Raw genomic sequence first — 133,129 nt, 5'->3', positions numbered from 1 at the left:
CAGCAGCTGAGTTGACACATGTCACTGCTAAAAATAAAGGCCAGCTCCAGGTCTGAGTGAGGCGACTGGCCGCTCCGAGGCCCACAGCCAAATGAGCTGGCAGGCGGGAGAGATTTGGGGAATTCTATATGGGGGCAAGATGAGGGAGGGGGACATCGTCCCCCACCTGCCACCCCAAGTCCACCCTCCTTGCAACTCACACACGCTCTTCGTCTGCACCGACCTGCCCGTGTGCACGCACAGCTGAACATAACCAGATATTTGGGGATGGAAGAAGGTCTGATGCAAAGGGAAGAAAGTTTCCATCAGTGGTTTAAGAATGTTCTTTGGTGAAACACATCCCAACGGGAAAAGTCCCGGCAGAGAGCTCAGCAGGCGGGAGCCACTCCAGCCATCCACACCCAGGCCGCACGTCCGGCTGCTGGCACTTGGCAGGTGCTGCCTGCCGGCCCAGCAGCCGGGAGGCCTTGGCACCACCCCTGCCCTGGCTCAGAAGGCGTCAGAGCAGCCCTATTGCTAATGAGACACAGCAGAAGAACTGTCGTGGCAGCTGGTTCCCGCACCTTGTTGGTGATTCATCACGGCACTGCCATGCAGCACAGAGCCCAGATAATGCCAAGATCCCAAGGGCATCAGAAGCGGCCTTTCCAGCTAGTGCTTTCCTTATCTGCTCCACAGCCCAAGATACTCCCTGTCTGGCTGCAACTCCCTTGGCTCCCAGGGGCACATAGCAGCATTGCAGGCCCTTCGCTCTGCACCCAGCTCCTGCCAAATGGCCCTGCCAACCTCGCTCTAGCTGCTGGAGGGATTTCACTGAAATACACCGTGGGAATGGCTCGAAGCGTGTTTCTTCTCCTCTGCCCGGCAGGGAGCTGTACAATTCTGCCCAGAGCCTGCTGGCTTCAGAAGCACTCCAGCCACCCCAGCCAGAGCCCCAAGGAGGAGGTACAGCTGTTAAAGCCACTCAGGCAGCCAGAGCCTCTCACACCACCACTGGGCTCATGCACAGTCTCTGCAAAGGCAGCAGCCGGCTAAATGCAGGACGGCTTTGTGCTGACAGAACCTGGGTCTGAATGAGATGGGTGTTGGTCCACCTCTGCTGCCAGGCAAAACCTGTCTACCAGCATACCACTTCTACTAAAGATTCTCCCTCCAAGAAAACTGCCTTCATTCCATGAGAGTGCCACCCTTTTAATCCGATACCTCTGTCTGAGGGTAGCAAGAGTAATTAGCCACTGGAGCAATTTATCCAGGGACATGGGGGGCTCACCATCACTGGAAATTTTTTAAATCAAGATTGGATGTTGTCCTGCAGCAGGTGTGCGCGGACCCCTTTGGAAATCATAGACATAGTCTACAAAACCCCCAGGGTTCCACGGACGACAGGCTGAAAACCACTCTCTAAAAAATCTGCTCTAATTCAAACAGCAATTATTTTGGGGGAAGTCAAATGGTCTGTGTTACAACGGGGGTCGGACGAGACAATCACAGTTGCCCTTGCTGAATGCAGATCTATCAGTAATCATTGTTTACTTTCAGGCTAAGGCAGAAAATCGATTAAGAGCAGAAGGCCACAGTAAGAAGGAAAGACAATTCAAACTAGGTTGGTAATTGAAGGTGTATTTTACCAGTATGAAATAGGGCACACAACATGGGGCTACGACTTGCATGTGCTGGTGAAACACCACCCAGACTGGAACTGATGGAATGGGGGGTGGGGGGGAGATAGGCCAAGCCCCTGAAAATAAAATAAAATGAAATGAAAACCAGAAAGCAATGCAGGGGAAAGCGCTCACTGACAGAGTATCTGTTGGATCTGAAATTATCTATCTAGATTAGATGATCAATCACAAATGCACACAAATCACATAACCAGCCTCAGAAATGCAGCCAGCTCAGGGGTGGGATTCAGAAGTTGTTTAACAGCACGGAGCAACAGTGCTCAAAACTAGGAAATGAAGAACACTACTCCGCTGAGACTGTGGGGGGCATTCAGATTCATAATATAAATTACTTTAATTATAGTACAAACAAAACCGAAGTGTACATCTCACCCCTTGTAAAAGAGTGCCTGGACCAGGATAACGGATGATTGCATGTGGCCAGGAGGACCTTAGTTCCAGCTCATTCAAAAGGCACCTCTAATGCCAAAGGGCTCCCCAACCTGAGGCTGAGGGATGGTTCCAAACGGAGTCTGTACTTAATCACCACCACTGCTTCCTGCAGCTCCTTCGGTTTCCCTTCCATACAAGTAGCACTGATCATGCCTGACCATGCTTAGTGCGTGAGATCTGATGAGATCACCGTCTCAGACGGGCAGCTGACCTGTGTGCAACACTTAAAATAGCACAGGTCCAGCTCTCCACAATGGAAAAAAAATCGTGTCAACTGTTGTGCCAAAATATCCAGCAAGCTTGATATAGCCAAAAATTTGGCCCTACTGATTGTAGGACAGAGTAAAAATACTCTCCCTTATACCTGCGCTGTGGAATACAGCAGCCGGGGTCCTCTGCCGATGGCAGCTTCCCACTGGAGTTTCTCTAACATGGCCTAATTCTGAAGTGAATTAAAAGAAATTGAATTAGTGCCACAATTCTGCGGAACAGCGTCCACACGGGGAATTAATTCAGGTTAACTAATTATTTCAAATTCAGACTTTAAATTAACTTGGATTCACTTTCCTGGGTGCCTCTGTGTTGGGTTTGAGGAGTGTGATGTGCTAGGCTCAGGAAGCCTCTTACTGAGTATAACAAACAACTTTATGTGCCACCTACCGTCAGATGTTGCTTTTACGTCGAACTCTCACCCCAACGAGAGGGAACTGAACACCAGACGCTGCTATTTTTAAAGCACACCAGTCTAAGCCTTTAATCAACTGGGATCTCAGAACCTGGACAGAGGAGTGCCAGATTTTTTTTCTTTTTTTTTCTTTTTAAGGGAAGGCATTATTGTGTGGGAGAACACCCAGCGGGGCTGGGATTTTTGGCTTCTGGACTCAGAGACCTGCTATTAAACTTGTGCAGCAAGAGGTATCCAACTATCCGCCTTTTCCACCTTCTCTCACACAGTACCCAGCCCCTCGCTTTCTCCTGCTTCCCAAGGGATCAGTGATGGTTACGTTTCCAGGTGCCAGAGGTTTCAAGAGATGTTAGTGAGAAGGGAAAACAGGAATATCAGACTTCAGTTCCCTCATGCAAGGTTGACAGTTATACAAAGTGTCTCACAAACACTTGTTAAAAATACCTCCCAGTCCCACTTGAAGTGAATAGTTCAAAGGCATGCGATTTCAGAGGTCTGGATTAGGCTCTTCATGCCACTCTGAGGTACTTCAGCAGGATAGGAACAGTGGGAATTCAGATTCATCATAGGCATTCCTGCACCGTGGTTTGTGCTGGGTAATGGCCTGAGTGAATGAGTTCTCGATTTAGCATTGTGGGCATGCATCCTGTGTGATTTGGGATGTGTTTGTCACGTAGAAAATGTTTATAACCATTGCCAAGGGAGAGCCAGGGGCCGGGCAGTCTGTGAGACGCCGGGGAAAGGTGGGAAACATAAGCTTAGGTTGGTGAATGAGCCAAAGCAGAATTTAAAAGCTGCTCGGCAGCACTCAAGAGGACAGCCCAGCCTGGACGTCTCTGCTGAGCGAGTGCAGCTTGTTAGCCAGATGGGGGAATATGGCTCTCAGGAGCAAAGAATGGGCCACAAGGCTGCAGTTGAGTGCCCTAAACCGTCGCCTTGCCAGTGAATCCCAGGGCACCAGCCTCAACAACAGCTGTTGATGACGTATCTGTCTAGGCATCTGTGGCAGAGTGATCCAGCAGCAGGCTGCAGTGTGACAGGTGTGCCTGCCTCCGTTTCCCCTTCTGCTTGCCCATGAAAGGAACAGGCTGCCAGGGTCCAACACAAAGCCCCACCTCTGGGCACAATTTCTGCCTGCACACCAGTGCAGTAGTTCCCTCCCAAGCCTCACAGTAAAACCATTCTTGACAAACCCACTGTAAACATACAAAGATAGAACAGCTTCCGCCTTCCCCACTTCATGGGCAACTCTCCCAGGTCACCCACCCGACAGTCAGAAGCAGCACTGTGTTGCCACTTCCTTCTGCCCCGACCAAAGGCCTCAGTCTCCAGGCCTCCCTGCAGCTCTTCACTAAGGTCTTCGCCCAGAGGGCTCCCCACGGGTTCTGCTCCCCAGACCTCCATGCCTGCAAGCCCTGCCCCTCCTCAGGGGATAGACCCTCCTGCAACAAACCTCTGGCTTCCGGGCTCAGCTTCCTCTGACCACGCTGGATCTGCCCTTTTCCCAATGGCTCCTGCCTAGGGAGTCCCCAGCTTTGGTCAGTTCTCACCAACACTCCTGGGACAGCGCCCATCCAACTTCAGCTCCCTCACCTGGGACTCCCAAGCAGCTGCTGCCAGCTCTTCCTTATTGCTCCCTGTGTCTTAGCCTAACTTCCTGTCTGACTCCTCTACGAGTCTCCAGGTCTCCTTTCTTCTAGGGCCTAGGTGGCCTCTCCTAAGCCTAACGGGGGGCAGGGGGAAGGGGGATCAACGGAGCAGTCCCAGGTGCACTGGCCTCTTCCCTCTGAATGGGCCAGTGTCACCTTCTGACGTCATCTCTCTCACCCTGATCCTGGAAAAGTACTAAAAAGAACAAAACACCCTTAGCACAGAAAACAATGAGTCTGGTTTTCTATTGCTCTGCACTCGGGCCAGCCCTTTCACCAGCGAATCAATGCGTTCCGATCTGTTGGAAGAGACACCTCTTGCCCAAAGACAAGACAGACCAAGAGTGGAACGAGAGGCACAGCCAGATCCTGTGAGTCACCAAGCACGTTGGGGTGGAGGCGGGAACAGAACGCAGCTCTCCCGAGTCCAAATCTCCAATCACTAGGCCACACGGCTTTGTTTATCACTTGCGTAGCCATTCTGACTGATTCAAGCTGTGTTACCAACTCACATGTGGGGTAGACATGTATCTAGGATATTTTTGGGCTTACAAGCATAACAAAAAGCTCTAATGCGCAAGCGTCACTAGGATTGAGCTCAGTCATTGCATCTTGTTCATTGTGGGGAAGGAGATGTATCGAAGTAACAGGTGTCAGTAAAACTCTTTCCCACCAGATGACTCTAGGTGTTGCTTTCTTGGTTGACAGATAAAAAGCCTCAGCAACTTTAGCCTAAAATACGATGAAACGGCATTAAATTGTAACGCCGGACAGTAAATGGAAATATTACAGGAGCACTATTAGCAGTAAAAACCAGCAGCACTGAAGAGAGATTGAGGGAGGTGCCATTTATAGCCCCGGTTTGGATCGTTGGATGAGTACGTCTGCCTCCTACGATCACCAAGGTTTCTGTAGACGCAATTTCATGATGGAAATCGATGTATAAAAAGGGACATTATCAGATTGAAATCCAGTGAACTTCAAAACATGATTTAAGAGCATTTTAAGTTGCTATTCCTGCAACAGCCTCATGCTGCCAAATTTTGTGGGTTTATAATCATATTTTCCTATTCACTAACATGTTTCTGTGTGCCCTATATAAGGGCCACAGATGAGAACAGGGGAAACTAGCTGGTTGACAGCACAGAGGGAACAGTGAAACTGACATAAAATACACAAAGACATAGAATTGTTTGAAAAATCCCATTTGATTTCAAAGAAAATTTCAAATGCAACAGGTTTTTTTTGGAAGTTTCAGTATTTCCAGTAGATTTCAAACTAAACCCGTTTTCCCATCTTGTTTCATTTCAAATCACCATTTTTATTCTGTTTTTTTCTGAGAACCAAAACAAAAATTTCAACTCAAAATTAAGATATTTTCATTTTGATTTTTCCCCTTCCAAAAATTTCTCTGAAATCAAAGTGTTTTCAAGAAACATAACTGCTTTTTATCACCAAAAATGCCCCTGCAGTTAAAAAAATTTCATCCAGCTGTAGAAAACCCACTGCCAAAGCGAGAAACAGTTTCCTATCACTTTCAGCGTTCACAGCCAATGCTAGAATCTTCCCTGGAGACTTGTAAAGCACTATAGACATTTACAGATCTCACAGGCATGACTAGCCAATGTTGGGCCGGAAGCACACACAGAATGGGACCCACTGTGTCGTTTGCAGCTTTCCTTCTAACTTTTGTGGGAAGTGTGCCTACAGTCTTTGACTAGCTACAAGGAACGAACGAATACATAAAATAACCCGTTAGCTGCAGGGATAGCAGCGCATCACTAAAACCTACACTGGGCCCTTACAGTGTCGACGAATTGTTTGCAAAAATCAGAACTGTACCTTGCCCAGGTAGCAGCATGGTGCACTGTGGAGTAACAGCCCCTTGCTACAAAATCCCTGGTGGCCCAGTGGTGACGGAGCTCCCTCAGAAACAATGGCCCTAGTTAAACCACCCTCTCAGATGCATAGCATAGGCTCCTGTGCTCTCCTAAATCTCCCTTGCTTTGCTCCCCACTCCCCACAACAGGCAGATAATGCACGACAACGGCTTCGCCCAAGAAAGCAGCTGCTGGCAGGGCTGTCTCTCGCTGCATTTTGACAGATGGCGTCCACGGGAAAGAACTCCTGGCTCTTGGGGTGCAGGCAATCAGAGCCAGGAGAGAGCACTTGTCAATTAGCGACAGAAGGAGATTTTTCTTACCTTTGGAAGGAGTGGGATAAGCTGCATGAGACTTGCCGGATGCCCTTGTCTTATGGAGGAGGAGGGACCCCACATCAACACTGAAAGGAGTCCCCAGAACATAAACACAAAGTGCTCCCTCCCTTTCTGGGGTAGACCGGCCCTCCTTTATAAGGTACAAGCCCCACAACTGCGGCCCCCCCTCCGGCTGGATCTGGGCTTCCCCCAAGCCTTTTCTTCTTTTTTTATGCATCTCAGCGGGGGCCTGTCATTTAAAAAGCCCCCATTGCCCCTGCCCCAGCTCTGCTTCCGATCTGATTACCTTCCTCTGCACACCGGCCTGGGAAAGTGGGCGAAGAGCTGCGTCCATACCTAACTCCTCATAGCTTCCTGCTCCAAAACCACAGCCTCGCCCCGCTGTTCTCACTTATCTTAAGCAGTTCCTTGGGAGTGCAGGATGTTGACGGGGGCAGTGCCTGATGCAATGCTCAGGCATTTGCCTCGTCTCTCTGCATTCGCTTTTGGGGTTCCACTTGGTCAGATTGTCCCGAGTCTCGCTCAGCTTAGCGTGAGTTAGGGTTCTCGTTCCAGGGCAGTGACAGGAGGAAGTTGTTCTGTAGGAACCAGGCTCTCGAAGATCATCGGCATTTCCCCCCATTTTGTTACTCAGTAGCCTTTCACAGTGATATTTTGGGGCAAGGGATTTTCAGAGGCAAAGCTCTGTCTGTACTGCAGCCTCTTGGATGGCAGAATGCGTCTCTGGCAGCTCTAGGTATCTCTGGCTAAGCTATCTGGAGGCCTCCAGGGACCTGAACAGATAGGAGAAACATAATCAACTTTGCCCATTACATTTCTGTAAATCTGCTGATTTTACCACGTGGTGTATGAACCAAAACTGAAGACTTGATATTGGTGAAATCCTTTGTGCATGTGCGTTATCTTTGTTTAGTGAGCCAGGCACTGCCCAACCCAACACATCTCAAATAAAGGTGGAGCAGAGGCGATAGAACCCTGACATGAGCCTAAGGCATGGGAATAAACTCAGCCATGATGACGCAGGAGTGATGCATCTTGGGCTGCTGTCTAAAAGAGTGCAAAAACGAGAGTAATCCTCACGTTCCTGGAGAATGGAAGCAATTTAGGGCATTCACAACATGTTTGTGCAGCTCCTAGCACAATGGAACCTTGACTTGGTTAGCCTCTAGGCCCTACTGCCATGTAGATGTCAGATAATACCAACTAGATAGGCCTTAGGGCTGCTTTATGTCCCTGGAGTCTTAGCGTAGGAGGGAACCAGGGAGAGGAATGCAGAGAGGAGGACAGGTCTGTAATAAAAGCAGTGTGGAGAACATCCGGAGGGTCACAAAACCCTCCTGAGGGAAACCTCCACCTTCCCATCGATACTATCCAGTCAGTCACTCTCCTGTGCAGGGAAGGCCACACTGCTGTGCAAAGGGGCCTTCCATATCCACTGCAGATGCTGACAGACATCCTGCGAGTTATGCATTTCCCTGCAAGGAAACCAGGCTGCATTAGAGCTGTGGAAGGAGCGTGCTCCTCCTGATGAGCCAGAAAGCAGGTGCCAGGAGAATGAAGGAAGCGCTGCTCTAAAATGATGGAGGGAGCAGAGAAGTTGTCCGGACAGGGGCACGCTGTGTCTTGTGGTGGGTGGCAGCTCTCTGAGCTTCTTAGTGGTGGGGAAGGGAAACTGGAACCCCCCATGTCACCTCAGGAAATCCTGAGGAGAATTATCCCAAGAAAAAAAGCATGCAGGCTCTTCAGGGCCTGCACTCCGTGCCTGGAGAAGAGCAGCGTGCTGAATTCCAGGGTTCCGCAGGGCGAGGGAGACAGAAATCTGAGCACAGCGCTCCCGTCCCAAGGAGATGGCCCTGGCTCACACTGCTGGCCCTGTGAAGCATCAGCATCAGCTGCTTTAACTCTGCTCCACAGAACAACAGCCTGTTGGGATCAACCTGCGGACTGGAAGGACTCAGGGTGGCCAGCAGGAGGGGAGACGAGTAGCTAAAGAAAAGTCACCATCCCCCTATGCACCGGTAACCTGAAGTCTCAGTGATGGGCCCATAACCAATCATTCTCTCTGCCATTCCTTTAAGGGCCTTCTTTTTCCTCGAGATTTTACTTCTTTCCTCCAAGACAAGCTGAGATGAAAGCAGTAGAAGACTAAACAAAGACTCCATGCTTCCAGGAGAGGGTGCAAAGCAGAGTGAGGGAAAGCGGTCGGGAAACTGCCTTTATATACCACATGTAACTGGCAATCATCTAGACTCCGGCTGTCTGGTAGGGGTGGAGTTGATATGCTCTCTGTATGAAGCATAGTTTTATGGGAGAGTAGAAAAAGGGATGAACTGCTTCCCACCTTGCCAAGGCAAATACCATTCACAGAGAATAAGGCGTCGGTTAGCCCTGGCAAGCGCAGCAGAGGGATCATGACCTCACTTTCTAAACAGTCTCACTGCACAGGTGCAAGCATGTCATGCTTCTGTAACCTTCTCCTCCTCTTCCCTCCCAAAATATTTCTTTAGGAGGGTCTTAAAATCTGCGTCACCTTGAGTCACAGTGCCCGTATGCCCAACAGGCCAGTGTACCCTTACCTAGAAAAGCTCACGCAGCCTTGTCCTTTTTTTTAAAAGAATGAAACACAATCGCATGGAAAGAATGAAACACAATAGCATGGAAAGAATGAAACACAATAGCATGCTCACATGGGGTTTTTATTGGAGTTCTCTTTGCATGAGAGCAGTCGACCAACACTCAGAAGCAGCTTAGCTGTTCAAAATAATTCTTAAAAAAACAATAATGGTAGAAGTAACTAAGTATGGCACAGCACAGAAACTGCCGAGGACTGGAACCTGGGGACACAGAGTCTCTGTGGAAGATCCGGCTTCGAACGCGCACCAGTGGTGTATTGATGAGGTATAAAACCTCCTCTGCGCAATAAATATGAAAAGAACAAAACACAGAAAACAAATGTTCCTCAGATACAATATCTAAAGTGATTTACAGATCCTGGCTTTTCTTACCATTAAATCACACACTGAAAACAGGCTCGCTTTCAATTTTTTTAATCACTCATTGCTATTAATATAAATCTGCTCCTCTACTGCTGCTTCTGAATTAAGTCACAAAAATGAAGTGAGTAAGAAAATGCCTCTCTCAGGAAGTTCTAACTTTATTCTGTTTTTCAGTCTGCTTTGATTTGCACTAGTTCACCTCACCTGCTCAGTCACCGCTCTCTCTTAAGAAAGAAACAAGTACATATTTCAATAGGGAAAACTTTATCCTTCCACGGTACTCAGCTACAGCCTCATACCGAAATCCCTTTATGCCTCTCTCCATTCCGCTCTCTAATAAGCTAGAATGGAAACAACAAGCACGTCAGGAAAATCCTGATGCCAAGGTACAATCTACCCTCTAATACAGGACTTCAAACTCAAACCTCTCGATATTATAAAGAACCGTTCTGCTCTGCAAAAAGAAAAGGAGGACTTGTGGCACCTTAGAGACTAACCAATTTATTTGAGCATAAGCTTTCGTGAGCTACAGCTCACTGCATCGGATGCAAGCTTATGCTCAAATAAATTGGTTAGTCTCTAAGGTGCCACAAGTCCTCCTGTTCTTTTTGCGGATACAGACTAACACGGCTGCTCCTCTGAAACCTGTTCTGCTCTGGTATGTTTGGGTTTAACTGATTTGGAATCAGTTCTATCAACCTCATAGTGCATTTAAGAGAGGGCTTCAGAGAGAAGCTTTATGCTGGCAGCACTGCCTACTTCACTGTGGCCTAATCTCTCTCTGTGGATGCTCATGAGGCAGGACTGCTCAAAATTCTGGTTTGCTTGATAGCAATAGCAATTAAATGTGGTCAAACAATTTAAGACTGGGAAAATGGAAAACAAAACAAAAACAATCAAACCAAAGAAAAGTAGTCAGCCTTACACAGTGCTGTCTCCAGCTCTGAATAAAGCATTTGTGCTAGTTTGTTAAGCAGGTTTCAGAGGAGCAGCCGTGTTAGTCTGTATTCGCAAAAAGAACAGGAGGACTTGTGGCACCTTAGAGACTAACAAAGCTTATGCTCAAATAAATTGGTTAGTCTCTAAGGTGCCACAAGTCCTCCTTTTCTTTTTTGTTAAGAAGAGGAGGCTTAATTCTGATGGTGGGTAAAAGGAACACTTGATGGTGAGCTCTCCATAAGCACGATGTTATTTAATGAAATACTAAAGAGTACTTGAAGTTTCCCAATACGTGGAGATTAAAAACGTATTCTTTTATGCTGCAATGTATTCCTCAAAGCGTAGATGGCATGCTTAGAGATGGGTGAGTTTTAGCAAATGAGTTATTTAATAAATTTAGCCCTATTGTCTGTTAGTAAATTATCCACCACTAGATCATAATTTTACAGAATTGTCCAATAGTCACAATAGTTTGTGAAGACAGAAGTCAAGTCAGCCAATAGTTTAGTTGCAAACTTCTCCCTATAGGTGAAATGCATTCCCATGTGCCGGAGACCCATGTGCTACTTAAATACAATTGAAATGCCATTTTGAAGGTTTCAGTGGGAGTTAAGCAATATAATTTCAATTTAGGAGTATTTGCTAGCCACGCAGTGTGACTGGTCACCTATGTTCCATGACACTATTTCTGTTTCCTGATTGGATGATGTAAGCTTTATGAACAGGGGAAGTCCCTTTTTCTGTTCACAAAAAAAACTGTGAGCACTGGTAACTCTTCATATGTTTTCCATGACTAGTAATGAGCTTTCTAAAATGGCTGAGACAGCACTGCCACTGTAAAAATCCTTTTGTGATTATTTGCACGAGCATTTGTAACAGTTTGCTTTCCATGACCATTCTTGAGAATAAAACCTCGCTCACTGGAATGTTCAGGAATAAAAGCTGTGAATACCAGCAAACTGAGCTGATGGGTTTTATTTGCAAGGATGTTTATATGATGCTTCATTCACTCAGCCATTGCACTAAAAAGATGATCTAGGTAACTGCAAAAAAGGGTGTGTTTTTATTTTTACAATAAAATGGTAAACTGGATTGTTACTGAAATTAATTTGACTTTATTTATGAAAAAAACAGAATAAAGCTGTTTACTTCTATCTGAAAGGAACTGCCATCTCGTTAAATAACAAGCTATACAGATAAGGAGCAGGAATTTTCTGGAATGTCACAAGTTGAAGAAATATATGGATTCAATAAATAATATAAAATGTTTTTTTGTTAAAATAGAATTCTTGGTTTTATACCTACACAGAGTAGCAACCTTTACATTAACAAAATAAAGCTGGGTCTGTGATGATTAGTTTAAAATAAAATAAAATTACAATTTAACAACAGTATTAAAACAGCCAATATGCAATAAATGACAATCCACATAATATGTACATCATGGAATATAAATCAACAGGAAACACAAAATTAAATCATTTGCAATTTGTGCAGACATTTGTATATATATTTTCTCTATATATTTTAGATATTTTCCATTTTGTACAATATTACAAATTAAGAAATACTATAATTTTTTATAACAATATTTTCAGGGTTTTTTAACTTGCAGAATTATTGACTCATTTCTTAAAATAACACAACTAGAATTCTTTACTCTCTGCAGCACAGTTCAAAATAACCTGTCCCCATAAGTATTTAGAATGGGAATATTTCAGAATTAAGGTAACTGCATCACCAATATTTGCCAAGTGGGAAAAGTAAAGAAAGTGATTTGTGCACATCTATACCGTGTAAAAATAAATGATACTAAATAGGAATGTAGCTGTCTGTACAACAGCCAAAGAAAATCACAACAAACACAGAGCTCCAGGTATTTCATCTTTCATGAACAGTTTACTAATATTTAAGGCCTCAATACTAAAAAAGTAAGTATACGAGTAACTTTTTGCACATAGGGCTTCATCCTATGTTCCTTTAAGTCAATGGCAAAACTCCCATTGACCTTAATGGTGCTGCTGAATCAAGTCCAATTAACTTCAGTAGCAGTGTTTATGTGCTTAAAAGTTTGTAGGATCAGGGCCTGAACTGATTTCTTGAACTGATTTCTTTGTTTTTAGCCCCAAATGCACGGTATGTCCTGTAATCTATGTAAAAGACTGTGAATACATGTATATTGATAAGAACAGTGGCAATATTACTGCCATATTATTTTATTTTTTCTTCAGGGAAAGTGGAGTGCGGGGGAGGGAGCTCTGTCACATCTCTGAGGGAGTCACTGAAATTACAGGAAGCTTGAATGTAACTGAGCTCAGTAACGCTCCACATGCCGAATTGCGGACGCTGGGCCGACATACAGGAACAGTATGGTCCAGGCATGTGCTAAACTCACCCAGCATCTCAGTGCCTTTGCTTTTAAACCCTAACGTAAGAACGGCCATCCTGGGTCAGACCAAAGGTCCATCTAGCCCAGTATCCTGTCTACTGACAGTGTCCAGTGCCAGGTGCCCTGGAGGGAATGAACAGAACAGATAATCGAGTGATTCATCCCCTCTCGCCCATTCCCAGCTTCTGGCAAACAGAGGCTAGGGACACCATCCCTGCCCACCCTGGCTAATAGCCATTGATGGACCTATCCTCCATGAACTTATCTAATTCTTTTTTTAATCCTGTTATAGTTTTGGCTTTCACAACATCCTCTGGCAAGGAGTTCCACAGGTTGACTGTGCGTTGTGTGAAGAAATACTTCCTTTTGTTTGTTTTAAACCTGCTACCTATTAATTTCATATGGTGACCCCTAGTTCTTGTGTTATGAGAAACAGTAACTAACACTTCCTTATCTACTTTCTCCACACCAGTCATGATTTTATAGACCTCAATCATGTCCCTTCTTAGTCGTCTCTTCTCCAAGCTGAAAAATCCCAGTCTTATTAATCTCTCCACATATGGAAGCTGCTCCATACCCTTAATCATTTTTGTTTGCCTTTTCTATACCTTTTCCAATTCCAATATAACTTTTTTGAGATGGGGCGACCAGATCTGCACACAGTATTCAAGATGTGGGCATAACATTGATTTATCTAGAGGCAATATGATATTTTCTGTCGTGTTATCTATCCCTTTCCTAACGATTCCCAACATTCTGTTTGCTTTTTTGACTGCCGCTGCACATTGAGTGGATCTTTTCAGAGAATTATTGACAATGACTCCAAGATCTCTTTCTTGTTCGGTAACAACTAATTTAGACCCCACCATTTTATATATATAGTTGGGATTATGTTTTCCAATGTGCATTGCTTTGCATTTAATCAATATTGAATTTCATCTGCCATTTTGTTGCCCAGTCACCCACTTTTGTGAGACCCCTTGGTAACTTTTTACAGTCTGTTTTTGACTTAACTATCTGGAGTAATTTTTTATTGTATGCAAATTTTGCCATCTGATGCTTTACCCTCTCTCTCAGATCATTTAGGAATATGTTGAACAGCACTGGTCCCAGTACAGACTCTTGGGGGACACCACTATTTACCTCTCTCCATTCTGAGAACTGACACTTAGATCTAATGCCCACTGACTTCAATAGGTGTTGGAGTAAGCCCCAAATGAACACTCAGTACACTCATGTATTTATGATGATAAATGAGCTCATCTCTGCAAAGTATTATTAAAAATATTAGATTTTAGCCTTAAATCTAGCTGGACTAGCATGATAATGAAATGAAGCTAAAGCATAACTTTTCTGATGAAGCATTTAAACAATGATATTTAAACTACAAGGATGACCTATACCTGGGTAAAGAAATTAACAGCATTATAAATGTTCCTCTACAGTTTTGCAAGCTCGTACTCAAGCACTTAATAGATTTGAACAATTGCCCCTAATTTTTAGCTTAAACACCATGAGGCCTTGGGCCATTTTACAGGGTGTTCACTGAAATGCCGCACAGCACGTCCCAACTAATGGAAAATACCCATTTCTGAAGAGTTCCACAGTTATACTTCTGTTTTTCAGTATAAATGAATGATGTTTTGCTTCTCCCAGACTTAGGTGCTGATTCAGGAAAGCATCCCAATTTGGGAGAGTGGTTAAAGCACAAACGTCAATGTGACTTACACACCTGCTAAAGCGCTGTCCCAAATTGGGGCCCTAATTCACAACAGTAAATCGGAAGGCCTAACTTATTCCTTGCACACTCAAACTGCCATGGTCTTTCTTCACCCGGAGAACTGTAGGGTGAGCCCCATGTCTTTCAAGGACAATTCTGAAGCCTGTTAGGCCCCAAGCCTTTAAAAGCTTAAACACATGCTTAACTTTACTCATATGCACAGTCTCAATCACACTACTCAGGGGTTTGATTACATTGATGCACATAAACAAGTCTCTGTAGGATTAGGGATTTCAGAGATTCATCAGCTCATATGTCAGAAGAACTAATATACAGAATTATTGAGAAATATCCCCAGCAACACCCAAGCTGTATGAGGGTGAATCTGACGTTGTCTGGAATATATTTTCAGTGCTCTAAAATGAAAAGGAAAAGGTTACCTACAAATACATAAAATAAAAGCCGGCACTAGAGCTGAATAAACATTTACAGCCTTGCAGATAGCAATATATTGAAAAGCTGCATTTAATGTTGAATTTAGCTTTGTTGAGGCAACCAGCTATTTTTAAAAATTTTTAGTTCCCTGAACATTTTATAAGCACACTGAGTGTACAAAGGGGGTTCAGCTGTCTAAAAGACAATACCAAGTCTGATCTCACATTTTCAATTTTTAACAAGTTTTACAACATATTAATATTCTTTAAAGATCCTCATGAAAAAACAATTGTGTTTCTCCCATAAAGACATAGAATTTGATATCTAAAACAGCAACAATTGGTTAAGACGACAACAAATCTCTGGCTTCAGAATTCTTAAATTTTAAATCTCTCTCTACAGTATAAAATCTGACTCTTAAGTTTTCCAAGCGAAACCTTCATTTATTAGTGATAAAATACTTTACCATGAATACAAGTGTGGGGGTTTTGTTAAGATAACCGTTCTTTCAGAAATGTGAAATTACTGACTAAGACAGTGGAATGGTGCAAAACACTAAACTTCTACAAAGCTTCAACAATTCATTTTAATATTCTGGGCAAAAATAAAACTGAAGGAAAATAAATAACGATATATTTATATTAATATTTGATTCCTATAAGCAATTATCAAAGGGAATGCAGTGAATATTAAATGACAGATGATTTTACTGCCATTTTAAAAATCAAAATCCAGATAATTTCAAATAGCTTACAAAAATGAGGTGATAATGTTCAAAGCTACAGTATATTCAAGTGTCAAACCAACTCTATTTTGTAATTTAATTTTTAAAATAAACGTATGTTCCACAAGTTATTACACAGCTTTGATTCAAAGAAATGAATGTTTAGGGGCACAAATTTTTAACTGCAGCTATATCTTCCTTTTATCTACAGAAAACAGCATTTTAGAATTTAATATTATGAAAATATCAGAATCATAACCATAGAGCCACAAATGTTCCCAAAGGATATTATGACAGAAAATTTCAGCTACGGGAAATAATTGAAAGAGAACAAATGGAACTGATCAAATTGACCTTGAACTCATAAAACATGAATGGAGGAAGAGATGATATGAGGTTATTTTTAGAGTGCAGGAAGTGAAACCAGATATTATAGGTATAACAGAGACCTGGTGGAATAGTAGTCATGACTGGGCTACAGGTATTGAAGGGTATGTGCTGTTTAGGAAAGACCGAAATAAAGGTAAAGGTGGTGGAGTAGCACTGTATATCAATGATGAGATAGAATGTAAAGAAATAAGAAGCGATGAAATGGATATGATTGAGTCTGTTTGGGTAACAATGAAATTGGGGAAGAAAACTATTAGAGCCTCCCCTGGGATAGTGCTTGGGGTGTGCTATAGACCGCCGGGATCTAATTTGGATATGGATAGAGCCCTTTTTAATGTTTTTAATAAAGTAAATACTAATGGAAACTGTGTGATCATGGGAGACTTTAACTTCCCAGATATAGACTGGAGGACGAGTGCTAGTAATAATAATAAGGCTCAGATTTTCCTAGATGCGATAGCTGATGGATTCCTTCAGCAAGTAGTTGCTGAACCGACTAGAGGGGATGCCATTTTAGATTTGGTCTTGGTGAGTAATGAGGACCTCACAGAGGAAATGGTTGTAGGGCATAATCTTGGCTCAAGTGATCATGAGCTAATTCAGTTCAAACTGAATGGAAGGATTAACAAAAATAAATCTGCAACTAGGGTTTTTGATTTCAAAAGGGCTGACTTTCAAAAATTAAGGAAATTAGTTAGGGAAGTGGATTGGACTGAAGAATTTATGGGTTTAAAGGTAGAGGAGGCCTGGGATTATTTTAAATTAAAGCTGCAGAAGCTATCGGAAGCCTGCATCCCAAGAAAGGGGAAAAAATTCATAGGCAGGAGTTGTAGACCAAGCTGGATGAGCAAGCATCTTAGAGAGGTAATTAAGAAAAAGCAGAAAGCATATAGGGAGTGGAAGAAGGGAGGGATCAGTAAGGAAAGCTACCTTATTGAGGTCAGAATATGTAGGGATAAAGTGAGACAGGCTAAAAGTCAAGTAGAGTTGGACCTTGCAAAGGGAATTAAAACCAATAGTAAAAGGTTCTATAGTCATATAAATAGGAAGAAAACAAAGAAAGAAGAAGTGGGACCGCTAAAAACTGAGGATGGAGTGGAGGTCAAGGATAATCTAGGCATGGCCCAATATCTAAACAAATACTTTGCCTCAGTCTTTAATAAGACTAAAGAGGATCTTAGGGATAATGGTAGCATGATAAATGGGAATGAGGATATGGAGGTAGACATCACCATATCTGAGGTAGAAGCGAAACTCAAACAGCTTAATGGGACTAAATCGGGGGGCCCAGATAATCTTCATCCAAGAATATTAAAAGAATTGGCACAAGAAATTGCAAGCCCATTAGCAAGAATTTTTAATGAATCTGTAAACTCAGGGGTTGTACCGTATGATTGGAGAATTGCTAACATAGTTCCTATTTTTAAGAAAGGGAAAAAAAGTGATCCAAGTAATTATAGGCCTGTTAGTTTGACATCTGTAGTATGCAAGGTCTTGGAAAAAATTTTGAAGGAGAAGGTAGTTAAGGACATTGAAGTCAATGGTAAATGGGACAAAATACAACATGGTTTTACAAAAGGTAGATCGTGCCAAACCAACCTGATCTCCTTCTTTGAGAGAGTAACAGATTTTTTAGATAAAGGAAACGCAGTGGATCTAATTTACTTAGATTTTAGTAAGGCGTTTGATACTGTGCCACATGGGGAATTATTAGTTAAATTGGATAAGATGGGCATCAATAGGAAAATTGAAAGGTGGATAGGGAATTGGTTAAAGGGGAGACTACAACGGGTCCTACTGAAAGGTGAACTGTCAAGTTGGAGGGAGGTTACCAGTGGAGTTCCTCAAGGATCAGTTTTGGGACCAATCTTATTTAATCTTTTTATTACTGACCTGGGCACAAAAAGTGGGAGTGTGCTAATAAAGTTTGCAGATGATACAAAGCTGGGAGGTATTGCTAATTTAGAGAAGGACAGGGATACCCTACAGGAGGATCTGGATGACCTTGTAAACTGGAGTAATAGGAATAGGATGAAATTTAATAGTGAGAAGTGTAAGGTCATGCATTTAGGGATTAATAACAAGAATTTTAGTTATAAGCTAGGGACACATCAACTAGAAGTAACGGAGGAGGAAAAGGACCTTGGAGTATTGGTTGATCATAGGATGACTATGAGCTGCCAATGTGATATGGCTGTGAAAAAAGCTAATGTCGTCTTGGGATGCATCAGGAGAGGTATTTCCAGTAGGGATAAGGAGGTTTTAGTACCGTTATATAAGGCACTGGTGAGACCTCACCTGGAATACTGTGTGCAGTTCTGGTCTCCCATGTTTAAGAAGGATGAATTCAAACTGGAACAGGTACAGAGAAGGGCTACTAGGATGATCCGAGGAATGGAAAACTTGTCTTATGAAAGGAGACTTAGGGAGCTTGGCTTGTTTAGCCTAACTAAAAGAAGGTTGAGGGGAGATATGATTGCTCTCTATAAATATATCAGAGGGATAAATACCAGAGAGGGAGAGGAATTATTTAAACTCAGTACCAATGTGGACACAAGAACAAATGGATATAAACTGGCCACTAGGAAATTTAGATTAGAAATTAGACGAAGGTTTCTAACCATCAGAGGAGTGAAGTTTTGGAATAGCCTTCCGAGGGAAGTAGTGGGGGCAAAAGATCTATCTTGCTTTAAGATTAAACTCGATAAGTTTATGGAGGAGATGGTATGATGGGATAACATGGTTTTGGTAATTAAATATTCATGGTAAATAGGCCCAATGGCCTGTGATGGGTTTTTAGATGGGGTAAGATCCAAGTTACCCGGGAAAGAATTTTCTGTAGTATCTGGCTGATGAATCTTGCCCATATGCTCAGGGTTTAGCTGATCGCCATATTTGGGGTCGGGAAGGAATTTTCCTCCAGGGCAGATTGGAAGGCCCTGGAGGTTTTTCGCCTTCCTCTGTAGCATGGGGCACGGGTCACTTGCTGGAGGATTCTCTGCTCCTTGAGGTCTTCAAACTACAATTTGAGGACTTCAATAGCACAGATATAGGTGTGAGGTCTTTTTTAGGAGTGGTGGGTGAAATTCTGTGGCCTGCATTGTGCAGGAGGTCAGACTAGATGATCATAATGGTCCCTTCTGGCCTAAATATCTATGAATCTATGAATCTATGAGTGAGCTTTCTTTTTATTCAAAACACAAATCAGAATAGGGGTGTGTGTGTGTGTGGTATTCTCGGAAAACAATTCAAAAATATCCAATGTACAGTAGATTACACTAAAAATCTGCCACTCCATAGTGGCATGAGTTTAGGGAAATACCACAGTTACTGCTTATAGAAATATACCTGGACTTCTAACATCACTTTTCAGTAGATGAAAATGGAACTCCATGCTCATTTTAAAAAGTAATCCAAGAAAACAAATGTGTAAATATCCTTTTAAAATTACCACTTGCCAAGCATAAAATATTTTTTAAAATTCAATTTCTTCTTCACACTATATCAAAGTATAAGAAAAATGGTTGGCATTGCTGTCAGATTTATTAAGCCACCCCCAGGTTTAGTAGCTCACACATCCAATTTCACAAGAATGTGGAGGATAAATAGAGGATTTTTGAAAAAAAATAATTTTTGAGGTTTTTTGGCACTTTATACTTTGCTGTCGATGAAACAGTTCTGAAGCTCTGCGGTTGACTGTTAGCCAGACAAGCTATGACAAGAAATGAACTGGTCAGAAGAGATGGGCAAAACAGATTGCTGGTGCAAATTCTGCTCCCATTTACACAGGTGCAAGTCCCATTGACTTTGCTTCTATGAGAGTTGTACCCATGTAACTCAGCAGAACGTGATCCGCAATAAACAATGTAATACAGAATTAGATGAAGGCTCAAATTCTCCTCTGACTTGCACCTCTTCAAAACCCATTATATTCAATGAGACTCTCAGTATGTATAACAGGATAGAAATTGTCCCGGAATGTTCAAAGTTGTCCAAAGATTATGTACAATATTTTTACTCCTCTGAAGTATCACCTTACATCTGACAAACGAATGATGACATAAGGAGAATTTACATAAATTTGGCATATAATCATCTTATTTTGTCATTTTCATCCTCAATATTCTCAGACTGTTTTCAGTGTGAATGTTTGAATTCTCTATAAAAGGAAATTCAGACTTCTTTTTGAAAGTCATGCCATCTGACGTGCATGTGAATATTAAGTGCTTGGCTAAGATGAAGGTCTGGGAGAACTATGCTGTGAGAACACATTACTTTAAAAGAGAGCGAGAGAAGAGTCTATGAGTCCAACAATTTAAGAGCAATCCAGAAGAATACATACCAAGTTATCCATACATTTTAATCCAGTATGTGCATTAGTATGCACTGGATTTACAGAATTTTTTAATTTTTAAAAAGTGCAGTTGAGCTGACATGGAAAAGAACTGTCTTTGTATTCACTGTAAACTTGAATCTGCTGTTTAAAAACTGTGCTCAAATAGTCAATTTATACAACAGACCACTAGATGAAGCTACCATATATTCCTCTTCACCAATTATTACTCTATTGTGTCAGTTATAGTTTTGTATATAGCAGAAGAAGCATAACGGTGGTAGCTACTATTAGTGAGTACAACAAACCAAGGGAATAATCTGAGTTCAATGTTTCCATGAAGTATCAACAACATTCAAACCACAGGACAGTTAGAAATCAGTACTTTGAAGTGCATAAGAGTCACATTGTTGATCACCAGCAGTATGGAGCAAGGATATATTAAAGTCAATAGTGATGGCTGGAAAGAACAAGGCAACACATAAGATTACCTGTTATCCCACATGACAAACTTGCAGTTCCTGCCGAAGTCTGGGATATGTCAATAACAGACATCAACATATAAATGATAAAGAGTAGTAACCATTTCAGTTTCCAGGTTTGGTACATACCAAAACAAGGGTATTGCAAAGAAAAGATTATCTTCCTTCCTTCAGTAGTTCTAGGATAACAGACCATTCGAACACCACCAGGGTGTGACGATGCTTGGGAACAATGGGCAGCCTCTACATTTGGCAACTTTCACTACTGCTATTAGTGAGAATTCACCTGGCCATTGCTTTAGTCTTCACAATCTCCAGATGTAGAGTCCTGTCATCATCCCATGCTGTAAACATCCAAGGTTTCTTCTTCTAAGTAATTCCTGGTTCAGGGATTGTACAAGTAACTAATGATGCTGTGGCCCTCATACATGGTGACGGAGTAGCTTTCCCCTTCATTCTCTCATCTCTTCTACAGCCCATTGCTATTCCTGTGGCTGAGTGGTGGCTTTGAAAGCTCTACAACTGTTGAGCGAGATTTATTGAGAAACTTGGGGGCGCGACGCAGCAGCCTCTGTGCCTCAGTAAAGGTTTCTGTCAGCTCTTTTTTCCACTGAACAAACTCTGGGTCACTCTGAAAGGGATACAGAAGTTGTTAGGCACTTCATAATCGAGTGCACATACTGGGGAATACCACTTTCCCTATGAGCATTTTTAAACAATGTACTTTATTTTCCATTGGAAAATGAATGGCTCAGGGTATTGGTAACACTCAACCTTTCATCTTTAAGCACTAAGTCAAACCCAGGCAACATGGTAGCAACCAAAGCTGTTAGTTCTCTTGAAAAAGAGTGTGTGTGCGCGCACCCCATCCTTTACAAATGTGCTAACTCCTTGAGCTGCTGGGAAATTAGTTTGCTTGTATGCACAGACTAGGCTACTTACGCTCCTAAATTAGTCAGTCAGTTTTGACATTTTTATCCATTATTATTAAACTGAATTCACTCTGACAAGTTCCATTGAAATCCAGGTTTTCAGATGTGATGCATAAACCTAGTACAGCCATATCCCTCCCAGCTCACATGTAAAGCATGGCAAATACTTCATGAGTTTAGTTCAGACTTGAAAAATATTTTATGTTACCATTGGGTTTTATCATTGTATACAAAACATCTGCTTCAGTGATCACTGAAAACTTACAGTTGCCTCACCTCACACTGCAGGACAAATTGTTTGCCTCCTTTAATTCTCAGCAAGATGCATTTCTTATCTTTAATCTGAGTTTCTTCCACTGAGACTATCTGTTCCATTGTCAGTAGATTTTGCTACCACACATTGCAAAAAGAAAGCTGAATTACAATTTGAAGCTGTTACCCAACAGACCTAAAGCTGAACCCTAATCCACTGGGAATATACATGTGAATAAAGTTACTCCCAGGAGCAAATGTTAGCATGACCTGACCCTTAGCTTTCAGTAATACACTAACTAAAAATAGTTCATAAAGTAAGAGAAAGTATTCAAAGAAATTTACCAAAGGATTTAGTCACCAAAAATTACCAAAAGATCAACTCAGAACAGCACAAAACAAGGCACTGCAAAAAAGGGATGTCATTATGAACTAAATGAGTGTTTTCCCCAGTAATAGTTGCATTTTACTTTATTTTCTTTCAAACAGTAACACTGTGAAACACTTTAATCAATAGTTAGACAATTTTACTGTCTATGTCAAAGAGCTGCGAAGGATTATTGAAGCACTACAAATGTACAGATGGAAAAACATGCAAGCAGTTTTGCATAAAAGTTTTCAGGAAATACTGCAATGGAAGAACTATATTTTCAAAATCTCTTACAGTTGTGTAGCTAAATACATAGATGACATCCCTAAAACACGATCACCATTGGACTGAACTATAAACACTATAGCACTATCTTTGAGGTCAATGCTATAGTGTTTCTATTGCCTTACCATTTTATGTTTTTTTGTATAAATACTCCAGGGGTCCTAAATGAAAAAACAATACATTGATAAACTCCCAATTCTTAAAAAAAAAAAACCCACAAGTCTGTAAAGTCTATTTTAGGTTGCTTGACATCAATGTGCCTACTCACAAAGTAAAGTACTACTCCACATGAACAGAGCTTTAAGAATCTGACCCACTATAGTTACTCCAGAAAAACTCAAACTTCAGTGGGAGTTTTCCTGAGTATGGACTTCAAGATTTGGCAAAAATGCCTATCTACATTTCGTACCTTTACAAAAACTGTGTTTGTTATACTAATTTCAGACTCACCCGTGATTCTCCTTCTCCTCGCCATTCAAGTCGGTTTGGAAAGAGGTAAAAGTAACGACGTTGCCACTGAGTCAAAAATGGGTTCCCCAATTTCAACATGTACCCATGCATAATGCAGTCCTTCCCTAGTGCATAATCTGTGAATATAACAAGTTCATTTTACACAATCAGCTACAACCCAGTGTTCAGGAAATGTGCTCTGTTCAGAAAAGGTTTACTAGTGTTTTCACAGCCTGTTAAATTTCAGCAGAAGATTCAGTACACATAATATTCTCTATAATGTGTTATCTTTTGCCTTCTAATTATTATATACACACACATGTACACACTGAGTGAGATTCTGCACCCCATTACAGCTGAGGGCAATGAAATTGCACTGAAGTAACCAAGAATAGAATTTGGCCCTATTAAAGAAGGCACCTGATTTACTGTTGAAAGAATTAACACTGAATATCCTGCGGAACAGCATATCGGTCTTTACAAGAGGAATGTTCTGTTCAACTGCTCAAACATACAGAGAGAGCCCCATCAGTTCAATTTTACTTTTCCCCCCAATTCACGAAATTGAGAATTTATGAAAATATGCCAAAAATAATAATGCAGAAAGAAGGCAACAGTTAAGACACTACAGAGAAGGGGAGCTGCTCTGCTTTAAGAACATAAACATGATCATGCTGGGTCAGACCAATGTTCCATCTAGGCCAGTGTCTTCCGACAGTAGCAAGTACCAGATGCTTCGGAGGGAATGAACAGAACAGGGCAATTACTTAGCGATCCATCCCCTGTCGATCACTCCCAGGTTCTGGCAGTCAGAGGCTTAGGGTGGGGTTGTGTCCCAGACCATCCTGGCTAATAGCCATTGATGGACCTTTCCTCCATGAACTTATCCACGTCTTGGTCTGCATTTTGAAATGTGCCCATGTTTCAATGCCATCATTTATAAATTGTTTTAAAATACTATATGAAAACAAAAGACCAAAACAAAAGAGAGAGAGAGAGAGAGAGAGAGAGAGAGAGAGAGAGGGAATTTGTGAAGAAATATGGGCTCACTTCAAACTACCACAACAGAACACTGTATTAAGGGGTAGGGACAGGTGAAGGAGCTCATTCTGCATTGACAAACTCATGGAGCCTCTCTGAAGTCAGTGGAGTTCTACAAGAGGTAGGTCCATGCAAACATGTCCTAAGGTGATGAACACACTAGAGGATTACCCCATACCAAAGAAGAGAGGGTCCCAACACTGTCACCGATCTCAAGTACATAATTCAATACCTTATTCAAAGGAATTACATTGGATACAATGGGTCTCGTTTTTTTCATTCAGATGCTATCCTCACCATAAAATCAAATCCCAGATACACATTACTGAAAATACCTCAAACTTATGGATAACCAAAAGCACCATACAGTAATCCCTCTTGACTTTAAAAGATTCATTCATAACTTTTCTAAAAAGTCAAATTACATCATAAAACATCTCAAAGTATTTTAAGAAATACAAACTGAATTAAATGAAACTTAGAAGAATCATTAAAGCATGAACTCTCTGAATTACAGGTAATTAACAACGTAAAATAAAAGGTTACCTGTTGGAACATATTTAATAACCGTATCTAGCATTAAAGAATGAAAAGATGTGCACTGGAAACATTACCTTCCTCATGGCCAAGTTGCTTATTTTTAGTCCTCTTCCTGGCCTCAATTTTATCCGTGTCTGCATTTACTGCATCATAAACAGTTTCTGCTACTTCTTGCTGCCAACGCTCTGATATTACCAGAGGGAAGTTCTTATACAATTCTTGGTCACTATCAACCAACTAGGAGGGAAAAATATCAGAAAATGCAGGATTTTAATAAGTTCTATTACCATTACCAACATAATAATAATACAATAACAAATATAATTTAAAAAAAGATTAGAATGACACTGTGAAGTAGACTAAGATTCCCAATTCTGCATGTAGTACAAACTCGAGAAAGCAAAGCCATACAGTGCACTGTACACAGTTTTCTAGTTCTGGTGTATTTAAAACGATAGTTTCTTAACTTACAGTACGGAAATCTTATCTCAGATCATAAATATACAGACACTGGATTTTTTGTTATTCTTTTTAGACATTACTCAAAAACTCTTACACCACCAATACGACTTAAGTTATACAAGTGACACATTGGCTGAAAAAGGATATACAATTTTTGACTGCCACCTTAAGATGGACTTCTTTGAAATTCTTACTTTTCTTAGCTGTCCTGTTCAAAAAATCTCTAACTATATACTAAGTTCCTCTGCCTACTTCTCTAGCAACAACTGACTCCACTAAATCTGCTTCAGCTCTCAGAAACAGCATTCTTTTGGAAACTAACTAACTTTTCAATTTATTTCAATCCACATATCATAAGGCAAAGATGAAAAATGTGTAGTTTATTATTTAAATAGTTGTAAATGTAGCACATTACCTGGGAGCCTTACAATAAATTCAAACAAAAATTATAAATATTATATCATCCTCACACCTTTCTGCACTGGCGAGCCCACTTAGTGAAAGCTTGGCCAGACTGACACATTTGCCTTACTTCCTGAAGCTCAGCAAAACCAGATCCTTGCAGTTTGCCAAAAGGAGCAAGTTCCAGATCCTTGGGTCACTGTGCTGATATGAAAAGGCATTTTTCACACAGATACTTTTCCATGCTTCCACGGTAACTTTATAATTGTTAATAATACACCTTTAAAATAGTTGTGTATGTTACTGATTTCAGACTGCCTTCATGTCATACTGCCCTTTTTTCTTCCCACATTAACTGCAGTACTTAAACTGAACTGTACTGAACATAACTGAAATGATTTGATTCTGGACGAAAAGATCATTTGTGGCTTGGTATAGCAACCTTTAGGACTGACAGCACTGGGAACAGAGTTTTTGGTACAATACTAAGAATCATCACATTTTTCTCTATAATTATTCTGTGTAAAAGAATGAAACAAAAGCCATCAAATTTAGAAAACGGGCCCTGGATAGCAACTGATATGAAAGAAGGAACTAGCAATAGCTTAGTAAAGGGGTTACTGCGGATAGCTATTTAAAGCGGAAAGAAACCCTAACCTGACACCTGCCTATCACCTCCCTGAACACTTTGCTGTTGAACTGCATCCCTTTCCCTCAGCCTGCGTCTCTCTGGGTCAGCGAAGATGTCTTCTTGTAAGAAGCACAAAGAGACCCTGAATCTGATTGAGGCTTTTGGGCTCTTTCCCAGTATAAACAGGTAATGGAGAAGAAAGTATAGCAGCTGGGGTTCAGTCTCCAAAACTGCCACCTTCTTGCCAGCAAACTGAGAAAGCTGGTGCTGTTTTATGAAAACCCTAATTTCCTCTGCATTTGACTCAGATGTAGGGGATTAGTCAATCCTCTCAGAAGGGATTATAAAGTCTTAGCCTGAGCATAAACAGCACAGTGCATTGCAACTCTCATCGACTCATGAATGAGGAAATAAATATACCTTAAGGGCAACCTGTACAGAGAATAAAGTGCAATGAGTCAACAACATGCATTACAAGTATACACCTTGCTGAGAATTTAAGTTCCATAATATAGCTAAAGAAGACAATTTAACCTAGTTTGTCCCCAGAAAATGGTGTTTGGGATTATCAGTCAGGCATTCCCGTGCTTCAGGAAATCAGAGACTTATTACCCTACTGTTAGCTGGCACCGTGGTGTTTACTAGCGAAAAGAACATTTTCTGTTCTTTGTAGTTCTTTCTCAACATTTAAAAACGGTCTTATGCCAGCTGCTAGTAATTGCAGTGGGTGACATTGACAGATAAGTTCCCCTTTTTAGTCACTGTGGGTAGTTAATATATTTCTGTTTAGGGAGTTTGGAGTGATTTCTTTCTCTCCTGACTCACTACCTATAATTATATCTTGGTTATAATACCTGCAATAACAACAAAAATAAAGTTTCATCTATAAAAGAAAGTATGTTAAAATAATAATGGGGATATACCTTAGAATCTAAGTTAATCATTTTGTCTAGAGTATTAAGCAGGTTTCAGAACAGAGGATGAAATAGCATATTATATACCACATTAGCTGGGCACAAGAAACTGAGATAAGGATGGAGTAACAACTATTGCTCTAGATTTCCTTCCTTTAATGTTGTTTTTCAATAGTTTTGTGTAATAATAATAATGTTAAAAATAAAAATTAATTGACTTCAGTTTTGTGGCTGCTTTAGGTCCAATCCAATGGAAATGAACCCTTCACATATGGTATGACCTTGCTATCAATGTTCAAGTGGGTACAGGAGTAGTTTGAACATAAGACAGTATTGTTGAAACAAGATTCCCTTATCCAAACTCTCACTAATCAGTATTTTATTCTTACATATGAGGTCTCTGTCCATGGAATATTTCCCCTATATTTTATGCTATCGTAGATGTTAATACACAAACTTTCATTATAAATCTATAGATATTGAGAAATTTATTTATAGATTTGTTATTTACAGAGTGAGAATGGACTAGAAGTCTTAGCATAACATTCAGAGCCAGAAACTCCTGTGTTCAAAGCCCTGCTCTGAAAATAAATTCTTCTAAGGAGTGTAAGCAATGCAGTGTCTACAGTGACACTGTATCGCCCAACCTACATCAACCTGAGCACTACGCCTCTCGCAGAGGTGGAGTTATTAAGTCAGTGTAGTGGGCAAGGTACATCAGTGGGACGACATTTTAGTGTAGACACTTACGAAGTCAGGTCGATGTAAGCTGCTTTACATCGACCTAACTCTGTAGTGTAAACCAGGCAGGCCTATGTCTTAATCTTTGATTCTCTATGCCAATGTAAAGACCTTGCAATGCTGTGTTCCAGTTGACTAATGAACCCTATTCTGTTTGATAAAAGCTGCCTGGTGACACTGCAAATACTTGCTGAAGGGCACTGATCCCTGAAGAGGGCAAAAAAATCTCTGAACAGGAGTCTCTCACAGGCCTGGTCTACATTACAGAATTAGGTCAACATCATGCAGCTTACACTGACCTAACTCTGTAAGCGTCTATACTAAAATGTACACTAAAATAGGTGCAAGCCCTCCTGGTGAGGATACGCACCGCCGACACAAGGAGCTTAGTATGGACATGCAAAAGCAATTTTATTACTGCAGTGGCCGTATGGCAATGTAACTTAGGTTGACTTAATTTTGACCTGTCGACTTGGCCGCAGTTGGATTTGCTGGGCAGAGCTCATGGTATGAAACAGGAGTACAGGAGCTCACAGGCTCAGGCTCAAAGGTATTGAAGCACATGGCCTATCCTTAAGGAAGAGTGGGACTGTGTGTGTGGGGTCTGGCACACTAAGGGGTACCTCCAAGGAATTGTTTAAAAGCTGGGGTATAGCATAGACCCTGTGGCTCCATGACACTATGTATGCCAAATTTCAGTCAAACTATAATTTTAAACACACCCAGGATATACACACTTGACAAAAACATCATTCACTATACCTTGTTCTACTTGTTATGATCCCAAACCTGCAAACACCTCCACACGTGCATAAATTTAAGCAGTGAATAATCCATCTGAAGAAATGACACTATCTGCACACTTAAAGTTAAGCATGCACATGACTGGGACCTGTAACACCAGCCTGAAAGTGTCATTCACAATCTTTCATCTAAAAGTGTAAAGGAAACAAAGGCTGAAGGAAAAATATTGCACATGTACCTTAATGCCTTTAGTGTCCTCTTCATCAAAGGAGCCAATATCAAAAGCATCTGCAGCATTTACTTCTCCCCGGGGAGGAATCAGTGGAGGAGAATACTGGAAATCAAAGGCAGGGCAGTCTAGTTACAAAGCCAAACAATTAGCGTAATTATTTCAATCTATTCTGCATTTATACATGCTCATTATCTTGTTGCAAAACAAAAGGCAAGGTATTCCTACAGAGTAAACAATGAATTGCAATGAAACAGAGTAAACAATGAATTGCAATGAAACGAGACTTAAGCATGCATTCCTTTACTGAAAGGTCTTCCCAAGGCACTTCAAAGAGCTTTATTTTTGTTATTTATATACAGTCATATCGAAGAACCATATAAAAGATTGAAGGCCTAGATTCTCCCCTGCCTGGCATGTTGTGCAATCATTTGAACCTACACATTTGTACAATGCTACAGATGAGAATTCTTCACTCACTCACATTGGTGATAGCATTTTACATCTACTTTGCACTCACTTTGCACATATATACTTGGCAAGGAAGGGAGAATAAGGACCTAAATTTGCTGTTCCCCACCCTGTTTAAGTTTTACTGCTTTATAGGAAGAGATAAGATCACATTTTTATGTATACCTTTTGTAAGTAGACTTGCTGCCAGTCAATCCCTTTGAAAAAATGATGCTCTTTTATTTCTTGCGCGCTGCAAAAAAAAATTTAACATAACAAAATGCAGAGGCTTTTCAAGTTATGTTTAAGAACCCCACTGTGGAAAAATTCTTGTACCTAAACCAATACTTTCAGACAAGCACCCACACTCACTTTCTACTGCATATTACTATCTTAAATAGCACACTGTTAACAGTACCTGTAAAATGATCCCCAAATATTATATCCTACACGACTCAATTTATGTTGTTTCTACTTTAAGATAACAATCACCTACATATTGGGAGCATGAAACTCTAATTTTGTGAATGTTGTTCAGAGCCCTTTGATGTCAACTTTCATAGTACAGTAGAACCTCAGAGTTATGAACACCAGAGTTATGAATTGACCAGTCAACCACACGCCTCATTTGGAGCTGGAAGTACACAATCAGGCAGCAGCAGAGACAAAAAAAAACAAACCCCGCAAATACAGTACAGTACTGTGTTAAGTGTAAAATACTAAAAAATGAAGGGAAAGTTTAAAAAAGATTTGACAAAGTAAGGAAACTGTTTCTGTGCTTGTTAAAAAGCATCATTTTTCTTCTGCATAGTAAAGTTTCAAAGCTGTATTAAGTGAATGTTCAGTTGTAAACTTTTGACAGAACAACCATAATATTTTGTTCAGACTTATGAACATTCCAGAGTTACGAACAACCTCCATTCCCGAGGTGTTTGTAACTCTGAGGTTCTACTGTAATACCTGCAAATAAGGCAGCTGGACATCTAAGTGATATGACTGTACCCACAATTACCTGTATGTGTAAAACAGCCAGTGTTAGGATGAAGATCATTTAAAATCAGGGGCTACAGGACTGCTTGGAATAAGGTAAAAGTAATTTAAAATAAATCAGTATTTGTCAGCAGTTACCAAATGTCCTATTTTCATAAGATTGGAAAGCTAGGAAAATCTCAAATGCCACCATATGGGAACAGTCACAAATGCTGACTTTTTTAATAACACCACCACCACCCCCCAATTTAAAATATGCACTATAATCATGGTCATCAAAATGTCCGTATCAAGATAGGGTTACTTCTCAAAAAACACAGAGCAGGAAAACTACAGAGCAACCAAAAATATGCAACATAGACAATAAAATAAAATAGTTAAAATGCCAATGAAACCTTAAAATGCTTAGAACAAAATTAGAAATAATACCTGGCTAAGTGTCCCTCATAAAAGAGAGATTTCTCAGCCTACCAATAGTCAAAAGCAAGTTGAACAGACACTGCATTGAACTTTAATGCTTTCTTGCTAACATTAACATGTTACAGTGTTAGGAAGCAGATTCTGACCTAAAATAAAATAGATCTCTGATTTAAAGGAAAGAAGAGATATATGCAGGCTTTGGTTAATGGAGAAGCTAAATCCTACCTGCTACCCTGACAGCCAAGCCTCTTGCTAACATCGCGTTGCAGAAGCCCTTCCAAAAGGGACTTTAGTTCAGGGGAAAATGAATCTGGTAACTCCACATTCTGAAGGATAAAAAAAGAATTATGACATGAATTCTTGGAACTAGTTCAATCTGAGACACCACCACATTTAAAAGGTAACTTATCCTTGGAAGGGTTTAGCAGCACAGTTCCTGCACGTACACATACAGAATAAAGTTGCTTCTCAAAAAGAAGTGATGTACAGAACTTCTTAAAGGACGTGTAATTAGCTAAGCATGAAAAGCTTAAATTAAATGATCTTTAGAATCCTTACCACGGTGAGCGTCATCCGGTCGATCTCATGCTTATCTTTGGTTTTGTGCTGTCTGAAAGGACTGTGACTGTAGAAATAAGAAAATGCACTAATAAATGTAAACCCATAACATATCTGCTTATTTCAGCTGTGGCAACCCCAGAAAAGAGTGTAGCATCCTGTTAGTCACATTCTTCAAAAACTCATCAATCCCATCCTGCAGAACAATTAAACAAGCAGTGAAACTTTTAGCATTTCCAGTGAAAACGAGACTGATCGAATACTGACACAGAATTCAATACTACGGGTGGGAATCCCCTGGAAAAGTATGTGTTTGTTTTTATGACATTACATTTTCTGTAAAAACTGCAGTACCCTGCAAAAGTAAATACTTCCTGTCACTTTGGTATTACTTGATTATTACATCTTTACAATCAACTTCAGAGCAAACAGATCTTTTAACTCTTTCACTGACTCCACACGAATATCACCAAGGTTACTACATTTAGGAAAGCCTAATGCTGTTATTTCGTAAGTATATATGCAGTGGGCTAGTTTATAAGTGAATGTAGTTTGAGTAGTCAATCATTCCAGTACTTATGGATCAAGTACTGAAGACCTCACTGAGTAAATCTCAAAAAAAATAAATGACCCCATCTAACGGGGAAATTCTCAGAAGCTACCAAAACTTTGACATTTTAAAAATAACTATCTACAAATGGAAACCTAACATATTTTACAGAGCGGTTGACTCCATTATATATGAAAAGTATGTAGCAGGAGATTAGAATCTATGGGTGAAATGAACGCTAGTCAGTGGACAGTCTATAGAGGATGACTGGCAGTTTGAGAGTGTGTGGAGCCTCTAAAGGAAATGCATATGATTTGGGGTTGATATAAGAATATTTCTAGTAAACGAGGCTGCTCGAGAACAAGCCTGGTTTGTCTGAATATCCAACATACTGTTTTATACTGATATATTTTAGATGTTGTATGAGCTTTGAAAGTAATTGATAATGTGTAGCAGTCCTGGTAAATTACACATTTTCAGTGTAACATTAAGTAGCAACTGGAAGGGGTATTTAATCATGGGGGGGTGGAGGCGGGTTAGTTAGTATGGTTGAGATTTATTCACTGTCTCCTGTCTCCAAATCCAGGGAGAAAGTTATTTTTCAAAAACAAAATACCTGTTTCCCTATTAACCTATTCATTAACAGTTTTCAAGTACATAAAAGGTTGTTAAAAGGAGGCGGGAGAAAAATTGCAGCAAGGGCAGTTTAGGTTGGACATTAGTAAAAACTTCTTAACTGTCAGGGTGGTTAAGTACTGGAACAAATTGCCTAGGGAGGCAGTGGAATCTGCATCATTGGGGAGTTTTAAGAGCAGGTTGGACAAACACCTGTCAGGGATGGTCTAGATCAGGGATCTCAAACTCGCGGCTCGTGAACCTCCCCAATGTGGCCACGGGGCTCCAGCAGTTCTGAGGCCAGGTCTCTCCCTTGGCCCAGCCTGCCGGCCCCGGGTTCTCTCCTCCTCCCCACCGCCCCCCGGCAATTTAAAATGGCCCGGGGCCCCGGCAGCGCAGCAGAGCTGAGCGGTGTCTGCCTGCTCACTCCACGTGTCTGCCAGCCCCTCCCTGCAACCCCAGGGCACAGTGGGGTGGGGCAGGTCTATGCCGCCGCATGCTGCCCCCGCCCCGAGCACCCCTGTGGCCAATGGGAAGCTGTGGGGACAGTGCCTGGGGGGGGGGGGGCAGTGCCTGGGGGGGGGCAGCACGCGGAGGCCCCCCAGGCTGCCCCGCCTTGGAGCCCCAGGTAAGCACCGCACCCCCCCCACCCCTCCCAGAGCCTGCACCCCCCCTTCCCACACACCCCCTCCCGCCCCTAAACTCCCTCCCAGAGCCTGCACTCCCTCCCCACACCCCCCAGACCCGAAGCTCCCTCCCAGAGGCTGCACCCCCTCCCCCTTCCCACACACCCCCTCCTGCCCCCAAACTCCCTCCCAGAGCCTGAACCCCTCCACCTTGCCCCAGCCCAGAGCCTGTACCTAGCACCCAAACTCCAACCCAGCACCTGCACCTCGACCCCCTCCCCCACCCAAACTCCCTCCCAGAGCCCAATCTCTCACCCCTTCTGCACCCAAACTCCCTCCTAGAGCATGCACCCCTATCCCCTACCCCAGACCCCTACCCCACCCAAACTCCCTCCCAGAGCCTTAGGCAGGTGGGGGGCAGAGCTTTTCACCAAAGGCAGAGCTTTTCGGGGGGCGAGTCTGGGCAGCATGAGTGACATTGTTGCCCCGCTTGGAGGATTTAAGGACTGGCACTGAACCTAAAGTAAATTGAGTCTGAGACCCCTGGTCTAGATAATATTTAGTCCTGCCTTGAGTGCAGGGGACTGGCCTAGATGACCTCTCAAGGTCCCTTCCAGTTCTATGATTAAAAATGGTAATGTCCTTTGTGTTTAGTGCTACCACTAGGAGTCCATCACACCGTTCACAGCCCCTATTGGCTTTTTTAGGTGTTTGTTTCTCCCATTATCCTGAAGAGATTTCTGCAGCATGGATTTGACGGAGGGAAGACTGCATTATGCTCCTGTGATACTCTGCTGTGTCAGGGATGATGACTGGAGTTTGAAGGATTAAATGTGGCCTTAGATGAAGCAACAAGAAGGCTTTGCCAATAAATGAATGTGGTTGGCTACAGGTCTCCTATATGGTTACATCTATACAACTTTTTAATTCTGTCTATTAACCTACAGTAAATTGAGTCAATTTTTGTGAGCAATGAACTACTAATGTGGGCCTTATGTCTGATATTCAGAGCTATGCACTTACCTTGCTTTGTAAAGTGCTCTGAGTTCCATGGTCAAAAGTGCTATGCAAGAGCTCATTATTAATTATTACTGCTAGTACATCCACCCAATTTGACAAGGCCAATGGAACAATCTAACATATGATCAATATTCTTGAACAAATACCAGTGGACCCTGACGGCCTCAAAAATGGATTATTTCATCTGATTGCAGTTTATTAACGTCTGAGATAAACCCATCAGTGTTCATAAAACCTAAGTAGACACAGATGTTTACTGATAAAGGAACATTTCACAAATGAAGGAATAAGATGTTTTGCACTCAGATATGACTCAAGGACAAATTCTGCCTTCAGATGCACCCAGGCAAAGGATACATTTTAGCTTATCTAAAATCTATAGACGTGAAAAGTTAACGTGATGCTACAGAAAAAAGATGCGAGGTAACTTCACCCACAAGTCTAAAGCGTTACCTGAAGTCCACTAATGCCTTCAGAGTCCTTCTAAAGTACAGCAACCTTATGTCATTTAAAATATGCAACAATTGTCAGCAAAGTGGTAGCAGTAAAGTAAGTAGTAATATATCCATTTCTAGCCAGAAATGGATGAGCACCAAGCTGTTTAGAAACAGCCAATCTTTTCTAAACTTTTTGACCCTTCGCTACTGAGCAAAATCTCAAATAATCACCCCACCATTACTAAAAATCTGTATCTACTTACAAGGGAGAATACACAATCTGCTCTCAATAGCTAACAATACTTATTATTTATACTACTTTAAAGTTAAGTACTGACCTCTAATTTGTTCTACAACAACCCAGTTCTTTTTCTTCCTCTATTTTTGATGTGCTGATGGACCCATGTTTTTTCAAGCTAATTTCAAGGCTGTACCAAATCAATTTACTTCTTTTCCTAGGAAACTTACTTTTATATTATAATCCTTTGGCTTATTAGATCATTTATCTAGCATTTAAGACCAATATAAAAACATGGCATAATTTCACTTATACATTATTACATTAAATCTCAAATAACTAATAAGAGCTGTAGAGATGCTAGTGAAAATATAACATATAAAAGAACAGCAGAAATTACTCTGATAAAAACATTTTAGAAAACAACCCAAGAGTTATCAAGACAGGCTACCTGTAAAAAATCCATCACTTGTTTAAAAGAATAGACATAATTTCACATCATAAATTTAGATTGTTTTTCATCCTGTGAAACAGCACTAAAGAGAAAAATTTGAAGAGCACCAATATAACACCATATGTACAAAGAATATTTTTGAAATTGTTTATATTTAAACCCAGGCACAAATGTACTCATGCTATGTGGAAGATTTTATTATATTATTATAATTTTAGGCCTACCACGACGTATGGTTCTAGCATTTGTCTCTCTACCTTTTTTTTGTTTTTGTTTACTGTAGCTTTCAGCTTTTCAGCATCAAGTTTGGTTTTTTTTTTTTTGCTAATCTGCAATTTTAGACTCAACTGAGACTAGGTATTTGCAAGCAAATGCATAAGCTTCAAATGGCTTCAAGGAGCCATGACTAGCGAGAGCTCAGGTAGATAACTCTAGCTTTGTTCCACCTGTCGAAGTCTCACTGATGTCAATGAGAGTTTCACATACAGATCAAGCACTGAAGATGGCTTACATATACCTATTCTCCTCCACTATGTGGGACTTTTATGCCAATAATACCCTTTAGCGCAGTGGTGGGCAAACGGCGGTCCGTGGGCCTCATGCGGCCCTTCAGGGTAATCTGCTGGTGGGCTGCAAGACAGTTTGTTTACATTGACCGTCCACGGGCACAGTCGCTCGCAGGTCCCCATGGCTGCGGTTCAGCTTTCCCAGCCAATGGGAACCAGCCAATGACCATTAAGATCATCTTTCTTGACCAATGATCTGACAAGTAACTTCCCCTCAGTCCCACAAATCCCAGCACCAGCTCCTCCTTCACCACATCAAGTTCAAGCTTTTTGTCAAGGTAGTTGAGTCCCAATACAATTCAGTCCCTCTCTACTTACCTCATGTAGTCTCTTATCCATTTGCCTCTGCCACTGATACCAGCCTCTCCCACCACTCTTTGCACCTTCTTCCATGCCATACTCTACACATTAGAGAAAAGGTGGGTAAGGTAATATCTTTATTGGAACAACTTCTGTTAGCAAGAGAGACAACCTTTCAAGCTTACATAGAGCTCTTCTTCAGGTCTGGGAAATTCAAAAGCTTGTCTCTCTCACCAAAAGAAGTTGGTCCAATAAAAGATATTACCTCACCCACTTTGTCTCTCTACAACACTGAATACAACCTACACATGGAATGCTCTCCCTAAGCCAGTCCATAAAGCCACTATCCTCTCCACTTACAATCCCTCCTGAAGACCCACTTCTTCTTAAATAAGTAGATTCACATAAGACAAGATGCTCCAGACACCCAAAAGAAGAAGTTAAAACATTCTAAATTTTAAAGCTTATTATATTTTTTTATTTCAGTCTTTTTCCTTACAAAATGATGCAGAAGATATTTTACTGAGGAAAGCTAGTGCTTGTAGGTCTAGCGGTAAAAGTCGGTGTTTTGAAGTGATATATCTGAGGAGCAAATAAGAACCTGACCTGTTCTCCCACAGTGCAATATTTGTAGCCACTATGAAAAGCAGAAATTCGTGAGGCAGGAGGAACCTGGAAATGCAAGAAGCCTTGTCATAAATATAAAGGGAAGGGTAACCACCTTTCTATATACAGTGCAATAAAATCCCTCCTGGCCAGAGGCAACATCCTGTTACCTATGAAGGGTTAAGAAGCCCAGCTAACGTGGCTGGCACCTGACCCAAAGGACCAATAAGGGGACAAGATACTTTCAAATCTTTGGGGGAAGGAAGACTTTTATTTTGTGCTCTTTGTTTACGTGTTTGTTCTCTCTTGGGACTGGGAGAGGTCAGACAGAAATCCATCTTCTCCAACCCATCCTAATCCAAGTCTCCAATATTGCAACCAGTATAGGTAAGCCAGGCAAGGCGGATTAGTTTAATCTTTTGTTTTATGTGAATTTTCTCTGTGTTAAGAGGGAGGTTTATTCCTGTTTTCTGTAACTTTAGGGTTTTGCCCAGAGGGGGATCCTCTGTGTTTTGAATCTGAATACCCTGTAAAGTATTTTCCATCCTGATTTTACAGGGATGATTTTTACCTTTTTTTTTTTTTTTTTAAATAAAATCCTTCTTTTAAGAACCTGACTGATTTTTCCATAGTTCCAAGATCCAGCGCTTTGGGTCTTTGAGATGATTTTCTAACAAATTGGTTAGGATATTATTCTCAAGCCTCCCCAGGAAAGGGGGTGCGTAAGGCTTGGGGGGATATTTTGTGGGAAGATGTCTCCAAGTGGTCTCTTTCCCTGTTCTTTGTTTAAAACGCTTGGTGGTGGCAGCATACGGTTCAAAGACAAGGCAATGTTTGTACCTTGTGGAAGTTTTTAATCTAAGCTGGTAAGAATAAGCTTGGGGGTCTTTCATGCGGGTCCCCACATCTGTACCCTACAGTTCAGAGTGGGGAAGGAACCCTGACAAGCCTAATGTTATTTCTTTGTGCAGAGCTGGGGTGAGTAGGAGGGACTGCAGGATACACAGTATGAAATAACTAACAGCATGCATATTACTAGCTTTATAGACAGAACATAAAGGTGCCAATATTAAAAAGGCAAGAGATTTCACTCACCCTCTCAGAAGTTTGAAAAGCATACAGCCTAAAGAGAACCAGTCTGCGCTGCTATCGTATGCTGTTCCTTTCTGGAGCACCTCAGGAGCCATGTATCCATGGGTACCACTGGTGGAAACGGGGGAGGAGGGAGAGATAGGGGAGGGAGGTCAACAGAATCTTGATCACAAAACAAAATTAAACTCTTATGAAATTCTGCAGTATCCCAACAAGAAAATCTATCTAGAACAGGGTGACTTCTCACAGTCATTTTAAACCGAAGTCACTTTGGCCAAACTTACACCCATTTGGATTTCCATTTTCTAGTAAGCCATGGATGCATTACAACACCTTAAAAAAGGATGAGAAAATATTTATAATGGAAAGAGTTAGGCAACCTAAACTTTGGGAGCGCTATTGTTCCCTCTATAACAAGACTTAATGGAGTTAGGAGCAGAACTCAGTAAGCAGCCTTTTGTCAGAGAAGGGGTTATAGAAGAGGAAGCTGCAACAGTGAAGAGTATGGTTTTTTAACAAGCTCCTCCTTCAAGTTGCACTGTCTTATTAATAGAAGAAACATTGGGCCAAATTCTCTGCTGCAGCTGATCTCCACTTGGCTCCAGAGACAGGAAAACACATCCAGTTATGGCCCCCTGATTCTGCGTACCAGTCTGCACAAGCTCTGGCCCTGCGGAGAGTTAGGCCAGGTGGAGGCTGTTGCAACTCATGATGCAGGTTTAGGGTTGGTGAAGCTGAGCTCTGCTCTACCATACCCCCTCCACACTCCGGTTCTCTCACATACCTCCTCTATGCCAGGATAACGGATGAGGGCAGCTGGCACGGAAGCTCTACCCACCAGCTTTAGACAGCAGAGAATTCCCCTACTTCAGGGAATTCCCTCCTTGTCACTCACAGCCAGAATTTGGCCCCAGTGTGCTACCTATGTCCTATACGTAATTCCAAGCTGTAACCTTTTCCTGGACTTTAGTGAATGGCCAATCATTTTAAACACGAGGGACAAATTCATCCTTTGTGCAAATCCACTGTAGTCATACCAGGAATGAATCTGGCCCTAAGAGTACAGAGTGCCACAAAAAATATGATAAGTGCCCACACACACACAAAAAATCAGAGTTCAGTTACAGTGGGGGAGGTTTAGGTTGGATATTAGGAAAAACTTCTTCACTAGGAGGGTGGTGAAACACTGGAATGCGTTACCTAGGTAGTGGTAGAATCTCCTTCCTTAGAAGTTTTTAAGGTCAGGCTTGACAAAACCCTGGCTGGGATGATTTAATTGGGGATTGGGCCTGCTTTGAGCAGGGGGTTGGACTAGATGACCTCCTGAGGTCCCTTCCAACCCTGATATTCTACCTCTGCAATTTCACTGAAGCCAGTGGGTGCAAATGGGAGCACAATTTGGCCCAAACACTAGCAAAAATATGGATACACATATGTAAGAGCACAATAAACCCTGAATTTTAGTACATTTCCGAAAGGCCACCAACTTGGATAATTAAAACAATCTGTTGCTTCAAATCAAGCAGGATTTTTATTTACTCTGAACACTGAATCATCACAAAATCATGGGTCATCTTTCAGTCTATGCCTACACATCAGCTGTTACAAATGCACAGGATGTTAGAAATTAGAGATGGAAGAGAATTAATAGGTCATCTTGTCTCTCTCCCAGCCAATGCAGGATTGCTCCCTACAGAACATTTTCTAGAGCTTTCAGTGTCCAAAGCAACAGGGCTTCCACCCCTTCCCCGGGAAGACTACTGCTCAATCTAATGGAGCTTATTATGAGGCAGTTGATCACTATATTCAGCCATACTTTTTCTTTGTTTTAACTCATTACACTAAGGCCTGGTCTACACAATGGGGGTTAGGTTGAATTTAGCTGCGTTAGGTCAATTTAAAAATGATTGTGCCCACACAACCAACCCCATTCCGTGGTTGGAACTAAAGGGTTCTTAAAATCAACTTCTGTACTCCTCCCCGACGGGGGGAGTAGTGCTAAAATCGACCTTGCTGGGTCGAATTTGGGGAAGTGTGGACACAAATCAACGGTATTGGCCTCCAGGAGCTACCCCAGAGTGCTCCATTGTGACTGCTCTGGACAGCACTTTGAACTCCAATGCACTAGCCAGGTACACAGGAAAAGCCCCAGGAACTTTTGAATTTCATTTCCTGTTTGGTCAGCGTGGCAAACTCAGCAGCACAGGTGACCATGCAGTACCCCCAGAATCGTAGAGTGTAGAATGTTTCTATGCTCCCCCCTATCATCTCCATCTCTGAGGTTATCACACATTAGAAGTAAAAAAAAAACACACTCGCGATGACATGTTTTCCAAGCTCATGCAGTCCTCCCGCACTAATAAGGCACAGCTTAATGCATGGAGGCATTCAGTGGCAGAGGCCAGGAAAGAATTAAGTGAGCGCGAAGAGCAGAGGCAGGACGCGATGTTGAGGCTAATGGGGGAGCAAACGGACATGATGAAGTGTTTGTTGGAGCTGCAGGAAAGCCAACAAGAGCACAGACCCTCCCCGCTACATCCGCTGTATAACCACCTACCCTACTCCCCATGTTCCATAGCCTCCTCACTCAGATGCCCAAGAACACGGAGGGGGAGGCTCCGGGCACCCAGCCACTCCACTCCAGAGGATGGCCCAAGCAACAGAAGGCTGTCATTCAAACAGTTTTATTTTTAGAATAAGCAATGTGGCCTTGGCCTTCACACCTCCCGCACCCCACCAGACTACCTTGTCCGTTATCTCTAATAAAAAAAGAATGCATGGTTTCAAAACAATAGTTACTTTATTTCGAAGGGGGGAGGCTGGTTGGTTTACAGGGAATTAAAATCAACAAAGGGGGCGGGTTTGCATCAAGGAGAAACACACACAACTGTCACACCGAAGCCTGGCTAGTCATGAAACTGGTTTTCAGAGCCTCTCTGATGCGCAGCACCCCTTGCTGTGCACTTCTAATCGCCCTGGTGTCTGGCTGCTCAAAATCGGATGCCAGGCAATTTGCCTCAACCTCCCACCCCGCCATAAACGTCTCCACCCTTACTCTCACAGATATTATGGAGCACACAGCAAGCAGCAATAACAATGGGAATGTTCGTTGCGCTGAGGTCTGACCTTGTCAGCAAACAGCGCCAGCGCGCTTTTAAATGTCCAAAGGCACATTTTACCATCATTCTGCACTTGCTCAGCCTATAGTTGAACTGCTCCTTACTACTGTCCAGGCTTCATGAGCCATGGGAGCAGAGGGTAGGCTGGGATAGGTGCAACCGCGCGGTGCTGCCAGCTGGGAGAGCAGCCTGAGGCAGAAGGCTCCAGCTCACATGATATTCCAAGCAGGACTGAATCTCCATGAGACGAAACTTAAAGAAGATAATGACCTGGAGTCTCTGGCTCCCATTCAGTGCTCTAAGAGGAGAATAGCCATGTCTGTCCAGGCGCCCCGATCGACCTCACTGAGGTCTTCCAGGAGCACCCAGGAGACGTACAACAGCTATCAGTCCTACTGCACCGTCTGCCGCAAAGGCAATGAGCTGCTGCTGTGTAGCAATGCAGTACCGCGTCTGCCAGCAGCACCCAGGAGACGTAGGGTGATGGTGAGCTGAGTGGACTCCATGCTTGCCGTGGTATGGCGTCTGCACGGGTAACCCAGGAAAAAAGACGCGAAACGATTGTCTGCTGTTGCTTTCACAGAGGGAGGAAGGGAGGGGGGCCTGACAACACGTACCCAAAACCACACGCGACAATGTTTTTGCCCCATCAGGCATTGGGAGCTTAACCCAGAATTCCAATGGGCAGCGGAACTCTGTAAGTCGAGTGGGACTCTGTAAGTCGATGCTAGCCATAGTAGTGAGGACACACTCCACCGACTTAAAGTACTTAGTGTGGACATGCGCAATCGACTGTATAAAATCGGTTTCTAAAAATCTACTTCTATAAAATCGACCTAATTTCATAGTGTAGACATACCCTTACTTTGTACCACCCAAATAATTCTCCAGCCTTCTTTCTTAAGCCTTTCAAAATATATGTAGACTATGAAACCCCCATGTACTGTGCTATTTGTAAAACTGCTATGTTCCTCTTTTCTACCACTTTGCCAAAATTTAGCTCTTTTAATCTTTCTGCCTAAATCAGTCTCTTCTGCCTCAGATCAAGTCTGTTGCTTGACTCTGAATTCCATCCATTTTGTCAATATCTCTCTAGCATTCTATATGAGTTTTCTCTTGCAATACCTTCAAAGAACACAAATGCAGTTTTTGGCTTCATACACAGATACATCAAGTAACAAAGCAGAAAAGTAACTGTTCTCTGATAGTCCAAGATAAATCAAAGATTCAAAACGTGTGTTCCACTGCTCAAACTCCTGTATACTTAATAACTGTCCCAGAGACTAAATGTCAATACATGAAATACCTTAATTTTAATACCCTGTCACTCATCTGTCCAAATTCTGACCAAAGAAATACCTTTATATTATAATTACTATAACCCTCAGAGTGTTTTCTTGTACACACATGAAGTGCCATCACACCCATTGCACTAAATACAAAATTAATATGAAAAATAAGTTTAAAAGGTTACCCACTAAGATCAATAAGGACACATGGGCATGTACATAGCTGCTTTAAAAAGGGGCACAGTCAAGTACATGGTCTATTTCAAGATGGTGACCTGCATGCTAGCAGAAACCAGTGTTCCTAAGCACTCTTGTGATTTCCTTTCAATAGCAAAGCTCTTTGGGAGAGAATATGAGCAGTTTAAAAGACAAAAATATATAAAATTAAAAATTAGATTTAGCAACGTGAAATCAAACTTAAAACAGGGCAAAGGATTTGTAGTTCGTATAACTAAATATATCAGAGTTCATGAAATACTTACACACTAGCATGTGGTTTCTTTTTGGAAAAATCACAAGCAAGACCAAGGTCTGATATCCTTACATGTCCGTGCTCATCCAGCAGGATGTTTGCAGGCTAGAAGCACAGAGAGAGAGAAGTGTTACTGGCAACTGAAAAATACAAACCTTTGATCAACAGGACAATTTCACAAATCAACACACCTGACTTCTATGCACCTCTAGCCTATGACAATTTCTATTTTTACTAACGCTATACAAAATAAGTACCAAGCAGTTTTGTACAATCAAGGCATGATTAGACATGAGATTGGATTGGCCTTTATACCGTACCAACATTCTACAAATAAGGAAAACCTCAAAGGCAAGAAAACAAACCAGGTTTGAAAAATTAAGTTATAACTTTCAGCTGAAATTCACTCCAGGGTGCAAAGACGAGGGCCTAAAGTTTTAAGTAATGCATAGGGCCTTCTGCTGATCCTCTGCCTTCTCAAACTGTAAATAGGCTATTTTAGATCCCAGTCTATTCTCTTAAGACATGTTTATACTATGAGTTGGTATTCAGACAATTCCCCCCACCCCTCCCCAAACAAACAAAGAAACATATTCCCTCAAGGCTGACCATTACAGCCCTGCAAATCTGTGGATATCCACTATATATCATGTTAGCAGATCGCTGATTGGATGCAGATACAAATTTTGTATCCGTGCAGGGCTCTAATGACCATGTGCCTTTCTTCTTGCGATTTTCCTTCTTTTCCTTTCTATCAGAAGTTCTTATATGGTTGATACCTAACAGAAGCTTACTCTTTATTATAATGTATGACAATCATTTATGTGAAACACTTATTAGAAAATTCAAAACAAACTTTGAAAGAAGTAATCAGCATTCTCCTAACATTTGGTGACAGAAATTATTCTGGATACAAAAAGGGGTTTTCATTAAGTTTCTTATATTCCTTAGGTTGTTCATCACTACCCTACAACTGACTGTGTAAATAAAATGGTTACCTTCAAGTCTCTGTATACAACAAATCGATTGTGCATGTGTTCTAAGCCCAGGATGATTTCAGTAGCATAAAACCTCATCTCCTTCTCAGAAAACACACCGTGCTGTGAGAGGTGGTAGTGCAAATCTCCTCCTAGAATTAGAAAAATTGGGATGTAATTCATGAAAAGAGGAACAGTAAGCCCTGTTACATTGGCAGGTAGAAAGCTGTATTATGCAGAGCTACGTAAGGAGGAAGATAAAAGTCTACTCATTTGTAGGTTCCGTTGACCTGTGTGACAGGAAGGCGCTTGGATTCACATACTTAGGCACTTACAGGGGATGCTTTCATGCATTTGAGTGTACATGAAATTAATAAAGCTGAGTAGATACTCTACAAGTAATCAGCAAATATCACTTCATTTTAAACATGAATTCATATCACCCATGTTTGCTCCTCTTTAGTGATTGCTTTCAGTGAACATTCCAGAAATTAAGTGTCACCTGCAGTGAATTTCAGTCATGTATGTGGGTTTGCAAAGAAATTAAAGTCTCTATTTGCATGTGGAATTATTCAGGCTGGAAGGGCTTACACATTCATCCAGTCAGGGAACAGACACAGCACAAGTGACTTATCTAACAAATCACAACTACAAGAGGTTGAATATTTGTATTGAACTGTTCATGATCAAACTACAGATTTAAAATAATGAGCCATAACTATTTTCAGAGTCATAGATTGAAAGGCCAGAAGGGCCAACTGTGATCATCTAGTCTGACTTCCTGTATAACACAGGCCAGAGAACTGTCCCAAAATAATTTTTTAGAGCAATCTGAATAATCAACTACCATTTTGACTTAAATGAGGTTACTCATATGCATAAAGTTACAGACATTCTTAATTGTTTACATGATCTGATCCTTAAATTACAAAGTAAGGTCTTGATCCTGCAGTGCAATGCGCCAAGGTGCACCCTAGCAACGGAAGGCATCTCACTGCAGGATCAGGGTCAAACAGCAGGCCCCCAAACTGCTGAGGAACGTCAGGTACCACTGACTTGCCAGATCTTCTGTCATGGACACGGTGGATCACTTTCTTTGTGTCTCAACTTGACCTTTATTGTAAAGCTTCCATGATTCTGCTTTCCTCATTCTCCTCCTGCTTTGCTGACGGTTCCTTCATTATTTTCTTGGGTGCCTCCCCATGTTCTCGGTTGTCATCCTTGAGTTCTACATTCAATCTCTCTGCATGCTATCTCAAGGAGACCTTATCCACTGCCACCTTTATGTCCAGAATTTCCCAACCTACCTCCCCCTTTTGTCTCTTCTTGTATCTATGACTGCCTTTCAGATCTCTCTCCTGGACATCCTAAAGCTATCTAATTAGATATTTTCAATCTCTTTCTAACCCTGTCCATTTCCGCCCTTTTATTTCTCCACTTTCCTCCCATTTCTCACAATCTCAGTGTTTTCTTTGGCTCGTCACATGCCTTCCTCCCCTCTTCTACCAAGCTCTCCGTGAGTCCTGTCACATCCTTCACCGTTCCCAGAACGGCTCCTTTCATTAACCTTGCTTACCATTCATCAGGTCCAGGATGAAGCAGAGTTTGTCAGGGGTGTGGAAGGCATAGGTCATACACACTATAAAAGGGCAGTCCTGTAAAGGAAAGCAATGAAGAGTTTACCTCACATGATATGCAGTGCCCTTGTTACATTAAGATATCTTCTAAAATGATTTCTGTTTTCTAGCTATACACTTTGATGTACTCCATATGCAATTTCGCGAATGCTAATATTTTCTTATTTTCAGAACAAATATACAAAATGAATATAGGTAATCAAACACTGCAACTAATGACACAATTCTCTTCTGAAGATTTGCAACTCCAAGAAGCACTCTCACAGATCATGTTCCAACATTTCTACAGAAGGAGGAAGTGTGACCTACATTCCCACTTGCCTGATAATTACAAAAAATATGTTAAAGCTCACAAGCTATGCAAGAACCTAGGAAGTAACCAGTACGGTCCCTTTGGGAATGGAAAAGAAAGGTGGGTGACTGAGATTACAGGAATACTGTTTAGACAGTTGAAACAGAGGAGAGACTAAATCATTTGAATGAATTCATATGGGAAATTCTGGTAATTAGAACAGGTAATTTTATCCTTACCTGAAATTTAATTTCTGAACATTCGTGAAATTCAATCCAGTCAGTGGGGCTGCTCTGACAGTCAAAGAGCAGGCAATTTAGAATTTTGGTGCCCTCTGTTGGTCATGTAAAACTTCCCTCAGCTCCCTAGTTGCCTTACAACAACTAGGAACAACAGTTAACTCACGCGATTAACTCAAAAAAATTAATCGCAATTAAGAAAAATTAATTGTGATTAATCGCAGTTTTAATGGCACCGTTAAACAACAGAATACCAACTAAAATTTATTAAATATTTTGGATGTTCTCTACATTTTCATATATATTGTATTCTGTGTTGTACCTGAAATCAAAGTATATACTATTTTTTGTTACAAATATTTGCACTGTAAATAAAAGAAATAGTATTTTTCAATTCACCTCATACAAGTACTGTAGGGCAATCTCTTTGTTGTGAAAGTGCAACTTACAAACGTAGATTTTTTTTGTTACAGAACAACTCGAAAACAAACCAATGTAAAATTTCAGAGCCTACAAGTCCACTCAGTCCTACTTTTTGTTCAGCCAATCGCTGTTTGTTTACATTTACACGAGATAATGATGCCCTCTTCTTATTGACAATGTAACTAGAAAGTGAGAACAGGCATTTGCATGGCACTTTTACAGCTGGCATTATAAGGTATTTACGTGCCAGATATGCTAAACATTCGTATGCCCCTTCATGCCTCCATGCTGGTGACGCTCGTTAAAAACATAATGTGTTAATTAAATTTGTGGCTGAACTCCTTGGGGAAGAATTTTATGTCCCCTGCTCTGTTTTACCCGCATTCTGCCATATATTTCATGTTATAGCAGTCTCGGATGATGACCCAGCACATGTTGTTCATTTTAAGAACACTGTCACAGCAGATTTGACAAAACGCAAAGAAGGTACCAATGTGAGATTTCTAAAGATAAACTACAGCACTCGACCGAAGGTTTAAGAATCTGAAGTGCCTTCCAAACTCTGAGAGGGACAAGTTGTGGCGCATGCTTTCAGAAGTCTTAAAAAAGCAACACTACGATGCGGAAACTATATAACCCAAACTACCAAAAAGGAAAACCAACCTTCTGTTGGTGGCATCTGACTCAAATAATGAAAATGAACATGCATCGGTCCACACTGCTTTGGATTATTATTGAGCAGAACCCGTCATCAGCATGGACGCATGTCCCCTGGAATGGTGGTTGACAAATGAAGGGACACATGAATCTTTAGTGCGTCTGGCACGTAAATATCTTGCAATTCCGGCTACAACAGTGCCATGAGGACACCTGTTCTCACTTTCAGGTGACATTCTAAACAAGAAGCAGGCAGCATTTTCTCCTGCAAATGTAAACAAACTTGTTTGTCTGAGCAATTGGCTGAACAAGAAGTAGGACTGAGTAGAATTGCAGGTTCTAAAATTTCACATTGTTTTATTTTTGAATGCAGTTTTTTTGTACATAATTCTACATTTGTAAGTTCAACTTTCATGATAAAGAGATTGCACTAAATTACTTGTATTAGGTGAATTGAAAAATCCTATTTCTTTTAGTTTTTTACAGTGTGAATACTTACAATCAAAAATAAATATAAAGTGAGCACTGTACACTTTGTATTCTGTTATAATTAAAATCAATATATTTGAAAATGTAGAAAATATCCAAAATATTTAAATAAATGGTATTCTATTATTAACAGCACGATTAATTGCACAATTAATCACGATTAATTTTTAATAGCGCAATTAATCGTGATTCATTTTTATAATCGCTTGACAGCTCTACTAGGAACACAAATAATTTAAAACCTATTAAGAAAAACACAAGCATTTGCTCCATAGTACACAGGTGATGCAAGAATCAAAGACTAGATTATGTAATCCAGAAATGCAAAACAGGGTGTAGTTTTCAGACTGAAGTCTGTCAGTGTACAGAAACCAAACTTTTAGGGAATGGTTACATTTTCCCTCTCTGTACACTGTGTAAACTCAGTCCAGATAGCTGGCTTCTAAGGTGTACGGCAGAATAGAATCCAGGTAGGAATAAACTACTTTATTACTGGTTCTCTCTTAGAGAAGAAAGGTTACTTGCCATTTTCGTCCAGATGTGTGGTCCCTATCTGTGTTCCAGTGTGGGCACATGCATTCCATATGCCTGAGACCAGAACATTCTTGCTAGCAGAGTCTGTTGGTCCATGCCTGTGCCCCCTCTATTCCTCATGCTCTGAAGCAAGGGCATAACGGGTATGAGAAATAACTGCCTCTCCAGTACATTTCTACTGCGAATCACCCTAGGATAAGGCTCCACAACGGGGGCAAAGAAGACTGGGTAGCAGAATTCAGAGGGAGACCATACATCTTGAAGAACTCCAGCTGCTGTAGAAGGTAAATAACCTTTCCTACTTTTTTGAGTGACGGTCCCTATATTTCACTGTAGGTGATTCACAAGCAGTATTCGTTGAAGAAGAGGGTGCAAAGACTTGTACGATTTGAGGACCGCTCTGTTGAAGGATGCATCAACTGAAGAAGCTTATATCAGGGCACAATGTCTCGTGAAAGTGTGAACAGAGCCCCACGGCACCACTTTACAAATTTCCAGGACAAGGACTGCTCAAAGTGAGGCCACCAATACAGCTTGTGCAGTAGTTGAGTGGGTCCTCACACCTTGCTGTTGGCTCGTTACAGAGCGGGATACAACCTAAAATCCATTTAGACAACTTTGGGGATGAGACTGCTTCACCCGTCATACGGTCCGGGAGGGATACAAACCATGTTGATGATTTCCTAAAGGATTTAGTCCTCTACAAGTAGAATGCCAAGGACTGACAGACATCCAGCGCTTCCTATCCTCATTGGTGGCAAGCGGCTTTGGGAACAAGCCAGATAAGTGAAGGTCTGATTTAGATGGAATTACAAGATCACCTAGGAGGTGAATTTTGGGTGTAGTCTCAGGGAGACTTTGACCCTATGGAAGGCTGCAGAAGGCAAATCACTTATAAAGGGCCCCCAGCTCACCAACTCTTCTGGCTGAATCAACAGGCACCAGAAAGGCAATATTCATTCATAGGCGGGCTAAGGAACATGTGGCTCAGGGTTCAAATGCATCTTCGTTAATGCTGATAGGACTAGACTGAGGTTCCAAGTCGGTGTAGGTTTTAGTATCAGGGCAAAGATTCCAACTTTAAAAATGTACTGTCACAGATGGCTGAGGATACCCTTCGGCTGACAATCATGACAGGTGCTAATAGCCTCTAAGTCAGGGGTGGCCAACCTGAGCCTGAGAAGGAGCAAGAATTTACCAATGTACATTGCCAAAGAGCCACACTAATACGTCAGCAGCCCCCTCATCAGCTCCCCGCTCCGCTCCCAGCGCCTCCCGCCCACCAGCAGCCCCCTCGATCAGCGCCTCCCCCTCCCTCCCTGCACCTCCTGATCAGCTGTTGCGTGGCGTGCAGGAGGCTCGGGAGGGGGGAAGGGGAGGAGCGAGGGCATGGCAGGCTCAAGGAAGGGGTGGAGCAGGGGCAGGGCTTGTGGCAGAGCCAGAGGTTGAGCAGTGAGCACCCTGTAGCACATTGGAAAGTTGGCGCCTGTCGCTCCAGCCCCGGAGTCAGTGCCTAGACAAGGAGCCGCATGTTAACTTCTGCAGAGCCGCACGTGGCTCCGGAGCCCCAGGTTGGCCACCCCTGCTCTAAGTGCACCCACAGGACTAAGAGACAGACCCGGACCCTTAAAGGAGAGGTGATATTCCATGGATGCTGGAATCCTCTGGTGTTATTCACCAATGTAGAAACCAGATAGCAAATCTTTTCCACTTTGCTATGAGGCACTTTCTTGTGGACTCCTTCCTACTACTGTTAAGGATGGACTGAACTGATTCTCTATGTGTTTTTTCTAGGTTTGCTGCCCATTCAAATACCAGGCTGTTAGGTGAAGGGATGCTGGATTGAAATGCTTGATCTTGCCTTTGTCCTGTGTCAATAGGTCCAGGAAGAGATGGATACCAATGCATATATGTGCTAATATCTGGCGTGTGCTGGGAAACCAGAATTGTTTGGGACATCTGGAACCAATCAGGATCACCAACGCTCCCTCCTTCTCAAGACCCAAGTGTGATGAAGCGGGACTGTTCTTAATGTTTCCTCTGAATATTGTGGGGGTGCCTCAGTTTCCCCTATGCAGTTCTTAAGTATCTAGGTGGTGGGATAAGGGTGTATGATCATTGCTGAGCCCTAGAGGGCAGGTGTGTGCAGGGGTCTGGACACACAGAATGGCCAACACCCTGTTTCCTGGCAACTGATGGCCTGGGCCCTTCCCCCCTGCAAGGTGAGAGCTAAAGGGTTGGAGAACAAAGGAATCAGGTGACCTCCTAGCCCGGGAAAGGGACAAAGCCCAGAGGAGGAGGGGCTGGGGAGAGTTTCAGTTTGGGGCTGGCTGGGAACGTGGAGTGAAGTGCAGATGTGGTTGCCTGGCTCACTGCCCCTCAAAATGGACCCAGCGGAGGAGTCCCGTTCTCTGCACCTACAAGCTCTGTTTTAGATCATGTTCCTGTCGTCTAATAAACTTTCTGTTTTACTGGCTGGCTGAGAGTCACGTCTGACTGCGAAGTTGGGGTGTAAGACCCTCTGGCTTCCCCAGGACCCCACCTGGGCGGACTCGCTGTGGGAAGCGCACGGAGGGGCAGAGGATGCTGAATGCTCTGAGGTCAGACCCAGGAAGGTGGAAGCTGTGTGAGCTGTGTGTCCTGCAGACAGTCTGCTCACAGAAAGGAGACTTCCCCAGAGTCCTGACTGGATTCGTAGGGAGCAGTTCCAGAGCATCCATGACACCAAGTTAAGAGATGAGTGGAATAGGTGGGATGGCATATGTTAATTGTCACGACCACGGAACTAGAAATACATCTCCTCCAGAGCCCTGACCTTGACCCACACCCTGGAACAGTAGATTGTGTCTCAGGAGAACAAGATATGCCCAAAGAGGTCCCCAGACTGGGACCCCTAGTGCTGAAATATGTTCTGAACGACCGATTTGTGTGGCTCCCATTCGTGGTCTACGGGGAAGTGCCTGATGAGGCTGTCTGATGATGTGTTGAGTATCACCAGAGATGCACTGCCAAGAGGATGATCTGATAGCGAATACAACAGTTCCACAGCCTGACCATTTCTGTACAAGGAAGAATGGACCAACCTCCTCCCCCGTTTGTTGATGCAGAACACTGCTGTCATGTTGTCCAACACAACTTGAACATGATGGGTTCAAATGAATAATAGGAATCATTTGCAGGCCTCATGGACTGCACTTAGCTGCACAAGATCTATGTGCAACTGGGATTCTCAGTGGGTCCATGTACCTTGTGCTAGTGGAGGAAGGACAAAGGGGACACCCACACACAAGATAAAAAGATAGGGGAGCAGATCCCTAGCTGGCATAATTGTCATAGCTTCATTGACATCAATGGAGATAAGCCAATCTACAGCAGCTGATGATTTGCCCCAAAATATAGTGTGTGTCAGAGCCTCCATTTTTTCAGACGTTCAGCTCAGATATAATGAAGGTCGGGAAATTTCCAAGTTTAAATGCAACAAATAATTCATTTTTGTTGTAAACCCTACTGAATTAATCACTACATTTTCACCGTTTAAAAGAGAGAACAGACACATACAGTGCAGCAACCCCTTCCCTCCCCTAACGTGAATGTCACCAGAGACCATTTTTTCCAGATGAAAAATTTAAAGGCAGAAATATGTGCAAAGAAAAAAGTTCCAAGGGAGAATAGTGTCTCTTATCACCGATTTTATTCTGGCTACAGCTCTGAAGAACTTAGCGTACATGAGGGAAGCAACTGAATTTCCATATTTGACACTCCTTGGAGAGACAGTATAATGGATACGTGAATTCAGAATACTTTAAAATAACCCCTTATATCTAAATCATCTTGGATAAAATCCAGAATAAGTGGCAAAGTGGCAAAAGAGGACACATTTCTGGTAGTACACCATCCAGAGGAAAATAAATCACAGTATCAATTGTAAATCTTCAGAAACTGAACATTACAGGGATTTTAGCATAATAGAGAATTACTTCAGAGGGACAGCCTTCAGAGTCTCACTTTTGTTTTTCAATATCTAGGCCAATTGTTCTCAACCTGCAGCCCAATCAGCACACAGTTGTGTCCCATGTGACATCCTCAAGGCGATACAGACAGTATCTATATTGTGTGGATGCAGCGCACATTAACAGAGAGAGAGCTGCATATGCAGCCCACAATGATAAATAGATTGAGAACTACTGACCTAGGCATTCAACTTTAGAACCTGGATGTAAAGAACAACAGACACTGAGAAAAAAAGACCAACTGTAGCTGAATAACGGAATCTTAAACTGACATTAACTGGTCTATGAATAAAGACAAACGACCACAGTGCTCTGCTACCAGGATAGTAACTCACTCTTTCCTAACAGACCTTTCTTGAGGCTTGGATAATCAGAGGAAGCATAATTTAACAAAATGTACTACAGTACTCAGAATGCATCTGTCACTTTGAACAGGGGTCCCTTGAAGTGACTGAAGACTGTTACAAATTTCTCTAGCAATTGTTATAATGGACAAAGCACCTTTAAACAGGGCCCGTTCTCGATGAAATGTTCGACCACTGAACCTATCTGTTTTGTTGTTCAGCTTACCCAGTTTTGCTAGTATTATCTGATGCTTATCTTTCCATGAGAGAATCCTCAGTGATTCTTGAGCCTGGTCTCCCTCTGCTTGTTCAGATAAACTACAATTGAATGTAGTTTGTTCTTATTAGAACAGGAAACTTAAGGGAGGTAATGGTGTTTTAACACAGACCTGAGGGACCACTGACCTAGTACCTATTCTGTCTCAATGACAATTTGCTACCTTTTTAGTAGAAAATCTATTATTGTGAAACAATTCCTTCAAGAAACAACAATTTTAACAGGTTTTTTTTGTACAAGCTCTTCAACTCAAATACTGGGCATGGTTTTCTGACTTATAATACTTTTCACTTTCATAGCACCTGTTAAAGATTTCAGAGCACTTTTCAAACCTTCAGATTCAGAAAACCTCTGTGAGGTACAGTATTATCCCCATTTTACAGATGAGAAAAAACAAGGTACCAAGATGTATTAAGAACTGACTTCCTCAGGTCATGCAGATAGCGAGTGGCAATGCAAGTAATAAAAGGAGTTAAAGTGACATGCATAGTCCTGTGTTTTCTCTCTCTAGACCAGGAATCCACTCTGTATGACTTCCTTTACTTAATAAAGGGTTTGGATTTACAGTTTAAAAGATTCTAAGATGAACTTCCAGCTCCACAATTTATCAGTGTACCACATACGTCCTATCCATCAGGAAAGGCAAGTGTCTGTGGTGGTGGGGCAGGGAGAGAACAGCAAAGCAAGGCACAATATTTTTTCCTCCAAAAACCCACCTCCATGAGGGGAGTAGCTCCCAGCGCTGGTGCACTGTCTACACTGTCACTTTACAGCACTGAAACTTGCAGAGCTCAAGGGGGTGTTTTTTCACACCCCTCAAGCGAGAAAGTTGCAGCGCTGTAAAGTGGCAGTGTAGACAAGGCCTAAGAGTGAAAGCCCAATATTCAGTACAACTCTTACAATTATCAAGCTCATAAAAATGTAGATTTGAACATATTAAAATAAACCTTGCTAAGACAAAGGACCACTGTACCATGGAATGTCGTCATTTAACCATATTAACCTTCTCCTGTGCCCCATACAAACATGGTGGTAAGGACTGCTCATAGGAACATGTGGTGCTGCACAGAAGTTTGAGATAAAACTCCAAGATGTGCTCTAAATACTCTCTTACATTTATGGGGGTAAATGTAAAAGGCTTCAGAAAAGATCTTCGGGAGGACTAAGACATTTAAAATCCTGTACTGAAAATATCTTTTAAAGCAATAAAAGGTGTGTCTGTAACAGGCCTCTCTGAATGTCAACTTTTATAACACCAGTGTTTGTATTTCATTGGCATGTAAGGACCCCAGTCAGGGAGGGGGGATCAGCCATGCTAGGTACTACACAGACACAACAAAAAGATGATCCCTGCCCCAAAGAGCTCATCATTTAATTAGAAGTTGAGAAACAGGTGAACACATCATTACAGCTGGGGGGAACACAAGGCAACAGTGACACGAGAAAGCAGCAGTTACAGCACATTATTTGCCTGGTCATTTTTGCTGCTTATGTGATTAAAACACACACTAAAATGAAGGGTACAGAGAGGAACACTGAAGGTTGCCAAAAATCTGTATGGAGATATTCAACGTGAAATATAAAATCTTCCAGCCAAGTGTTCTTTACTGGCTGATGCCTTGGCCTCTGCTGCAACAGCTGCATCTATTTTGGACAAGATATAGTTGGCCTTCTGGAACGTGTAAAAACACATGGCTCATCTATGCGCCTCTGATCCAATGCTGGGAGTTCCACTCTGCCCTGAGAACATCTCCTTGAGCTAGGTTCAGAGGGAGACCCAGCCCTTTAGTCCAGGCATTAGGCTTCTGACTCAAATCCTAGGAAGAAATTGTGTTTTTAGCTACCAAACCAAAATATTCAGAAAAGAACATCTCCCCCAACAACCAGGTCAGATTTTTCAAGGTGATATGATCAGGAGCTCTTGCACTTCTACAGAAGAAGACAGCAGAGAGAAAGATGACAAGAAGCGGTTTTTGCTTTTTAGGGCTCCCCCCCTTGAACCGTATCGATTTTCTCTTTTTTGCATTTGTTCCCAAGTGCCACCTTGCCTGGAAACCACAGGACGGCTACCCTGTGCTACTGCCGTGCTACTGAAGTTACACTCCTATTCTTAGCACAATGAGAGCTAGTGCAAGTAGGTCTGCTCAAGCTGGGAATCACACCCTCAGCTCTAACCGTCGACGTAGCCTTCAAGGCATCTGGTGGAACAGTCTGAGCCATGCCAGTGGAACTGTGGGCATGTCTGCATTGCAGCTGAAAACCCGTGGCGGCCCGTGCCAGCTGACACAGGCTCAAGGGGCTCAGGCTAAGGGTTTGTTTATTTGTGGTGTTTATGTTCAGGCTCGGGCTGCAGCCCAAGCTCTGGAATCCTCCCACCTCACAGGGTCCTAGAACCCAGGCTCCAGCCCAAACATCTACCCCGCAATTACACAGCACCGCAACCCGAGTCCCACAAGACCGGGTCAGCTGGTCCAGGCCAGCCATGTGTCTTCAATTGCAGTGCAGACACACCTTGTGTGGCTGGAAAGTATGTGCAGGCATTACATGGCCTGCAGAGGAAGAGGGCTTATGGAGGCTAATGCTCCTTGTGTTCCTCAGGGGGCAAATCCTATCGCTCTAGTGGAATAGGGAGAACAAGTCTGCCTGAAGTAGACTGTGCCTCTCAGCAGTATCTATCACTGGTTTTGCCTTGTGCTTATAGGGCAATTTGATGGCACTCTCTCTCTCAGCCAAACAATACCTCAAAATCAGGTGCCCGGGAGCAAGCTGTACTTCCTAAACTAGAGACCCATTTTGCATCTTGTAAATTTCCTTGATGTGAGCAGCCCTGTTTTTGGGGGCAGTTCCTTGGGTTCTCTCAAGACTCAGGGTGAGGAAGAAAAACAGGAGCAGGAATAAATATATAGGACAGGTGGAATGAAGGCATGTGGAGAGAAAGGGAGTATCACTGACAGATATACATGCTCCACCCCACCGAATCACCACCACAGGCTGCAGAGACGAGAGGGAAACAATGAGAAGTCCATTCAAGCTGCTGGTGTGGAGGCAGGCCATGCTGATGCTCTGTTACATGAGTAGATTCCATGGCTGATAGCCCAGCTACCACATGGTTCACAGGCACAGAGCATTGGTGAGGATGGTGGGTGTGTATTTAAAAGAAAAATTACCATCGAACATGTCACACTAACAAGGTTCAGCAAGAAATGAATGATCTTTAAACATTTCTGAGAATGCAGAGACAAAAATCAAATGTATGTAATCTCACTGAGATACAGAACATCTTCTCTTTGAGAATACAGCAAATTCTTTTGACAGTAAAAGCTTTGTTATCCAGCATGTTGAGTGAATGGGGGGTCCCAGATAATCAAAAAGTCCCATTAACTAAGAGTTATACTTACCAGTGGAATACCAATTTTCAAAGAATTAGAATACAATAAAATAAATAAAGTATAAAATAGCACACAGGTCCTCACCAATCCCATAGTAGCACTGCACTGTGGAGTGGTTAGTTTTTTGAAGCACTTCAGTGTATACAGGTAAAGTTTTCTATATAGTAGGTTATCTTATGACATTACATATCACTATGCGCAGCACAGGGTGAACATCCAGATCACTAAAAACAAACTTAACACTAAAATTGTACTGAACATAATTTAATCTTTCTTTGATGATTCAGAAGGCACTTCAGGATCTTGCAGTGCCTGAGGGTCATTATTATCAACATCAATTATCACTGTAGATGTAGAAGGTGTAGGAGATTGGGCTGAATCTGTAATGACCTTATGACACACCCTGGAAGCTGCTTTTTTGAATAAATCCCTGAAAGCAGTTTGCTTACTTGTCTTCTGCTTGTTTTGCATAAAAGCACAGTGCAGAATGTGCAATTGATCAACCTCCTGGGCAGTATACTAGTCCCAGTTACTAGATTGAAGATTTGTATTGGGAGATAACAGAAATGCTGGTTAATAGAGCTTTCCAGTTGATAAAGCGCCGGATAACAGAGATTTTACTGTATTTGTTTTGGAGTTCTTTACTATCTACCAAACAGCAGCAGTAATAATTCTGATAGCACAGACGCACATTAGCCAATACGTCTGTAACAAAATTATATGCAATCCCTTTCATTTTGTAACTGGGCTGGGCAGGAGAATGTGCTTACACTGAGCTGTAAACTGTGAATCTCATTTGAACAGAGTAATCATCATGAGCAAAATTAACCTATCAACATCCCCTGTAACCATGGTGACAAGAGCTGATTTTAGGCTTTATATAATGAGGTTATTGTACTCTGGAGGTTCTACCATTTCGAAGTCTGTTTTATAATCACTTGGGGCAACATTCACTCTGTGGATTCCATTTGAACTTCTCTTCTACATAACTCAAGTTTCCCTATGTGAAAGGATCTGTGAGACTCCAGAATTGTAGAATAAATACCAGAAATGCTTCCTTTTATAAACAAAGTTTGTGACGTTTTTTGTTTAAAACTGATCTAAATATCACATAGACAACTTTTCTATGTAAACTTGGCAGTTAATTCTACTCCTAGGACCAAAGGACCAAATCAACAGAAGTAAGCAATAACAGAAAAATTGGACAAGCTAATTTAATGTGTTGCGAGGATCAGTACATTAAAGATTGTTAGGCACTTAGAGAACTATTGATCAAAAGCACTATGTAAGAAGTAGGTGGTATCATCATTATTTAATTTTTGTTTGGTTTCGGGGTTTTTTTTGTTTTTGGCCTTGGGGCACTTAACACCATTATCCTTTGGTCTGCTTTGACTTCCCCTACACCACACATGAATGAATTAATGGAATATGTATTCTACACAGTATTTTAGATACTAACCTGCAAAAAATAATTGTAAAAGATGGAGAAAAAATTCCAGGATACTTACTCCAGTACTGACTAGCGACAGCATAATTCTTTCATTTAAGGCTAATGTTTCTCCTTGCTTCATCTTGATCCTCTTCTTATCTAAACATTTCATTGCATACCTGAAAATATTAATAATTCAGAAAAGCATATTGGAAAAGGTCTCCCACCCTCAATATTTTTCACCAACAATCCATGCCATCTATATAGAATATATATATATATATTTACAGTATATTGAGCAGAGTCTTTAAAGACTTGCATCTATATCAGAAATCTCGAAATAGCATCTAGACAGATGGTACGTCTGTACTGAAATCCAAGGTGAGATTGCAGCTTGGATAAACATGCCCAGGCTAACTTTACCCAGGCTAGCATGAATAAAAATAGCAGCATCAATGAGGAGGTGCGTGCATCAGAGCAGACTAACACTGCGAGTAGGTACATGCTTGTACGGCCTGCACAGAAGCCTGTGCCACCATATCTACAATGCTATTTTTGGCAATGCTAGCATGGCTAAAGCTACGGCAAGTATGTCAGAATGCACTGTAAACATACCCATAGAGAACAACTCCAACATCTTCCTAGCATTGAAACATTATTCTCAATCTCCTAGTAGAGAGGTTTTCCTAGGATACCTAAATAACAAAGTCTAAGGTGGCCAGCATCCAGACACCAGAGTGATCAGGGAATCAGAAAAACACAGGTTAGATAAAGATAGCTGGAGTCCATTTTTCAATATCCACAGACCAGGATTTGGAGTACGAGTTAACAGGAATGTTTACATGGACCCTATTCTGATTCCATATGAATCCGTGCTTTCACCTCTACCCAGAAGAGGCCTGCTAGGTTCGGACATTTTTTAAAAAAAGGAAAATGGTTTGTTTTCTACTACACAACAGATGGCCGGAGATACAAGAGAAGGCTTTTGTGTCTATCTTCTCCAACAATATATCATGACTGTATGGCATTTTTAGACATGGAACATGAGTGTTGAATGTTTTAATGAAGAACAAGAGCACAATGACATGGATCCCAACAAGTCTATGAATCGGAGAGCAATCTGCTAAAAATTGGCTTAAACTGGGGCTAAGCACATTGTCAGTGGCACTACAGGTAAAAGGCTCAGGATGTTCATCTGTAGAAACGCTCACCCAGTCAACTCAGCAATTACCAACACACTTAGGCAGCTCTTGTAATAAACTAAAGCTCCTGATGTGCCTGGAGCTCCTGTATGCCCAAGGGTTGTGCAAACCTGGTATCTCTGAAAAGTGGGTTCACTATAGATATATATAAGACTAGATTCTAGCTTATCCAGCTCAGGTGTGCTGAGAGAGAGTGGGGGAAGAAGTAGGGAGCCCTTTCATTCCAAATCCCCCTTCTCCCCATCCCAGATGACCAAGGCACAATGGTGACCCTAGTTCTCCAAGTACAAAGGGGTCCGGCTAGCACATCCAGCAGTGTTCCGTGTCTCCAAAGAAACATGGTCAACTGGACCAAAGGCATGAACAGGATCCTGAACCTTTTCCTCCATATGTCTGTCAGCCTCTGTCAGTAAGTGCCAGGAGATCATATGTTGCATCTTTTACCAGAAATGAGTTCCATTAAGCACAGTGTCACTGCCCTGCCCCTCCGCCTCCCTCGCCCTTCAGTGCTCCTCCAGAATTCTCAGCGCAAGCCTGGAGTGTGTCATTTAAAAATATTCTTTATAGAAGTGCCATATCAAGTTACAGGATAATGTACATGTTTAACAACAATCCAGAGAGTGCGTGCTCTGTGTAGACAGAAGGCCTCAAAGCAGCCCTGCTTTGCAACCCACCACATACCATCGGTACTCCAGACAACACCAGCAAAGCTGGGTCATGTGTATGGAGCACGCACACATTTTACATTTCTAAGCCAGGAATGTGTGTTTACCACAGATGCTCTTGTCCTTGGTTTCTGTGCTACGTTAGGAAGTTTTAAAATTACTTTTAACACAGCCTTTTTAACATTAGCCCTTAATTGTCCCTTGGGGCTACTGACCTGGGCAAATGATCTGGGGTCATATAAGGCTAGTTGATGTCAAATACCTCACTTGTCATTCTGACATAGCACCACTATGTTCTCTTCTGAGATATGCTGCTTTTAAGACTAAGTTGGCTTCTGTTTACACTGCTCTTGGAGGAGCTACTTTGGGAGCAGCCTCAGTTGTCTGTTTCTGGGTTAGTGGAACACCAATGGCATTTACCTTGGCGGGATGGCTTCTCAAAGTCCTTGCAGACAGATAAGTGCAGCAGAGGCAGCCATCTAGAGTGAATGGGATTTAGATTAGGGATGGGTGAACAGGTTTGGATAAAGTAAGAACTAACCCAAACCTCTACCCAAAAGATGAACCTAACCTAAAGCTTTACTTCAGGTATGGAAAAGTTTGGCTGACTTTTCTGCTCCTATCCCCATTACCTTTCTCTATTCTTCTGCCTCTGCGCTTCATGGAAACTGGTGGGAGGGAAAGGAAGGGGAGGGACATCTTTTGCTTCCCTTATTGGTTCTGAGTTCCTTAGTTTAGGCATTCAGGCTTCTTCAGAGAAAGCGACTGGGCAAATGTGCTAACTCTATCTCTGAGGTGGAAGCCTATTTAGTGTGGCTTTTGTCCAAAAGAGATGGATATCATTTACACTTCTGTGCCTGGCCTACAGACTACATGGCAGGCTCATTTTATAAATCTCAAACTAAAAAAGAATAAATCAATATGTGCATAAAAGTACTGCAACAGGAATGAAGATATTAATAGTATTATTGAAATAAATACTTGAGGTGAAAGTCGCCGCTGAAAGATTAAACATGAAAGTCATTTCAGGGGACCCTTCACTTGTTAATAGCTCAGAGTCAGGATCTAAAAGGTATTGGGCACTCACTATTCCCACTAAACCCAATGGGAACCACGAACACTCGACACCTCAGGCATCAGAAATGCTATGTGGAATTATCAAAGAAAGATCCCTGGGTTCAAATGGGTAGGAGAGTAGGTAGACCGAACCATGTGGAAAACCCATGCTATGTCCAGAAAATCAAAGCTGACCATGTGATGGAAGAATTGTGCCTAATAACCAGGGGTTCTCTATGCAGCAATTAGGAGTTGTGTGTGAGTGGCAATGCCAGAGAAAGCAAAGGGTTTGATTTGGGAACTTGAACCCAGAGATGTGTTTTAGCTGCAATTCTAACAACGGAGCACCAACTGTCAACTAGAAGCAACCACTGCTGCTGTTTTTTCCTTCAAAACCCCTTCTTGGGAGTGTAAATAGTTTTAATTATATAGATTTAGGACACTGTATTCTTAAACTGCCCACACATCTCTATCCCAGGGCTTAATCCTGAAATGCGCTGAGCACTCCAGGCCCTGAGCCAGCAAAGTACTCAAGTACACCCTTCACTTTAAGCACATGAGAAATCTCCTGTGACTTCAGAGGGACTATACAAGTGTTTTCAGTAAGAATATGCTTAATTGTTTTGCAAGACTGGGGCCTGAGTGTCCAGCATTTTGGAGGATCAAACTTCCAATGAGACTTTAAGCCACTCCATAAATTCAAACTCTTCTTCAACTGACTGGACCTTAGGACAAAACTCTATTACACAATTTCATGATACAATCTAAGCTGATCATTCCGCTCTGTGGAGATTTTGTAAAAAATTCAGAGTTTTTTTCCTTATATACTTTAGAGTTTATATTTATCATTAAAACACAGTATAGAACTTACATTTTTCCAGTGTCCGCTTTTCTGCAACCATATACTTCACCGAATCCCCCTCGCCCAATTATTCTATGTACACTAAAGTCATTCATGGTCAGCTGTGAATTCAAAACACACAAATTTCATTTTCCAATGCCCAGAACCTTTACCCTTTACAATCTCTAAATTCATTTGACATCAATGTATTAAAGTGGATATTTGTTCTTTATTTTTTAGTTTTATGGTTTCACTACCTGTTTTCAGAAAGTTGCTCTCTTAGGGCTTGTCTACACTACCGCACAGGGTCGATCTAAGATACGCAACTTCAGCTACGTGAATAGAGTAGCTGAAGTCGACGTACTTAGATCTACTTACCGTGGTGTCTTCACTGTGGTAAGTCAAGAGCTGACACTCTCCTGTCGACTCCGCTTGCGCTCCTCATTCTGGTGCAGTACCGGAGTCGACGGGAGAGTGCTTAGTGGTCGATTTATCGCGTCTATACTAGACGTGATAAATTGACCCCTGCTGGAATGATCGTTGCCCGCCGATCCAGTGGCTAGTGTAGACAAGCCCTTAATTGTTTATGCTCCCCTATGTCTGCAAGCACTAGAATCTGGGGAGGTCATAGAGATGGTATTTACAATAGCCAAGATGACAGGACATGAAGGCCTGGCTGAGGATTTCAATGGATATGAAACCAAGACAGCAGCTTTCATGAGCAACGTTGCCTTGCAGACAAAGAAATTGTGGGAGTAAAACACTTTAGGACTAAGGGATGAGGCCAAGAATATACCAAATGGAGGCAAGTAGGTCTGAGTTTTGAAGGGAAAAAACAGAGGGAGACAGAATAGTACTTGGGTTGGCGTCTCCTGCCAAAAAGTAGTGCTCAAACAATCTGTTTCCTGTAACTACCTATTTCAAAACCACAAGGCATTTTAAGTCATGACAGGCAGAGAAGGTAGCCAGGGAGGAATCATTAATGGTGCTGGGAGGTTATGTACATCAAAGAATAGAATAGCATATTAGAATAATACTCATTGTTCTTCTTAATAACGTCTTTTAAGGAAAAGTATTCTTTAAAATCTAACATTTTCTTTCCTACATCGGCTTTTGACAATATAAATGTAATTACTTACATGAATATTTAGTTCTACATTTTTCCATTGACAAAATCTAGTAAACTTGTCACTGTTAAAAAAAAAAATTTAAAGTTAAGTTAAAAGGTTATCCAATAGAATTACAGAAAGTATTGTGAAAAATGCCAAGAACTCTAGTTTTGAAAATTAAATTCAGCACAAGGTAATTTATGAAGATTAAAATTGCCATTTAAAAAATTCACTGATTAGCCATCTTTTATGCTTGTTTTAATTTGGCATGTTTCTTAGCAACTCACTCTCAATATGTTTTGTTTAATAACAAGTTATAAAATATATCTGATTATTTTCTCTCTTCAGTTACGAATGCATCCATATTTATTTACATAATTTCCTTTAGACCCTGTTTCTAACAGTCAATTTTTCAGGAAATTAAAAAAAATATTTCAACTGTATCACAAGCAAGATAATTAAATCAGAAAGTATGCAATGTAACTTCAAATTGAATTAACCTTAATATACACCAAGGAATAATGTAAACCTATTTTATCCTGAAATAAAGAAGATGTCAATACTATTGAATGTTGTTACAGGATAATTGTCTTCTGCTGCTATATCAGTTATAAAATGTTTATTTTCAGGGTAGGAAAAATTGATCTTATGAGGACATTATGTTGGCTACATAATCTGATATATCATTTGTCAGCAGTAGATTAGGGGCCAAATCTGTGCACTTTACTCCCACCAGTAGTCTCATTAAGGTCAATAGCATTATTCAGATGTGTAAGATTAACTGGTTTTGCCACCTTACATTTCCTTACAGTTACTGTTTAGTTGTAAACCGTTTGGGCTACACACTAGAATTGCTGTATAGCTCACCCCCATAAAATTGTAGTTTACTTGTAAGAGTATCACCGAGATGAATGGAGTTAGAGACTTTCAGACTTTTAAAAGATCAGACTGTAAGAAGTCCATTATTACTGTTATGTGGTGCAGTGGAGTGGTCCACTAATTGTGTGATCTGAACATCCTTACAAGTTCAGTCACAACTACACTACATACAATACTGGGATATCCTGATATTTAACATGATACATGTATCAAGGCTAGTTCTTTGGAAAAGCTTGCTGATAATACACTATTAACTAAACAATTCTACCCTTATTTTGCAATAATACTCAAGGGACCAGTCTAACTGCAGGAGATTACACAGTAGTTCATATAGTATATAGATTCATACCTTTCCATAAATTTTTGAAATATTTTTCCTCGGAGACTATCACAAATTTCTTCTATGTATGGCTAAAAAAAGATACAAAATGTTATTTAACTTTTCAGTGTATGATAAACTGAACATGCAACACTGTCCAGTGAAAATAAATTACATGCTTAGGCTCCAGCATCCTGAATGCCCACAGAAAGGGGGCCCTAAGTAACTGCAATACGTTGTGGTGACTTTCCTGGCTTATGGTCTGATCCAGCAACGAAATTCAGCATTGCCTTGACTTTAAGCATCAGAAGATAAGCATTTGCTCAAGGGCTCTTCTGAATTAGAGGCTTTAGCATCTTCCTGGGAGGGATTGGAGAGAATTTTTCAGTCTTTGCCCATGGACCAACAACAGGAAATGAGCATGGAAACTTTATGGATTAATCACCAGAATGATCAGGCTGAGAACACTGCTTCTCATTTATTTAAATTAAATAACAAAGTTTAGAATTTATGGTGAAGGCTGTGAAACTCAAAGAGCAGTCAGCACAGGAACACCAAGATAATCTTTCCTTATTAGAGCTTCTCTCTTCCCTCTCCTTTATTTCCTCTACCTTGCTACCAGCAGCTTTAATTCACAAGTGGCCTATTTGAAAGAGGAGCACCATTACTTGGTTTGACATAGTGTGCAATGATTTCAAACCCCAACTCAATTACCAGTGACTACATGAGATCCAACGTAGACAATACAGATACCACTTTGTCAGTCTCTCTGGTTCTAACATCAAAGATAATTCACTGATACAGTAAGACCATCAAGCAGGTTTAATATAACAGTACTTTAAATGCTGCAATAAATGCAATTACTATAAAAGTACAGCAAATTAATTTAAACCTGCAGTCACTGCCATATCGCATAGGTTCATATTAACAAAAAGCCAGGACATTCAGCATTAAAGCAAAAATTAATTTGTCTAATTATGTTATCTAACTTTAATTGGAATGTCCTTGCTTAGGTCAGTTTGTGTTAGAACTGTAATAATATAGAAATACCTATTTCACCTTCAATTTGTTTGAATAAATAAAAAACATTAAAGGTGCACTTTTCAAACCAATAAACCAAAATCCATTATTTACTTTGGTGCTAAATTTGTGGACACAGAAATCCTATAATTCTAAAATCCTACAACATTTATAGAATTTTAGAGAAAAGTACTCTAATTTCTGTAGAGGACAAGTAGCCTTTTTCAGAATGTAATTTCCCACTGTATTTAGAATAATGAAAGAACTATAAATTGGCACCAGCACCTAAAACTCTCATGTGAAACAGCAATATTGCTAACTCCAGCCATGTACTCTTATACCTCAAAAATATGGTGCTATATAATATAGTTAGCTAGAGGCAAAAGGAAGGACCCACTAAACAGAAAGGTATCTGCATTGCTATGCTTTTATATTTCTGAAACATTCAGTTGAATTCTGTACTTCATGACCTGATTTATGTTGAAAGGAAGCATAAGGTCCTGATGTAAAAGGGATTTATTGTAAACTATATTTAAAAAATGTAATTTACCAGTGGTTGGCAAAGCAACTGTAGCCCATTTTCACTTAGAGCGTCTATGTGAAATTCCTCACACTCTGCTAATTGGGTTACCTAGAATGCACTTGGAACCAGCATATGAAAGCATAGATCCGAGTGGACTGTGACCTGTATTTCTAGGACAATGTGTGAAAAAGCAACACTACCAAGCGGTTAACTGAAACTGGGTACATATTTTTAATTGAATTTCTTCTATTTTGAATGAAAGTTTCACAGTTATCTAAGAAGCCCTCAGTGAGAGAAACTAAGGGCTAAGTCATGCAAGGTGCTGAGCACTCTGACCCCAAACCAGAAAAACACTTGGCACATGCTTAACTTTAATACCCTTATGTATTCCCATTCCCTACTCATATGCTTACACCCACGAGCCTGCTTAAATGCTTTCCTGGACTGGGGCCAGAGCTCTCAGCACCTTGCAGATCAACAGTCACAGGTGGGGAGATGGATTGACCTCATGCCCAAACGCAAACTGGCCAACGTGACTCTCTCCTGCTGCCACAAGCCGTCAAGGGATGAGGATTTCTTTCAAACACTGCTAGTCTGCTGGGATACTCCTCAACCATAGGCATAAAAACCACTGATCTCACCAAAAAAAAGCTATCTGTAATAACTGTTCCTTCTAAGAAGTTTTCCATATGATTTTGGAGGAAAACAGGAATAAAATGTTAATATTAGAACCCTTCAGCCAGTAAAGTTATAGAGCAGTTAGTAATCTTTTCAAAAATGTACTCTAAGACTCTTCTGGCTAAAGAAGACTAATCTACCATTTTTATTATCTTTAACAAGAGAATGAAATTAGAAACATTCTCTGATTATTATATACAGAAATCTTTCTCTGTATCATTTTTTTTTAATTGACTTCTGAAATACAGTATAAAATTCCTGTCATAACTGTGATTATAATATGTATATAAGGGAAGTTTCCTGAAATTGCTTACGTTCAAATAATTAAATAAAACCCAGACACTCCAAGTGCTTTCATCTCACCTGAAAAAGACTTGGTGGCACTTGTTTCTTGGCAAGGTGAGTTTGTACATGATCTACAGCTTTCTTTGAGAATGGCTTCGGAAAAATAAAAAGTAAGATTTTAGACAAACAGCTGGAAAAGAGATATTTAGGTTCTTAATTATTGAGGTCACAATAGCAGTTTTTAACTAAAAAGGAATGTTGCTTATATGAAAAATACACAAACTTCAAAATGAATGTAACTTAGTGTCCATTAAGCATCCTGTTGCAAAACACTTTGAAAGTTATGCCCATCCCTATTTCCAAGCCAAAAAAAAAAAAAAAAACCAAGGTCCCAGATCATGCCATGCATGATGGAGACCATCCATCAAGTAACTGCAAGGCACAGGAACACAGAACACATGAAACCACCAACTGCTTCTTTGTATTCCCCGTTTTAAGAAAAATGTACACTTACATCCCAATCCTGCAGGTGTACATGCTCACCTTCAGGCACGAGTAGTCCCATTCCCTTCAACAGAATTATGTGTAAAGCGAAGCATGGGCATAAGCACTTGCAGATTCAAAGTCTTACATAACAGGATAAATTTCTCTCTGGCTCAAATCATGTCATTATTGTAGATTATCCACTCTTTCAAATAAGGCTATGCTTTACAAAGAGTGACAACCGAGTTAGTAGACACTGCTATCATAATAGATTGCTATTGTCACACTTTGAGCAGCGTTTTGTGTAATTCCCTGTCAGACTTTCATCTACTCACTGTCCTTCCATTATTAAATATTTTACAGAATTTAAAGTCAAAGGAAACATTAAAATATTACAATAATAGAGTGAAACTGCAGCATACATACATGTGAGCAAGACAGCAGCTCTTTCATTATGTATGTGTCATAAATCTGCCGACTTCTGCTAAGACGTTCCTCCTCAGAATCCAGTTTTTCATAGTCTTTTATCTGTAACATGGGGGGGGAAAAAAAGGAATCAGTCAATTGAACCTATTTCTAAATCTTTACACTGTCTGAGGAAAGAAAGATTCTTCACTGTGGTAGACACCTTATTTCCCTTCATCTCTTTCCCAGGACAAGTTTGTGGAGGTGCTCGTTGCAATTCTATAGTTAAGGATGACTTCTGGATTCCAACCCAAGAAGAGATTTTCTATCCCCCTGTAACTCTTGATAGGAGTAACCAATTTGTTTGCAGACTGTGGTGCTTAAAATGGGGTATGAAGAATTTTGTTTGAAAATCTGAGAAGTTCTGGATTAAGAACATATGCACACGCCTTCCTAAACCATTAGCTGGGCTGTAAATTGTGTGAAAAAGATCAAGGAACTGATGGACTTGGCGGCTGGGGTAGGACAGGCAGAGGAGTATGTATCTGACTGAACCTTTTTGAGGAGGCCTTCTTTGTCCTTCTCCACCCAGTGAGAGCACCAATCCTGGTTCTCCTACAATGATGAATGCTGATCCCCACTTTCTGAAATGTATTTGGAGCATATGCATAAAGTAGAACCAGTAGCCTGGAAGCCAAATGAGCATCTTTTTTTATGCTGTAGGCCTTAGCAGTAGCACTTTAATATTAAGGTTTGAGGCAGCATTCAGGCCTCTCAATGGACTCAGCTGAATCAGTTATATGAACTTCTAATCAGTTACCATGGAAAAAAAACTTCTGTGTTTACATCAGCTTTTCAAAATATTGAGTGTGGAAAACAACTTTATATGACAAAGAGGCTACTGCACTGAAGTTCTCTTAAGAAGAGATACTGTATTATAGATATCTGCTGGAAAAAATGACCTATTTCAGGAATTTCTAGTAGCCCCTTCACAGAGGGATCTTGATTTTGGTCTTGTTTACTATAGAGCACTACACCAAAAGTTGCAATGGAAATTTAAGTTAACTTGCTTCCAGCATAGTGTTTATAATTCAATTAAATACATTAAATCTGTAGTTAGAACAACAGAATTTAGGTTAAGATATTTGAGACTATTGTACGAAAATATAAGAATGACTGGTTTACAAATTCATTGCAATTTCTACAACTTTTGTTTAGTGAGTAAGCAGCATTAGTGCTGCATAAAGAGAGGAGATGATTGCCTCAACAAGGTCTAAAAACTGCTTTAGACATGGCAGATAGTCTTAATGCTCATTCTGTGCTACAGGAACAGACTAGATCATAACAAATTTGGGAATATCCACTTGAGCACTCTCACAGAAGAGACAGTATATAAGGATAAATCTAGGTGAGGGCAACAAATAACCATGGAGACTTACAAATAGGTTTAGCTCTACCAAGCAGTAAGAAAGCCAGAGAGGAGGCACAAGATATAGGTTCTGTTAGGAACTTCGTCTCATGACAGCGAGGCCAACCCCGAAAGACCTCAGATCCATTCTGCTCTGAAGAAGAGTTTAATCAATGTAAATCGTTCAATGGGAGTATTACCGGCAAGAGACTCCTACTAGGGCATGGAGAAGGAGGAAAAGAAAGAGATAGTTTAATATCCCCAAGGGACGGCTTGTGTTTTGATCTACTGAACCTCCTCCACTTCATTCTGTGAAGAACCAGGATCCAAATGAAACACTGAGTATGAGGATTTGCACTAAATCCACCCATCAACTTGTGAATCAAGAAAATCAAAGCATTCCACGGCTGAGACTCAATCTGGCCCTTTTCAAAGCCTCTTCAAGAAGGAACAGAGCACTATGGCTTCCAGACCCACAAAGTAAAGGCTGCACAGATGATGTAGTGCCCAGTCACACATCTGTCATTGAGACAAACATTGGACAGGCTGGTGTTGGTGAGTCTCCACTTGGAGAGAACACATGGACCAGACTCTGGAAAAATATTTCATGCAGGTGGAAAAAAAAAAAAACAAGGATCCGTGATCACCACTTTAACAAGTGGAAAAACACATCTAGACTTAAGAGAAAGCAAGTAGTTCAGGAGATTTTAAATTGAAGGACATAAAACAGTATGTTTTGCCTCCATTTCAGAACACATTTTTCTTTTTGAAGTTGTCGTGGTTATAGGGCAAGCAGCAATTTAGACCCCTTTGCAGTCCCTCTCAAGTGCACCCCTACAAGTAACCATCTTTTTCTCAGGGTGGAATTTCACAATTCATCCTATGCTTAAAATGGGTCTCTGGCCACATTCCCCTTTTTTATCAACTGTTATAATGACACAGGTCTAACTGTATTTGGAGCTTGTGACTAGAGACTGATTAAAGTGACACAAACATACTATTAATCCAAAGGCACATAGCAATTAGAGTACAGGGTTAAAAATAAGAAAAGCCTAAACACATAGTCTTACCTAAGCCTAGACTTTCCTTGAGAGTTTAAGAAGGTTTCACTTAACCCAGGCCCGCCAAGAACTGGGCTAGGTGAAACAGGTTGCCCCTGCAACTGCTGCCTCTCAGACATTCTGATGTTCCATTCTGTATCTCTCAAGTCACAGGTTTTCTTTTTATTCATTCCAAAGTCCCTTTGTTCATAGTTCCTGCTTGAAGATGTCCTGGGATTTTGAGTAGCGTTCCTGAAACTGACCAAACTGGCTTATGCATTTCTCTGGAGGATAACTTTAAACGGTGCATTTCTGGGATTGTCATTTTGAGCACCAAGCAATTGAATTCCGTCTACAAATTGTTCGGGAATTCCTGTAGGATTTACCCTTTACTTATCTTTTAGCCCACAAAGCAAACACTAAAGCTAGATACACAGATACAGAAATATAACAACAACAATTAATACAGATACAGTAACTCCTCACTTAAAATCATCCCAGTTAAAGTTGTTTCGTTGTTACATTGCTGATCAATTAGAGAACATGCTTGTTTAAAGTTGTGCAATTCTTTCTTATAACATTGTTTGGCAGCTGCCTGCTTTGCCCACTGCTTGCAGAAAGAGCAGCCCATTGGAGCTAGCTGGTGGGAGCTTGGAACCAGGGTCGACTGGCAGCCCCGCTATCAGCTCCCCGCTTCCCAGGCTATCAACTGCCGGCAGTTCAGCTGTCCCTCCCCGCACTGCCATGTGCTGCTCCTGCCCTCTGCCTTGGAGCTGCTCCTGGGAGCCTCCTGATTGCTGTGCAGGGGTGGGGGAAAGAAGAGTGCTAATGTCAGTGTCCCCCTCCCCCATACTCCTGCCCCCTGCTTACGCCATCTCCATAGAGCGGGGGGCGGGGGTGTTACAACAGGGCTCATGACACAGGGAGCTTGCTCGCAGCAGCTGCTGTCTCAATTTGCTGATCTACTTAAAAGGCAATGTACTTAAAGTGGGGTTAGTATACTTAAAGGGGCAATGCGCATCTCTCTCTCTCACACACAGGCTGTGTGTCTCTGTCTGCCATTCTGTCTTCCCTCTCTCCATTCCTGCTGCCTTGTAGAGTGTGAGGCTACATTAACAACAATGTGTTAACCCTTGAGGGCTCAGCCGAGTACTAGTTCATCATTTAGCAGTAAGGCATTCCCTGGGAAATATCCCACCCTCTGACTTCACCACCTCAACCAAGCTTAACAATCATCATTGCTGTGTACAGTATTAAATTGTTTGTTTAAAACTTATACTCTGTGTGCGTATATATATATATATAAAATATAGTCTTTTGTCTGGTAAAAAAAATTTCCCTGGAACCTAACCCCCCCTATTTATGTTAAGCTAAATGATGCTAAGCGAATCCAATTTCCCCATAAGAATTAAAGTAGCATTTTTCACAAAAATAACTACAAAGTTAAGTGAGGAGTTACTGTAATTCCCATGCTCTTCACAGAAGCGTTGCAAAATTCAAGGAGAATTTGCTGCACTCCATCTACACAGACTGAACACCACACACTCTTCAAGGGGATAAAATTCAAATAGCTTGTTGGAATAAATCCCTGTTAGATGAAGAATATGTTCTTGTGATGGGAGCTCTGAAGAGCTTTCCTCCTAAACCTGTGCATGATAATAAACTTTTATAACCACTTTAGAGTTTTTTAACATGTTCTAAGGTTGAATCAGAACCTTGAAGGATTTGGGAAAGTGTAGCACAAACACTGTCAACTCTTATTACTGGCCGACATTAGTCTCTCTGCAGCAACTGTCTAAGAATAAAGGCCACACTGAGTCACAAATGGTAAACCAATTCAACAGTGCTGGACCAACTACCTCCTTTCTTTCAATCTAGGGAAATGAGAATGTGTCATCAAGAATACCTGATTCTATTGTAGACAAGCAAGACGATATGAGACACTTATTAATATCAGATCATGTATGGCATACAAATTCAGCTAATTTTACAGGTTTATTTAACAGAACACTACTACACAGAACCAAAAGAAACATGATGGTGAGCAGAACTCACAAACTGTCATGGTTTATCTTATAATTGACATATAGTAGTAATAGCTCCCTCTTGAGTTACTGTACTGTCCCATAAATATGGTGGTACTAATGACTCATATATGATAATCCCCTGGCAGACAAATACCACAGCTCACCTTCAGAAATACGATCTGACAATATATCTTTTCAAATGCTGAAATTAGAATGCTTAAGTTACTGAGCATCTAAAAAAATGATTTTTGACAGATCTGGATGAATCACTCATCCAGATAAATGCATGATCGTGACTCACGTTGCAGTAACATACTAGATCCCTTCAGCATGGGGCCTTTTTACATCTAAGGATAATTTTTATGTAACAATTTATTCAAATTATTCTACCTGGAAAATGTGGTAAGTAAATCAAATATATAAAAATTTCAAAGCTTTCAAACATAATACTTTACTGTAAGAAATACAGCAAGTCTCTTTTTTAAATATCTAAAGGGGACTTTTCTAAAAATATGTAACAACACTTTTAAAATATTTTTAGGCAATGTTTTACTAACCCTTAAAGTGCAACTTCAAATTGTTTCAAAGATAAAGAAGTGACATGAAATAACTCATGTTTCTAAATAATCTCTATACAAACTGCTATTTTGATTAGTTACTACAGTAATTTCTTAAATGTATAAACAAATGGAAATGATAGAAAAATGTATTCAGTATTCCTCTTTACAGTGAATAAAATTTCTTAACTCAAATTAGCAATTTTGGAGTGCTAAGACTTTATCTTTAGACCAATAGCAGCTTAGGAAGAAGCCATCACTTGACATTAATGACTTTGCCAGTTATTATCCTATTTTGACCGTTCTCTTTTGAGGCGGTCATGGAAGGAAAATACCAGCTTCATCTGGATTCTTCTGATATACCAGATCCCTAGTACTCTAACTTTATGTCTGGTTTTGGTACAGAGGCTGTATTAGTAGCCCTAGTCATCTATCTCCTCCTGGCAATGGAAAACACCTGACCTTATTAAATCTATCAGCAGTCTTTGATAACATTACTCATGAGGTGCTGCTTACCCACCTGCAGGATCTGTCACAAATTGATGGGACTGTTCTGCAATAGTTCTGTTTATTCTTTTATAAGAAGTCTCAGAAGATGATAGTAGGTAATTATTCATCACTCTAAGGTCCCTCTTATGCAAAGTCCTAGAGGATTATACTTTGTTGCCCCTTCTGTTCTGCATATAAGAGGCTGCCAGGGAAGTTTGAATCATTTGGAGCTGCAGTGTGAACAATACATGGATAAAACTCAACTTTACATCATCTTTTTCACAAGTGCAAGATGGTGCAGTTTGCTAATCCATGTCCCTGTCTAAATCATGCAATGGTGAAGCAAAAACATACTGGCTGAAAAACAGTCTAGACAAGACAGAGTTAATGCGGCTGGCACAGAATATTATTTACAGAAGCTGACTGTAGATGTGACTGCTTTCTCTGTTGGTGTTTCACTCCATGTCAAGTTGGTTGGCATTCTGGGGAATACATTTGGACCCTGTTTTATGGCTCCAAATTCAAATGCCTTTTAAATTGACTATAATTATTTTATAATTGGATCAGAACAACTACAAAACCAAAACTCAGTCACGTTAATGCAGCAAGCTACAAGCAGTCACACTTAATTCTTGAGTCAAGCTCTTAATTCAGCTCCAGTAGCAACTGAAAAGACTTTTTATTCTGCCATATAGAATGCTTCAGGCCAGGAAGATGCAGCAACCATTTTTGCCACAGATCTTAAAATTCTGTACACAGTGCCCTCAGCTGATCTTGAATTTCCATGCTCTGCAAAATTGTGGTAGTTTATATCTCATCTGCAGTTAATTACCTTTCATTGTTGCAGAATCCACTATGCAATTGTCACCACTACACTGATTCAACACCATGTATTCTTCTTAAGACTACTCTTTAAAACTACTAGGAAGCTTCAGTTTGTGTAGAACCCAGCAGAGCGAGATGACATGCACGTACTGCACCTGTGCGCCATCAATACAATAGATCCAACACTGGCTCTCAGTACTCTTCCAAGTGCATTTCAAGGTGTTGGCTTTAATCTGCACATATAAAGACCTATATTATTTGGGACTTGACTATCTTAGATATTATTTTTCTATGTACACCATTATGACAATGGATATAAACTGAAGTGTTTTTGCTGACAGTCTCTAAATGTGCGTTTCTGAAGACTGGAGGCAGAATCCCTGATGGTAGAACTTGATCCCACAGTGTGACACTGTGGCCGAAAGACCTAATGCAATTGTGAGATGCACAAATAGGGGAATCTTGAGTAGGAGTAAAGAGGTTATTTTACCTCTGCCATTGGTACTGCTGCGACCGCTGCTGGAATACTGTGTTCCATTCTGGTGCCCACAATTCAAGAAGGATGTTGATAAATTGGACAGCGTCCAGAGAAGAGCCACAAGAACGATTAAAAGAATAGAAAACATACCTTATAGTGATAAAGTCAAGGAGCTCAATCTATTTAACTTAACAAAGAAGTGTTAAGGGGTGATTTGATTATAGTCTATAAGTACCTTCATGGGGAACAAACATTTAATAATAGGCTCTTCAATCTAGCAGGGGAAGGTATGATCTAATGGCTGGTAGTTATAATTAGACAAATTCAAACCGGAAATAAGGTGTAAATTTTTAAGGGTGAGAGTAATTACCTATTGGAACAATTTACTGAGGGTCGTGGTGGGTTCTCCATCATCGACAATTTTTAAAATCAAGATTGGCTGTTTTTCTAAAAGATCTGCTCCAGGAATTATTTTTGGAAGTTCTCTGGCCTATGTTATACAGGAGGTCAGACTAGATGATCACATTGGTCCCTTCTGGCCTTAGAATCTATGAATAGCAAGCTTGTCAAGCCCACATTTTTTAACTTCTGAGAACTGTGCAAGTCCACATTTTTCAGCCAACTCTTTGCTGAATGGGTCTGAACTGAGGCAGTCTTCATTTTAACTTTCTTGTCTTTTTATTTTCTGATTTCTGAGTTACTGATTAAACTATGCAGAAAAGAAGCAGGAAAATATAATAAAATTCAAGTTAAAAAAAAACACAGAGTCCTCATTCTAAAGCAATGTTACATATCTATCTTGCCTAATCCAGGTAAAGTTTCTTGAAGACAAATGGTGATATTCAGGATATTCCATATCAGCCCGTCCTCTAGATTTCAACCAATTAGCGGACTCTTACTTTGCGTTTTTAAAATAACAAAAATAATGTAAATGTATATTAAAATTGTATACATCTCTCTATAAACCTGTATGCACCACTTGTCTTCTTAGATTAGAAACGTACTAAAATGTAGGGACTGTATCAGTCTTCATATGTATATACACAAACAACAGCTGGCACAATGAGGTCAGGTCCTGATTGGTACCCCTGAGTCTACTGTCAAATAAATACTAAATAATAAGATATGCAACTAGGTATGCAACTCGGTGATGTGCAAGATATGCAATTCAGTGATGTCTATGGAGATTGCACGTGCACATCTGCAGGAAGAATACAGCCCCTAAATGCAATTTTAAAAGAAGTACACTGAAGGTTGCTCTTAAAAAAAAAATTTTAATCAATTTGTAAAGAATAAAAAAAAAACCTACAGGCCTGACAGGCCTAACAGTCCAGCCTGCAGCTTGCTTTCAGTTTCGGCTTTAGCAAGAGTCACAGCATCCAGAAATAGCTGGAAATATTTCGCTTCACTACGGTACATACAGTAACTTCACCATACGCTCAAGGGAAAAAGGCATTCATGTATCTACACTATTCCAATCATAAATCATGATTCTTCCCCCTCGCTCCTCCATCAGCCTATTGGTATTTTTGAAACTTTCTTTGGGTGCATCGATCTGATAAACGCCATATGGTTAAGATTCAGTCAATATGTTTTTTCTTACATTATCGTTTTCATCAGCCAAAAGCCTGCACGCCCCAGTGGCATTACAAAACCAAAGACCAAATAAACTCAACGTGTCTTCAAGCGAAGGTATCTATTACAACTGCACTTCTTTAAGTGTTTTATTAATCCACTGTTACAGAAACACAAGAAGCTTAATAAAAAGACTTAGTCTCAATATGAAAAGGAGTACTTGTGGCACCTTAGAGACTAACCAATTTATTAGAGCATAAGCTTTCGTGAGCTACAGCTCACTTCATCAGATGCATATCGTGGAAACTGCAGCAGACTTTATATATACACAGAGAATATGAAACAATACCTCCTCCCACCCCACTGTCCTGGTTTGTTTTACCTGGATTTGTGCTGGAAATGGCCCACCTGATGATCACTTTAGATAAGCTATTACCAGCAGGACAGTGGGGTGGGAGGAGGTATTGTTTCATATTCTCTGTGTATATATAAAGTCTGCTGCAGTTTCCACGATATGCATCTGATGAAGTGAGCTGTAGCTCACGAAAGCTTATGCTCTAATAAATTGGTTAGTCTCTAAGGTGCCACAAGTACTCCTTTTCTTTTTGCGAATACAGACTAACACGGCTGTTACTCTGAAATTAGTCTCAATATGTTACAGTTATACCAAATAACAGCACAACTGGAACATAAGCCAGCAAAATAATTTCTCCTTTCAGCATTCCATTTTTTACTGTTTAAATGTGTGATCATTATCAATGTGATACCAAAGAAATATCGTAATCTCCTTACAAGCATATATGATTTGAAAACTGTACCAAAAAAACAATTAAATACTTTGATCTAACATTCTATTTTAAAAAGCCTCTTATATATGTTTAAAAAGCTAGCGTTGTAAGATCCAAATGTTACTTATCACCATTTCTTATGAATCATTAATCTACTTAAGGAGACTGAAATGTACCAGAACTTTGCATATCATAATACATCCCCCTTTTCCTCCATTCTACCCCCCATCCAGTGCCACCCATATGCTCTTCCTACCAAGCCCATCCCCAAACACAAATACACTTGTTCCTGGCAAGCCAGAAATTAAGCTTATAACATAGAACACCAATAGAAGATAAAAAGTTTCTTACCTCTTCATAAAATTTCAGCTGAGGGACAGCTTCATCAATTTCATTCATACAATAATCTTTAAACAGCAAAAATCCTAAAACAAATAAAAAATACTTTAGAGAGGAAAACATGAATTAACATGGTCACTTCCAGGCAGGATGTATAGTAACCAATATTCTTTTGGAATTTTTTTGTTCCTCTGTAAGTATTGTTAATGGCTGAAGTATATCAATTACAATTATTTAATGTCTGTACAGTATTTTGAAAATGTACAGTAACATAGAAGTATTGCTATTAACTTATTCACCTGAGTTGCATTAAACATAATCCTTTTTCATTTGCTTGTAATTGTATAATATATTCACATTGTGCACTGAAATTTTTTACGCCTGGCCTCTGACCAAAGGTGAATTTTTTTCGGAAAGCTTGAATAATATCCATCTCTGAGCTTTCCACAAACGAGGAGGGAAATTATAGATACATTTTCCTGTTTCGAACCATTCAAACCACATTTTATAGTAATAACAATACCAGCACCACTTTTCTAACCTACTAATACTTAGATCTTTTTTACTCAATATTTCAAATACATTTTGTAAACAACATCGTAACATTAAATTATTTTCAAAGACACTTGTAAAGACTTGAAAACATGACTACTGCAGTCTGTCTGATGATCTGTTCCTTGATTCCCAAGATGGGATGTTGAGCAGAGTGTTTGTCACAAGCAGTGTTCAACAAACATATCATTTTCACGTATACCTGAGCTGAGATCTGCTATCCTGAACTATCTTTTTGCTCAGCTTACCATGGATCTCTCTTGCCAGCGTTAACCGTTATGGCTATCTACAAGACTCTAGGAGCTGTTAGTATGCATGCGTTCAGCTCACTCCAGCAACCAATACCTTTTTCCTTCCTTTCACTTAGTAAGTGCTCACTGAAATCATAACCAATGACAGATGTGGTCATGAAACACTAAGGTACAGTTCAACGGGCTGGGATGCTGACAGACCAGCTCAGATCAAAGCAAAAGGTCAATTCACTTGTTTGTGAAGATCAAAGTAGTATTAAGCATTAGTATGCGTTCAAAGTAATTCACTCATATGCTAACAGAAATCAATAGAGATGTTGATTGTATTGTTTTCATCTATCTATATCCTGTACTTAATTAACCCTATATCAGAGGTTTGTGTTAGTATTAAGATGAAAATTTACCTGATGTGTAAACTTCCTGAAAACCAATGCATGTTACCTGAATTGCTCTCACTTATCTATTTCTATAGTAACGTAATGGTAGACAATTGCATAATGTAGATCACTAACTGAATTACTTATCAAAAAGAAAAGGAGTACTTGTGGCACCTTAGAGACTAACCAATTTATTTGAGCATAAGCTTTCGTGAGCTACAGCTCACTTCATCGGATGCATCACGAAAGCTTATGCTCAAATAAACTGGTTAGTCTCTAAGGTGCCACAAGTACTCCTTTTCTTTTTGCGCATACAGACTAACAGGGCTGTTACTCTGAAACCTTACTTATCAAAGAAATCTTGTGAATGCTAAAGAAGGGCCTAAGGACTTTAGCCTACAAATACGAATTTCAAAGCAAGTGGTCATTGATGCAGGGACCTGAGGTCAAAGACTCAAGATGCACTCTTCATCAAAGGAAGCACCCATGTGGGCGAAGGCACCTGTCAGCGTGTCTTCTGTGAGTAGGATCTATAACTGCTGATATAAGAGAATTATCCTGTACCTCTGGACTGATTAATTCTATCACGGAGGAATACTGAGAAACTGGACAGAGATCTCTGGAGCCATTCAAGGTAACCCTGAGAGATTTATGGAAAGCAGAGATGAAGTAATCTGCTAGTTACCACTTTGGATTTACAAACTTCGACTCAGCTATTAATATATTTTACCTGCTTTGACTTCTCAATAACTTTCATTTCTTTTCTTAGCTAATACATCTTTAGTTACTTTCCTAAAGAATTGGCTACCAGCATTGTTTTTGGCATGAGATCAAGAGCATCCATTGACTTGAGGTAAGTGATTGGCGCTTTGGGTCCAGGAGTGACCTAATACATCGTGATTTTTGGTTTTAATAACCTTTCATCACAAAGTCCAGTTTGACTGGGTGATAAGATTGGCTAAGAGAGCCTAAGGAAACTGTCCCTGACTCCCTGGTAAGGCTAATATTTGTTACAGACTTGGTGAAATCAAATTTATAGAATATACCACCAGTTGGGCAGCATCTGCCCTGTTTCCCGACAGTCTGACCTGAGATTGGCATGCACAGTTGTGAGCCACTCCAGACAGTGACACAGCATTAGATTGTTTTTTATTGGTGATGGTTTTTAGTTGCCAATGTGGTGCATCTTTTACCCCCCATTGTTGTATTTTTTTATTTTATTTTATTTTTAAATTGTGACTTTATTTAGGAAGTTTTAAGAGGTTTACAAATCCTATGCGTGTAAATATGAGAGGAAATACAATTATTATTACAGTGAGCTTTTGATTAGAAAAACATTATACAGTAATACAATCATTGGCTCTCCCTATTTAACAGATGTTACCAAGTTACAGAGTAAGCATCTTTACACTAACCATGATATACTGTTTCTAAAAAAGAAAAGGAGTACTTGTGGCACCTTAGAGACTAACCAATTTATTTGAGCATAAGCTTTCGTGATGCATCCGATGAAGTGAGCTGTAGCTCACGAAAGCTCATGCTCAAATAAACTGGTTAGTCTCTAAGGTGCCACAAGTACTCCTTTTCTTTTTGCAAAGACAGACTAACACGGCTGTTACTCTGAAACCTGTCATATTGTTTCTAGTGGTTTAATTAAATTGAGTGAAATCTCTGATTACACATATTTAACAAACCAGGCATGTCTAGCAAATGTTACTATTAAAAAAAAACAAACCTGGACAGGTGTGCTTGGGGTTTTTTTTTTGCAGACGAATGTACTTTGACTATTGAATAAATAGTAATCAAATATCTAAGTATTTATTTGTCCTCTATCTTGCTGAGTATAGTACTGGTGCGTTAATTTTTTCATAACAAACACCTCCCATATTTTTTAACCATTTCTCTAGAGACAGACCATGCTTTTTCCAATGAGAAGCTCTCAGTAGCCTAGCAGCTACTAGCAGATGTGGGATGAATTCTTCATTTCCTTTTGTGACCATTTCTTCTAGGAAGCCCCAGGAAGGTTACCAAAGGATCATTTGGTAATAAATATCCAATAATTTGTGATAATTGGTTTTGAATTGCATCCCACTAGTCTTTAGTGACCTGGACATATCTACCATAGATGCATAAAATCTCCTCTTTCCGCACAATTTCTCCAAAATGTATTCCCATTCCATCTATCTATATTTTAACCTGAATGGCATAAGGTACCATTGAAACAGTATCTTAAAGAAATTTTCTTTTATTGTTCTACAGCCAGAATCAGGAGCCCAGAAAGGAGTTGGAGTAAGCCTGAAGAGAGAGCAAGTTTGGAGCAGAGCAAGGAACAGGCAGAAGCAAGAGCAAGACGAGGAACAGAGTTGGACCAAGAGCAAGGCTGGAGCAGGCTAAGGCTTGGGGAGGTGGGGGGTCTCTTGCCCCTGTCAGACAAGAGAGATTTCCAACCCTGGAGTGATGGTGAGCAGACTGAGCTGCTGTTCTTCCTGTGAAGTTGATATACCTGCCCTGAGAGTCACCAGACCAATTCCTGGCTTGTGGATTGGCTGCAGCCTAGCATAGGAGTGAATCACCCTACAATCACTTCTACTAAAGTTAGCTTTCTGTATAAAGTAGCTCTTCCAGGAAGTTGAGGAACATAATGGCTGACTTGAAAGTACTGGTACCATGGAAGAGTGGACAGTTAAAAGTAGTTTTGATCTCTAAATAAGTTAGAAAAGTTTCTTTGCTGAATAGCTGGCTAACCATTTGTATTTCATGGTTTTTCCCAGTCTTTAAAGTTCTTTGGTTTGCAATTTGAGTTAAGATCTTGATTGGTTGCAATGGGAGTCATTGGTAAGGGAAAATAACTTATTTTTTCTCAAGTTCTATAGAAAAGCTGTAGAGCGGCATTGGGATGTGTATACATTTCTGGAGGGCATGATATTTTATAAGTCTATGATAGCCTAGTGATATCTTCACTACACAATTTTCTTGTTCAATTAAAAAAAAAAAACAGTATTTGGCTGGGTTAGAGAGCCCCTAGTCCCTTACTGCTTTGAGCTTATTAGCTTGAAAGTACCACAGAACATTTGGAATAGTTAATTCATGCTCCTTCATTGGTCTGTACAAAGTATCTGCACTCTCTCTTTTTCACTCTCTTTTTATGACCTTCTTTCAGGTGCATTATTAGCTTATGTAAGCAGTTTGTGGGGAGGGAATGGGGGGAGGTTGTTGTTTTTTGTTTGTTTTACAAAAAACATTTTATATATTTACACTTTCTTGGTCATAACAAAAGGACAAGAACATAGAAAGAACAAAAAGAAAAGGAGGACTTGTGGCACCTTAGAGACTAACCAATTTATTAGAGCATAAGCTTTCGTGAGCTACAGCTCACTTCCTCAGATGAACAGTTAATTGTGGATTACCACAACTTTTATTAGCAATTGTAAAAAGACAAAATCTTTCCACATTATTCAGTGGACTAAGGTTTTTCCTTTATAGCCATAAGAGTTTAGAAGGAAATCAAGTTGGCTTTAGTGAGGGTTTTTTTCCACCCAGCAAATCCAAGATAAAACAAAAATCTCACATAAAAACAATGAAATACAACAAACAGCTTGCTTTAAAAAAATTAAAAAGGATCCACAGATTTATAATACAGTTCACACATTATTACAGACAATGCAAAAAATAATTTTATAGAAGAACATTCTCCAAAAGCCCAGGATCAAGCTCCAGTAGAAATTAACATAAGAACAGAAAAAACATGCATGTTTAAAATTGGGTGAGTCAGCACTAAATTAAAACATGATGAGTTAATTCTCTTGGGAAAGAACAGAATTTAATCTACTTAAGAGACTGAAGTAGAAAACAGTGCTGCCCCTGGTTTAGTTTAGTTACTCTGAGTTTACCAGTTATCTAAATTATTCTTAAATTTTCAAAAGTACATAAGTGACTTAAGAGCCTACAGCCTATTTTCCAGTGACTTAAGAGCCTAAGTTTCAATGAAAGGCAATAATTCTCCGAAGTATCTAAGTCGCTTTTGAAAGTGGGACAGACACCCAGGTTATTAAGGGCTTTTGAAAAGTGAAAAATGAAGACCAAAGAGATGACATGAGGAATCTTACTGAGTTTCATTGGGTGGATCCTGGTTGAGGCTAACAGTAAGCCAATTTGATCATCATGTGATTATTTATGGGAATGAAACCAGGAAATTACATTCAACTTCACTGATCTGAGTCTCAAACTTGTGTCAGTTAATTGTTAGTCATGCTAAAATAAGGCCACAAATCCAAAACTAACACATCTAGTTTATTTACTCATTTTACATGATGCATAGCCCAACCTTAATTACACTGAAATCAAAGGGGGTTCTGCTACTGACTTCAGTAGAAACAAAACCACATAAAATGTAATGCCAGAAGAAAAACTGAGAACCACAGAGTTGGGTGATTTAATTAACAATGCTGCTGAAACATGAGTGAAGTTTAACCTGACCTCTGAAACTAAACTGCAATACTGCTAATGTATTCAGATTATCACTTTACTCCCACGAGAAAAAGACAGGAGAGAGAGCAGGAGGAAGACCGCTCCTGAGGATGTGTCAAGCAGAAAAAGAAAATCTTGATTTGTAATGTGCAAAGTTAAGGCTGCTATTATCAATCTACAGCAGCAGCACGGAGGAGGGTCTGTTCTCCCATGGACAAATACCTAACTCCTTTTAACATCAGTAAGAGTTTCACATTCCAATCTGAATGGACACTAGTGAATAATTTTGAGAACAAAAAAAACCAACAAACAATGAACACAAAATAATTATGAGACTGTCATATGTATCACAGGTAATGGAACAAACCCCAGGGTGGGATAACTATGTTTGGAAGTAGCTTGTTTATTATAACAATAGATGGCAGCAAAGGGCCTCTACAGTTGGCTTTGTAGCTTGGCAGCTGACAAGTTTTCCCGGTCCATGAGCTCCTCAATGTGGTGGCAGTATTGTCTCAGTCAGAGACAAGATAAGCCTCTTTAAATCACAAACATTTAATTGGAAAAGCCTACTAATTCCTAGCCATTTTAAATGTTAAATCCAAAGGCAACATACTTTACAGTCAAACTTGTTTCTTTCTAACATTCTCCATATCCTCATTAAACAACAGAGATTCTAGTCACCACAAATACATCTTACTTATTATTTAGAACTTTGTTAATCTTTGAACAATAGAAAACAACTGATTAGAAATGATAGAATTATCTATGAGATATTATGTAGCTCACAGCAAAGCGATGGGAAAATCATATTGTGCAGAAGAAGGCTTATTGGACATGGAAAAGACATTTTCAACCATACACTTGAAAGAAAGATACCTTTAAAGTTGATTTGATATTAGCTCTGGTATCAAACCAACACTTGTCCCACTCTGTAAAGAAACAATACACAACAAATTTGAGAGTACAAAAGTTTTTCTCTCTCTTTTCTTTCCAGCAGGTAGGTTGACCAAAGGACCAGATTTGATTTAAATATCTTTTGTCTTTCAGTTTTATTCTCAACACAAAGAGTTGAAACTTAACTAATAGCTGATTACCAAATTATAGTTTAATCAAATATTTTTGAGTTAAACAACCTTAAAATACATTTTGCTTCCTTTTTCAAAATAAAATACCATGTTACAACTTACAGCAAAGCTTTATTTTAAGTTACTTAAAAACAGAATTATAACAGAAATGCTAACACAAGTTTAAAAGCATGCTGTTAACATGAATCATAATTAGAAAAATTGAAAACACAAAATAAGAAAAGACATTAATTTAGAAACAACTTAATCAGGAATCATTCAACATTCAGTCATGTAGCTTTAGCATTAAAATCACCAATAATCCCTAGCAAAAAATGCCATGAAGTCCACATGCTATGATTGTTAGATTATTGTTAGGTTTCAGAGTAGCAGCCGTGTTAGTCTGTATTCGCAAAAAGAAAAGGAGGACTTGTGGTACCTTAGAGACTAACCAATTTATTTGAGCATAAGCTTTCGTGAGCTACAGCTCACTTCATCGGATGCATAAAGTGGAAAATGCAGTGAGGATGTTTTATACACACAGACCATGAAAAAATGGGTGTTTATCACTTCAAAAGGTTTTCTCTCCCCCCACCCCACTCTCCTGCTGGTAACAGCTTATCTAATGTGATCACTCTCCTTACAATGTGTATGATAATCAAGGTGGGCCATTTCCAGCACAAATCCAGGGTTTAACAAGAACGTCTGAGGAACGGTGTGGGGGGGGGGGGGAAACAAGGGGAAATAGGTTACCTTGCATAATGTATAAATTATTGTTTTCACTCATAATCACTTCAGAAAAATATCCTGCACTCTTCCACTCCCTATATGAAATTAAATATAATGAGCTTCCTCTATAGGGTGACCAGATGTCCCGATTTTATAGGGACAGTCCCTATTTTTGGGTCTTTTTCTTATATAGGCTCCTATTACCCCACCCCGTCCCGACTTTTCACATTTGCTGTCTGGTCACCCTCCTCCTCTATCACAAACAATGCATTTATTCTATTTCTAGATCACTTTTGCTAATGTTGCTTTTCCATGTAAGCAACTGCTGTAGTTGCCATGAGATGTTATGGGGAAGGGAAGTAGTCCATGCATATCAAAAATGGAATTGGACATGATCAAGAAGCAAGACTCTCTATTAACATGTGGCCAATAATATGAAAAAGTTTGAGAACTGCTAAAGTCTTGTAATATGTTCAGACACATAATACACCAGAACTGTAGGAAATAATGTGGCATTTATTACTGGATCTGTGGGCAACCCTTGCTTTGTTTGACTCAGCAGTGAAAATATTTGAGGGTGAGGAAATATTGTAATTTTTCTTTTGTCTCTTAGAAAATAATACATATCTATTCTGATAACATAAAAGAATCCAGTGGATGTTGCATTTGGGCGGGGAGAGGATCATTCTGTCCTGGTTAAATTAAAATAAACCACAGAAGAATCATCCCTACCATCTAATGCACAGGAAAATGCTTTTTCTAGGTTGATTGACTTTAATGTTTTTCGTAGGAGAAAATTTAATACAATACCATATTGTAGCCTGATATAAACATACTTCAGCCTGAGGTTATACAATAGGTGCAATCTATTGGTTCAAATGTTTGCTGAAGTGTAGAGAAAACTACTGTATTATAGTTTTTAAAAGACAAAACAAGACAAAAGCAGTCTTGTCTGGACAGAGGGAGGACAAAATCATTTCAACAATAACAACGTTTCTTACTATTAAGAAAAGATCAATAGTGATCACCTTATGCACTATCAAGAAATAATACAGCCAGCATATTGAATCTGAAGAATTTCATATATTTTAAAAAAAAAAAAAAAAGGCTCTTCTAAATTGCCCATATTTTTTTAACCAATGTGACAGATCATCACTTTTGCAATATTAGATCTAACAAAAGCAATCAAGTACTGATCACAAACCACACATTTAGGCTTGGAAGGGTCAGGTTTTTACTGGTAAATGTTGGAAAATGTCAATTTCACGGTACACGCATCAATAATTATAGAAATTTCCAGATAGGCAAAGTAATAAAAAAGGTGCTTGAGATCTTTATTAGAGTTTGATTTAAGGATATTTATTTTGTACATATTGATGTGATGTTGACAATTTGTTTTAATGGATATAAAGCTTTAACTTTTTGAATCTCAACATCTACTGTCATTAAATAATTACAGTCTGACTTCCTCACTGTCTGACTCCCCCACATAATTTCCCACAACTGCAAAAATTTAAATGGACAAAAATAAAAAAGCTTTAAAATAAAAATCAATAGTAGCTGTCAAACTTATTTTAAAAATCTAATTTTTCCAAAGCATACATATATTCTTTGAAACTCCCCTATCCTTAAACTTTAACAGATTACATAGGAAACCCATATTTAACAGATCAAAGCAATAAAATAAAAAAATCATCCATACGTATGACTCTGTGAGTCATTTGTTATCACAGCCTACAAAAGCATGTCTTAGAATTCAAAGCTTACTGTCTATTCACATATCAGAGTGGTTGATCAGCCTTTTGGGGAACTATTATCTTTAGCTTTAGTTAGGATCCAACTTGGATTTCAAATTTACATATGCTTTGTCCTACTGGGTTGCCCCTGATTTAGCCAGTTATCGTGAAGATGCAATAATCCCCAAGTCCATAGTGGGATTCTGATTAGAAATCTTCAATGCCATGCTTCATTCAGGTAATTTATTTACATGTCATTCTGAAGTTTAAATCTCTTTGTCTGTGATCAGGATGGAAGTCTCACTAGACCAGGCTTCTTGAGGAGACTCCCAAGACTTCCTGCTTTCGGCCCAGCAAGAATCACCTTTTTTGAGTTTATGACATTTTAAAAAATTTAGAAGTAAAGCACATTTTTTCAACCTTTAAGATTACTTTGATCTTAGGAAATTTAAAAAAAAAGTTTGACTAAGTTTTATTTTACTTGAACCAGATCACCCCATTTCTCATAGAACTCTGCCTCCTCCTTCTCTGATACTCTAGGGGAGACAATGTTAGGATATGCTCAGAGAGTTCTCGCTGGCTCACATCGGAAACAGATTGACCAGCCAGCTACAGGAAAACCTAAAGGGGCCGTATACCTCGCCAGTTATTCAGTTACTGGTACTAATGAGTATTGTTTATTACAAAGTATGGGTAATTAACAATGAAAAGTACAATAAAATAAAAATGCTAGTATGGAAACTGAGCACATATTGATACAGGTTGACATCTAGAAAGCAAACTGCATCCTCTTCCAAAATAAATGCTTTTTTATTTATATGGCCCATCAACTTTGTTACTTTTGCATAGTTGTTGAAGAAGCTTAAACAGAAGCACAGAAGGCAGGGCTGGCTCTAAGTTTTTGCCGCCCCAAGCAAAAAATTTGCCCCAAGCTCCAAGACCATAACTGCCCAAGCAAAAAAAAAAAAGGATAAAAGGATGGCCGGAATGCCACCCCAAGCACCTGCTTGCTTTGCTGGTGCCTAGAGCTGATCCTGACAGGAGGACAGGTTGTTTACCAGTGACTAGAGTTCTTTGCGTATGCTGTCTCTGCATACCCACACTGGAGGAATTACAGGCTAGGATTCACAAGTCCACATAATAGTTTGTTTAATTTGTAACATTTATCTTAATTTCCATTTTCTTTATGTGGGGGACTATAGGCAAAAGGACTTTTATATCTGACCACTGAGTGTTGCCTTAGACCTTACTTCATCTATCCAATTGATAAATTTCTGTTGTGAACATTACAAAAGCTAAAAAATTGCAAGTGAAATTCATATTTGTGGATCTCTCAGCAGCTACATTTACAGAACTAAAGCTCATTTGCTAAATATTTTAATTTGGTTTGTACATGATAGAAAGAATGAACACCACACAGCAAAATAATGCTGAATTAATTGGACCTGTATTTGAACAATGAACTAAGGAAGACTACAGTCATGCAATTACTGAAGTATTAAGAGGCTATTAAAAAGTGGCACAAACAGTGATGAATGCAGTCAAAGAAAAATCTCTGGCATGTTCCCAGCAACCAGCTCATTACTCAAAAGAAAACAAAGGCAGCTGCTGGAAGGAGGAGAGTGTGAAAATATACCAGCAAAAAATTTCTATCAATGCCATGCTAAATATTTTCATCCTATTTAGACTTTCCCAAATTTTACACTGTGTTATTATAGAAAAGTAAAGGTTGGTGGCAGCACTGTGTGAGGAACAACAACATTTTTTGTACCTGCCTCCATTACACTGATCTCTTCTTGCTAGCTTTGCATTTTCTCCCAACTTGCTAGCTTTTCATTTTCTCATAGTGCTAGGAGTAACTGACAAGAGCCAGGAGCTAAGGAGGACAAGACCGGTTTCAGATGGTTAAGGGAATAATAAGTAGAAGTAACTGGATGAAACTGCATAAAGAAAACTGAATTACTAAACATTTATTAAAGATAAATAGAATAGTTAATTGTATTAATTATTCCTGAAAGTGTACAATGAATATTTGGAAAAATGCAAAAGTAAAGCCAATTACAGTGAGAAGCAGCTCCTTCCTCCCACTCCCCCACCCCAAATTTACTGAAGTGCCATTGCTCGAATTGTTCACAATTAGGCTGGATAAAATACTTGAGAATCTACCATAGAAAACAGACAATAAGCAATGTAACCCAAACAGCTCCTTAGCCAAACTGCATCCTTCTACTCCTAGATACGGATGGAAAAGACTGTGAGAAAACTCAGTTCTGGAAAACAGAAATTAGACTTCATATACATACATGATACTTCATATCAACTTCCCAGTTCAAAACCTTCTTTGATTCCAGATCAGTTTCACTCAATATTGCACCCTCAGCAAGTTTGCAGATGACATTAAACTGGGAGGAGTGGCAGATATGCTGGAGGGTAGGGATAGGATACAGCAGGACCTAGATAAATTAGAGGACTGGGCCAAAAGAAATCTGATGAGGTTCAACAAGGACAAGTGCAGAGTCCTGCACTTAGGACGGAAGAATCCCATGCACCGCTACAGACTAGGGGTCAAATGTCTAGGCAGGAGTTCTGCAGAAAAGGACCTAGGGGTTACAGTGGACAAGAAGCTGGATATGAGTCAGCAGTGTGCCCTTGTTGCCAAGAAGGCCAATGGCATTTTGGGATGTATAAGTAGGGGCATAGCCAGCAGATCGAGGGACGTGATCGTTCCCCTCTATTCAACATTGGTGAGGCCTCATCTAGAGTACTGTGTCCAGTTTTGGGCCCCACTACAAGAAGGATGTGGAAAAATTGGAAAATGTCCAGCGGAGGGCAACAAAAATGATTAGGGGACTGGAACACATGACTTATGAGGAGAGGCTGAGGGAACTGGGAATGTTGAGTCTGCGAAAGAGAAGAATGAGGGGGGATTTGATAGCTGCTTTCAACTACCTGAAAGGGGGTTCCAAAGAGGATGGCTCTAGACTGTTCTCAGTGGTAGCGGATGACAGAACGAGGAGTAATGGTCTCAAGTTGCAGTGGGGGAGGTTTAGGTTGGATATTAGGAAAAACTTTTTCATGAGGAGGGTGGTGAAGCACCGGAATGCATTACCCAGGGAGGTGGTGGAATCTCCTTCCTTTGAAGTTTTTAAGCTCAGGCTTGACAAAGCCCTGGCTGGGATGATTTAGTTGGGGATTGGTCCTGCTTTGAGCAGGGGGTTGGACACTAGATGACCTCCTGAGGTCCCTTCCAACCCTGATATTCTATTATTCTGTATTTAGGAAAAAATGGTAACTGTTTTATTAAAAAAAAGATAAAGCATTTTTATCTCAGTGATGTACCCACAAGCAGAATGCTTAGTGAAAGAAGCTGAGGGAATCAGTATACATGCCTACTGTTTCCAAACAACGGAGTCTGCCTTTCCACTTATTGGGTGCTGTGCCTGGCCCACACGTGCAACTCACTGCCAAGAATGTGGCAAGACAATTTTGCTGAATTTTTTAAAAAGGGGTCCAGGAAAAGCACTTGACCATAATATCTGCTCCCGTACCTGGACACAGTGTCAATATTTCGGGTGACTGGGTAACAAAACGGCAGATGAAATTTAACACTGATAAAGGAAAAGTAATGCACATCGGAAAAAAAAATCCCAACTATACATAGACAAAGATGGGTCTAAATTAGCTATTACCACCTAATAAAGAGATCTTGTAGCCACCATGGATAGTTCTCTGAAAACTTCTGTTCAATGTGCAGCAGCAGTCAAAAAGGCTAACTGTATATTCGGAACTACTAGGAAAGGAATAGAAAGAAGACAGAAAATATCATAATGCCACTATAGAATTACATGGAACCCCCCCACACTTTGAATACAGTATCCAGCTCTGGTCACATCATCTCAAAAAGAGTATAGCAGAACTGGAAAAAGTTCAGAGAAGGGCAACAATGTATGGAGCAGCTTCCGTACAAGAGGAGATTAAAAAGATTAGGGCTGTTCAGATTAGAAAAGAGACAGCTAAGGGGAGATATGTTAGTGGTCTATAAAATTATGAATGAAGAGGAAAGAATAAATAAAGAAGTACTATTCACACTTGTACACAAAAACCAGGGTCATCCAACGAAATTTATAGGCAGCCGGTTTAATATAAACAAAAGGAAATACTTTTTCACACAACGCACAATTAACATGCAATGCACTGCCATGGGTTGATGTGATGGCCAAAGTATAACTGGGTTCAAAAAAGAACTGGATAAGTTCATGGTGGATAGATCTATCAATTGCTAGAAGCCAAGATGGTCAGGGACACAACCTCATGCTCAGGGTGACAGCAAACCTCTGGCTACCAGAAGACAGGTGTGAGGTGTGGATCACTCCATCCACTCTGTACACTACCCCAGAAGCTCTGACACTGATCATTGTCGGAGACAGAATATTAGGCAAGAAGGACTATGGTCTGAGCTCTTATGTGCTTAGGTATTCAACCCACATGACTTCAGGTGTCAATTACTCCTTTCAGGGACCGATAAGGAAATTTCCTCCTTCCTGAACAGCACTGTACAGTACCAATTCCACAGGTGCAAATATAGTTCTTCAAGTTTGCTCTAAAGGCCTTCAGGCATAAAGAACCACATGCTGGTGGTATTAGCAGGATATTATATAAAATGAGACACAGGCATTCCCTGAGACATATGTTTTGACTGCCTAATCTCAGAGGCGCTAAATTTTGCCACATAAAACTTGCTAGTTAGCGCACACAGTGTCTTTCTTATGATGGGACAGGACCCAAGAATGGGAATCTACAGAGGACAGTATAACATTCGAAGTAACACATTCTAGAACCTATGTGGTACATTCCACACAAACACTTTCCTTTGAAAGAAGGCTTTCTATGTTTTAAAAGGATAAACTGCAACTAACACATAAGAACCTACAGGGGAAAAGAACTGGTTCCTTGAATATCATTCTCTTTCTTTAAACAGATAATAAAAACAGGTGCATATTTCACCTTACAGTTAAGTATGTGAGGTTATTTCATCCACCAAAACACAAGTTTCCCATATCACTTCCAAATATGACTCATAGTTTATAACTGGAACAAACATATTCTATGTAGATCCAAGTACAATGTGATACCATCAGAACAAGTAACAGAAGCACTGCCAGATATATTGTTTTTATGATGAAAATATTAAAATCTCAACTAGACCATGAACACTGGATAACCAATTACTGAACTCAAGAATAGCTCTGCAGTGGAATACTTGTCTAATTCTACTCACATTGTAACTAACAGGAGTTTTATGCAGTGCTGCTGTAGCCATGTTGGGCCCGGGATATTAAAGAGACAAGGTGGGTGAGGAAATATCTTTTACTGGACCAACTTCTGTTGGTGAGAGACACAAGCTTTGAAGCTTACACAGAGCTCTTCTTCAGGTCTATGAAACATACTCAAGAGTGTCACAGCTAAATACAAGGTGGAACAGACTGTTTACTATTCAAGGTGAAGTGGCCCATTAATACCCCTCCAGTCAGAGGGCAGAAAGAAAGGAGGGAATTTTTTGTGGGTTATAAATTGTTATAAGCAGCCATAAATCCAGAGTCTGTATTCAGTCCATGATTTTTAGTACCTAGCAAAGTTTTGAATTTAAATTCCCAGGCTCATCTTTTGAAGGTGTTGTGCAAATTTCCTTTGAGAAGGAGAACTGAGAGGTCAGATATTGAGTGATCATTTTGTGAAAAGAGTTCACCCAGAGCTGATATGGTATTTTTGTCTTTTATCATTCTATCTACCTTATCACACCCACACTAGCATCAACTTCCTGGATAATACGATCAGCTTCAACAGTGGAACCCTGCAGACAAACTATATATCAGAAACCCACAGATCACAACACCTACATTCACAGACCCAGTAAATACCCCGAACACATCAAGAAACCTGTAATCTACAGCCAGGCACTCAGATACCAAAGAATATGCCCCAAGGAAAAAGTCCAAGATAGAAATCATAACACACTTAAAATCGCCTTGGACACTCCACCAAAGAAACAGATTGCATCATGAAACGGGCCACACACATACCTCAAGAGAACCTGCTCCAATATGGAAATAAAACACCCTTCGACAGCACACCCCTAGTTGTCACCTACCATCCTACGCTGGAACCCATATGTGGTATCATTGAACAATTACAGCCCATACTCGATGGGGACCACATCCCAAAAGAGATCTTTCCTGGACCCGCTCTTCTGGCCTTCAAACAACCCCCCAACCTCTCCAAGCTCATCATCAGAAGCAACCTCCCACAGACCAGGACACACCAACTAGCCTAATAAAAAATATTACCTCACCCCCCTTGTCTCTCTAATGCAGTGGTTTTCAACATTTTTAAATGTTCAGACCTCTAAAAATTTTCAAATGGAGGTACAGACCTCTTTGGAAATCTTAGACAGTCTGTGTACCCCCAGAGGTCTGTGGACTACAGGTTGAAAACCTCTACTCTAATGGAAGTGTTACCATTTGACTTCAGTGAAGCAAGCCTAGGTCCTAAGAGCCCAGATTTGGATAGTAATTTTTTTTTATATTGCTCCTGGGACAGTGCATTTTTTCCAGAGTACAATAGCTCATTTTAAATTTGACTGCCAGGAATCAAATTATTTCAGAATTTTCTTTATATATTTTAATATTAGGTGATATATACCTTCCATATGGTCAACATTAATTGCATGCACTTTGGAGAACATATAAGGAAAGTATAGTTCACTTTTTCTGTTGATTCAACAAGTTATCAGCCTTTGAAAGAAAACAAGCTTTTTATCACATTCTATTAGGTTCATCTTCAAAAACAAACATGCTACTCACACCTTCTTTAGTCTTGCTTTGTTTTTCACAACTTGTGTAACTGCCCTTTGTGAGTCGCACACGTAATCAGATGTTATGCTATATGAACTTTTAAATTTTTCCATCATGCCCCAAATTCAGGCAGCAATTCAAATAAAGTTCACAGTAAGAACAGAATGCCACAGCCCTGGTTTTTTCACCCTTAATGAGTTCATCTCATTGTCAGGAGCCAATCTTCTTTTAAGTGTTTTAAATTGAAAATTTACTAATTGGAAACTACAACTCTCAAATCAATAGCCAAACTAACTGACAGAAGCAACGTTGAATAAATGACAACAGTAGAAAGTTCAAGAACTAATGAGTAGCACAATGAGCTCAGTAAACTACACATAGAAAAAGATGATCAAGACACAGAAAGCAAAAATTAAAGATGATAATTTAATATTATGAACCTGAAATTATGTTTAGTAGAAAGGATTGTTTTGTTTTTTATAGTTTTTGCCTGAAAGAATGCTTCTACCTATACTATGTACAATATATAGAACAACTAGATCAGTGTCTGTTAGGAGCAAAAAATACAATGCATATTTTTCTGCCTTTCCTGTTGTTACTTAAAATATAGACCACATCAACAATATATACGGGAGTATAATATCATATGGCTCTAGATTTCCACTCTCTAAATGTTTTCATAACCTAAAGTCTTTGGAAAATATTTCTTTCTTATATTTATGCACAAAATATCAACCAGCTCTGACAAGTTATCAGATGGCACAAAATGCAGGAACTGTTTCCACAGAAATGCTGAGATACTGTTCAAATGACTTCTGGCTTTCCAAGACTTGTTTCCCCTTCACACACATTGCACTATAGAGAGCTCCACTTCTATATCTATCTTACATTGGACTTTCTTCAATCGACCTATGATTTTTAAATCACAAATGGAGGAATTTGATATCTTTTCTCATTACCTGAAATTAGTATTCTGTAGCCTGATTTCAGAAACTCTGGGTGAAATCCTGATTCCAGGGAAATCAATGGCAAAACTCCCAATCACTTCAATGGAGCAAGGATTTTACCCTTTATTATTTGTTATTGATTGGCATCAGGAAATGTGAGACTGGGTACAGTCAGGTACAGTTTATAATTATCCTAAAACTGTAATTGCTACCCCGACCTTGCCAGTGGCTCTATATTTAGGAGCTTACTATCATTTATATCTGGTTTATCAACTCTATTTTTGTTATACTAAAGCACACATCCCCCTATGAAGTTACCATGTGGTTTCTATGCCTTCCATTCTACTTTGTTCATCACTCCCCTCTAGCTGCCTGACAGATAATCTTGGATACCTTGAGGTGGGTTACCATGGATATGCAGTGATTCCATGACAGGCTGTGAGCTCTTCTCAAGCAGCCATAGACTAGCACGTTTATTCACTGGACATTTAACATAGTTGGTTTATTTTATTTTCTTCTAGCAATTTTGTATCCAATCCTCTGCAAATGCCACTGCTTTACATAAGCTTGCTTCTTTTTAGCTGTAATAATGCTAAATTCTTGTGTTCTAAAGTGACGTCTATGGGCCTTATCCTGCTACCCTTACTCATGCTGAGTATTACCTTACTCCACAGGAAGTCCTACTGAAAACAACTATTAATGCAGGAAGGTATTACTCGACATGATTAAGAATGGGAGAACTGGGCCTTGCTTTGCAAATATGTACTATTTTTGCTAGACATTTAATTGTCATTAAGATGAGCTGTTTCCTTTATGATCTCTGTAACTGACATCCCCTTTGCTGTTTTTTTTTAAATATATTCTCTCCTTTCCTCTTTTCACTTATAAATTGGTGGGGCATATTCAAGAGTGAAGGTATCTTCTCATTTTAAGCCTAATATTCAACGCACACACTCTTAACTTTATCAAAGCCAATGTACTTTCAATTTCATATGCCACATTACATCCCAGAGTAGAATTCTGTGGAAACTTTAAAAAAAATTCCTTTAGTTTTAATTACTATGGATACAAAATGGTTTATTTTCATATCTGGAAAACTTATTCATCAGGTAAGGGATGAGGTGAGAGGAAGCTCACCTCGAAGTTTGATTAGTCTAGAGCCCAAATAGCAACATCAGAAAGTATCTCTGAATTTGTCCCTATCAGAAATTATTTGAATTATATTAAACAGAATTCTGTATAATGCTCAGAATCAAAGAGGGCATCACAGCAGAACATGTGGTGCTACTGCACCAAGGTCTCACCAAAAATCACGAAAAGCTAGTGGCCTAAATAGAACTGGCATTACGTTAAACCCTATGGATTAATTTAGTCACCCCATTCAAGGCACCTGGACGCTTTGCTACACTTCAAATGTCACTTCTTCATTTTCATTAAACTGCAGCATCTTGAGCAGAATGTCAATTAATATAATGCTATAGAATAGCCAGAATTACAAAAACAAAGCAAAACAAAAAATATACCCGGGACAGGACTTGGAAACAAATCTTGGAAAAAAGTCTACTGATCCAATACTGATTAGAATTTTACCAACCTCACCATATAAATTAGATTAAAACACCTTTCTTTCAGAATAACAAGGACATGGGGATTACAGTGGACGAGAAGCTGGATATGAATCAACAGTGCTATGCTGCCAGTGTTATGTTGCCAAGAAGGCTAACAGCATATTGGGCTGCATTAGCAGAAGCATTGCCAGCAGATCGAGGGAAGTGATTATTCCCCTCTATTTGGCACTGGTGAGGCCACATCTGGAGTATTGTATCCAGTTTTGGGCCCCCACTACAGAAAGGATGTGGACAAACTGGAGAGGCCAGCAGAGGGCAACGAAAATTATTAGGGGGCTGGGGTACATGACTTATGAGGAGATGCTGAGGGAACTGGGCTTAGTTAGTCTGCAGAAAAGAAGAGTGAGGGGGGATTTGACAGAATTCCAAATGCCTGCAAAAGGAGATCCACATGCACACAGAAGGCTAAATATCAAAGATTAATTCAATGCTGAAGTTGTGAAAGAAAAATAACTGATCTACTGAAGAAAGAAAGCATCTAACGAGAGTGTTAAGGTTTATTTTGTAATGACAACTAAATTGTGTGATTGAAAAAAGTTGTAAAAACCCTGCACTTTAAAAAGACAACTATATTCAAATCAAGGCATTTCATTTCAGCTATTTGGTTGTTACAGAGAATATGAGTTAAATTCCTTTACTAAGTGTCACCTCAAGAAAAACGGATAATTTTTTTAATAGCAAATAAATGTGAAACATGAAATCCCCATTTTCACATTAATTTACGGTACTCAAATAATCCCATTCTTGTTATTTTGTCAGTCTCCCTGCATCCCAGGCACTGATGTTACTGTGAAGAAATGGGTTACAGTTCAATTTATCTCCTTTCATCATTTGTTGTTGACAAATACACAATGAAGTAACACCATTTCTGGATTTGCTAAAGGCAAATCAGAATCTAAAATGATCAGGTGTGACTGAGAAGCACTGAACTGACAGACAAATATACTCTTGCCTTTATTTATGAGACTGTGAAAAGAAAGTATTGATAGTGGGGAACTGACGTTTCTCAAAATAACTCATTTTGTTTTGTATTTATTTCTTTTCATAGTAAAACAGACACAGATTGGCATGCTTCAAATTTAGAAATCTATATTGTATTTAACTATGTAAATTAAAAAAAAAACATTTAAAGCACATACATGAGTCAAATGGTTTTCTAAAGAACATAAGAACAGCCATACTGGGTCAGACCAAAGGTCCATCTAGCCCAGTATCCTGTCTTCTGATAGTGGCCAATCCCAGGTGCCCCAAAGGGAATGAACAGAACAGGTAATCAAGCAATCCATTCCCTGTCGCCCATAACCAGCTTCTGGCAAACAGAGGCTAGGAATACCATCCCTGCCCATCCTGGCTAATAGACATTGATGGACCTATCCTCCATGAATTTATCTAGTTCTACAACGCACTCCTATAATTCAATGAAAAATATACTTACTCTGAAATACTCTAATCTATGTCCACGTATCATAATTACAATTTTTAAGACATACAAAGCGGTACATTATTTTTTTGAGGGGAGAGAATGAAAAAGTGAAAAAAGTACAATGCCACAAGAAAGAACAGGAACATGGAAAACTTTCTAAGAAAGATTTCAGAGTAACAGCCGTGTTAGTCTGTATTCGCAAAAAGAAAAGGAGTACTTGTGGCACCTTAGAGACTAACCAATTTATTTGAGCATGAACTGAGCTGTAGCTCACGAAAGCTCATGCTCAAATAAATTGGTTAGTCTCTAAGGTGCCACAAGTACTCCTTTTCTTTTTTCTAAGAAAGAGATTACCGCTGCTTCTTAGAAAGAGGCTACATCTGTTCTGCTTTATTTTTAGTACTAAATGATGTTTTAATGGAGAAGTTAAACAATTTCACAACATAAGGCTGTTTTCTGCAAATTCCTGAAACCAGCATTCTCCTTAGTACTGGTGGTTTAATATTGTAAGGACCTAATAAAGCACCCAGTGGCTTCTGACATACCAGAAACAGGTAGCAGTCTTTCTCCCCAACATAGTCTCCTTCTTCAAGAAAATATCTGTGAAAAAGTTAAACCATCTAAAAATATTAACTGCTGCACTGTACTTTTGATTCCATCTCTTCATTCAGACACTGCAGAAGCAGAATGCTTTCAGTTGAAGAGGGCCAGGAAGGAAGAGGAAAGTTCCTACAGTATGTGAAGTTAGTGCTCTGTTTCTACTGAATCTTGAGGACCTTAGGATTTGGGAGTCATGTCCCTTATTTCACCCCGAGAGGAGTACAAGTTGGTTCTTCTGCCAGATGAGCTTTGCAGTGCTTACTGAACCCTCTATGATCCTTCCGTGAGTTTTATTGTGCAATGGTGCTTTATAATCCCATGAAACATAACCAAGTATTTGTAGGTTTATAATAAACACACATGTTCCCTGATTCAGAAGGAGGAATAAACTCAGTGACTGTCTAGAAGGTAAAGATCTCTAACTCACGCTGTTCACAATAGTATCTGCGACATCCTAACTGTTGTAAATTATAAGACCAATATTAATAAGTGACAAGAAGTTAGAGTAACAGTAATTTATAACTCTACAAATTACACTTTATAACTCAGAGATTTGAGCCTGTCGGGTGAAAGATAACTCCTGCCTGTCCTCAAATCCAGAAATACTCCTATAAAAAGTATTCAAGATGTAGGGGTCAAGGACAATTTCTCAAGATTTATTTGTGGGCCTAAACTGTGGAAAGAGAAGCTCTCATTGGAACTGCTAACAGCACCTCCCGATAAGATCAGTCTTTGAGGAGCCAGTCATCAAGGTAGGGAATGACTATTCCTAGACTTAGACAATGGAAGTGGGTATGTACCAACTGCCATGATTTTTGAGAAAACCCTTGAGGTAGAAGCAAGGTACTGGAAGGTAGGACTCAGTACTGATGATGACCGATTATGAAATGAAGAAATCTTTTGTGAAAGGGATGAATTGCTACATGGAAGTAAGCATCTCTGAGGTCTAGACTCACAAACCAGTCCCCAGCCTACAGGTAGGGAATAACAGCTGTTAGGGACACCATCCTGAGTTTCAGATGTGTTGTTCGTTTATCTGACATTTAGTATTGCCTCAAACCCCTCTTTTTCTTGCATATCAGAAAATACCTTGAATAGAACCTTTTCCTCAGTGTTGCAGTGGAACTGGTTCTATGTCCCTAGACTTAGGAGCAGTGGGATCTCCTGTCTCAGCAATTGATCATGAGAGCGGTCCCTGAAGAGGGACAGGGAAGCAAGAAGAGAGGGCAGGATGGAGATAAACTGGATTGTGTAACTTGATGTTATGGCCTCCAATACTCATCTGTCTGATGTTACAATCTCCCATGCCTGCTAGAATAGAGAGAGGCAGTGTACTAAGGAAAAGGGGTGGTATGGTGCATCTGAGAAACCTTGACTAGTGGAGTGGTTCAGACTCTCGACCAAACCCTCACAACTGGCACTGGACAATGTTGATGGCTGGAATGAAGCAGCCAAGGTAGTCACTGGCTTTTTTTTTAGAAAATCTCAACCTCTTATCCAGCAGTTCAGACGGTCTAAGGAAGGTGGAAAATTGAGCAGGACAGGATTTTTGTGCCAATTCAAACCTGCTAAATATTCTTTTATTTGAAGGCATGCCTATTCCCAAAGATCTAAGTGTAGCTCCAGAGTCCTTTAGGGTATGAAGTGAGTGGTCTGTGTATAGCTCACTGTATACAAGTCCTCAACAGTCGATCGTACTTCTCATGGGTAACCGGACAGCTGAAGCCAGGAAGCTCATCTCATCACGACTATGGTGGAAACAGACCTGGCTGAAATGTCAGCCATGTGAAGTGAAGCCTTCAATATTTGCCAAGAGCTGACCCTCCTTTATTACGCCACTAAACTGGTCTCAGCGTTCCTGAGGTAAGTGGTCAATAAAAGCATTAAACATCTCATAATTCAGGCAGTCATATTTTGACATCAGGGCCCGGTAAGTCATCATCCTGAACTGTAATATCACCAAAGAGCAGCTTTTATGACCCAAAAGATCCAGTTGTTTCTAGTCTATGTAATACAGGGTAGCTTCTGGAATATACTGTCTCTCCCTTTCATTACCTGCGCTCATGATAAGAGAATTTGGTGCTGGGTGTGAAAATAAAACACTCACAATCCCTGGCCAGGACATACTATTTTTTATCAGCACACTTGAGTGTACGGGGTGCTACACTCTTTTCTGTTACCAAAAGGTAACAGAACTAGAGGGTCTGGGCCTAGGTCCAAAGCCAATCTTAAGACTTGCTCCATTGTTAATAGTCTGAACTTAATATCCCTGTTTTTACGGGATAGTCTCTTAAAAGAAGTGCAAACCTTGCACTTGCTGCGGATATGCGAGTCTCCCAAGCAATAAATACCCTGAGAATGCCCACTGCTGATGGGAATAGCTTCTCGGCAGGAGAGGCACCTTTTAAAATCCAGAGAGCCCAGCATCCCAGATACAAGAAAAAAAACTGACCTCTCAATAAAGGGGGAAAAAAACTTTTTTTTGGGGGGGGGGGGGGAAATGGGAACAGCAGTTCCAACAACTACTAAGTATCGGAGGGAGGGATAGCTCAGTGGTTTGAGCATTGGCCTGCTAAACCCAGGGTTGTGAGTTCAATCCTTGAGGGGGCCATTTAGGGATCTGGGGCAAAGATTGGGGATTGGTCCTGCTTTGAGCAGGGGGTTGGACGAGATGACCTCCTGAGGTCCCTTCCAACCCTGATATTCTATGATCCCATAAACTAACTGAAGAACTAACAGTATATACTATATTCTATCACTAAAGAGGAAAATAGGCACACACTAAACTCCAGCTCAAGGCAGTTGAGAAGGAACTCTGGGCGGTTCACCTGCACAGCCCTATATAGCCTCAGTACAGGGCATGAAGGTGTGTAGGAAGCATGCAGAAGATGAGCAGGCACTGCTAACAAAAATCTCCAGTCAAAGGCACAGGGTGCATGTTCGCTGAAGTTGAGCACCTGCAGGGACACGACTTGAAGAAGAACTGGTGTCTTGCAACAGGGGCAATATTGAAATCCAAAAGACAAGCATGCAACATCCTAAGGTCCTGGTGTCAAGACGTCTTGGGTGGCTCACAACTGTGAGTGCCATTCTCTTGGCAGACTGCTTCAAACCAGGGCTCAAACTCCAAATTGGTTGTGTGGTCTATGCTTACATTTCACCAACTAAATATTAAGAATTAACTCCTCAGGCACTACAACACCGTTAACATGGAGTCACAGAGTCCCCTTGGACAATCTTGCCACCCAGGCAAACTTGCCTTTGTGACAGACAGTCCCTCCCTTACAACAAAAAAAACGCAATAATATTCAGTGTACTCCCAGTCCGAAAGGACCAATTACTTACTCCAGGTCAATTGTACCTCAGATCTCTCACCAAAGACAATACTAAAGGTTTATTAACTAGGAAAAAGAAATAAGAGTTATTTACAACGTTAAAGCAGGTAAACATACACACACAAATGAGTTACAGTCTTAGGTATCAAAAGTAATAGATGCTGCTGTAATGTGCAAGCTCTATCTGTCCTTTAGGGCTAACCCAGGCTAAATGGCTGGGGCTCCTAGCTTATGCTTAGAAGTCTTGCCCTCTCCCTGAAGTCCAAGCAGCCTAGGGATAACAATTTTTTCTTGACAGGGATTTTTGTTCCATTTCCCCAGAGCTCAAACTGATAGGACTGAGCATTTGTGCATGCCTCCTCTTCATGGACATGGGGGGAGCGATCAACAAAGACTTTTGTTCACTGATGTTCCATAATGATTTGTCGAATGTCTATAGGCCTTCTTTTGTTGGGCAGGAGAGGACACCTCTTGTGGTAAACTAGTATTTCACACTTGGTAATGCTTCTCTCCTGACCATGGGGATTTCCAGTTTCATAGCAAACACTTTTATAGTCAGAGAGCAAAAACACTTAAATATTACCTTATAACATGGGGTACAGACATTATAAATTAGATTAATACATGCAGCAACTCACAAGCGTTTCATAAAGTCCAAAAACCTCTCTCTAAATCCAATACCTATTTTAACACACAGGTGAGTCAGACTGGTTTCCAGCTATGCATTGGTCAACGGTCAGTGAGGCCTTGGGGCCTTAGCACAAATTGGCACCTGGTCTGTCAGCATCACACTTGGCACCAGGAGAGATCTCACTGAGGAAAAATTTTACAAGGGAGGAAGCTAATAAAACATCCCAACTATTACCTGAAACATATCAAAAAAGATGCCAATAGGCAACCCACTGACCTATGCTAAACTAACACTATTATATACACTATACCAGGGGTGGGCAAACTACGGCCCTCGGACCGGATCCAGCCTGTTATGGCTTTGGATCTGGCCCGCGGGATTTTCCCCCGTGGTGCCATAGGCCCCACGCCACTCTCTCAGACGTGGCCAGCGCCGCGTTCCTAGGGCCCCGGAGGTGGGGGGGGCAGAGGGCTCCGTGCATTGCCCTTGCCTCCAGGCACCACCCCCTCACAGCTCCCATTGGCCAGGAACGGGGAACGAGGTCCAATGGGAGCTTCGGGGGAGGTACCTGGAGGCATGGCAAGGGCAGCGCACGGAGCCTTGCGCGCCCTCCTCCCCCAGGGGCTGTGCAGGGACGTGGTACCGGCCGCTTCCCGGAGCGGCGTGGCATGGCCTGGGGCTGGGGCAGGCATGCAGGGAGCCTGCCCTGGCCCCGGAGTGCACTGCTGCCACCCCGGAGCCCCTTTAGGTAAGAGGTGCCGGGCCAGAGCCCGAAACCCTCCTGCACCCTGCCCCCCAACTCCCTGCCCTGAGCCCCCTGCCTGCACCCCGCCCCGAACTCCCTGCCCTGAGCCCCCTGCCTGTGCCCTGCACTCAGCCCTCTCTTGCACCTCACACCCCTCTGCACCCCACACACACCCTGCCCTGAGCCCCCTGCTGTACCCCACACCCCTCCTGCACCCCAACCGCCCTGCCCTGAGCTTCCTCCTTCACTCTGCACCCCTCCTGCACCCCAACCCCCTTCCCTGAGCCCCCTTATACACCCTGTACCCCGCTCTGCCCCAATCCCTTGCCCTGAGCCCATTCCTGCACACTGCACCCCCTCCCACACCCTGCACTCCCTCCCGCACCCCACCCCCCTGCCCCAGCCCTGCATACAATTTCCCTACCCAGATGTGGCCCTCGGCCCAAAAAGTTTGCCCACCCCTGCACTATACAAAGACACTGGCACTCAGTCTCAAAACCACACGCATGAGAACATGAGAACATAAGAGTGGCCGTACTGGGTCAGAGCAAAGGTCCATCCAGCCCAGTATCCTGTCTGCCAACAGTGGCCAATGCCAGTGCCCCAGAGGGAGTGAACCTAGCAGGTAATGAGAAGGAACTGAGTGATGGTTGGACACATATTATCCTTTATGCCCTCGGTATGAGAGCACTAGGATGCTCAGGCCACATGTATGACACCAATAGGGGGCGCTGGCCAAACAGATCTTGAGCACATGGGGCACATACGCATCAAAAGGGGAAAGTACATATGGACTGTCACCAGCTTGATTGAAAAGCCAGTAGGTGTCTTGTTAAGTGAGCTCCCCAAGTTTTCAGTAGTCCAACCAATATCTAACTTAGGTTGGCCCACCATGGCCTTACATTCACCCAAAGTAAAACAAAAGGTCTCTCAATGACCTAAATGTGAAGTATGGTCAGCAGTGGGTCTTGACTCATCCTGGCTTCTTGGGTTATGGTCAGGGCCAGATTAACCCATCACTGGGCCCTAGACAAACATATGCTTCTGGGAGAGGAGGGGATGGGGCAGGCCGCCACCCCAGCCAAGCTCTCTCTCAAGCAGCCACAGTGCGCACAGAGCAGAGATCCTGAGCAGCAAGCTTCAGCTGGCATGAGAAGTGGCTGGTACCGCTCCCCTCCCGGCCCCGGCTGCCAAGGAGAATGGCCGAATGTGCCGGGGGGGAGGGGCAGCAGGAGAAAGACAGACGTCTCCCCAACCCCCGCAGGTAACTCTGGTGCGGTAGGAAGAGCACAGAGGCCCCAGGCTGGGCAGAGGAGATGTGGGGCGGTCACATGTCCTCCCCTTTAGATTGTACATCCCCCACCCAATATCGGGATGCATGAGTCATCTATGCACTGGAGGACCAAGTCCCACTGGTTTCACCAGCGGCTGAGCCTACAAGGCCTTTCTAGACAACTCCGGTGATCCCATACTCACTGCATTTCTTTTCTTAAAGGGCCGCTCCTGAGGCAGGGTGCACCAAGGCCAAAGTATCTCCAGCAGGAGACAGCAAATGCCTGGTACAACACATCCATTGAAACGCACTCAAAGAAGAACTGAGGGTACCATATAATCTTAAAGGAAGGAGTTTAAGTCCACAGCCTTTTGGAAACAAACAGACTTTTGAGAAACACAGAAAGTCACTGCAGTCTGTGAGTAACTGGACTTAAACTGTGCTGGTTTTTCCGTCTAATAAATGTCCCTGTTAAAAGCTGTAACAGCAGAAACTTTAAAAAAAAAATCACAAGGCTGATTCACATAATTTATTACTCCTGCATCTGTACCCACTCATTTCTCCATGAGAAGAAAATAACCTACTTCTAGTGTTCAAAGCTTCCTGTCCACTCAGAAGTCTTGACAGTACAAAAGAAATGTTGTATAATTAGGCTGCTCTGCTGAGACACAAAAGTTTTTCCCCTTTTTCCTTATATGACATTATCCTTCCCAAAACAAAATTGTATATAGGTTCTAAAAGCACAGATTTTATGTAGACCTCAGCTGATGAATCGTTCTATTATTTAACAAGAAAAGGTTCAGGCTGCAGCCTGATAAAGAAAGATCTAAATTATTTATAATGAAAAAAAACAGAATGAATTAAAACATTTTATAGGTTGGTTTCAGATGTTATTCAACTCTGGACAGACAAAAGCAGGCCTTTTTTCCACCTTAAAATTAAGCACAGGTAAAAGTACTTATATAATTTATGGTACCAGGCACTCAAGTGCCAACAATATTCTTTATAAAACATCTAAGTATGATGTTTTCTCCATGTCCAACCCTTGAAAGAGATGTAATGAGCCAAGTTAGACTGTATAAGAAATTCTTCCAATTAGCCACATTTCATCTGCCCTCAGGATTTTTCACAGAGAAATAACTTTTATAGCAATACACCAGAAGAAATTTATGCCAGCCATCAAGTAGTATAATTAGCTAATTTATACATATTGGCCAGTCTGTAACCACCTTTTCAATAAATAATTTTTATTGTTTATACTTTATGAATCAACTTTTAACCAAATGGGTTGAATGACACAATATTTTTGTGTTTTCTAAAACAATGAGAACGCAACTGATCAGTAATAACACAATAAACCAAATGTCAAAGCACTGCACATACACCAGACACATTTTTCTTTAACATACCAAATAACTGATGAAGATGTAATAAAATCAATGGAACAGCAAGTTTTCACATATTTAAATGTGTCTGGACATATCATCTCTTGCACAAGTTTTACAGGCTGTTCAAAGTGAAAGTATCAATGTTTATGGCGCAACAGACAGCATAGTATTATATTCTATTTCTACAGCAACTTGCAATCTAACCCACACCAATATCAAAATTATTTTAAAAAACACAAAAGTATATTCATAAAAACTCATCATCCTAAATGTCTAGAAATTAAATTAAAATTGTGGAAATTATTTTAAAATTAACACTAATTTTGTGAGCATTTTTACAAGAGTAAGAACTACAAATTTTTAAAAAATAGATATTTCATAATGTTGAATTACACCTCCAATGACTTCCAGTTTATCCTGTTTTCCTCTACTTCAGTATGCATGATACCCATTGACATCAGTAGAACATCTTTGTGTATAGGAAAACAGATCCTGAATAAAATGCCACATAATAACAACAGTTTCTTGGTTTTGTTTTCAGTCATCTGGTTTCAAAGATTTACATGGTTCCTTTACAGATACAAAATATGAGTTTTGCTAAACAGACTAACAAGGAGAAGTTTATGTCCAACTAATATCCAATAGAATCATGCAACTCATCCATAATCCAGGTTTTAGTCTGATCTTGAACCTGCTGCATAAACTGAAAACTGCTAACAATGAAACAACAATTGGAGGAAAGAGAAACCAGTTTTTACAGGGTACTTTAAGTTTCATTTTTTACCACTCTTTTCACTTCCTAATTTCCACAGAGTCTCACTTATGTTTTATATCTTCCACATGTCTGAAATGGAACCCAAAAATAAATGCACTTTTCCATAGACACAAAAAGCAAATACAGTATGTTGCAAATCTGTCTAGGTATTTATGTAATCTCTGCTACTTTCATATACAAAAAGTAGAAGAGACTCAAATAGCAAGTTAATTTAAGTGAAATGTACATATATATGCATGCATGCATGCACAACACTGCCGTTCTTCTTCCCTATCTCATATTTCCTCTCAATCTTCCTATCCTCCATGACTACCATTTCCTCTTCTTTACATTCCTCCGCATCCCACCCTGACATAAAATTGTAGTTTTTAACCTGGAATAAATTAATACACACCTGGGCCCTTTAACACACATGTATAACCAAAAAGAAAAGGAGTACTTGTGGCACCTGAGAGACTAACCAATTTATCTGAGCATAAGCTTTTGTGAGCAGCTCACGAAAGCTTATGATCAAATAAATTGGTTAGTCTCTCAGGTGCCACAAGTACTCCTTTTCTTTTTGCGAATACAGACTAACATGGCTGTTACTCTGAAACAAATATAGCAACTGCACTCTATCTGTTAAATTCTCCCCCTTCCTCTGATCCCGCACCTCTACTTCTTGCCTTATTCCTTCTTTTGTTATGTCTGATTTTGGATTATAAACCCACAGATCATGGCCCCTATCCTGAAAAGACTTACGTGTATGCTTAACTTTACATGTTAGTCCCACTGACTTCAATGGGACTACTCACATCACATGTAAAGTTAATCATGTGCCTAAGTCTTTACAAAATTGGGACCCTCGTTTTTTCTATATGTTGTAAACTGCCTAGCACTATTTGACAACCAAATTTTATTGCTCTCACTGCTCTTTCTTCAGAGGATTATTTAATTAGTTCAAAATGCCACTGGCACACAGATCTCATGCTTACATTAAACAAGGGTTTAAATAACGTACTAGGGAGTGAGTCTTTAAAACGTGTTATATTTAGATACTTAAGGGATTGCACCACATTGTGTTCCCGTATTGAAAGGGCGGGGAGAATTTCTCAACAGCAAGTTTACCTCCTGCTCATGGCGGACAGCTGACAGGAAGATCTTATACTACAGAGTCCATTCACACAGCTGTAAGGCCTGTCAGTACACTGATCTTAGGATGAATTAACACTATTTTGCTCTGAAAAGCCACCATAAGCTAGAATAATCACCCTGAGCTCTAGCACTCTGAAGGGAGTTAATATGATATGAAATTCCTAAAGGATCCAAAACAGACATGAATGTGTGGGAAGAACACAGATGGCAAAATTCTTAACCTAGTATAGAGTTCCAATATGGAGAAAGCTGAACATAAGATAACATAAGGAATAGTCAAGTGAATCATTCCTAGAAAGAACAGTCCCCCAATAGAAAGGAAGGTAACGCAAAATGGAAGAAAATGTTCACGTAAATTGATAAATGTAGGGTGACCAGATGAAACGGACAAAATATCAGGACACATGGGGGAAGCAAAAAAAAATAAAAGCAGCCAGAGCGGCCAAAGCCACAATATCGGGACATCCTGACCATGTATCGGTAGTGACGCGGAACAAAGACCTAAAAATCGGGATGTCTGGTCACCCTAGATAAATGACAACCACATTTTCTGCAATTAAGCAAACATATATTTCTCACTGGGACTACTGACATGCAGTAAGTTTAATGACAGGTTTCAGAGTAACAGCCGTGTTAGTCTGTATTCGCAAAAAGAAAAGGAGGACTTGTGGCACCTTAGAGACTAACCAATTTATTTGAGCATAAGCTTTAGTGAGCTACAGCTCACTTCATCGGATGCATACTGTGGAAAATACAGCAGATGTTTATTTTTATACACACACATCATGAAAAAATGAGTGTTTATCACTACAAAAGGTTTTCTCTCCCCCCACCCCACTCTCCTGCTGGTAATAGCTTATGTAAAGTGATCACTCTCCTTACAATGTGTATGATAATCAAGGTGGGCCATTTCCAGCACAAATCCAGGTTTTCTCGCCCCCCACCGCTTTATCTATCTGTGTACTTGACAACAGAGATGGAGTAGAAATCAGGTTTAACCTTAAAGCCAAAGGGAAAATGCAAGAGCTTTTTTTAACAATGTGCAAAGGGTAAGTATTATACTATGATCAAGTTCCAAAACAACTAACCCGGTTTTGCTCAAATTGTCCAAAAAAAGCCAAACATGGAAATTTCATCTCAAAAGGTTACAAGCAACTGTGAATGGAGTGTTTTAGTAGAAACTGTTAAGTACCACCAGAAACTAAACAAACTTCTCGATAGACAGATGTGAACCAGATCCAAATCAGTGACCAAGAGCTGAAAGGTTCTGCATTTTATCATACCCAGAGCATCTAGTTCACCAACATTATCTTCTGTCTACTATTAGGCAGCACTGATAAGAAAGATCAATACTGCCTTTCTTTAGATTTGTTACAGTGGAAGTGTATATCACATTTGTTCCAAGTGCATTAATGTAATTGTTGCTATTGCCTAATTTAAAATCTCTTACTCTTAGAAAATACACCTGCTGCATATGTCAATTACAAAAATCAGAGCTTGAATGAAACAATTTTTACAAGTGCGTATGATCAACAGTAAAATATAATGCAAAAATAAATTAAAATACCATTTTAATAATCAAGCATATCAAAATAGATTCTATTTATGAATTATAACTAATCATTTGAGTACTGGAAAAGTCTATTTCCAATGCAGACACAATCTACTTGTTGTGTAGCAAACAGGATGTGGTAATGAGAAAACTAGTTAAAGGTGGTTATTCATTCCACTTAGATACACGCTGTACTTCCCCATGAAGCTGGTATTACACAGGAAGTAACTTGTGCCTGGCACAACAGATTGGCTACTTAATTAAATGCTAGCATAGCAGCTTTCTAGCTGGATGCATCATCTTGTGTTATCTTAAACGCACTGTACGAGTTCCTCACTGTACGAGTTTAAGATCAGGCAGCAGTCAAACAAGAATCCCATGACACCAAGAGGTGCCCAGGGCAGTTTAAAGCAAATGAAGCAACTTATTTTCCTCCATAAAACCTGAAGTAAAGAGAGACACACTAATTTAAGCACAACCTTTAAAGGTTTAGGGCCATCTCATCCTTGAAGAAGCTAATGCCACATTGCAGATTGGATATTCCTGAAGTTCTTACTCAGTTTCCTTCACATTCTTCTTTTGTCCCCATCAGTGCAAGTAACAAGTGATTCGACCTCCAAAACCAAAGGATCCCCTGAGATCCTTTGCAAGGCTATACATCTAGAAACAAAAAACACAGATCATACTTTCAAGCTGCAGGACTGTATTTTGGAAAGTCGTGACCCTGAAAAAGTCATGACTCTTAACCCTAAGAGTTAACAGTAGATGAACTCCATGTGACACGTGTGGGTAAAACAGCTAACTCAATACTTAGACATATTAAAAGGGAAACATGAAACAGGAGAAGAGGGGCAATATTATCTATGTATATGACATTGCAAAGACTAGTACTGGAAGACTGTGTCCAGTTCTGGTTTCCGCACTTTAACAACTGGAAAGGATGCAGAAATGGGCTACAACTTAAGAATGATTTGTGGCCTGGAAACGTGACAGAGACTAAAGGAGCTCAATCGATATAGTTTATCAAAGAAAAGATAAAAAGGTGACTTGATTAGGGTCAACAATTACCTACTCAGGAAGAAGATATCTGATATTAGAGGGCTTTCAAATTTAGCAGACAAAGGCATAATAAGAACCAAAGGCTGGATGCTGAAGTTAGAGAGGTTCTAACTGGAAAAAGAGATGCACATTTTTAACACTGAAAATGATTAATCATTTGAAGAAATTATCAAGGAATATGGTAAATTCTCCTTCAATGAGAGTCTTTAAATCCAAGGCTGGATATCGTCCTAAAAATATGCTCAAGTTCAACCACAATCTGTTGGGTAGGCTGCAAGAATCACTGGATGAAATCTATGCCTTATTCTATGCCAGAGAATCATAAAGGCCCCTTCCAAACTCAGAATCTATGCACTAGAGATATTTGCAAAGGGTCTGTCCCTTCACAGCAGCTCTCTAATCCCCCAGCTCCCTATTCACAGAAATCACAGAACTGGAAGGGACCTCGAGAGGTCATCTAGTCCAGTCCCCTGCACTCAAGGCAGGACTAAGTATTATCTAGACCATCCCTGACAGGTGTTTGTCCAACCCGCTCTTAAAAATCCCCAATGATAGAGATTCCACCACCTCCCGAGGCAATTTATTCCAGTGCTTAACCACCCTGACAGTTAGGAAGTTTTTCCTAATATCCAACCTAAACCTCCCTTGCTGCAATTTAAGCCCATTGCTTCGTGTTCTATCCTCAGAGGTTAAGAAGAACAATTTTTTTCCCTCCTCCTTGTAACAACCTTTTATGTACTATTACACTTAGCAGTGCTGTAATTAAGACAGCATTTCATCATCTATGGCTGGAGGGCAAGCAGGGTCAGTGAAGGGGACAATATAGCTTTAAATCTACATAAAATTAAAGCACATCAACAATGTCATGCATTATTACAATCCAAAGTGTTTCTTGTATGTTCTTACCATATGTTCAAATATAACATTCATTTCATTTATAAAGTCCTTCACAACTCTGCCCTTTCCTGCTTGTCCATTCTTGCCTTTTATCTACCTCCTCTGGCCAGTCCACAATGCCAACCTCATCCGCTCATCTTCTCTCTCAACTTCCACACTGCTCTTACACGTGGTAGAAGCATAGTGAATGCATTTGGAAGGCCATGGGTCTCTCCTCCTCCAAACCCCTCCTGGGCTGTAAGATGCAGCCACTGCTGTGACCCACCTCTGCTTACAAGAAATAAGCCTACCAATGATAGTTGGGGTCAGTGTCAGCCTGGGAGAGTTAATATTAACTTAACCCCCTACCCCCCCCAAATGCTAATTTTTGTAACCATCTGGAACTACCAAGTAGTGCAATGGCAACCTATGTAACCATGGGGTCTTATTTTGGTTTCCTTTGTCCTCTCTCCACTTTCATTTGCAAAATTCATTGTGCCTCATCTCAGCTTAGATTTTAAGCTCCTTAGAATAGGGATAAATTGCTACATGTTTGTCCAGCACCTTGCATAATGTGGCCCAATTTTAACTATGGCCACTAGGCACAACCAAAATACAACCAAATAAATAATAATAATAATAAACACCAGATATGAGTTGTTAGTATCTGATTGTTAAAAATCTATCTTTATTCTCACAGCATTGTGTATTAGACCGAGAATACTCTACCATAAGCAATTATGTTAATGTGTGAAAACAAAACAATGTAGCAAAGAAGAAGGTAGAAAACAGCAATAAAAAATAAACGAACATCCAAAATAAAGACAATATTTTCAGCAAAACGTAAAGTCTCTTCAGTTAAAAAACACCCACATTTATCCTTAATCTTTTCCCCTCATTCCAAAGTTGTCTTCAGAAGAGACATGCTGTCTCTCACCATGCTACTTCATTCTAGCAAAATTGTTATTATGGAGAAGCTGGTTAGAAGCTCCACAGTTAAGGATGAGAGTTTAGAGATATAAGCATTTAACATGGATAAAAAAAGAAAATAATATAAGCAGCAGCTGTGAGGGAAAAGCAAAGTATATAATCTCACAACATCTCTGAAATATGCATCTCAGCTTTTTGAACATACTGAGTTTTATGTCTGAATACGCAACTGTAAGCAATTTGGGGCAGACACTGATCTTTAATGAGTTTATACTGAACAATGAAGTTTTTGACTGGGATGACTGCATGCTATCAAAGTACAAATGATAAATAGAACAACAATCTTTTTTTTTTTAATTCCTCAAGTTAGAGTTAACTATCTACTAGTACTGTAACAACAGAATATCTAAAAATAATTGTCACAACTTGTACTGTTCTTTGGAACAGACTATTAGTTGAAAGATATTTAACCATATGACTGGAAATGAACAATCAAATACAAGTTTCCTTGGTTCCTTAACTATCTGATTTGACTCATACCATACAGATGTAGAGAATTAAAATCATTCTATTTGGCAGTGCTACTGAAACATCCCCTTGTATATATTTTGCCACTGCTATGCAACATTACATCAATTATTCAGAAAGAGAAGTGCTAAACTGAGCCACACATAAACAGGCATTAGTACTGTCAAAAGGAGGATCTGTTTGTTCTGCAGTCCAGTACTTTTGGCTGGAGTTAAACAATCTGTAACATTCTTTTTCCCATCCAGCTTGCCCTTAGTGTATCTGCATGTGAGTAACACCAAGTGTGTTTCTTTACTCTTATTTAGCAGCAATAGTTTCTTTCTTTCTTAAATAAACAGTGTGTGGTTTAGCAGCAGCTGTCATCTGGATTTGATAGTTAACAGTGAGAGAACAAGTGCTGACTGTCCACCACTGAAGATTAGAAAGACTCTGAGCTCAGAAGGAAAGTAACCAGATGAAATCCACCAACTGGGTGGTGCCAAAGCCACCAGTGATCCAGAAAACTTCTTTATCCTAAGAGGTGCCAAGACAGTATGTGTGGGATACATGCTGGCACAGTGGATACTCCATGATCTTTGGGAGTAACAAGGTTGATCTGTTGTTATATATCATATATCCAAACTGGAACAGAAGTACTGAGAGATGAGAGGAATACAAAACTCTTGGTCTTCACAGTTCCAATCTTTCACTCAACGGCCCAGAAATGGCTGCCAATAGGTAGTTATAATTCTTCAACCTTAAACAAAGTTCAACCATTCTTTTAAGTCCTGTCCATAGTCTACTATACCAGCGGTTCTCAAACAGGGGTCCACGGCCCACTGGGGGGCCACGAGCAGATTTCAGGGGATCCACCAAGCAGGGCCAGTGTTAGACTTGCTGGAGCCCAGGGCGGAAAGCCGAAGCCCCACTGCATGAGGCTGAAGCCCTGCCACCTAGGGCTGAAGCCGAAGCCTGAGCAATTGCCCTGCTTGCTACTCCATAACATCAGCCCTGGAATTTATATGCAAAAAACCAGTTGTTGTGGCACAGGTGGGCTATGGAGTTTTTATAGCATGTTGGGGAGGCCTCAGAATGAAAAAGGTTGAGAACCCCTGTACTATACTATGTTTAACTAAGTCTACAGTGCTATCTACAACTGGCTGCACTAAACAGTAGCAAACAAATCAATCTTAAAAACATAAAACAAGAAAATTTGATTCAAAACAGAATTTACCAATCTTCTGATTGAAAATCTTGTCAAAGGTTAATTCACCTCTCTCCTCAAGATACTTCTGCATCACACTGCGGATACTGAAAGACAAAAAATTAAAGAACAGTTACTCATCAAAAAGAAAAGGAGGACTGAAGTGAGCTGTAGCTCACGAAAGCTTATGCTCATATAAATTTCTTAATCTCTAAGGTGCCACAAGTCCTCCTTTTCTTTTTGCATATACAGACTAACACAGCTGCTACTCTGAAACCAGTTACTCATCAGTTGCTCTTTCTTAACTAGATAGTTAATGTACGTTGGAGGGAAGGAGTCTTGAGGTTAAAAGGTATTGTAAACAGATTTATGAATGCAGGGATGCCAGTGTGCATTCACCTCTGCAACTCAGTTAAAGACTATTTATTGCTTAATCCAAAACCTATGGAAGTCAATAAGAATCTTTCCATTGACTTCAATAGGCTGTGGATCAGGCTCTATATTAGAGTTCTAAAGTGGTACAAGCAGACATTTAAATAAAGTCATTCTCTAGCTCAGGGGCAAAAAAAATTGAACAAATTCTACAATCTGACTAATACAGTATTCAATGTAACACACTTATTTTCTCAAAATTCTATTTCTACTTGTGAATAACTTTCTGAACATTGCTCCTCTACACTGAAATTTCCCATGGGTGGTCCTAACCCAATGAAGAATTTTTAAGGTTTGTGGAAACTTATCCAGCAGTTTGAGTTTTGAACGAGAGAATGAAAAAAAATCACTTTTTCCATTGTAAAATAATACTACTACTCATAATAATCATTCCTATTTTTTTAGCACAGACTAAACAATGGTAGAGCTTTTGTGTGTCAAATTTAGCATTTAAGTAACCTACTCTGAGAAATGTAATGTTGCTAATGTTCCCCGTTCAAAACCTATATTTTTCTATGACGAGTTAAAAATACCATACTGAGTACATGCAGGATAAAGGATGAAATTGTCACTATGTTTTCACAGTTCCAATATATGCCTAGTGCATGCCTGTGCCACTCTGAAAGACAGCATACAACAGGATCGAGACAAGGTGTGCAGGTTTTGCCCAAAACTGGATTCTTGGGTAGTTTTTTTGGTTCTTTTAAATGCAATAACTAGACTGCAGAGGCAATTCAAGCTCTCCATGTTCTATAACTTCCCACCCTATACACTCAGGGTCTTCAGAATACAGGTGTTTGAAAAGGATAGAGGGCACACAGCACTTGGGCTGCCAAACCTGTTGCATATTCTTCTTGAAATGCAGAGCTGGGAGTGGAAGAGTAGAACACACATCAGGTGGCAGGGGAAGGAGTCCAGCAGGTCTACTGACTGCCAAGCCCAGCCATTGCTTTCAAATAATCTGAACTGTGGAGGCCAGAATGCACTCCAGGAAAAGACATCTACTATGGTTATTATTTCAGTTCATTTACACACACAGACCACCCTTTTTGTATTTTTCTTTTTAGGTTTTATTTTAGCCTTTTCTTTCTCTCTCTATGCAAAAAAAGAGAGAGAGAGAGAAATTAAATGGGGAAAAACAAGCTAATAAACTTTTAAAATCATGAATTTAAAATAAAGCAGTACACTGTATTTAAAAACAGATACAAAGGTTTCTCACCACAATATTAACTTGCTCACACTGCACATTAACCTGCTTACTTTGTAACTCAATGTAAATATTTAACCAATAATAGAAAACACTATATATGTACAATTTGGGTAATTAACATTAGTACAAGATTCTTAACTTCCGATTTGCCTAATTTACATTTTAACTTTGTGACCCTGACATGTTAACATAGTTTTAAAATATAAACCATTTATTTTTGCAGAATATGGTACCATCAAAAATGTACATGGAAGATGCAAAGAGCAGCAAAGGACCCAGTAAGATTCCTAGACAACGAATCTTAGCAACAAAATGTGGAATAGGTAATCATCTCTTCTATCTTATCTTCAGCATTCAGCTCAATCAGTAGTTGGAAGTTTGGGGTAGCCAAAAGCTGTCAGTCAAGACAAGCAAATATATGTCAGAGAGTAGCATTAAAGAGTGAATTAAGGACTGAGTTGTTAAGAAGCACTTAAGGCCAACACAAAAATGTACCAATCAGACATCCCAAAGCGAAGCAATTACATTCTTTAGACCGTATGACAAAGGGGGGGTGATGCAAAACCTCACCCAGAAGTAAAGAGCTGTTTCAGAGGCATGAACTGAATTAGAAGAGAAGGATGCTGCAGTACATTCTATAATAGGAAACAAAATCTTTACTTTGTTTATAGAGAGAACAGAGAACCCTTTAAGACCAGAGCTTGGAGCCCAAAAATGTATTAGTTAATACACTCAGAATTCAGATGCATTCTAAGGGATTTCAGAAAAAAAAGCCAAAAATGGCAGAGAATAAAAATTGGACAATAAAAGAACATGGATCCCAGTGACAGCTGAACCTGGTGATACTCTAAACCAGTGTTTCCCAAACTTGGGATGCTGCTTGTTCAGGGAAAGCCCCTGGCGGGCCGGGCCGGTTTGGCTGAACCTGCAGACGCAACAGGAAAACAATCGCGGCTCCCATTGGCTGCAGTTCACTGCTTCAGGCCAATGGGGGCAGCAGGAAGGGCGGCCAGTACATCCCTCGGCCCGTGCCGCTTCCCGCAGCCCCCGTTGGTCTGGACCGGCAAACCACGGCCAGTGGGAGCTGCGATCGGCCAAACCTGCGGACGCAGCAGGTAAACAAAGTGGCCCGGCCTGCCAGGGGCTTTCCCTGCACAAACGGCGTCCCAAGTTTGGGAAACACTGCTCTAAACAAAAAGAGCTCAGTAGTGCTGTAGCTCTTCCCAATGCTTCACACTGATTCAACAGACAATCTAGGCTTCAGAGTGAAGTGTGAGTTTATTGTGTGTGCTGGTTGTGTTGATTTGTGTGTGGATTCCATTGTGTGGGGAGAGTTCAACAGATTTGTGAGGGTGCTAAATGAGGAATATAGGCTGAGTTGAGGGGCTATGTGTTTTGGGGCTGTGCATTCTGATTCTGTTGTTGTGGGTGGGTTGTGATGTGTTGGGAAAGTTGTATGGATCTCTGTGAGTGGCAATCATGGGGTGTGGCTCGCAGTGAGGCATTTGGGCCAAGTAATCCACCATCTTTGCAGTCACTCTCCTACAACCAATGAAATTTTTACCCTACAGCTAGTTTGGATGCAAAGGTGGTGATTGGTTGAGTTACTTCTGATACCACAATGGTCCAGGACTCTCTGCATGACATTCATACATGTCTTACTGCACAGGTGTAAAGTCAAATTGGTTGATAACTTTAAAATGGAATGGTAACTCTCTGTGAAAACAAGTGATGATTCAATCTGGTTATATTCTGAACAAAAAGAGCCCTCAATCATGCCTGTAGCCGTTTCCACCAATTCATACTGACTCTACCGACCTAATAGGCTTCAGAGTGACAATCCTGAAATCTTATTACATACATTTCTTTTCAGCTGTCTCTGTGGTAAATTATGGATGCAGTTAATTCATTTGGGATTAAATAATGACAAATAGTCTATATGCAACCAAGTATTTCTCTTCAAGTTAACAGACAAAACTATATAATTTACCAGATGCTAATCTGCATCTTATTATAACATCTCAAAATTGTATGAGCTTTTGATAATATAGGTCCTGATCATCCAGTTGGGTTGGTGCAGCCAAATGCTTATTCCCACCTGCGTCTGTCTGAGGGTCAGGCTCTAGTATGAACATTTATATCTGTTATATTCCTTTCCTGAGGGTCCCCTTTTTCCCCCCTTTCCTAATTCCCTTTTATTTCTATTAAAAATTAAATTAAAACTGAAAGATAAACACTTGAATATGTAGAACCATTACTGATACAAGACCAAAAAAGTTTACATTCACAGATAATTTTGCTACCTGTCCAAATGTGACTACCATATGTACAGGACCTGATGCAATCCTAACTGTGGCTTTTGAGTGCTACAACACATGTAATAAATCATCATCATCTATAGCACATCAAAGACATGATTAATTTTAGGCATATGAGCAGTCCTATTACCTTCAATGATAGTTTAATGAATTGGGGCCTCAAATAATATTTTGTTCATGACAGTTCAAAGCATCTTAGGTACTTATATGGCCCCCATCACCTGAGCATCTCACAACCTTTAAACTATTTATCTTCACAGCACCCCTGTAAGGCAGTACTATCATTCCCCATTTTACATTGAGCAAATGAGGTACAGAGGCAAAACGATTTGCCCAAGGTCACAAAGGAAATCTGTGACAGAGCAAGGAACTGAACCCTGGTCTCCCAAGCCATAGGCCAATGCCCTAATCACTGGGCATCCTTATTCACCAAGGAAGGGGAAGTGTAATAAATATGAGAGAGAGGGTATGCATATTCAGATAATAAAAGAAGATACAAAACCCAAAGAACACAGTCATCAAATACTAGGATGATAAAAAACAATAAAATACACAAAAACAATTAACTAAATTGTTTCTTTTACATATGAAATACAAAGGTAAACAAATTAAATTATGAAAAACTGTTTTTATAGCAAAGTTCCCCCGTCTTTATCATCTGTAACATTAAAGAGCTGGAGATCATAAGTGACCTCTGAAATATTTTGAGAACCAAGAGATAGTTATGTACTTTGATCTTTGTTAATTTGTTTAGTTTTTGTCTTTTTTATAACAAATAATCTGATTGATTCGAATCCTGGGAGAAGCATCAGTGATTTTAAAATACCAAACCTACTGCGGACATGTAAACGTAAATTTATTCTGTTTTTCCAATTTCATCAATGAGCACCCAGCTGCTACAGCAACAAGAACTTTATAAATCAGTAAAAACAAATAAAAAGGAGTGTCATTTCAGAAGTTCATAGCCCCAAACCTGAAATCCTTGTGTCACGGAATGACATACCTGGCTTTCAATATAGTATCTTAATTTTTTTAAAATTTCCTTACAATCAGCAAATTAAGACTGAAGAAATTTGCTCCTCCAACGACCCACTAGAGGTCCTCTCAACCCAAATGATTCTAAGCTCCAAAAGTCATCCCCCCTTTCAAAATTGTAAAGCTTCTCAACTGTATATTAAGCACACAGAGATATGTCAACACATATACTCTAAGTGAACTAATGTTCTCATTATGTGATTCATAATGATCTTTGTACTCAAGAAACAATGCCCTTGACCGGCAAGACTATAGCACTACACAGCTTTCCCTAGTTCTCCCCCATTGTAAAGTGGATACAAGACCAAAAGCCCAAGCAACTTCAGGTATACAAATCACTTCAATGAAGAAAAGTCATGACAAGTGAAATAAAAAGCTGTTGAGTGTTCATGCTTATAGTGTACCCACTATCCATGTTTCTTGGGTATTACTTGCATTATGGTTGCCAAAACCTGAAACAAATATAAAAGCATCTCAGTTTGCAAGAATATTTTTCTGAATTGGTATGTCAAGGATTTACCCTTTCAACGGAATGCTGGTACTGAGAAGGAAGAAGAGAGACAAACAGAACTCTTAGCTCCCACTGCAATTAAAACATTTGTTGATTTTAATGGTTTTTAAATCATCTCCAAGATGTATTTTTGGGATGGTAGAGAATTTGTATCAAAGATCCATGAACAATGCTTTTTGTCTTTTTATATCTATAAAGCGCTCTGGATATGCATGAAAGCTATTATAAGTATAAACACTAACTGAGATTCACAGAACTAAGGAGGTCCATTCAACCAAATGCAGAAGTAACTGAACTAAAACATGCTTCACAGCACCTCTAAGACAGGAATCTTTACACCTGCTTTCCAGAGAGGTAAATGTTTACCTGACATTAAGAAGATATAACAAACAACAGTTAAAACATGCTAAACAAATAAAGCTCCTGCCCCAAAGACCCTCATTGTAAAGGCACGAGTGGGTCAACACAGTACAATGTAAAACAAATACTGAGTGTCATGTGGCCACTATAGCTGAAATACTTCACAGAACAAGTGTATTTTTGAAAGTTTTTGAAGAAGAGGAAGTATGTATGGTTAAAAGGACACGGTCAATGCAAATCTGGCACAAAATTCAGGTTCATTAAGAATTGTTTTTTACAAAACCTAAAACCAACAGAAATGTTCCCATGATTTTTTTTAATTCCAGAGGAAATAGTTGGTTTTAAACAAATAAACATCCTTAGTTTGCAATCTAAACATGCAGCACTGAGAATGTGAAATAGAAACAGACTAAAAACAAATGTAAAATTTATTTAATTGATTTTTCATTCTTCCTTTGGGATTTTTGAGGTAATGATTTCCCTTTAATTGAGAGGTTATTTCAAGAATAAACAAAAACAAATGCACAAAATCAGGAGTGGACAAGGAAACAGTCAGGAGAGAAGATTAGGCAGACTACAGAGGAATGGTGTGGAGCGTTGAGGGCAGAGATATAAGTAGGGACAGAGGCATGGAGAACTCTGAATGTGAGGAGAAGCAGCAAACTGAATGTGGCAGAGAAGCCAGCCTGGACAGTTAAGAAGGGGAGAAACATTATCAAAAGAGTGTAAATGGAAAATTATCTTGACAGGATCAATTTGGATACAATGGGGAGATACTAGGGGCTGGAAAACAAAGAGAAGGCTGCTAGTGGTTAAAGCAGGAAATTACCAGAGCATAGAGTTGTGGCAGTCAGGACAAGAAAGAAGGGACTAATTTTTCAGATATAAAGAAAAAAGAAGCAGGATGGATGACACTAAGACCGTGAACTTGGGGAAGGGAAAGGAACAATGGTATGGTTGCTCGTGTTCACTTCCTGATTGATGACAAAAGTTGTGATGTGTCTTGTGGAACAGAAACTGAGCAGAACCTACAAAGGTGACTAGCAATGTGTCCCAGTAGAAGGCTATGTATGCTACGACATCTGTGCCAAGAGACACTAAAGTGATACTGGCTGGCTCGAGAAGACATCTAAAGGAGATGGCAAAGGTGATATCTGATCCCTTCAGCAAGGAGGTTCTCTCACATTTGGAAATAAGATTTATAATTGGTAGGTTTTTAGCTACTCCTCCTTTTCCAGATAGTAGCAGCAGCCAATGGTACAATTTGTCCATCTGTATCTGTCCAGGAAATTGCAACCTTTCTTCTTGGATGGGATCCAAACCACATTATTCAGGACATTTTCATCTCCAGGATCAGATTGCTGAAATGCACTCTGCATACGGCTGCTACTTAAAACCACTCAGAAACGTCAGCTGGTTTGGAACACAGCACCTCATTTATTGGCTAGTGTTTCTCACATACGGCATATTATATCTGCACTCCAACAACTTCACTGGCTTAAATTGTACCCAAAAACTAATAGTAAGTTTTGATTCACAGTCTGTAAGGCTGGCAATTCTGCTTCTCCCCTCGCTTTCCAGCCCAACAGGTGACTGATCATACATGGCACTCGATTTGACAGTCCCTCCTATTAACACACTGAAGGCAGACTGGAGGGCCCTCAACTTTGGAGTTTGCTTCCCCTGATAGTTTAACAGAGCTTGGTTTTGTCGATATTCAAGGCAAGACCTGTTTTTTTAGATGTTAGATAAACGCCTGTCAAGGAGAGTTTAGAGATAGTACTTAGTCCTGCCATGAATGCAGGGGACTGCACTAGATGACCTCTCTCAGTCCCTTCCAGTTCTACGACTATGATTCTACGTGTGCTTCAAAAAGTGACTAATTTGCCTGGACACGCAGCGTGAGGGGTGCTAAGGAGGTTTTTGTGCTTTTTAATGTGCAAAAGGGTTGTGTTTGCTCTTGCTGCGGGGGGGGAGGGAAGGGAGATATGCTGATATTGTGTCAATTTAGTTAGATTAAATGATGTGATTTAATTTATGCACCTGAAGGTTTCTGATAGGCACTTATAAACTGAAAAAATAATGTAGTTACTGATTAGAAAATTAAAGATTGTTTTACAGAAGCTTTCCCAAATGAGCAGCTGATTTATTTCAATGGGAATTAAGGGTTATGCATGTTCATTTTGTGATGCACCAGCTCCAGCATTCGGTTGGAAGCATTTCACTAAGGAAGGTCTTTGACAGTCATATCCCCAGTAATTATTCTTGTAAAGTTCATTATTTTGAAAAATGAATCTGCCTAAAATATTTCACATTAGAAATACCAAGTTTATATTTGGGGGTTCTGTATGTTCATGGCAGTTCTTTAATTCTCTATAGGCAATTTATTTAGCACTAATTACCGTTCCAGCATTTCCCAAAAGAACAGTGGCACCAGTAGTCTGTCTGAGTTAGACGCTGGCTCCCTAGATTAATAAAATACCATACATCCTCTGACATTTCACATAGGATAAGATTACATTAGCATTTTCTTCAAAATATCCCAATAAATCTAGGTGCAGCATCCCCACTCTGTTCCCAACACAGCACATACCACACTGATATTGTCCAATGTCACCCTCTTTCCCAAGATTTAATTTTATTCTTAATTAAATAACAAAGCCCCAGGCAGGGCTATACTTACAAACGTAAGTTTCGGATTTCTCTCCGAAGTCCTTTCTATTCCTCCCTCTTGCCTCAGAGAGACTAGCATTTTATGTTAGACAGGAGGATGGTCACATGGTCAGGGACTTAGGAGATCAAGGTTCAATTCCCAATTCTCCCAGAGACTTCCTGTGTGACCGTGAATGATTAATTTAATTTTTCTGAGCCCGAGTTCCCCATCTATCAAATGTGGCTAAGAATACTTCCTTTCTTCTTGCCTGTGTCTTTCTTGTCTACTTAGACTGCAAGCTCTTTGGGACAGGGATAGAATCATAGAATATCAGGGTTGGAAGGGACCTCAGGAGGTCATCTAGTCTAACCCCCTGCTCAAATCTCTCTTTTTGTGCGTTTCCACAAGTGCCTAGCAAAATTGGGCCCCTGTTCGTGGTTGGAGCCTTTAACATTACAGTAATATATATGACAGTCTGTGTTTCTGACTGAGCTAATAAGACCCAATAAGTTTGGTCAACAAGGCGTGTCAGCAAAATAGCCTACTCTTCCATACACAGTCCTGCACCCTGATGACTCAGTACAATTCCAAAATACAACTCTTTATGATGAGGAAGTGTTGCAGTTAAAAGCTAATTCCAACAGTAGAGTACAATTTACTCTTGATTTCCCTAGCTTTGTCTACACTAAACTGATTTGAGAAATCTCCCCTCTTTTCAGTACCATTGGAGCAGCACCTCTGCTGATCGCAAAGGGGGGGATTAGGTGGAATTGCTATTGTAGACAGATGACCCGAGTTTTTAATCACCGTTTTATCTAAATTCACTCTGAACAAGATTAAACCACACACCGGTAAAAACATCAGTGTCCTACCTTATGCTACTTGTGTTAATGCAATGAAAGGGAGATTTCCCCAAAACAAGCTTACGTGGACACAACCACCGAAAATTCAGCCCAGCCTTGTCTCTTACAGACTTGTGTGATATACCTCAGACTGCACAGTTTATTGTATTTGAATGTACAAACTAACCCGCTGTGAAACTTAGATGCTACCATGAATTACACTAAACCAAAATACATTATATTATTTTATCGCTACACTTGGTTGGTATGTTAAGTGAGCAAAAGCACATTTACAACACTTTTTCAGGTTTCAGACTAACAGCCGTGTTAGTCTGTATTCGCAAAAAGAAAAGGAGGACTTGTGGCACCTTAGAGACTAACCAATTTATTTGAGCATAAGCTTTCGTGAGCTACAGAAGTGAGCTGTAGCTCACGAAAGCTTATGCTCAAATAAATTGGTTAGTCTCTAAGGTGCCACAAGTACTCCTTTTCTTTTTGCGAACACTTTTTCAGTAATAATAAACAAATGGTTCTATCGTTGTCTATTAGAACCCTTTTATAACTCAGCTATAACATTTACTCTTTGGTAAAGTTTGGCCTACAAATTTAAAGCTAAAGAGTAATGTATTTTTCCACCAGTTAAAGAAAAACCTAATGATCCTGCTAAATTTCTTTTCATTAAATTATACTCATCATCAGGTCAAGATGCTTTTTGGTGATTATATCCCAATATTACTCCCAGTTCAAAAATAAAGTTTGGTGAAGCAACTAGATGCCTCAGGGGACTGGTAATTGGATACAGAACCTTTAGCTCATGAGGTCACTTCTTTGAATCAGTCCATGACAGTACTAAAGTCATAACAGAAAGTTATTATCATCTAATCACTGTAAGGTGGCTTGTGTGAAAGAAATAGGGTTTTATCCTTCCCTTTCAATTGTATATCTGCCACTGACTTCACTGGGAGAAGAATGAAGCCCTTAAGTAATCTCAGTCTAATTCATGGTTAACAGGTGTCCATATAAAAAAAAATACACCATCACAGCTGGCACTACAGTAGCATCTCAGCTGAGAGCAAGAGAGAGGTCTGATGAAGGCAGAGGCATGTTGGCCTAGTGGATATGGGTGAGCTTGCACATCAGCGCTGTTCCTGTTCTGTGGATATAGAAAGGATGTCCATCTTCAGTCTATCTGTCCACTCCCTATACAACCTCTACAATTTGCATTAAATAAGACATTTGCCAAGCAATTAATCAACAATACAGTCTGATCACTTAAGTATGCTAGGGAGAAAATGAAATATAATCATAATTTTTTGCATTTGAAATTAAGGTAACCGCACAGGGTTTGGACTAACAAGAGAAACAATCACCACTTCAAAAGCAGCAGTTGCAGCCTATCCAAATAATACTAGCCCTCCCCCAAATCAGCAGTAACTCTATTCCTAATGTTTAGTGAACATGACAAAACGACAGAGTACATTAATTTATCTGGTCATCTATCTGATTTCAAGCTGCAAAAACACCAACCAACCCATCAACCCCTCTGTACAACTTAGACTCTTTGGCCATGAAAAATACAACTCCATACTGCCACGCCTCAAAAGTATGTCCACTTAAGACTTGCTTCAGGAAACTGGTCCAGATTCTTACCATTCTCTCTACATTCTATTATTATATTTTTCAATTCTCACCCCCCCCATACACTTTTCCTTTACTTCTTTTTTAACTCTCAAGACAAACAATAGGATATGGTGTATTTACATAAGAAAATGGTTTACACCTCCCTTAAAATACAAAACAATTTAATTTAGAATATTTTTCATGGTCTTTCCTCTCTTCCTCTGTCTCACAAATGCTAAGTGAATTTGTTGTGTGTGAACACTGTCCAGCATATATTATTGATGTCTTTTGAAGCTAACCTAAAAATAAAACTCAAAATAAAAATAAATTAAAGTTTAAATAAAAAGCTGCAAAGTGATGTCAAATACTGACGAAAAAATCCTGCAAACTCCACATCTGGAGCATAAAATAAATTGGATTTAACACTAAAGTAACTTTAAAACAACTTGGGTTTTTTGTTTTGTTTTAAGAATGTGCCTATAACCTATAGATTCACCACTATATTAACCACAGATTTTGGTGTTCGGACTTCACACACCAAGAAGCTCTACGAAAGAAATGGGCAAAATTCATTACTGATATAAGTGGGTGCAACTGACCTCAATGGGAGTAACACAACCTTACATCAGCAATGAATTTATCCCAACACTTATACATATTGGGGTTTATCATTAAGCCATAAACCTGCAAACATTCAGACACATGCTTAGCTGCAAAGTGATGCACGTAGTCCCACTGAAGTCAATGGCACTCCTGACATATAGATTGGCACATGCTTGTTTGCAGGATCAGGGACTAATTTACTTTCTTTCCCCCATCATTGTTTTTTTAATCCATGCGGAATAATATTACATGTAAGAGATAGTGGCCAGAATGTCCGCTTTATATGCGGAGAAGGAAGAGTGGCAGCCTTGTTTGCTTGAATAATATATGGACTACGGGTAAAATTTTCAGAAGTGTGTAAGTCCCATTGACTTTTAATGACGGTTAGGCTCCTAAGGGTATGTCTATACTGCAGTTAAAAACCTGTGGCTGGCTTGTGCCAGATGACTCGGGCTAAGGGGCTGTTCAATTGCAGTGTAGACATATCCTGAGTCAATTTTCAAAATAGAATTTAGGCTCTTTTGAAAATGTTATCCTACATAGGCACACCCACACACACCACAGAAAGTTCTCTTGAACTATCACATTTATTAAGTGGAACTGGGTACAAACAACACATTATTTATTACAACAGTGCCTAGGACCCCTTGTCATGGACCAGGACACCGCTGCGTGAGGTGCTGTACAAACACAGCATGGCTCTGGCCCAAAAGAAATTACAATCTAAATATAAGAAAAGAGACAAAACAAATGGATAGAGACACACAAAGGTGGGGGAGCACTAAGAAACCATGAGACAATATCGGTCAGCATGCTAGGGAATGGTATCAGCACACCAGTGGCCTAACTATTGTTAAGTTTTTGTAGGCATCACAGCAGAGGAGAGTTTTAAGGATGGATTTAAAGGAGAATAAGGAGGCAGCTTCGCAGATGTTTACAGGAAGCCCCACCCAAGTGTGAGGAACCATATGGGACAAAGCACAAAGGGGACTGTTTGAAAATTTAACAACTGGGTGATGGAGGCTGTATCATTGGCCTATCGGAGGCAGAAGCTGACATTTCAACAGTGAATGAGACATGACAGATAGGGTGGGGATAGGTTGTAAAGGGCCTTAACGTGAAAACAAGCAGCTTATGTTTGATATGATAGAAAAAGGAGAGCCAGTGGAGGGATTCAAAGAGAGGTGACATGGTCAGAGCAATAGAATTCAGAATGGATATGAACGAGGCAATATGGCATTAGTCAAAGGCAGAGAAAAGGGTGCTGCAGTAATCAAGATGTGAGATGATGAGAGAATGGGCGAGAGTTTTAGCTGTGTGGATTGATAGGAAAGGCTGTATCTTAGAGATGTTGTGCAAAAAGAATATGCAAGATATAGACATAATGTGGCTGTGAGGACCTAGAGATAGTTTGTGTCAACGATGGTACCCAGGTTACAGGCCTGAGTGACAGGCACAATGATGATATTGTCCACAGTGATGAAGAAAAGAGGTGGGCTTGGGGGAAAAGAATAAGAGCTCTGTTGAGCCATGGAGAGCCTGAGTGGACAGCTAGACATCCACAAGGAGGTATCAGAGATACAGGCCAGGACTTGAGTTTGGACAGAAGGAGACAAGTCTGGAGTAGAGAATGAGACCTGTACATTGTCAGCACAAAGATGGCAGTTAAATTTGTGTTGTAAATGAGATTACCCAGAGATAAAATGTAAAGGGAGAAGAGAAGGGGGCCCAGGACGTTGCTGGGGAACCTCCACAGAAAGTTGGAAGGGGGATGAAGAGGATCCACTGAAGGCACAATTAGAGAGGTAAGAGGAGAACCAGGAGAGGGCAGAGTCACAAAAGCCAAGAGAGGGCAAGATTTCAAGGAGGAGGACATGGTCGATGGCGTCAAAGGCAGGTAACAGATCAAAGAGAAAGAGAATAGAGTACTGATTCTTAGCACTAGCTAGGGAGAAGTCATTAGACCCATGAGACTGAGCCAGCTGACCTGCCAGTCGCAGGTGTGCCACGGGTCTTTTATCCCTGTGTAGACATACTCCAACTCATGTTTGTATTGTAAGGGGAAAGAGACACAGAGACACAGGAGATGGGATGGGGTCACTGGGGCAAGTGGAGAAGTCAGAGGAGTAGAAGAGACAAAAAACTTCTGTGTTTGTGACAGGGCAGAAAAAGCAAAGATGCATGGATAGATGTAGCTTATGCTTTGTTACTACACCCTTTGTATTTGTATATTGAGAGCAAACCATGCTTAAGTGATATTTACAGAAACTAAATTAGAATGGTCACAACGTGCAGGGATGCTGTACAGCTGTTTCCCAACAGCGCAATTCCTTAAATTCATATTGGTTCTGGTTGTTCAATTTGCTGGATCATTATACAGTTATTTCTTAATAACGGTACATAATGTAAATCCCTTTTCTCAGAATGGCCAAGCCATTGCTAAGTAGAATGCAAACATGTATACAGTCACTTTGTGGCCTTTTGTCTAACAATTATTATTTAACAATTTCAGTAAATAATAATTTAAGAGTTCTTTATGTAAACTCAGTAATAACCCTACCTGCAGCCAATAATAGCAAATAAACTCTGAGGGTGAAGAGTTTAAGTCTTGGCACGCAGCCTTGGACTTTATTCGGTCTACAATATGGTTATTTCCTTGTAAACAGGAATGCCCCTCAAATTTTCATTACAATAAACTCATTTCATTTTGTGTCAGTTTTGTCTGAGGAAAATAAGATTGTGACAACAGGTATACCAGCTTCATTCAAATGACACGCTGCAATATAGTAGTAAAACATTTGCAATATTTCTTAGAGAGATAATGTGAGTGGAATAGCATGCTGTCACAAGACAATGGCTGCCTGTTACAGATAACTACCACAATTATGTATTGCTTTAAAAAAAGAATATTGCAGTGAGGCAAAGACCTTTTTTTTTTTTTCAAAGTGGGATCCAGTTATCCCATGTCAATGTTCTATTCCAAAGATCTTATTTCTGTTCTAACAAATGATTAAGGATGTAGATAGTCAGTCTCCATGACGGACAGTTGTGCAGTAGAACAACAGTTGCTTGCAGCCTAACATTTGAAAGCTGTGCTCTGACTCGCTTGATAAATTGCTATAGCACAAAACCAGAGAAATCAGAAATGTATTCATGAAAATATTTGGTCTCAAAATTGTACTGCAAAGAAGAGTTTTCTGTTCAGCTGGCTTTTTTAATTACGGTCTTAATTTATCAGGAGCGATCACAGAATCCATTTGCCACAGAAAAACTTGGAATTTGCATCTATGGAGAATCTTTAGTTTTTACATTTTGTGAAAAAATAAAAACATATACCGGGGAACCCCAATTATCTGATCTAATTGGGACCAGGGCCAGAGCAGATAATCAAAAATTCAGTTAATCAGGAAAATGAGCGAGGCTCAGGCTGTCAGCTTTAAAATTGTGAATATATCAATAAAACATTGCATTCAACTGATACCTATATATATCGTGGCTAGAAAAAAACTAAAGTTCAGAGTTTCATTTTATTTGCAGAAAAACATGGATTTTTGAATTTTTATTAGATAATTTTGAGGGTTTTATCACAGAAAACTAGGATCCCTGTTGAACAGTAAAGTAGGGTGTCAGACATGCATCTGACTGTCTGATTTATGTTATCTAAAATTTTACCAGTATATCAGTGACACACAAGATTGTAAATGCTCCTGGCATATCATGTACATTATAATGAAAGGGATCTAAAGAAAAACCCCAGAGCTCACTATGAAGACATCTGACACCAGGAAAGTTGTCAAAACTTCCTATTGAATGAGGAAATCCCTGTTTTCAGTTAAAAGTTCTGATGGTAATTTGTTCCCAACCATTTAAAGCACCCTTAGTTAAATCTCTGCTCTCATTTACACCTATGCCTCCTCATCCTCTTCCCACCTGCCAAGTCTCCTTAAATGTTCCCAGTCCCACTCTGGCACCTTTTCTATGCCATCATTTATACCTGCAACTTGCGTCCTCTTATTGTTTATTTCCTTCAAACCATGATGACTCAGCTGAGGATTACTGATGCTCATTTTAACAGCACAAATAATTTGCAACCAAACTGTTCAGTATCGCTATCGCCATGTAATTTAATTAAAGTTATCCTCATCTTCCCTCCCTGCTTCCCTCTTACTGTTTGTTAAATTCCCTTGTTGCACCTGGCTTCAATTTAGGCCCCAATTCTGCAAAGAAATATGCACATGAGCAATCTCATTGAAGTCAGATGCTTAATTCTTTGCAGAATCAAAGCACTAGGCTACAAGCTCTTTAGGGCAAGGACTTTGTCTACCTAGGAGTTTGTACAGCACTTGCCACAACAAGGCCCCAATCCAGACTGGAGCATCCAAACTCTACCATGATACAAACAGCAGTAGAATAATAATCTCCTTAAAGCACGCTTATTCAATGAAGCCGCCCAATCATGTTCTCTCCTACATGTTACCTTCATCCAAGCTTCCACCATCATTAGATGTATCATGTATGTCATTATATCTACAGAGCACCACGGAGAGTTGACACTGAACAAAATAATATATTTACCCATCATGTGGAAGAATGTAATACTATAAACATTTTAAATAAGGTCTCCAGGAGTTTGGTTAATATTATAGGATAAACTCTACCCTTGACGCATACAAATACTTTAAATTATTATTAGTGTTTACATACACCAAGAGAAAAATGTGTCCCTAAATCTCTCCAGTACAAAAATGTTTACTGGACTTTAAAAATGATTGGCAAGCTTTTTGTTGTTCGGGTTTTACACCCCCGCTGGTGTCCTGTTAATTCGATCATTCTTACAGTCTCTCAGCCTCTTGTGTTTTCCCTGCTTGGTATCCTCATTGCAAAACTTAGAATTCAAAGCATGGAGCTAGAGAGCTGTGTAAATATCTGGAAGAGAGAGTTCTAGTAATCTGTTATTTATGTTACACTTCATAAGTCTATACAGAGTGGTAGGGATGTGCTATCAGAACACCACAGCAGTTACACATGGTCAGTAACACTACAATACATGCAAAATTTGTCTGGTAAACCTTTACTTGTGGCATAATGCATAGAATAAAGGAGGGAACTTTGGGTTTTTTTATGCCAAGAAACAAAATATATCTATAAAGACAGAATAGCTAAGAATAGCAAGAGATTTTAGTAGAATTTCATAGTGTATACATAATGTGGGAATTTGGTTTCAGAGGAAAATCCAGTGTTGCCATTAAAGGGAAAAAGAGAGGAGGCAGCTATGGTCCTAATTCTGCAGCCATCACGGTGGAATCTGAATTCATACAAGTGGAGCTCATTGCAGAATCAGGTTCTGTTTTAGTTCAATACTTATACAACATATTCATTCTAACAGGCTTCTCTCCCACATCCCGCTGCTTTGATCTCAAATTTCTATGGACCACCAGAAAATGATTCTGCAGATCACAGCAGTTTGAGGATCAATTTATTAGATTACACCCAAAATGTATTATATTGCCACTCAACTAGTTTTTCAGCCAGTTACATAAATACTGAAGTCAAATAAATGCCTAGAAAATTCTTTTGAAAGAGAATATTTATATTTGCCAAAAAATGCTCCCAGATGTTGCTTTAAATAAATGCCTCAATCCAGACTCACTAATTATAATAATCACAATAGAGCAGTACTGAGTTATTGTATAATAACTTGGCACACTATAAGAGATCTGTGTTTTCTTTTTTATTTAGATCTCACTCGGGTATATTATCAGTGGACTCACATCTTCTCACCATATGCTATGTTCATCAAAAGCTACCTAAGATTGTTCTCCCCAGATCCCCATCTTCCATGCACAATGTAATTGGCATGCAAGCTGTGTACCTGTTCCTACTGAGATTGTCCAGAACTAGATTAATACTGTATCTTGTCTCATCACTCCTCGGCAAAAAGGTAACAGTAATAATAATGATGGCCCTTTTAACATTTAAATTAGACTATCTGCTTTTATCCCCCACCTTTGAGATTGTGTGCATGTAGGATTAGCTATTTAGTTAACTGGTGACAGGCATCCAGAGACCCTGTAGCTGGGTCTCTGGATGCCTGTCACCACCCCATACCCTCCATTTGCATGAACTGGGGTTACACTGCCTGGCAAAACTATTACCCCAAGCTCCTACAGTTTTATTTTTTTCTTTTTTGGATGGGCCAGTAAAATGTCATTCTTCTCCCCTTCCCCTTCCCCCCGCATCATCCCAGTAGATTAAGGCCACTGTCAGAGTGGCAAGCCAGTTTTATGGATGGACTGGTAAATGTATATGCACTTTTTGCAAGGCTGCGTTAAACCCTTGCACTCTGACATGGCTGGTACCTACGCTCTCTCCACCATCTCCTCACACCTTCAGGTTGGGTTACACCATGATATGAGTCTTCCAACCTCACCGCTGAGTTACACCTTGATGTACATCAGCCCCCAACCCTGACATCTGGGTTAGGCTCTGATCATGGCACATGCCCCATCTCACATATGGCATATGCCCATCACAAGGTTGGGGCTGGGAGAAGATCCCTGAGAGCCTGCGAACAAGGGGAGAATTGCATCCCTTTGGAGAGGAGCAAGGGGCGCAGACTCAACAACTATCCTCCTAGAAGACTCCGGTCTAAGAAGACCCTGTTGCCAGGGGTCTCGGGTGACGGGTTGTGTGGCTTTGGGGTCCCAGCACATAGGCTCCCCAAAACCAGCTGGCTCTGGGCACCAAGGGGAAGGGAGATGGGCAGCAGGTCCCTGGGAAATGGGGCTCCTGCAAAGGATGTTTCAGGCCCTGGAGGAATAGGGAGCAGAGCCACGCAGCAGGGCCAGATGGAACAAACAGTGCCTTGGGGAAGCTCCCCTCGCAGTTTAAGTGCCTGGTCTACCAGAGGTCAGCCCCCTTATGGGGGCTCTGGGGTCCCAGTTCCCAGGCTGTAGCTCAGGAAAGTAGGTCCCAGGACACGAGGCACTGTGTGGGGTGGGGGGTCCCTGGGACTTCGCAAAGTGCAGCAAAGGTCTATGGTGCATCCGGGCTGTCCCGCCACCGGGGGCTGGGGAGGGCCCCAGCTAGGGGTGCGGGAGGTCTCCAGGTTGGGGGCTGTGGGAGGGTCCAGCCAGGCAGTGGGGGGGGGCAGGGTTGGGGGTGCAGGGGTCCAGTCTGGGGGCAGCGGGAGGTCCGGGCTGGGAAGGGTCTGTGGCTCGGGGGGGTGGGGAGGGGGGAGTCCCAGGCCTCAGGGCTGCTGGGGGTAGCGGGGGCATCCCGGCCCGGCAGTATGGGGTCCCTGGGCTGGGGATGTGGGGATCCAGTCTGGGAACTTCAGGGGGTCTCCAAGCTAGGGGCTGCGGGGATCTAGTCTGTGGGTGCGGGTCCCGGGCTGGGGAATCCAGTCTGGGGGTGCGGGGGGGGTCCCGGCCAGGCAGTAGGGGGTCCCCGGGCTGGGGGTGTGGGGGTCCAGTCTGGGGACTTCAGGGGGTCTCCAAGCTGGGGGCTGTGGGGGTCCAGTCTGGGGGTGCGGGGGGGTCCCGGGCTTGGGGGGTCCAGTCTGGGGGTGCAGGGGGATCCCGGGCTTGGGGGGTCCAGTCTGGGGGTGCGGGGGGGATCCCGGGCTTGGGGGGTCCAGTCTGGGGGTGCGGGGGGGTCCCGGGCTTGGGGGGTCCAGTCTGGGGGTGCGGGGGGGTCCCGGGCTTGGGGGGTCCAGTCTGGGGGTGCGGGGGGGATCCCGGGCTTGGGGGGTCCAGTCTGGGGGTGCGGGGGGGATCCCGGGCTTGGGGGGTCCAGTCTGGGGGTGCGGAGGGGGGGGTCCCGGGCTGGGCTGGGCGGGGCTGGTACCTGGGCTCCGGCAGGCTGATCTTCTTGCTGGCCCGCGCCGCCGGGGTGCTCTTGCTCTTCTCCATCGCCATCAGGTAGCTGACATCGGCCAGCACCGCCTCCAGGTCCGCCATGTTCCCCGCTCCCCGCCGGGCTGCAGATGGAGGCGCCGCCGGGGGCAGCGACCCGCGGCTCCAACGGCCGCCGCGCGCGCGGGTGGGGGGGGAGGAGGCTCGCGCCGGCTGCGCGCGGGGCGCGGGGGGGGGAGGAGGCTCGCGCCGGCTGCGCGCGGGGGGGGGAGGCGGCTCGCGCCGGCTGCGCGAGGGGCGCGGGGGGGGGGGCTCAGGCCCCGGCTCTCTCCCCCGTCCCCACACGGGGGCCGAGCTCCGCCGCGCCCCGGCCCCGGGACGGGTGCCCCGGCCGCGCTGCCCGTTCAGGCGCCGCCGGGAGCCATGCCGCTGTCCCGGTCCGGGGTGCCGGGGCCGATCCAGGCGATGGCCCTAGAGCCGCCCCCTGGCCTCCCGCCCGGCCCCTGCGCCCATCTCCCCGGCGGCAGAGAAGCGGGGCGCCGGCGACCCCAAAGCGCCCCTGGGGCCAGCGGCCGCGAGGTCCCCCCCCCCCACGGCCCGGGCGGGCGGGGCGGCTCGGAGCCCGGCGGGCGCCCCCGGGACGCAGCCCCCCGGGACGCTCCCGTCGCCGCTCGACCCAGCCGCAGCGGGACGGGGAGCCCTGGCCCCGGGGCTTGCCGGGCAGCAGCCCCCGCGTGGGGCAGCGCCCGAGGCGGAGCCGCCACGCGTGTCCCCGTCCCCCCGCCGAGACCCCCTTCCCCGCCGCGGCCTCGGGCCAGTGGGTCCTTCTGCGGCCGCGGGGGGGGTCTTTTAATCGGCTGCTTGGGGAGCCCTGGTCTCCCCCTCCTGGCTGACAGCGCGGCGGCGGGGCCGGGGCCGGGGCTCGCGCCAAGACCCGGAGCTGGACTCTCGCCCCGCGCGGCTCCGTTCCCTGCGTGCCGGCGGCAGAGACTCCTCCTGCGGGGGTGCCGCTCGGGGCGGGGGGGGGGGCTCCCGGGTGATTACTTCATCTGCTGACAGCTAAACCGACTGCAGTGAAATTTACTATGAAATATGGGG

General features: G+C 40.9%; 1 protein-coding gene across 1 annotated transcript; it reads right to left on the bottom strand.

Annotated features, from left to right (window-relative positions):
* Window positions 1–20,758: 20,758 nt before the first annotated feature.
* On the bottom strand, window positions 20,759–132,249 carry GRK3 (G protein-coupled receptor kinase 3). Its single transcript, XM_084649136.1, has 21 exons — window positions 132,024–132,249; window positions 112,622–112,698; window positions 76,570–76,643; window positions 67,053–67,154; window positions 66,222–66,296; window positions 63,668–63,729; window positions 62,470–62,521; window positions 61,361–61,452; window positions 57,646–57,745; window positions 45,423–45,501; window positions 43,868–43,998; window positions 42,880–42,974; window positions 37,993–38,100; window positions 31,486–31,552; window positions 31,153–31,253; window positions 29,704–29,770; window positions 29,077–29,172; window positions 25,019–25,181; window positions 23,364–23,500; window positions 22,283–22,396; window positions 20,759–21,705 (listed from the first exon to the last, which is right to left on the bottom strand). The coding sequence occupies exons 1-21, from the start codon at window positions 132,134–132,136 to the stop codon at window positions 21,544–21,546; spliced, it is 2,067 nt and encodes a 688-aa protein (XP_084505262.1). The 5' UTR covers window positions 132,137–132,249; the 3' UTR covers window positions 20,759–21,543.
* Between the last annotated feature and the right edge of the window lie 880 nt (window positions 132,250–133,129).

Source organism: Lepidochelys olivacea, assembly GCF_965140295.1.
Source record: "Lepidochelys olivacea isolate rLepOli2 genome assembly, chromosome: 15".
Taxonomy (NCBI): Eukaryota; Metazoa; Chordata; order Testudines; family Cheloniidae; genus Lepidochelys; species Lepidochelys olivacea.
This window is presented reverse-complemented; position numbering and strand designations above follow the sequence as displayed.

Coding starts and splice junctions, on each gene's coding strand:
- GRK3 (XM_084649136.1), bottom strand. CDS start 132,136: ATGGCGGACCTGGAGGCGGTGCTGGCCGATGTCAGCTACCTGATGGCG. Junction 67,155..76,569: donor AGCTGAAATTTTATGAAGAG/GTAAGAAACTTT, acceptor CCCATGTTACAG/ATAAAAGACTATGAAAAACT. Junction 23,501..25,018: donor GCAACTTGGCCATGAGGAAG/GTAATGTTTCCA, acceptor TTATATTCACAG/ATTATGCACTAGGGAAGGAC.